This window comes from Ostrinia nubilalis, chromosome 12, assembly GCF_963855985.1.
Source record: "Ostrinia nubilalis chromosome 12, ilOstNubi1.1, whole genome shotgun sequence".
In the NCBI taxonomy this organism is placed as follows: domain Eukaryota; kingdom Metazoa; phylum Arthropoda; class Insecta; order Lepidoptera; family Crambidae; genus Ostrinia; species Ostrinia nubilalis.
The window spans coordinates 8,884,842-9,029,020 of record NC_087099.1 but is presented as its reverse complement, the minus strand read 5'-3'; the positions used below and the strand labels follow the sequence as shown (position 1 = coordinate 9,029,020).

The 144,179-nt window shown below is 35.7% G+C and overlaps 1 protein-coding gene and 1 long non-coding RNA gene across 3 annotated transcripts; one reads left to right on the top strand and one right to left on the bottom strand.

Moving 5' to 3' along the window:
* Positions 1-31,950: 31,950 nt before the first annotated feature.
* On the top strand, positions 31,951-136,952 carry LOC135076908 (lachesin-like). The gene is made up of 9 exons (XM_063971420.1): positions 31,951-32,169; positions 86,948-87,030; positions 88,027-88,148; positions 93,976-94,161; positions 95,348-95,537; positions 129,929-130,060; positions 132,887-133,006; positions 133,689-133,868; positions 134,352-136,952. Exons 1-9 carry the CDS (start codon positions 32,162-32,164, stop codon positions 134,549-134,551), a joined length of 1,221 nt encoding a protein of 406 aa, XP_063827490.1. The 5' UTR covers positions 31,951-32,161; the 3' UTR covers positions 134,552-136,952.
* On the bottom strand, positions 40,262-42,017 carry LOC135076528 (uncharacterized). 2 transcript variants are annotated; one of them, XR_010258288.1, is made up of 2 exons: positions 40,877-42,017; positions 40,262-40,424 (listed from the first exon to the last, which is right to left on the bottom strand). It is a non-coding gene; the product is annotated as an uncharacterized LOC135076528 (long non-coding RNA). The 2 variants fall into 2 exon arrangements; XR_010258287.1 differs by having other exon boundaries at positions 40,892-42,017.
* Positions 136,953-144,179: the final 7,227 nt, after the last annotated feature.

The following is a 144,179-nucleotide window of genomic DNA, read 5'->3' as shown; positions in this document are numbered from 1 at the left end:
TGACATTGTTGATTTTTTGGAACTTATACTACTAGTGGCCGCCCGCGACTTCGCCCGCGTGAAATTTTGTTTGTTACAGACAGAAAAACATGCTCGCGCGCGTCCCTGTTTCAAAAACCGGGATAAAAACTATTCCATGTCCTTTCCCGGGACTCAAACTATCTCTATGACAAATTTGAATAAAATCGGTTTAGTGGTTTAGGCGTGAAAGCGACACAGACACACAGACAGAGTTACTTTCGCATTTATAATATTAGTAGGCACTAGCGGCCGAACGCGACTTCATAGGCGTGGATCCCGTTTTAGGAGTTGAAGTTTTCAAAATCCCGTCTTAGTGAGCACCTACGTTCTAAAAGAAATCCCCATACACTTGTAGTTTCTGAGATTTCTTGATGAGAAAGTCAGTCAGTTATCTTTTGGTTTTATATTTATAGACTAGCGACCTTGTTGCAGTTCAAGTGTCGAATTAACAAATACACGCCGTTGGAAGCTTGCTGATAGTTGATAGGTTTCCAAAAATCGACAACGTCACAACTCTCCTATGTTAAGTTACAAGTCACCTCGGTCTCCCCTAAGAACCGACTCGGATTTATTCATAACCCAAAATAGTAAAAGGGCATTCCACTGTGCGGTTGTGCCGATCAAATAATTTCATCGGAATCTATCAAAGTGATTACAGTGGGATCATGTTCAAAAGCTTTTGGGAACAAAGGGTAAATAGGTTTATTTAAAAGGTTTATATGACAGCCAAATTAGGCGTGTGTGGTCAACTTAGTTTGTAATCCTTTGAATGTAGAGACTACGGGAATTTCTCTAAAGTAAAAACTTAATAATTTTTGTAATCTGTCACGAACAGTAGGTAATTGAAACTGTCATGTAGTAAAAATACAACCTGTAAAATAGCTTATTAAAATCCTATTTGCAGTAAATAAATGGCTTTTATGACCTAATTAAGTGTAACTGTGCACTTTATTTTCTCTCTAGCTTGACTTTTTAGGCGCATTATTTGATGAATCTTTTATAATCCGATTGTTATAATTAATTGCTTTGTTAACGATATTAGGTTTCATCTCGTTAATGCGTTAGTTAATACATTAATTAGTAGCATTAGATACGGAACACCACAAATTAATCCGCTCTCAATGGTTGCACGGGTCAGATGTAACATTATGCAGTTTACTCATTAAATGGGTTTGTGTTTACTTAATACTCGTAACGTACATGCTGCAGCGTTTAAATATGCTGCATTACGTATTTACTGATTGAAATCTCTCACTGTGATTTGTAACCAGTGGATTTATTTGATTTGAGGTCAATGAGTTAAGTACAAACTATTACCCACTGCTTTATTTTGTATGAGTATATTTATCTCAAGTGGTACAAAAAAAAGGAGAACAAGGGAACTTACATCTACGTCATTAGATAAGAAAATATCATGATTTTTCTTCTTCGTCGCTACATTCTTGCCAGAGTGGTCGTGGTCGATAATGGTGTCTATGAAGGCACATAGCAAATCATGTTTGTAATGAGTCTGAACTAAATGTGAACTTATTGATTTTAGAGGGTTCTATTCTACATAGAGTCTCTGACAATTTTATATTTGGATCGACAGCTTGGCAAGCCGTCCGAAGCTGCTAGCTTTCATTTCGACATGATATTGTCTAGACAACTGACCAAAGCAGATCCTGAAAAGGCCCACTCATTACCTGAGCTTATAACAAAATTGTGATATCAGCTGAATGCCGCTCAGATCTAAAGGAAGTTTCCGTAGTTGATCCAATTATGTCAAAGGCCCCGTAGATGTTACGGGTCGTTTTCTGCCCACTAGCCCAAAGCCCTCGACTGAGCTGGGGCTCAACTTTTACATAAGTGGCCACTACGCTTCCGCGAAATTTAATATTCCAGATTCAGATTAATGAATTGAGTACTGCAGAGATTTTATTTCAGCTTTCATATTGAGAACGATGTAAACACTATCAGGCCGAAAAAACTCAAATTCAGTGTTTTATGAATGTTAATTGATAACTACATTGCACTTTAGAACGCAAAATAACACCAGATTTGTTTACTGAAGTTCATTAAGATCGACCATGCTTTCCGTTCAACTACCCTCCACGGAATTCGTTACCTACTTGTCGGCTAAGTTTTATCTAGGTCAGACGTTTTTCTTGTGTTCTAGCATTTTTATTACATGACATAATTTTACAAAAATATACAAATATTATATTCTATTTTGGGAAGAACGACTGAACTGAACTGACTGGTAGACTGAATCACGGGGGCGAAGTTTCGGGCAAAAGCGAGTGATCAATAAATTAGTACGTCTAGCATACCAATGCCATATTTATGCTTAAAGCATGACGATGATGAACCGCACCTCAATCAATTACCCACCCATACTCGCAGCGGGCCGGCAAAAGAAGGGAAAAACAAATGTAGCCGGCCCAAGAGTGATGGAGGAATTTCCCAGTAAACGGCTTCTGCCGCGCAGGGACTATTTGTCTGAATTTGAATCGCATTTGTTTCCCAGCAAATTTGTCTCCTAAGCCTCGCGCCGGCCCGGCTGCGGTGCTACGTCTCTTTAATTGAATGAAGACCTCTTCATTTCGTCCTCGTTTTGCCTAATTAGAGTATGTTACTTTGGTTTGTATGTGCGCGATCGTCAGATGTTATAATTACGTTTTTTTAATCGAAAAAATTGGCCAGACATTGGCTCAATAAATGGTACCTTCACCACCAGCTGGCTCAAAGAACCGACTCTACATTGGAATCGCATGGATATGGAATCCTGTCCATTTCTTGGGGTGTCTTACTAACAGCTTATGAACTGTCATCGGCTGATGATCATATTATGTTATCAGTCCTAATATCTATAAAACAACACATCATAAAATAATTAAATAGGTATATTAAGCTCTGCAAAAAAATTCAAATCTTGACACCTTTTTTCACTAACATAAAAATACAGTAAAATAAAAGACATACTCGTACCTACTAAGCGAAGCATAAAGTAATAAGTTAATTAACTTGTTTCAATAACTTTGCTACCGATGATATAAACTTTAAACATGGCAATACGAGTAGCCAGGCACTACCTAAATTTTGGCTAAGCAACTTCAATTTGTTTAGTGCCCGTTATGAGGGCACCCTGCCCTATCATGCATCATCCCTATGATTTGGTGCATCGTTAAGCCGTCGCACACTGACCGCCGATGATACAAACCTCTGTCCTTACTAAACTGGGAACCAACTGGAAACACAATGCACTGGAACATTCTACACGGGATCAAACTTTCACCACTCAACTAACGGATGACTTTTTCTCATAAGATAATAACTGTATGTAGGTATAATGCTAATGGAGTGCTAATCAATGATTGTATTGTAGTACTTATCTACACTAAAGGTCATCATTTTTGCGCCCTGTCATATGCTAATGAATAAATAAGAATGCTAAAGTAATTTTCCAGAAGAAGTTTTTTAATATTTCTACGGGAGCTTCTTAGGTTCTTGTAAACCCATGTGACATGGCAATTGACACAACATTTTAAGGTCTAGCCTTGAAACTCATTTGCGTACTATCCTATTTTACGTGGCACTAAAGTTAAAACATATATTTTAAAGAAGATTCATCAGGCTATGCAGTTTATCTACCTACCCAAGTGTACGAGCGTAAATCAAACACGTTTACTGGCGAAAGGAAACAAAAATTCACCCGAGGAAATCACCCTTCAGTACCTACAATCTTTCTTTAGAATTTTGTATCACACAGAGGCGAGTGACGCACACAGCATACCAGCCGTCTCCTAGACAAGACAACCGGAAAATTAGAAAGTAAACACTCCATACTGGATTTTACACTGGAGATTTATGGCGATAATAAAAGCGAAATTAACTTTTGTTTTACTGCTGTAGAAGCATTCGTGACGTTGACACGCGTGACCTAAATAATACTTGTGTTTCCTTGCAAAAGAATTCAGGAACAAATCTTGGTTTGCTTTTTTATTGGTACAAGACACATTATTTAATGATACTAATCAAGTTGAAAAAAAAAAGTTTGATAAATTCTCAATAATATTATCTTTTATCTATTTATCTACTAGGTGGACCGACGATCTGGTAAAGGTCGCGGGAAGAGTCTGGATTCGGGCAGCGCAGGACCGTTCATTGTGGGAAACCTTGGGGAGGCCTTTGTTCGTTCATGACGTCCTATGGCTAAAATGATGATGATGATGATTATCATGTAAAATGTTACCAAGAGTTCTTATTATAGCTTGCATTTTGAAAAAGTTATCAGACCTCATGTAGAGCCAAGCTTATACGTTGCAAGCTCTACACAAACTCTACACCCTAGACAATAAGTAGCATCCCGTGCTCCCATATTTTTAAAAATGATTTTTTTATTTATACTTAACTTATTTATTTGGTGGCAGGTGCAATTACACACAATTTACTGTAGCCTAATTAAACAAATCTCAAGTGATTTTCAATCAGACCAAACGGAATGAGCAATCAGACTGTGATTCTATTGTAAGTCCCATAAGGAAGCTTTATTACAATTTTATGGAACATTCGTCCTCTCGCTCGATGTAAGGTGTCCCACTTTGTTTCTGGAGTGCAATTAAGACTTTATCCTTTACATTTATCTTAACGGTGTGCTGATTCTCTAATGGTTCATATAAATTGCTTATTATCGGTTCGGGAGGGCATTAAGGATTGATAAGAATTTTACTACTCGATGCGAAAGGTGTCGTCACACCTTTATTCGTATAATTTTTGTGTAAAAGACGACTGCTATAAGCTAATTTTGGTTGAAAAAAATAAAATAAAAGAGCATTGACAGTTCGATTGAGGAATCCATCATTGTTCATGTTAGCAAATTGAAACTCATTCTTATCTTTTGGTGATTTGAGTAGATTTTGAGTAGAAGACACCGTGATTTAAATACCAGGGACAGACCGAATTCACGCAGACGTAACCCCTGACCAAATATTAATTCATCATCATCATTTCAGTCACAGGACGTCCTCTGCTAACCTGCTGGACCTCACTCGCTGCATTTTCCGGTACGTGGCATCCATGCCAGAACCTTTCTGCCCCATCGGCGGTCAATTCTGAGTAGTCCGCCCATTGCCACGTTTTCAGCTTGCTAATAATAATTTATAAACATTAATTCATCAAGCTTTATTTTTTCTAAAGGCCCTTTACACAGCTTAAACATTTTAATTTTAATAGAAACAGTTGTTGTTGTCGTTCAATTTGTTAATTTATGTCGTAAAGTCTTTATGAACCGGAATAGATTAATTGAAAACAAAGTCATACTTGAGCAATTCCGAGATTGTCCAAGTTTGTTAGCCGAACTCTTTATCAGTAAACCAGTTTAAACCAGTTTTGTATATACAGTCGAGCGGTTTAGGCTCGCTTAAAGTTATTCGTTCGTAAATCGTCGAAGAGGGTACACAAATAAGAGTAACTTTAATATGAATTACCCCAGGGGCGATGCCTCTGGAACTACTCGGATGAAATATCATATTATAAGTATTTTGTTATTTTATTTTTCAATTTATTAAACCTACCTACCTACATTTACAACGTAATAAGCACTCTTAATAGCTTTCTTATGTTTTTGGAACATGTTAGATAGAGTGTTAATGATTAACTGGAAGAGAAGACAATATTGCCCTATGTTCGCCTGTTCAATGTGCAAATAAGTTTAAAAAAATAATGGTTTAGATGCATAGCATGAAGCAAATTACATTAAATAATAAGTCACAGGATCCCATTTCATTTTGTGTTTAACTATTACACAAACTAAGTATTACGAGTGCATTATTGTAACCTTTTATCGAAATTATAAATTATTTTTACGCCCATAATTACACTCACAAACTTTACTTTTATGCGAGTAGGCAATATAATAGTAGGATATAGTAGGATTCTTAATAAGGAAGTGATTTCAAGAATTATTATTCTCATTCCGCAATAGAGAACTTTTAACAAGAAAACTTTCCAATGTTCGCGGCAACAATGTTCGCGGGAAGTTATTGTAGCTACTGGAGAATAAATTTTGATCTTTCTATTAAATCGATCGGGCAAGTTCAATACTTTGTCCGATTTTTAATCAAAGTCTGCATTGATTGGATATTGTTTTAGTGGATTGTGATTAACTTTTGCATTATTTAATACAGATACGATATTAATTGATTAATAATGCGTATTTACCGTAAAATATAGAATCAAAATAAAAGTAGCAATGGATTAAACGCCTCTTCTTTGAAAATTACGTCATCCTTTTTGGGTTTCCAATGTGATATCGTTAGATTAGATTACAATCAAAATAAAACTAGCAGTGGCTTAAACATCGTGCTTCGTATTCTAGAACTCTAACGATAGACAAACGCAGCAACTTGCTCAATATAACTTAGTTTCGGCTCCTTGTTTGGTAGTCGTTTGTTTTATGAACTGCATTTCGTACTTGATCGATACCCACACGAAGCACTTTTGGTTGAATAATGAAGACCAGTTCTGTGTGTATAGTATGTAATGCATTAAAGTTGCGAACTGTTGATCGGGCAGTGTTAATGCAAGTAATGGAGAATTTGATATTGTATTGAGCATTATAATAGTTTAAAATGAAATCGATGTAGGTATAAATTAAAAGGAGCCAGCAACAACATCAAAATCTAAGCCAATGCAATAAAATTTTGCTTGTTATGTCAGTTTTAAAGTATTGATAAACTTCAATAGTTAAGTAATATTTACTTTTACAAAGCGCTGAACTCATTTTTATAAGAACTTGTGGATATTTAAAATTATTTTTATTCTTCTATTTGCTGTCGTTTAATGTACCTACTTACTTTTAAGTATAGTTTTGGTTCAATAATTGTCAGTTTGGCAGATTCGTGATAAGTTTAAAGAATGATTCTTTTCTTCAATTTCGATTTATCACCAGAGCTAATTCCCAAACCCAGGCAATATCGCTGTATCATAAAACTGCGAGATAGGCGTTTGTTTGACAAGACGGTTCGTTCAAAAGCGGCCACAAGATGTCGGATTGCAGCAGCGTCCGGGAAATGACAAGGAAATTGCCCCATTATGCGCGCGAGCCGTGAGCTGCATCCGAATCACTTCGCTCATTTTGCATCGCGATGCTTAAAAGCATACTGTGGCTATACGCAGTTACGCATACGTGTGTAGACACAGATTTTTTTATTTGAGATATCAAACAGTAAAAACGAGCGTAAATTCCTGAATTTCGAATTTTCGATGGAGGTCTAAGCGTCTAAACAGTGAAGATAACGTCAACCCATTAGATTCAGTCAGTTTAAGAATCAAATTTGACAGTATTTGGGTGTGATTTTTCTACCTGTGTCAAAATCAATTTCAATTTCCGTCCGATTACCATTTCCCTTGTGGTACAAAATCTGTAGTTTCCTTTGATGAACTAAACAATGAACTGAATGGTGTTGATTTTATTTGCCTTTCAGAGACATTTATCAAAAAAGGCTCTGAGAAAAATCTCAACATTAGTAACTTTAAAATGGTCGCTTCTTTTTGCAGAGGGGAACGACGTGGTGGCACTTGTATTTTAGTAAAAAATAATTTAGAGTACAAGACCTTAGACATAACTCAGGCATTACCATACACATTTGAATGTTGTGCAGTAGAGATTATACAATATAATCTTATAATTGTCTGCATATACAGAACTCCAAATTCTAAATTAGATATCTTTTTCCAACAGCTTCAGGCTCTTCTTAGCATGTTATCAAAAAAACGCAATAAGAAAATAATACTTTGCGGAGATTGGAATGTAGATATGTTGCAAAATAATAAACACAGCAAAGATTTAAAAAGTCTGTTGAGTAATTATAATATAAATAATCATATTAATTCTCCTACCCGTAAAAAACGCTTGCTTAGACCTGATCACAAGTAATTTAAATGTTAACGTGACCTCAAAAATACATTGTTTATGTTTGTCGGATCATGAAACGGGGCAAAGTATAACCTTTGAACTTGACACAGACCCTAAATATAAAAAAAAGATAAAGTTTTGGTTTGAATATAGGCGTGATATGTGCAAGGAGAACGTAAAAAAATTTATCGACTGTATATCTGCACTATCATTTATGGAAGTTATTCAGGAAAGTGATATTAACAAAGCATTTAAGTACTTCCATGATATCATCATCCTATTTTTTAATCTATGCTTTCCAATCATAAAAGTAAAGGTAAAAAATAAACCTTTGAAAAATAATTGGCTTACTAAAGGTTTGAAGCGTTGCTGTATTCATAAAAGACAGCTATACCTCAAATATCGATTATCCAAAGGAAATAAAAATATAACAAAAAAAAGATACTTAAACTACACTAGAATACTAAAAAAATGTATACATCAAGCACAAAAAAATACAAATACACATTATATTGCTAATTCAAAAAACGTTTGCAAAACATCATGGGATGTCCTAAAAAAATACACACAAAATACAGACTTTAGAAAAGACATTCAAAATATAAAACTTGACAATAATAAATTAATTGACAATCCTAAAGATATATGTGACGAATTTAATAAATATTATATAGAATTGACGAAAAATAATAAAAATGACAGGGAAACGCAACTCAAACAAGCATTAAACAATATACCATTTCACCCTAATACCATATTTTTAACTCCTGTTAATGAAAATGATATATTTAAGATAATAAAAGGTCTAAGAAACACTAATTCTGCAGGTTACGACAACATCAACACAGAAATCATAAAAAAATGTGCTGAATTTGTATCGATCCCCTTAGCCTATTTAGTAAATCTTTCTCTCGAACAGGGTCGGTTTCCGGTAGAACTAAAACGATCCATTGTGAAACCCCTTTACAAGAATGGTGCTGATGATGAGCTAGGTAATTACCGACCCATTACCTTGATACCTATATTGTCTAAAATATTTGAAAAGGTTATGCATAGTAAGATAACAACATTCATTTCATCTGAAAAGCTATTAAAGGATGAACAGTTTGGGTTCCGTAAGAATAGCTCAACGACGCTTGCTTGTTTTCATTTGATAAGGGAAGTAACACAAAATCTAAATGACGCAATGCACACATTAGCCATATTTTTAGACATGAGCAAAGCTTTTGATTTTGTCTCTCATAAGCTGCTACTTAACAAACTGGATAGATATGGTATAAGGGGAAACGCTCTATCCTGGATAGAAAGCTATCTAACGGACCGTCAACAGTGCGTAGAAATCACAAGAATATCTGAGAATGTTAAGAAAACATACTCATCTTCATACTGCTATAATAGATGCGGTGTTCCCCAGGGTAGCGTATTAGGACCGTTGTTATTTCTTTTGTACATTAATGACTTGCCAAATGTCACTAACCAACGATGTTTACTTTTTGCCGACGATACCACTCTTACCGTTAAATGTAAAAATAAAGAAGAGTTAGATCGTATTGCAAGTACTGAATTATGTAAAATAATAAAATGGCTTGAATGTAATAATTTGAATCTTAATGTTAATAAAACCAAATATATTAAATTTGAAGCAAAATTCAACAATGACATAAAACTACTTGACATATATTGTGACAATCGTAAAATAGAACATATAAATTCGACAAAGTTTTTAGGATTAAAAATAGATCAATTTTGTAATTGGAAAGACCATATTGACTATATAGTTAGCAAAATTGACAGATTTGTTTACGCCCTCCGCAGAGTTAGACAAGTAGCATCTAAAGATGCAGCAGTCATGGCTTATCATGGATATGTGGGATCTGTGCTACGATATGGTCTCATATTATGGGGAAACTCTGTGGATATGCCAAGAGCTTTTAAAGTGCAAAAGAAATGTATTCGATCAATCTGTGGGGTACATTATTTGGATAGTTGTAAACCTCTATTCAAGGCTCTAAACATTTTGCCACTTCCCTGCCTATATATATTGGAAATTTCGATTTTTGTTAAAAGATACATTCATCTCTTCGATAAAAACAAAGACTTTGATAGGTACAGAGGCAGGAAAACTGAAAATTTGAGAATTCCTCCACAAAGATTGACCCTCTACTCAAGGAATGTGTATTGTATGGCAATAAAAATATTTAATAAATTACCCGAAGATATTAAAACATTGACATTTACTAAATTTAGAAATAATTTATTAGAATTCTTAAAACAAAAGATGTATTACACAGTCAATGAATTCCTGACAGAAAAATCTTTTTGACATTTTGTACTTGACATCTAAAAATTTCTTAAAATATGACATTGTGTATCATTGACATTGTATGAATCTAATGTAATAATATGTTTGTGCTATTTCAATAATTCATAATCATTTTCTGACATTTGCATGACATTCAATTAATAATGATACTACTTTTTAATATTAAAAACATAACCGTATTTTTTGTAATATTTGCACATCGTATGTAGGTACGATAGAATATGTTGGAAACTTCTCTTTTTAAAACCATTTGTAACCGTATTCTGGCAAATAAATGATTTATTATTATTTATTATTATTATTATTATTATTTGGTAAGAGTACTATTATCTAATGAAATCCTGAATATCGTCGTATAGTAGGTCCCTAAAATCTGATTATGACCTAAATGAGAAGACTTTGACTACCAATACCAACGAGGTTGATTTGATATACCCACTACGTCAAGTTCACTGCCGTAAGCTAACGGCGTCAAATATAATAAGCGTTTGATTAATATCCTTTATTAAACAGCGCACGCGCCCATACAGCTAATGAAAGTCGATCTGTAATAATGCGGGCGTATATACGGCTTAATTGTTTATCAATTAAAAGCAATGCAAATGAGCTGGGGTCCAAATTCAAGCAATAACAAGCGGGTACACTTGCCTATTCGATTCGCTGCATTTATCGACTATTTGTCGAGTAAGAATCGATTGGAATGTCTGTGTTGAAAGTTCATGGTAAGTCGTAGGAGATACAGTGATTATTAAGATAGACTTAATCATAAAATAATATAAAACGAGAATATTCACACCTCTCGTTCCCACCATAAAAGATGTAGAGCTTGAACGTAGATACAAAACCCAACCAGTGAAGGCTAAGTTTACCCCGGGGAAAAAACTGTCATTGAACATCAACACAGATCCGATACCTTTTTGTGTCTGTCGAAGACAGTCATGAACAGTGTGCCCATCATAAGACTGTTGTCTTCTTCAGATGATGTCATATACCTACACCATAGGAGGGGGTTAGATAGCAATTTAAAATTGAATTTTGCTCTACATTTTACTTTATTCAACAAAATAATAACTCCATAGGCAAGTTTTGCTATTCGGCCCCACTGTTATTGCCACTGTATAGACATGTTATCAAGTTACAGTATTGGTCCATCTTTGAAACATTTCGTGGGCATGGCATTTTGGGTTCCATTAAATATCGGTGTCGTTTAAACAGAGGGTTTCTTTTGAAAGCCGATAGCGTAATCAACTCAATTAAAACAAGGGGTGTCTACCTACGTGCTCGGATATTTTCATGTTATTATTTTACACAGCCTCAAATTCAGTAGAAGGCATTTTTAAATTTTTTTACACAACAGATCAACTGAAAACACATCACACATGTGATCATGTGTGTAAAGTTTAGTGTTAGGTACTTTGATAATATAATATTTTTTGTACAGTCCACCATGTATTGTATAAAGTTCTGTTTACGGGGTTGTGTAAAAACCTGCTTTTTAAGTAACCACAACTGGCTGTGCCTACATACATTCTATGTTTTGATAGCTATATTTGAATGTGAATTTTATACTGTTTGTTTATATCTGTCATTTCACTTCTCTCTCTGAAAATTTTATAAAAAAAAAATAAAACCGACTCCAAAAAACCTACTACTAATTACCTACTTATTTACTAGGACGAATTATTAATATTTATGTAGGTATACCATGATTGATACTTTTGGAGTCGGTGCAGGCAAACTTTACATGTTTCATAATCTTGGCACCGACTCCAGAAGTATCAATCATGGTATACCTACATAAATATTAATAATTCGTCCTAGTAAATAAGTAGGTAATTAGTAATTATTTTTCTACGTTTTAGTGTAGGTTTTTTGGAGTCGGTTTTTTTTTTATAAAATTTTACTTATTTCTTGCTTTTTAGTTAACTAATTATTACCTTGATGTTACCACTGAAGGTAGGCAGTACACTGAGACCAAAAAAAATTGGTTCATAATCGGCGGAGATATTGCGTATACAAAAGTTCATCCACAATTTTCCACCCTTGGGGGTGAAATATTTTCTTCAAATTCGCATGAAACCACCCTTTTGATAATACCTATTCAACAAAAAAATAATCGTTCAAATTGGTTTATAATCGGCGGAGATATTGCGTATAAAAAAGTTCATCCCCAATTTTCCACCCTTGGGGGTTGTTTTTTTATTATTAAATTTAAATGGGACCACCCTTGAGGTATTACCTATACACCGAAAAAAGATTTGTTCAAATCGGTTCATAATTGGCGGAGTTATCGCGTAACAAACATAGAAAAAAAAAAAAAAACATACGGGTCGAATTGAGAACCTCCTCCTTTTTTGAAGTCGGTTGAAAATACACGGTCTATCTCTCATCAGTTCATCACTCTCTTCTTTTTCTTTACATCTTGATTCCATCAGCACTCTGCACTTCTACTAGTTCCTAGTATTCCTAGTTCCTAGATACACAAGTAAATGACGTATAATATTTATCATCAGTTTAACAGCTGGAAAACTTAGAAGATTTCCCTCAGGTTCTTACACCACTGAGTCGGCACACTTTAACCAATAGATATTTTCCTGCATTCTAGTAAAAAGGCTTGAAAAAGCAAATCAAATCACCAGTATTTATGACCTTTCATGAAGCGTGTAAGACCTCAATTGAGGCCCAAAGCGTTGTAATAACTCCAGCTATTAGCCAATAATACAGCGAGGGTTGAGGACTCACGCACAAAGAGGAGCAACCTCACCACAAGGGGGGTTAAGGGTCCTCGAGCACTAATCGCGTACGAGGGGCCTTCAAGAGGACCTGAGGGTTCTTTCGACGGATCACTATTCCCTGAACACGTTCCAATGGCAGATAATGAATTTGCCTTAATTGGATTACGCGCGAACAAGTGGTCCAAAAGCAAACGTTTTCGCGCGAACCACTCCACCTAATGTTGATTTAGTTCGACACGCGGTTTAGCTTAGTTGAAAAAATAGTTTTGGACGCTTTTAGGACAGGTTTTCAATGGTTTGATGGAATAATGACTGGACAGGTAAAGGAAAAGTTTGGTTAGTAAATTAAATGTCAAGTCTTGGTCAAATGTGGTGGTAATATTTTCGTCTCTATTTCAAGCCAAAGTTTTGTCTATCTAACTATAGGGTGTTAATAATTAGCTTAGATTTCGTTAAAATACAATTATTTCTGTGCACCTAACTGTTCTCTGGTATTAGTCAAACTTAAATTTAGCTTATAACTAAAGACTTAATAAATAAATGACTTTGCAAACCTGAAAATGAATAAATCTACTTAGTTCAGTTCGTACAATAAAAATTAAATGCAACTTACAAACTTTTCGCCATTTGTTTTCATACCGAAACGTCAGTGAAACTCGACCGCAAAATACGTGCATGAATATTCAGCAGACACGGTATTTATTCAAAAAGAAATGCTAAATGTCCGCCCTTTTCGTTCACTAGATAAAAAGTAGATAGAAATACGAGTATGTGAAGTGTTTTAAAAGTGCCGCAGAAATACCGCTATTTATTCCAAGTAGTGTTGCGAAAAAACGACATTTATCGATAAACGGACACTGGTCATAAATCACAATGTAAATACTGTATTGTATTGTTATCGTGGTAGAGCTTTTATTTTTATAAAAAATGAATATTCGTTCTGTGATTTAATGCTTAACGGCTTGAAAAGTGATCAGCGCGTTGTTTTCATAAAGCCGCAAGCTTAGGGTCGCTTTAATTGAACTTCTAGTCGGGTTTATAAATTAATTTTAGATGATTTGAGAGTTCGCTTTTGCGGCATGACATCGACATTGTTTTGCGTTTTTACTGTTTTATACGTATAAAAGAACGCGTAGTATTACGTTAATTCATGGCAAGAAACTTTTTGTTTCGACCAGCTAAACTCAGCAATCGATATTATGGATTAATCCCCATCACTAGTTCTCCGTAGGCCTCTGAATATTTTTAAGAAGCCACGCAATGTATATGGCTTATTAATAAGCGTTTGATGTCAAAATAATAATAAACATGAATTTTTTACTCGTTTGAAGTGTTTCTTAACACGTGTGACCTTTGGGTGAATGGAAAATTCTTTGGTAAACATTTTGACAGAGTGAGAGATTAGAAAGAAAAGCTGATTCGACATGATACACCTGAAAATACTTAAATAAATAAGTATTTATTTAAATTTTAATGTCCTTCAAATTCCTTCAAATAAATGAATTTTTCATAAAGAGACGTTCCTTAATTGCGCTGACTAGTTGGCGCCACCGCCAAGTAAGGTTTTGTCACTTAATTTTGGCTAAACAGTGACAGTGGCATCAACTAGGTACTAAGCGCTGATAGAAGAAGTAATAAGACTACCAGGTCAGTCGCAAATGGCGACAACTGGTGTCAAAGTCAAAGTTTTTTATTCACTACTTGGGCCCATTCCAGGGCACTTATACACGTCCCAAATAACTTGCCCTACCACCACTTCGGGACAACATGTGGGCTGGAGCTGAGAAGAAGTGGCAGACGAAACTCAGTCATCTTCACTCGTGTAAGCAATTAAAGAATCCCATAATACCTTATGTCAATAAATAAAGTAATGTTAACAGTCCCTAAAGTTTCTGCTACTGTCAAATTACTTACTCAACACTTTCGAATCCCATTAAGTTTATGTGCTCTACTGTAAGTAGAAAATTAATATTGCGCATTGCATGCATAATGCATAAACGCAGTTTTGAATTCTAAATCGCTTTATGCTACCCTTGTAAAGACTATTATTATTATGATAGGAATTAGTTGACATAGGACGAAATGCGTGACAGGAATATTTTAACACCCTAGTTAATGTTATAGAGCAAATAGAAAATGTAAAATATTAAACTATTTATTTACTCTGATGGAGCTGATGCATTTAAACCTTGTCATACGAATGAAGTTCAGGTCTTTAAACACGCAAATACTAAAGAATTTTAGTGATTTTTTGTCAAATTCCGTTCAGTTTATACAATTGTGTGAAAAAGTAGGTAAACTAGGTACGTCAATAGTCACAAATTTTCCCGTTTCTATCATTAGTAAGGGTTCATTATTTATACCGAAACACTGAATTATTCAAAAGTAATTGTATTATGAAAATAAATTTACGTTGGCAAACACGTAACATATTATGAACCTATAAAATAAAAATAGACCTGATTAGGATTCCCTTTGTGTAGATAAAATTAATTTGTTCATTGGCTTTATTTGTGGTTTAATTTTGTGTCAAATTTCCAGCACTTAAATCTATTGCCACAATATATTATTTTGTTCCGAATTTACCTCATCATAAAAGAAGTTTACCTACGTAAATTTTGGGCCTCAACTTACATTATTTTTTTAAACGGTGCAGTAATCCCTTTCAATAAGGTATATTTTTCAATAAAGACAACCGAATAAACATTGCAAATCCGCACAGCGATACGAGAAAACAATTAGTATTCATTAGATAGTGCGCCGTTTTTCCCCACACAAACACGCACTAGCAAATATGAAAATGTAAATGGAACCGTTTTGCACCCCATAGCGTCGTTCTTACTCCTAATGACATCTGGAAACGGCTCGCGCGTGGCGGCAAAACGGCTGCCACACCGCCATGTAAATTTGCTAAAGCTTTAATGAAAATAAGGAACCGGTGTCGAACGCCTCAGATTTGATTAGTATGGCACGCGCGGCACGTAGCCGTTATGTTCATTTGATTAAATGAATGCCCCCGAATAGTTTTCCCAACAAAGCCTGGCATCTGACAGCGTCAAAGGATAAGCTACTTGTATGGCAAGAATGCTAATGCTGGGGCCTTGTAATATAAACGGTGTATCTTGCTCGTAATAAAGGTGAGATTAGATCGGCGTAAGTAGGTTTAATATTCGCACTGTATTGTACAGATTGTGTGCCTAATCTGGACGTGTACTGGTTCACGTACAATAGACAGTAAATTACTGAATCTTTTCTTATATAGTTTGATTTTATAAAGAGCGAGACCCTTTGTGATTTCCAATACAAAGAAAAATCAAATTTTTATTTGCTTAAAAAAATTAGAATATAATAACGTGAAACAATGGGCAGCAGATTTAAGACTGTATTCTTTACTCAGACCTATACTGATGGTGGATGATGGAAATTACTGCGAGATGAAAAATAGTTGAGAAAATTTTCAACGAACGTCGGTATAAAAACTTATAATACTTTTCTTCGTGAAATGACTGTAATCTCAAAGCGTCTGCATGTTGTTATAAAATATTTCCTGCTATAAGATATTGCTTCTCTTTGCCCCAAACAAATCTTGAAGGAATTGTGTGCATCTTCCCAAAGATAAGATTTGAGAAAGGCTCTTAACGTTACTTTCAGTCATCTCAACAAGATTACACAAAAAGACAATCATGTAGGTTACACATTAAAACAAAAGCTATCTTTATTGATAAAATAACTGATAATATTAATCCTATAAGTAAGTAAGTACCATACATGGCAGTCGTAAACTTAAATGGTGTCGCGTATTATAACGGAAAAGAACATAATTTTTACAACAAACACCGCAGTGTATTATTAAATAAAGATCACGCGGTTCTTAATACGAGTCATGGTTATAATGACCGTGTTGTTTCAGGAAACATGTTATGAAACCCACTCTTTCAAGGGGTCGTGTATGTCATATTAAAATTTTTACGCAACATTAACATTAATAACCCTCGCAGTTTAGCGGTGGCTGGGTAAAAAATACAGAAGTCATGCTCTTTAGCGCTCCTTTTCCTGCAATTTACTGTAAATATGATCAGGATTTTGACGACTGAAATAGATTTTATAACGGAAAAGAATAGTTCTTGAAGTTACAGATGGTAAGCAAGATTTTTACTGGAGGCATCCAGTACACTCAAAGAAGATAGCCTAGAGATTTGAACCTCGGACCCACAGCATTCAAGGTGCGTCATCGCTTTACTATTCCAACGGACCGCTTGTGTGTAATTAACTTAAAATTGAACAGTAAGGTACAGGGCAAATTCAAATATTAAGCCCTACTTACGTAAGGCTTTGTTCGTATTAAATTTTGTTTCCTTTCAGCTCGAAACCGCTCCAAATTAATTATAATATGTCTCAAGCAGATGTGTACCGGGTGACACACGCGTGAGAAGTTAAAACACCCAACCTCCGGTAGTTTTCGACACTTAACCATTTGAGGGTCGTTTTTGAAGCAAAATTATCACTACATTATCATTTTAAAACAAAATTAGAAGTTATAATATTCTGTACCTACTTTGAACCCAGAAATAGAATTCTTAGAATTTTGTCTGTCTACTTTTCCGTTGGACTTAAAAAGGACATCAAGCGGATTTTTATCGTTTGATAGAATTCTTTTTTAAACATAACTGAAAGTAATTAATAAGTTCAGTAAAATATTTGGATAGGAACTTGATCCTTGGTTAATGTCCCCTACCGCTACTAGCCTCCTTATGGACATTGCCATTCCATCTTATTGTAGATTCTTCTTAATTGACGCACACTCGATAGAAATTAAGTCAATTTACAGTTTATGGTTTCTATTTCAACGCAATCTATCTCTTGAGAAACCATGACGTCATTCGCCTCGTCACAAACCACACGGCCATTATGTCGCAGCGCTGCGGACAAGGCGGCCGCTGGACATTGTGTGACGCCATTACGTCCGACGCTGTCTTGCTGCTAGTTGTACTACAACCACAGAGCACCTGGGATGCGGGTATTAATGAGCATTAGCAGGCTCAAAGCTCAATTCATCATGACGGTTGAGCTGACGGCAGTGTGATATTGTGATTCGTTTTCGAGTAGTTGACAGGAGAGATTAAGTTAAATGTACTATGAATATTTTTGTAAATAAGGACATAATTTATAAGACGACAATGTCGGTTTAATGACCAGCGATCTTTATAATAATGGATCAAAGTCAGTTATAAAAATAAATTATTCATGTTAAATTTTTCAAGCTGATCTATCAACTTCAATGTTCAAAACACACTTATGTATTAAATAGTCCCATTTTTTTTACACTAAAAGTACGTATAAATTGCATTTATAAAGTATCTGAAAATAAATGTTAAAAAACTTTACATTTTATTCCTCCCCCGACCTAGATTCTCATCATCATTGTCATCGAAGCCGGTAATTATTTCGGGAACAAACGACGAGGCTTTACTAATTACATAGCTCGGGGGTTTATCTGCAAAACGGAACTCGCAGCGATGGAAAAATACATAAATAATTCATCTTAGCTGAGATTCCAAACGCTATTCCAATTATCTGTATTTACACGCCACTAATTTCCATATTAAACAAAACAAAACTTAACTAACCCATTTCTTCATTACCAAGAATTCTTGTTTAGTGAAGACTGAAGATTTTAGTTTTAATAGGTAATCAAAAACTTATTTTGGTTAGTAAGGTAAAGTCGTTTTTACCGTGACAACAATTGACTCATTTTAATATATTTCATACAGAATAGAACTTAAGTTTCATTGTCTTATAACATTTTTAAGAAATGCAAAGTAAAGTGGAGATTCTAAAAATGTTTCATAATACTTTTTACAAATATAAAATTTAAAAAATGAATTCAATTCGAAGAAGAAAGAATTAGTCTTGCAAAGACAAATCCAATCTGAGAAAACAGGCAACCCCCGCTGCGAGTGAAACAATGAATAAAGTTCGGATGGATCCAGTTGCAAAGGATTAACGCGACTCAGGTGCCGCTAGATGTCGCTGCTACAGTACATCTGTATTGCCAGTTACTGCCAGTAACCCCGCTAGAGTCTGCAATGATGTGACGTTTTTACCACAAATTCTCAATTTTCGACTTTCACCTATGCACAAAATGGTGATTCCATTTTGTGTCCAATAAAATCAAACGCACACAATTACTCTCTTCCTCTTAAATAATATTTGCAAACATTTATATACATCAAAATTCTAGCCAATCTATAACTTCTCTTCTTAATTATATTACCTTCAAAATAATAGAACTGAAAAAACATCATCAATAAAATCATGGACCTACTTTTCCTTTTCACTTTGTACTGTCATTTTTAGACTCATTGTTCTGCAGTAGGTATTGCAATCTACATAAAATTTTAATTTACTAGAGCAAAATATAATATTAATTAATAACTAACGAAGACAGAATGACACAATAATACTTTATGGTAATTTATAATACTAAACTCTGAATCGAGTTCTTGAATTTTATTTAAAGTAGGTACTACGTAAATTTTCAGTTTCTTTTCCATTTTATAATGAGTGTAAATAGAAATTACTTAATTTAAATGCAACTAAAATACTAAAGTAACAAAGTGCTACTTCTGGAAAAGTCTAACGGACTGTATTTCTAAAATACTAACTTTATCTTTTTACTTCTCCAAGGCGATGGTTGGTCGGAAAGTTGGTCTCGCTGATATTCTATGTTAAGTGTTTACGGGAAAAGTTTGGAGTCTGTAAAGAAAAGATAATACGGCTGTAATAAGTTTAGGTGCATTTATTTCTTTTAAATTATAAAGTAGGCTGCAAGGAAAGCCATGAATATTTTGCAGTATTTCTGATCACAGGTCCACTTATATTTGCTATATCTTGTGGACGCCTAAAATTTTGACTTTAGTTAATCTAGGCACAGAATAAGTAATAGTACAGGTACAGAAGGATTACTCCGCAAGACGATTTAAATAAATGCGAGTCTTGCTACGACGCGATACAGTGGAATTCAGCTCGCACAGCACTACGTACCTACAATTTTATTCACCTACAAGTTTTGTCTCTTTCTATCGCGTGCCTCTGAACTCTTCTTACGCTGTTAGGGTTGCAGTCTAGTGAAAAAATAATTAATCTACCTACTTATTTGTAATGAGGTACGTATGTAGGTAAGTACGCATTCATTATGGAAAACCTTGGGAGAGGCCTTTGTCCAGCAGTGGACGTCATTTGGCTGAAACGAACGAACGCATTCTGAGCAGTAGTCATAGAAGGTTAGGTTCCTATACTATCCTAAGAATTATTGATTACCTACATGGTCAACATACCTTTCAGCATCTTTGGGGAAGCGAAAAAAAAGATAAATCCGGTAGATTTATTTTCGAATTTAAACACCTGAACGCCGCACAATATTTCTTTCTCTTTATGTCCATTTTTAAATAATACTTCGATCATAGAATTATAATCATACTACAACGCACGCCAGCGTCCTGACGGGCGCGCGCGTGACACTCGACTGATATAATACCCGCCGGCGGGGCGCTTCGCTGTAGGTAATTATCGGATGTACCGCGCGGAGTGAGCCAGGCCTGATCTAGGTGGTATGGTGGGTGTTTTCTGGTATTTTGTTGTTGAATTTATTCAATTAAAAATCATTGAAATTTATTTAAATATTTGATTTAATTAAAAGGCTTCAAGTAGGTACACGAAAAATGTTTAGACATTCATGGATATGCCTTCATGATTCTTGACTGTGCTTGCATATATAGCAAATATGAAGACCGTTGACCGCCTTCAAGTTCGATGTGGAGAAATCTATTGAAGGCTTAGAATCAATATGCAGAAATGGTCAGTCCTTTCAAAGACGATCTCGCAAAATCGACGAACAAAGCCATGTCGTTTTCTAATTTGTAACTAGGTTTATGTCTTTATACGTGTATGTACCTATAGTGGAGAAATCAATGAATATCCTACTAATTAAAATATTGATTGCAACAAGTAGAGAGACAATAAAATTAAGACCTCAAGTTCGAAAAGTACATTGATTCTGCTTCAGGATGTGAGTCAGTATAGAGTTTGTATACTTTATAACAAGTTTATTAGCTTTGGCTAGGGCCACTCTACGCAAAATCCACCAAATTATTTAAGATGTAACGCCCTACGTGAATATCAGAAGCGCCCTGATACATATGCAGTAAAGTCATGCACTGCAGTACATTTATGTTGTTAAAGTGAGTAATGTATATTGCCTGTCAAGCTTATTTATAGAGCTAGAGGCCCAAAGCACCAGATTTTGCTTGAATATACTCGTATATAAATGTTTCTGATTTACAGCGACAAAAGTTTGATTTAAATTCTGTCAACGAGCAATAATATTTATTTTATTAAACATATGCATCGCACTACTGCATTTTAACTACGCAGTAGGTAGGTATATTTGTATAGCTGTGTCACAGTCGAAAAACCAATAAATCAATTTATATGTGTACGTACAACTTAAGATCGTACAACTTAAGATTTGTTACCCAAAGACAAAAGTGAAACTAAAATTGAAAGGGTCATATTAAATATTTACTTTATCAGGTGATGTTTTCTGGCAATGTACCAGTTGAATAATTTTAGAACCTATTTAAAGTAAACAATCGACTTATAACACTAACCTCATCATCATCATCATCATCATTTCAGCCACAGGACGTCCACTGCTGAACATAGGCCTCCCCCAATGCTTTCCATGTTGATCGATAACACTAACCTGTTTTACCTTAATCACAATATTAGTAAAATTAACTCTATTAGTTTTTGTTTGATCAAATGTTTGGTAGCTATCCAGAATTAATAAGGTCATGTTTTGTTACACTTGCCAAATTATACCAAAACGAAAATAGGTTATTGTGTGTGAAAATTTCCTTTTAGATGTACTTCCAATACCTATTACATTTTATAGGCCTGTTAAAGGGGCTTTTGGCACCAATTAGACGTGGTTTGAGTTCTAACTCCACGAGTATTCACACTTTGTTAAACTGATTTTACATGTTATGTTCAACTCTTAGGTTGAGTTACACTACCTAACTTTGACTGTAACTATAACGATAACCGCTACTTTTTGTGTGGAGTTTGACAGATTTTGACGTTTAAGTTAAAGTAAGTAAGATAGTGCAACCCAGCCTTAAATGTTGTTTGTCTATCCAATTTACATACCAACATTGTCATAAAAACTACAAACCTGTTTAAATAGTCATGTATAAATAAATTCTAAAATCAGTATTAAAATGGGATATGAATAATAGTGGCAACATTTTCAAAGTTGTGAATTTCTTATAACTCAACGCCTAAGCGCAAAGCTCCTTAGCACCCCAAGTTAGTTAATGAGTTATGCAAAATGCTGTTAATATTCGTTAAGCTCGACACACACAATTTTGATAACATGATTTAAAGTCCCCTTGCCTAAAAATCTTAAAACATAAGTAAAGACACTTTAGGCATGTGTAATTATGATTTTCTGAGGCTAGATAACTTTGAACTGAATTTCTGCAAATTCGAGTAAGTAATTTTAAAATATAGATAAGTACATGCACTGCATGTAATGTGATGCATTAATTTATTAGTATTCAACGTTTCACTGACATTCAAAGTTATCTAACGCAATCCTTAGAATCATATGTAGTCTTACTTATAAAGGATTCAAACGATTCCAATTTCACCCTATAGATCTTGAGAGAATACTCTGGAACAAAACAACCAGTTAAAATCCCTTAGATACTTATTTAAGTCGTACCGGAATTTAAACACAGCTGGAAGCCATACGATTATAAACCCGGATTTTCCGTAAAAAAATACTATCGGAAAGCAATTAATTCCGGAATTGGCCGGCTGGGCTGCGGCGTGGTAGGGCCCGTGAAACCGTCGACAAACGGTGCACGTCATTTAATTCTGCGAGCTCATGTTTGTGCCGAGCCATCATATTTAAATTGAATTTCGGAGTACGTACGTACGCAAACAAAAGCGGATTATTACGCCGCTCTCAATCCAACTGAACGAGTTTAATGCTCATCCTTAAAATTTAATTTGGACTGTCAACAGTTATTTTAATAACGTGACGTCACGGTCATTGTGGCCGCGTAATCGATTATGGTTTCATCGATTGGCAGCTTCAACGTGAAATTATATGGTTATTTGGGGAGACAAAGGCATGATACATTTTTATCATGGAAATTGTATGAAATTTAATACTTCACTGGTGCATTTCCAATTCATCCTATGAGCGCATTATGCTACTCATTGCAATTAGCAACTTATTTCTAACTAAATAACGCCCGTAATCACAAATAATGCTTGCTTAAGTGAAGCAGCAAATCGAATGCACAGCATTGAAATAGAGCTCTGTGATTGGTTCGTGTGTGACGCGTCTCCATGCGTACCTATTGTGAGACCTCATAGTAATGTTTGTGAATAAGGGCGCGTATAGCTTGACGTGCTATCGTCTGTGCTTGGTATAAATGATATTAAAACCATCCAGTGAACATTTTGATATACTCAGTTCGCCGCGGTTTCTGACCTGCGCTCTGATCCCGCTGCGCTGCGGTACTGGCAGTCTACATAAAGTACTTAGCGTAAATGCTTAAATGTTCATGCCCATTGCCGTACATTTGATTTTGTCTACCTACTATAGGTACGTCCTAAGTAACTTCAACGTATTGATAAAGTTAGGATTTGCAATTTAAATAACTAAGATTCAATGCTTTTCAGACATTTGAATAGACAGTAATGATCGTCTATTAAAATCTTGAGGAATTTTTCTATAAATTGTTTGATTGAAACCAGTCTTTGAAGTTCTTTAGCTTCTAAGGCTGAGTTGCACCATCTTACTGTAACTTTAACAAACGTCAAAAATCTGTCAAACTCCATAGAAATAAACACCGGTTATTGTTATAGTTACGGTTAAAGTAAGTTGGTGCATCTTAGCCAAAGAACCGCATCAACTAAAAAACACTAAAAATCTCTAGTTTTTCTCTCATTGTTTCAGTCCGAGAATCAAAAGAGTCATAATGGTGTTATAAGCGTGTTATAACGGTCGTATTAGCGGGTAAGTTGGCGTATCATCGCGTACAGGCCGCCGTAACGAGCTGCGAGCAAATACGAGTCTCTGCGGCCATACAACGCAGCGTTGGCATCCGTTCCTGTAATTAGCTATTCAAAGACAGCTGTAATGTCGCTTTTGTTTTTATCTGAAAAATACATTAATGCATTTGATATGAACCTCTTTAATAACCTCTAGTGTTATTCAGTCCGAAATGATCAGAGGTGGAATTGTGTAAAGCAATCGTAATCATTTGACAATTCATAACGTACGATTATTCTGTCAAACGCTTTGTTTAACTGACTTTGTCGTACGTTATGAACTGTCAAATGATTACGATTGCTTTACACAATTCCATCTTAGAATTTTAAGCTGCGTTCTGTGAAATGCCTGAGTATTCTCATATAGGCACAGACGACTTCCTGTTAAGTTACTATGGGTACTCCAGTTTTACAGAAAAAAAATCTGATATGCTGACGAACATAATCGATATTTCAAAGAATGCGTAAGAGAGAAGGCTGAATTACACCACCTTACTTTGATCGTAACTATAACATTAACCGGTGTAATTGTATGGAGTTTCTGACGTTTCCTAAAGTTATAGTAAGATGGTGCAACCCAGCCTAAGTATTTAGCTTGTATTGTATTATTATGTAAAAGACAATACTCACACTTCCGGTTTTCTTAATTCTAAAAAAAATATTACCTTATTAGAAGCGGTTAATTAGAAATCATCATATTATCCATTATCGTGATACGCTTTCCCAACGCGGCTGTATGAATAATAAATATACGAGTAAGTACTAATTATTATGAAGCTATTCGCAGAGATTGTGCGAAATTAACTCCAAAATAAACCGGAAATAAGTAGTTTTAGCTATTTGTAGGCTTATCTCTACTTTTGTATAATAATGTAGGAAGACGTATACTTACAATACGTTGCGTCTCTATTCATGTCGTTGAACCTAATTAGCTTTTCAAAAGCTTTCATGATGTCGTCATACTCATAAATGTTTCTAAAGACATAAAAAAGCTCGTGATCTTTAAAAATATTTATGCATCTGTAAGTACGAGGCTTAAATGTAGTTACAGTATATTTGAAAAGCTATTTCACTTGCACGTCGCGAAAGCTCGGAAGCGTAGAGCCGTAGACTGCGGTTGCGAGCTTATTCACTGGCAACTCGGTTTCCCTGTTTTTAATAAAGCTATCTTAAGACTGTATAAATAAATGGGATCTCTATAGTAGGTAATATTTATTTTGTAAACGAGAATATGATATTTATTTATTTAATTAAGAAAATTAGCACTTACTTCTAACAATAAGTTTTTAGAGAAATCAATGTACTTAGTTTACTTACTTTTATAGATATTATTTCGTACTATTTCTGTTTATGTACCTAAACAATTACGTCTCTGCCCTTGAGACACAATGAGTCCATCATCACTGAACCCTTCTAATTGGAAGGACTTAATTATTATGCATAACTTCACAAGAGCCATCGTTCTAGCCAATAGTGTTTTGTAAAATATTATATAATTGATTTCAAGCGTCTCCTTACTGGATATAAATAAATTATTAACGTCAGATATTTTTATTCAATTCCAGAATCTCTTGTGTAATCCAAAATAATACTACCTACACAAACCTACAACTTTCTTGAAATAAATATACCCCCGCATCCTGTTGTCGTTTTATTATTTGACTGCAATTATGTGTCTGGAAAAATCCACAGAAATAATGATAATCTAGACCAATTAGTACGTTGTTATTCTTGTTCCATGATACGGAACGGACTCTACAATTATAGACTATCACTGGCTCGAAATAAAAACAGAGATGCAATAATTACAAACAAAGAACCTCACAGCTACATTGTTTGATCAATTATTTTTAATGCCATTCACAAACGAACCTTAAAACAATATAGTTAAAGTAATAAGTAATTTGTTTGGTTCACAAACAACAAATATCTAGATAGTGTTTTGTTTGCTTCTCGGACCCACTGAAGAAGCAATATTTGCTATCACATAATAACTTAGTCAACACAGCGAGTCCTTTCACGAAATAATTTCCACTGAAATACAGTCAATATCAGTACCTATCGTAGTAGATTTATTCGTGTTTGCCTTGGGTACGTATCTACTTGGTTACCTAATGGAATATGCTTGTACCGAACACGAGAGAGGCATGATTACATGACTCCCAACAGAACCAAAGGAGTGAAGAAATCCTGCGATTTCCTAAATTCAATTTGTTACGCTTACAACCACTTATAAGGACCATTTATTTCAATTACGCCGCGTGTCAGAGACCGCGAACATGATATATTTCTACTTTTATCTTCGCAAAACCATAAAGTGAGGGGAAACAATTTTAAAAAGCTATGAATACGCAAACAAAGGCGAAAGAATTAGTTTCCGCTTTGTAAGTGTCCCCGCTTAGATTTTAATATTTATAAAATCCTGTTGAAGACCGAAGTTGAGGGAAGTGTCTTTTTTTGTGTGCCCCCGAAGTTGGCGTTTTCATAACTCTTTCTTTGCCGGGAAGTTTAACAAGTTTTTCGCTGACACAACAACCCCTTTACTTTCGGCCACGTCAGATAGAATGTTAACGATTTAGTACTTCCATTTAGAAATATAATTACATCGGGGTTCGGGAGGCATTTCAACTCCATCATTTCAATTCCGTTTGGGAGTTAGGTTAGCGATTTAGACAAAAAGAGTTGGGAATTTTAAGTAGCTGGATAAGACAAATTGCTTTTAGAGACGGAAAGAGGAAACAAAAGAAGTGTTTATTATTTTTATTGTAATTCTTTTTGCCTTTGTTTTCATGGACCTTATACTCAACTCTCCGTTGTAATCTACCGTAAAAAAGTGACAAGTATGCCACTTGATAATTTTTAAGGAAACTTTCTATCAATAAAAAAATAGATTAGGTCGGTTTCAAATTCAGGGATGTTGTGAAAAGGTTCGTTTTATTCACAACTATTCACTATAATTTTATAATGATTGAGCTATAAGTAGATCCGGGGCAAAATAGGGTAATTGAACACACAGACCGGTCGCAGCGATCTTATCATTTAATTATTTTGTAGAGCTTATGTAGGTACAACATGTAGATAGAAAACTGTTTGGTGTCAATGATAGCGATTCTCTTAGGTTGGGTTGCACAATCTTACTTTAACTTTGACAAACGTCAAACTCCATACAAAAAGCCGCTTTTCGTTATAGTTACGGTCAAAGTTAGGTGGTGCAACTCAGCCTTCAGGTTGTAGACAGAACCTTTTACATAACAAAAACAAATCTTAATAATCGACTATCCTAATTTATTCTATCAATTAAGATACACCGCATCCCAAAGTAACTTTGAATATGTTCTCAAGGCTACGAACTTTTGGCGTCGGTATTGTAAACTCGGCAATCTCAAGCAAAATAATATTTGGGCCTGTGCATGAAGTCGTTATCAGGCTGAACTTGGAGTGTGACAAAGTGACATCTTTAAAGACGTTTCATGCAAAATACTTGAATGTGGTGGCAAGGAGCTAGGAATACACTCACGTGCTTATTCCGTGGCTCAAGAAACGATGGTATCAGGATTAAATACCTTTATTTATTCACTAAAAGAAAGAAAGAAAGAAAGAAAAACATTTATTTGGTTCCAACTTAAAATATAACACACAGATAACAAAAAACAAGTACAAGTTAGAACCAAAATTGGCCACCGCTCAGCATGTGTCATGCTCTGGAGTGGTAAATAAAACCCAGAACATGACGCTGTTATTCTGCGGTGACCATTAAAAGTCACTATCGTCGTTTTTGTATACCTAACAAGTTTGCAAATGATGTATTATTTCAAACGCGAAAGTGTTTAGGGATGCATTTAAGGTTCGGCCAAACCAACGCGATCACACGCGATCAGCCGGCGAGCAGCGATGGCGATCAATGCATTTAGGTCTGGTCGCCATCGCTGCACGCCGGCTGATCGCGGTGTGATCGCGTTGGTTTGGCCGAACCTTTAGATGTTTGTTATTACATATTTGTTAAAAAACAGGATGGGTATAGGTATGCAATTTTGCAATGATATGGATGACAATACACATTTAGAAAAGCGCTAAAGCGGTATTTTCGTAAGTTTTCGATCGTTAACAAATCTATGTGAAAGAAATCTGTAGAAAAAGCTTGTTAAGAATCGAAATTGGGGTAGGTACACATAGCTGAGATTCATCTTAATTCATCATAATCATTCATTAATAGTCAAATTATTAAATATTAGTAATTTTATACATCTGAAAGAAATAACAAAAATAATTGGGTTTCAGATTGCTTCATAAAAAGAAAAACATAAAGATTTCCTTGGCTGTAACGCTAATCTATCAGCTGTATTGTGACAATGTAATTCCATAATAAATCACGTTGCAAATTCATAAGTCTGCAATAGGTAAATATTTAATTATTATACGACAGAAGTATATAAATCATCATAACGAGTAAAGCCCCGTATTGACTAGGGGAGAAATGTCCCGCAGAACGCATTGCTTACTTGACTACTTTATTTTAAGAAAAGAAATACGCTTGTATCATAATTTATTTTAAGAAACAAGTAGGTTTGTGTGCATAAAAAATTCGTTCGTTTCAGCCAAATGACGTCCACTGGTGGACAAAGGCCTCCCCCAAGGATTTCCATAACAAACGCTGTTCGCATCCAGGTACTTCCAATAATAAAAAAAACATTATGCACAAAATCCGTGACAGTCCTAAGTTGATACTGATTTGATGATTTTATGTAATTGATTTTGTTTCTTCTTATTATTTTTTTTGGTTGTCATTTCATTTTGATTATTATTACAATTTATGGGCCCAGGCCTGAAATAAATGAACTTTATTTTATTTTATTTAAGTCCACGCGGACAAAACCGCGGTCAGAAGCTAGCTATAAAACTGCACAACATAGTTGTCGTAGTCCGATTTCGTCTCATCCGGCCGAGATCTTCCTAGCTCTTTGCCGCTGTATTGTTCGCGAGTTTCGGCACTTGGAAACAAACTTCCCCACTCGAGTGTTTGGCCCCGCTCGGCAAATTGTTATTCATAGCTGTACCAACCCCCTCGAAAGAGTGCTCATCTTATCTCCCGGTTAATATCGTTCCTAGTTGTAAGGAAATTATTTTTCCCCTTACCCGCTTTGTTTATAAGTAGTTGAAGTTTGCCACTGGCTTTGCTTTGTTCCGCTTGTAACTCACCGTTTTTGAATCGAAGGAACTTCCCGCTAAACCTTCATTTATTATTCTAAGACTATGACTACGGGAGTACGGGGTCTAAGTATTAACAGGCCTGTTCATCTCCGCGAGTTTACATCGAAAACAAAACACGCACGATGGCCCACCTACAGGATACTATTCGACAAGGCCTCACATACGAGCGAACATTGACTCACGCACGCCGCACGCGTATTCTTGTGTATGATGGAAGAAAATAAAGAAAATGGTGTACTAAACACTGTGCAGTATTTAACTGCCTTAATAATAATAAAAACACAGAATGTACTTTTTTAAGTTGCCTCAAGACACTGAGAGGTAAATAAGTAGTTATTATTATTCATGATAATTCATGCTAAATCATGTATTTCCTCCGCCATTTTCCGCAGTTTGGCACCTCACGTCATATCATTTTACCGAAGTCAGCCCTATAGCTTCGGCGCAGTGCCGATCACTGACGTTTGTCAACAAAATGGTGCTTGACTCTTGAGACAGGCTAAATTACACCATATTGTTAATGACATTGAGCATACATTTTTTTAAATACCTTCGCGAAGTAAAACTTCTGTACGTAGTACTTATTATTATTCTGTGGTATTAATAACACATTTTACTTACTTCCGACTCCATCAACTAAAAGGCTTTTCACTAGAAACGACTAGCAGTAAAGTACAGGAATGAATCACCTTTAGGGCCCTGTAGCGTTGCAGTTTTGGCTGTTTTTCATAAATTGATTTTCTTTCTCGATATTCTGATTTTGGATACCACTAGCGACATCTATTGGCGTGATTTGGAATTAATTTGCAATAGATGGCGCTTTTTGCTCAGTCAAATCGAATATATTTTATTGAAACATTTCCTAATGTTTTTGTTTTGATTATTCTATTTTTTAATAGAATATTTTCAGTGTTCAGGAGATTCATGGTTTTTATTAGTATTTGCTTTTTACCTAAGCGGCGAAACGAAACGTCTTGCGATGTCGATGACTCGCAGGCTGTCAGTTGAGCTGTCAAATCACTTTGGAATTTTGGTCGATCTTGCGCAACCGCAATTTTATTGTTTTCGGGGATGTAATCCCCTTTTGTTTTAAATCGTGTGATACGGAATGCATCCACGATAATTTCTTAATATGATTAGAAATATTCACACATGAGAAATTTCCTAAACGTTATGTTGGACGAGGGTATTGGGTTGCTGAGGGCTGCGAGCGAAGCTCAAATTAGTGAACAGCCTTCATGCGGGATTTCAAATTTCAGATTTTACAATATTTTGTAGTTTAAACAATTTCATATTTCATATATTTTAATTTCTCTTCATTTCGTATGAAATATTTCTCCTTTCTAAACTGCTGATCTCTTCGCATTTCCTCCTTGTCATCAAACCTCTGTCTCTGCAAGAGTTTGAACGCTTACCTGTCGAAGAGATGCAAGAGCTTGAGGCCGTGGAGGACGCTGCTTGGAGCCTAAAAGTGTGCGAGACCCGTTGGACCCCGGAAGAAGAGAGGAACGTTCAGGGTAGCGGCTTATAACCGCATGGCTTCCAAGGTACCCACTTTTCCGTCCTTCAAGTAGGAGTCTTTCCGACCTGACATCGTGCAGTTATCTTAACTATTAGAGTCTTTTAATATTTAGGCTGAGTTTTAAGAAATTTGTAGTGGCAATAATATTCACCAAACCGAACCTAACTAACGACCCTGAATCCCTTGAGATTGGCACTATTACAGTAGTTATTATAATATCGTAATTGTTAACTACATACGAGCATACGAGATAAAAATAAATTGTGTCAATTGAGAGGGAGCTGTTTTATTTACATTTTCTAATTTCACACAAGGAACGGTAACTTATATAAATTTCTGCAAGCCGGACAACCTCTTTTCCACGTGCAGACAATTCACCATCTTCGCCGTCTGCACCGGTGGCGGTTCAATTCCAGTCACCAAGCCGCCAGGAAAAAATCCTTTCTTGCAGCCCTTAGACAACAACAACAATTTCGATATAAACATTCTGCCACAATTTCCTCAAACTGAAGCAAAGTTTCAATTTGATAAAATTGAGGCAAATCGAATTCTACCACCACCGACGGTTTATTAAAGCGTTAAGCTCAGTTATTGAACAATTAGATTAATTATATTAAACCACTTCACGGCTAAAGGATAGGATATTATTTCAGTCTTCGCACAGACATGAAACATTTACATCAAAACTCAAGAAAAATAAGGACGACAATAGTTTTCGTAGTTCCACGATCGTAAGATTGATAACGGACATGCGCAATTCCGCTGTAGCGCTATCTCTGAATGAGGCAAGAGCGTTTCTGTTACTGTAAAATAGATCTTGGGACATTCTGTTACAGTTTGTAATTATCATTATGTAGTTTTATTGTGTGCAACGCATTGGCATGCTACCATGAAGATGCGCCTTCGACGAATGACTCTCACATATGCGTTTTGTTGGCGCACACTGGCAAAAATACGAACTCGGACCAACTTGTCTTGTATGTGTGTACGTACACTTGTGTGTATATAAATTTTCGTTAAAGCAAGATAGGGCAAAAGAGGAAAAGCCCGTAGTAAAAGCGGGTAAACGCCGGCTCGGGGCAGACTTGCCAGTACATTGTGGATCGCAGGGAGGGATGGTAGTGTCCCGCCGTCCGATTTTGGCGGTAAATTTTACGATCCGCGCTACAGTGCCGACGTGTTTGATGAACAATAACTTATGCTAAACTACTATGAAAAGTTATATTATGAACTTTAGAAGCACTTTTGACAATATGCGGCCGTTCGGTTTGATGGAAAACATTTTTTCGAACTCATGATCGTGCTGTGCTTATGTATTCGATGGTATGAGAAAGTAAGTGAAACTTTTTATTTTATAGATATTTTATAGTTAAGGTAATTATTCTACAAAATACATTAATTAAACAAATGTTAAATAAGTTTAGCAGGTTAAAAGTTGATAAACTGAACTTCTTCGTGTAAGTTTTTGTTACTGCTTTTTATAATTATAAACTTATGCAATTTTATCTTGCACGCTATAAAAATCTGGTTCAGTATTGAGTTTTAGTGGCCCTTTGACCATAAAAAGTCATAATGAATTTAAAACGACTTTGAAAACTATTTTGACATTACGCGGTTTTGTATTAAATTTTAATTAATCACTGACATCAAAAAGTAGTTATTGTAATATGAGGCTATGTTTATACTCTAAAAAGTATTATATTTATTGAACTTTGGTCTTTCAAAATGTAACTAATAATAAGTAACAGGTATTTTGTGTTTCGAAAGATCTTTTTAACAGTATCTATTAGACTGAGGTTTGATTTTTTGACTGTAATTTACATTTTATGTGTTTTAATTTTGTGTGATTTAGTTTTGAGCTATAGCTCAGCTTCACTTTGAGAAATTAGATAATTACAGGAAATACATTATTTGTTACATGGTTACTGCGCTTGCAATTAATTCAAGACGCAAACTAAAGTATTTTCCATAAAGGAAACCTTATGCAGCGACTTTGTCCGCAGAGTTGCAAATATTTTTTAAACTTTCATTAGAATCAAGTATATTTATTATTTAAAAAAATACAAAATCATCATTTATGTATTTTGTTCGTTAATAAATTAACAAAACAGACTTATAAACCGTGTCATAACTTTCTTACTGTTTTCTGGAAACAGTTCCGTCATGCTGAATTTTATAACGCACAGCAGAACGGCAGGACTGAGGGCTGTATGTGAGTTTACATCAAACGTCCTCACTAGTGAGCGCGTTTAAAAAACTATGAAGATTTTATTTCTTGAAAGTATCCGCTAGGGGCGCTGTAACAATCCGTCATACATTTAATGACATTTTTTTACGCGCTCACTAGTGACGACGTTTAATGTAAACTCACACTAAGCCCTCTGATCGTAACGCGTTACTACGGCGTAGCATTTGGTACGATAACCGTAGCAAGCATTCTACTTATGAATATTACTGTTACTTACGGATATAAGTTTATAACATTGTCAGATGATTAATTCATTTATTTGGTTCTTCAATTATTACTTTTTAACTGACTTCATAAAAAGGAGGAGGTTCTCAATTCGAGTGTATTTTTTTTGTATGTAGGTATGTTACCGCAGAGCTGCGTCAATTATATGAACCGATTTTCAAAAAGTTTTTTTGTTCGATAGGTACACTCCCGAGGTGGTCCCATTATCACCAAGTCAGGGTCTGATGATGGGATCCTAGAGAAATCGAGGGCAACCCTCAAATTTTATAAGCACGTATTTCGTTTTCGGTACTACGGCGTAGCATTTGCTACGATAACCGTAGCAAGCATTCTACTTACGAGTATTACTGTTAATAGCAAAACTATTTGTGCAGTGCGCGACAACGCGAGTGCAGGCGAAATGCACGGAACGCCATACGTTCCACCCGCAGTCTTACATTGTTGGGTATTTTAAATTTACTTTTATGTGGATATTACATAAAATAAATCACACATGTCATGTCACATGATTATGGCTGGGTTGTACCATCTTACTTTAACTATCACAAACATCAAAAATCTGTCAAACTCCATACGAGTACAAAAAAACACCAGTTATCATTAAAAATACGGTCAAAGTTAGGTGGTTAAAATTAATTTGGTTCTTTAAATTGTTACTTTTTCAAACTGTAGACCACCAATCCTCCACACTAACTAATTGTTATTGTAAATCTCACAATTTACAGTAAAAACCACATCACTTGGATAAAATCACGGCAATTGAATAGGGAATAAAATGAAATGATGAAAATTGTTTTGGCAATAAAACTGGCGCATTTGATTTCGTTTTATGGCCTTTATGTGAAGCCCCATGGAGGTGGGCACTGTGTCTTTATGTACTTGTAATAGGAACGATTTTGGAACGAATATGTGTAGTCTGATATGCTGGACTGTACCATCAACGCGGGTTGTGAGTCGTTTAATTAAATTATAACTTCGCGTTTTGAATGGATATGTGGTAATGTTTAAATTGTCCATGGTCATAGGTACTGATCAATATTACCAACTAAATATTCGTGTAATTGTACCAAAGAAGACCTCTAGAATCTCTGCAACTATCACATTATTCATACCTCTGTCATACTTAAATGTTTTTTATCGCGATACTTGTTAATTAGTGTTTGAGAATAGACGGTAAATACCGTTGTACTTAAGAGTAGCGCACCGTTAAGAATGTTTTAAGGCGTACCAAAAAAGTCAAGCTTACCTATATTGTTATAAAAAGGTTAAATTAAAAGTTTTGGAAACAAAGTTATGAGATGTAATTTGCACATCTAGTCTATCTATTAAAAATCAATAGCTAATCTTGTAAACGGCTATGAATAAAGCACGATAATGTTTTGTATGAATTGTGAATTACTACCGTATTAGTTTATGACATGAAATGTGTTCTACTCCGACATGTGTTACATTTATTTCCTTCAGTTTTTATTCTACTTCTTACAGTTCTTCACTTAACTAAAAATAAAGAGAGCACCTACATAATTATAACTTTCTTCTTGTTCCATCTTCCCACGTTCCACAAAGAACGTCAAAATCAGTTTTCGTAAGTCAATTAATTACACTACGAAGTGTCTAAAATTATAATACAACAACACATCTGGCAAGAACATAATAAATTAATAAAGTTCCTTAGATTCTATATTAGGTTAATATCAGTAAGGGCTGATTCAATCGTCAGATATCTTTTAACAGAAGAATAACCTTGTCATTTTGACATTATTCCCCATACTAAAACTATCAATATACCAAACTTATTCTTCAGTTGAAAGTTATCCGACGATTGAAAAATCAGCCCTATTAAACATAGAGTACGTTTGATATAGAACCGTATGTAGGCATAATAATGTAATGTTTTGTATTTATTCAGTAAGATTATGAAATCTGTAACTACAATTGACTGTCTCAACGGTGATATACGAGGAGCCGGGATATTATTATGATATTTATTTGACATCTGCCGGCTGCGGTATCACGTCTTAGACAGCGAAATATGAGATTTTGCGGTGTCTATTTATTACTCCGTGCACGTAGAACTTAGTTATTGCGAACTACAAAAAGGTTATAACATAATACTGCTCTAATGTGACTCTGTTTGTTTACAACTGCTGAAACTGAAAGTAAAGATTTTTCTGTGAAATTGTTTCCGTTTTAAAGCTGATATTGAAAGTAAAAGCGATACCTACTTATCTATTATTTTGAACAGCAAAATAACAATTCGTAATGTTACATGTTTCGATAACACTTTCCTTTAAAAGAAAATTAATTGGTTTCTTGACAAACCTATCACTAATGTAACAACTACATACATACATACAATGAAGACAATATGGCAAAAAACTTAAAGCTAAGTTAGTTAAGTTATAGACAATAAGTATACACCATTAATTTAAAATTGAATAAAAAGTAGAATATACAAGTCGATTCATATTTAAGCACTATTACTGGCAAACTGCTGACTAACCTCTACCGCAAACAAAGCTTATTTTACAGAGCAAATATAACAGTACGAAACCAAAATAAAATTTCCATTTCAAGTGGATTTGTTCTAAAAACTGTCGTATAATCCCATGCAGTTCGCTTTATAGAAGTGACACCTAACACCTGTTCTGTATCAAACGAATTTTATTTTGCATGCTACGGTTCGCGCGGTTACGATACCTGAATATTATTATTACTGCGCATGTCTGAATGCAGTCGTGAAATCTGACTTTATGGCGCAGTGTCATCTTTAAATGACGAGTCTCTTCTGTCACTTATTTATTTGAGTGTGGTTAAGGTTTCACATTGAAGTGATCGCGGTTTACTTATCATGATTGATCATAAAAATTAACTTTATGGCTTGTTTTAACAAATTTTACTTTAACTTTAACAAACTTCATACAAAATGCCGGTTATCGTAAAGTTACGATTAAAGTTAAGTGGTGAAACTCAGCACATGAAAGTAGCACAACATAACTCCACCAAATACACTGCCCATCCGGTTTCGATAATTATTTTAATTAACCTGCTTTTTTACTATCTCTAAATTTAATAATTGGTGAGGATACAAACTTACCTTACAATGCATGCTTGAATGTACCCACTGACTAATATACGACCAGAATGCGGTGTCATCCTGCCTTGTATTATGTCACCTGCATTTTCGTGCATTTGAAATGCGTTTGCACAATGAAGCCTTTGTTTTAGAACCGAACAAAGGCACAAAGAAAGGTCCTGATTACTTAAGTTCAGATTTAGTTTGCTTATTTCGAGATTTAATTAAAGCTGCGACTTTTGTTAGTTGCATTGACGCTATCTTTGTTGCTTAATTATACTTAGTATGAAATCTCTTTGCATGATACAACTATAAAATATACTCGTTTTAAGGACCGATTCGACCAAAATTTTATCAGAGAATAACTCCTGGTATAACTGAACAAAACTGACGATTTATTCTGAGCTTAATATTTACTCTTGTTTGGTCGAATCCACCCTAAATTAAATAGCCTGAAAATAAAGAAAGTAAAACGTAAACGAGGCGTCGCAAGTATGAATGAGTATGAGTAGCAACTATGAATTATATTCTGAACAGGAAACACTAATGGAAGAACTTATTTATTTCTACAATGAGGCGTTGAAATACTAAAAGGAAGCACATCAAAATCAAAAATGTAAGAATTTAATTTGAAAAACATCAAGCAAGTCAAAGAATTAAAAACAAGTGAACTCGTAAAATTAAATATGTTTGGATAAATTCAATAGATGAAAAGTACTACATAACAAACGTAAATCTTATCCTTTAATTGAAACATAATAGATTTGCGCGTACATTAAAAAAAAACTAACTACCAACAATGAATTCAAAATTAAAATGGTAAGGTATACTAAATAGCCTAATACATTTTGCAATAATAATATGACCTAGGTTTATAAAAAACACGTTTATTGAAAGTAATTATTTTTGGAATCAAAAACCCACTCATTATTTAATTTATATTAAAATTTGTAACACGATAAAATTTTCACCTTGGTTTGAGTTATATTTTCTAAGAAATAACTTTAGCAGTCAAGAGTAGTAGAGAAAAGGTCTCGGCGATACTTTCTTAGAAAGACTCGCAATCAGCTGTTCGACGAAGTTAGAGTTAGCGGAGCGGAGAATCTAGAATTGCTTGGAACAGTTTTAAAACTGTAGCCACCTGTTTTACGGAGAAGTGGAACTTTAAAAATATTCACGTATCTCCCTCTATTAAGTGGACTGACATTCGAACTAAATCCAATTCGAATTCTCATTTCTAGAGGCGAACTTTTCGAAGGTGACGATTGGTAGACTTACTTGGTCGCTTTTACTTTTGAAATACCATAGACAAAGACACAAAAATGTCAACTTTATGTACCTCACTTTAGAACTTAAATAGCAAGTAAGTAATACTACATTGAAATTCTTAATATTTCATAAAAAAAGTCCAATTAAGTCCTAAAAAATTTTAAAGTTAAGTATTAGGATGTCACCTCAATTTGCAATATCTTACAGGTATCTATTAAGCTTAAATTCCTCTAATAGCATTTATAAAGATTTGATTTGATTCTATTTGATAACTAAGTTTGAGTTATGGCCTCAAAGTGGCTAACTTCTTAACTGGCAGGCTAATTTGAAACATCTTTTGAATTTCAAATCGGGACACAATAGTCCTGTAATCCTCAGGGATATATCAACATGTTTACAGCTTGATCTTCGCGGTACTCATGAATTTGATCCACTTTGGATGGTAAAAAAAGTGAAACTTATTTTTCCATCTAGCCCTGAAAAATTCTTGTGAAGTCATATTTACATTTTAAAAATATTGGAAATGCTAATTGTATCGATTTTATTACATTTAAGGGAATGACTCCATAAAGCTGATCCTAAATCACACTCAATACTCTCAAAGTAAGTACCACATCAGTCATATCATGAAACCAATTTCAATTCGGAGAGGACACCGATTTGAATTTAAAATGAGGCGAGTTCTATTCGCGACAATCAACAGTTGCAGTGTCGCAGACAGTATATTCGACTCGTTTTATTTGACTTCAAAATTATACGACAGAAACATACTTCTCCAATATTTGGTAGCCGCGCTATGCATAAATTAGAGTTAGAATCAGTAGATTTGGCCAAACTTAATCAGATTCAGAGTCTATTTTGGTAACTAGCCTTTGTAGCGAAGAAAGGTAAATATAAACTCTAATCAAAGTCAAATAAGGTAACTTCTATCCAGTAAACAACCAGCAGACCAACCGGAGCTTCTTTTACACGATAATGATAAATCAATATCAGTAATGGTGTTCCGTTCCTGGATTAAAGATAAAATGTTTTAGTGTGAATTTTCGTGGAATTTTACCTTGAATCTTTGCATATGCGTGGACGTGGCGTGCGATTCGTTACTAAAACAGACGAGAAGTGACTGCTGCGCAAAATTATTCACCACACACAATAGTTTTTCGAACGATTTTCGATCTATAAACGGTCCATTGGAAGACCGTCCGTAATCACTCTTGAATGTGAAACGTCGCGTGTTCTAAAAATAAATTTGGTATTCAATGAATCTATAAAATAGTTCAAAGAGTAATTTAGAATTTTCCGTAACTTTAACAATTTATTCGCGTGGAAAATAAGTTCAAGATGGATAAAAAAGATAAGACAGAATTACTCTCCTATTATTTCAACATGAAAAAACTCATATATACCTTAATGAGTTTTTCCTCAAAACTGATAATATTATTTTTGCCAATTACGTTGGAATGTATTTCTAATTTTATCATGCCTTGAAGTATTGGAATTCCAAGAAAACACTTTATATTTTCCCGCGACATCGTGCGTGTGGAATTCAATTACAATTTTACAAAAAAAAATTACAACTTTTGAAGTGGTGTGGGGGAAATATTATTCAACAACAAATTAGAGTGCAATGAAGAAGTACTCAAAATGACAATAAAACTTATAATGATCTGTGTAATTGCTGCTGAAGTTAGAAACTACCATATCTATAAAGGCCGCAATTTAAATCACATATAGGACATTATGTCCAATTTAATCCCTCTGCGAATTCGGTCCAGTAGTGGTTGAGACCGACAATGCTAACTCCGAAGTTTGTAACTTACCCCCTTCCCAAGTAACACGCAAGCTGTATATTCACTGAAGTTAAGATTGATTTACGTTTTAAAGTCAGACTATCACTTTAAATCAGTTTTGACTTAGTTTAAATGCTTTTGAGTAGAATGCGGTAAAATTTACAATGCATGAAGCTATTATATGGTCTAAAAAATTAAGTTAATTGGCTTATAATCATACTAAAACATTAATTACTTTTAATATACAGCACCTTTAACAGCATTTACACTAACACAAAGGTTAAAACCGTATATTAGTAAATAAGAAAACCTAATGCATTAAATAAACGTTGTCGAAATATTCTATCGTGCATTCAGATATATTAACACATTTTACAGATTGAACGCATTTTTATGATCTTTTCTTATGCTTATTTACTGCTCAGCATTAGCCAAACATTTACTAAAGTTTTAGCTCTGTTATCTTCTTATTTTATTGTTACTTTAAAGCTTTTAGCACTATTTAGATAAATACAAAAAATATTTTATTACTTTAGGTCATAATTTGGCCATAAAACCACGAGCCGTATGATTATATTCATTTGTGCGTTAGTAGGTCCTGTATATTCATTAGAAAATTTATGTCGAACGTGTCACGTTATTGACATGAATAAACAGTGGAAAAAACTTAAGGCCGGGTTGCACCAACTTACTTTAACAAACGTCAAAAATCTGTCAAACCCCATACAAAAAAGATCGGTTAACGTCATAGTTACGGTCAAAGTTAGGTGGTGCAACTCAGCCTAAGAGAACAGGTGGAGTAAAGAGAAAGATAAAGACGGAATATTCAAACTTTATATTTGGTTTAAGAAATGCAAAACGTGTTCCAAAAAATGATACACCTCATACACAAAATACAGTACAATCGGTTGTTGTGTGAGTCAAGAAGTTCCGTAGAACATTCCTTCATCCCTTTCGGTCGTTTGCACTATTTTAAAAGGCATCTGAAAAAAACAAATAAGCTTATTTATGACTTAATAGAGAAGTTATTATTATTATTATTATTTATATTTTGTGCTTTTTCCACCTCAGCTTAAAAGCTGGAAAATTAAAGATCAGCTACGGGCATTGCCAAGTACCTGATCTATAATAAGATTAATTAAGTGTTTATATTACGATGGGCCAGCAGAAGTGGCAGGCTCATCCTGAAGGAAACGACGAACTATTCGGCAAGTGTTTAATATCGCTGCTTTCTGCATTGTGATGTAACTATTTTCAGGGAGATCGATGAGTTTTAGGCTATGGTGCAAGTGTTTGGGTATGATACCTGTACTAGAAAGAACCAGGGGCACAATGTAGGCTTTTTGTAAGTTCCATATTCTAAGTAGTTCTTCTTTCAGTTCGGAGTATTTATGAACTTTTTCAGATAGTAGTTACCTGAATTCTAAATAATTACCCGTATAACGCATACCCTTAAAAAAAACGACTACAGCAACACTACTAACTAGTTACAAAAAGTTCCTTTAAATTATTACTATTACAATGAGCGAAAAATAAGATAGGTAGCTATATCGTGTTTCATTACAAATTACATTTGTAGTGATAATGATTTTATACTTAACACTTGTCAAACTAGGTACCTACCTAATTGGAGACAGATAAAATTGAAAGACGTGGAGTAGGGGATCATGACGTGATTAAAGGATTCTAAATTATTGTTTCGGTACCCTGATTAACACTAAAGCAATCCATTTTTATGACGTTTAAACCTAATGAACATTATAACATACCTAAAAAGTGTTACAGTAATGCTAAAGATATCACTTAGATATTTTATATGTAGGTTGAATGACTTAACCATTTTCTTTTTACTATAATAAGACTGACAACATTAAAAGACACTAGTTGAAAGTTTAAAACATTAATATTATCTGACGCCATTTGCTTTCTGTTTTCTCTAACATAGAAAATAAAATTATAATACACATATGCATGAAATACTACTTATTATCCTTTTCTTACAAGCGGAGTATCGATAGAAGCAATTTTATAAGTTAAAATTAATCAAATCGTTAAAAAAATCACAAAAAGTGTCATATGTCGATTCTAAATTTGTCCCTATTTTATTAAAAAAAGGATTTCTGTGAGGGCGCGTGAATTATAAACCACAAACATATATATATTTTCACATAAGACTAATACTCCCAGCTCATTTTCATTCTTGAAACAAAAAAATATGATACTTACCTTATGATAAATTATTTTAAATAAAGACATTAAAACATCTCCTCACAACACCATTGCACTGCAATACTCTAAACGAAAAATAATCAAATCGGACAATAAAATGCGATAAGTTTTTTCGAATACTTTCAAACAAACAAAATAAAACGTTCAGCCTTAGAATAAAACGTAACTTTGGCATTGTAATTCTGAAAGCTGTTTCAAAGCTGTACTAACATCTAATAAAATGCTTTTTACATTAGAATATGCTGTCTAACAACTTTACTAATGTCTGTCTTCAATAACATTATAAGCGCTGGTTAGCAGCACTAATAATTTTAATAATGCTCAAAGCCGTATTATTTGGGGCCCAAATTGCGCTTACAAGACACTTATAGACTTTTATACGGCTGATATAGTGCTACATATGCTGCTTATATACTGCTCTGCACGTAGGTTCATGCTGTTGTACGCTTCTTATAATTGTGTTTTGTGTTACTTGGGTTCTCTCGGGACACAAACGTCCAGCCAGCGTGTGGTAGAATTTGGGGATTGCAATTTAGCCCTATTTATGCAACACCTTTGCTCTTAAACTCACAAGTCTGAAAGCTTATCTTTGGAGCGTCCTGTGTTTAGCGCAGAAGCGCTTTATCCGCACTGTAAATACAGAGGCGTCACTATTTACGGGATTGGACTAATTGAATAACGTTCATTTACGGCTATTGTTAAATTGAAATGTAGATTACGCCAACGCCTTCGACTAAAGTTAATTATATATTTTAAAAAACTTTGAACTGCTTCTCTAATGTGGATTGTAACAAGTAAGGTATCTTATTTAATGAGCCGCTACAGGTCTCCGACTTGCTTCAATTGGAACAAGGGCTCGTTTAAGATGTTCTCGTAAAAGTAATCATATTTCTCTTATAACAATCCAGTTACTAACCTTTCTTGGATTCAGCCCGCTCTCAGGTGACCGATTTTATTTCTTTAAAACCCTACTGCAAATTGTCTGGATCTAAAACTGAAGCTGAATAAAAACCGTAGTTCCAACTATTTCACAACTTCGTTATTGGCTTCAAACGAGTGTCAGTAAAATCTTTCATTTCTTAAAATTCGTAGAATAGGTATTGTTGTTGAATCGTTTAATATGATAAATTAACCTTTGAAGTGGCAATATTTCAGTCAAGTAGCTTTAAAAGAACACTTCAATTATATTTTACCGTTGAAAAAACATTGTGATTAATGGAGCTGTTCAGAATTTTGAACCCTCTGATACGTCTTTATTTTCGTCGCCGTTTTAAAAATAATGCAGTTGTACCTAATTAATTTAATTTGATTAAAAAACAAAAGACGGCGCTTTAAATAGAACTACAAATTTTCGAACTTTACCATGAAAGCCCTTCAAATAATGACAAAAGACAATCGTCGAAATGTGAATAATGTTAATAAATATGAAAAACAAAAGACGGTGCTTAGAAAGAAACTCCAAAATATCTTCAATCGTCCTAGTGACGGGCTGCGGCATGCGCATTGCATCTGTTTTTTTATTTTTTTTATTAAATGCCCATGATGGTCATCTGCGGCATAAAAACCTTAACGAATTTAATTTGAAAAACAAAAGACGGTGCTTAAAATAGAACTCCAAATCTTCAATCGTCCTACTGACGGGCTGCGACAATCGCGGCGCATTGTACCGCCGCGCTGCATTGTCCGTCGCACCTGCGACGCTCCTCTTGTTCGCAACTAGAACACACGCCCGCTCCGCGCGTCTTTTCACTGCAATTGTATTGCACCCTATTGTCTAGTTTCATTTATTTTCCACTACACAGCGCGACAGCTTTCCCTTTCTAGCGCATTCTTAACCGAATATTAGTCTCCTTTTGTTGAACCTACTCTGTGATGTATTCGAGTTTTGTCTGCGGTTATTATTAGGCATAATGCTAGCATTCAGGCAGGGATAATACTAATGTGCCCATTAGCATCATTCTGCTTAAATTGTACCTTCATTCACGTAATACATGAAACATTATTGTTTTGTCTTTATGTTGTATAATGTTGGTTCGTCTAATTTAAAGTAAAATGCCTGTGCTTAGATGTCGTAAGTAGAATGTTTTATTTTAATACGTGAAGAGTAAGTTATTTTATCTTTAATCTTAGTCCCTTAGCAACAGAAGAGATTGTCGTCAAACGCTGACTCAGTCTCGTCTTGTAACACGTCTATCAAACGTAGTTTCTTGGAAAAGCCTTAGACAGATTAGCTGAAAATTGAAGTTCACGAATCATTGGTTTAAAAGCTTAGATGTAAATTTATATTTGAATGTCGTTAGAAAAACGGGCCTAAGTCTCAGGCATTGAATAATCAATTTGCATTGGGATATGTCATGTTTTATTATCAAGAGAACGCTTTGCCATTGTATTTTACTGTAGAATTATTGTAACCACAATTTTTAAAAATGTGTCTACTTATAAAATAAAGCACAGACTACACAGCACTGGTGTCGGCTATAAATTCCAAACTTAGCTAGTGTAGTCCCTGCTTTAGAGAAAAAAATCGAGCTCTCTGTGTCATCGAAACACTATTGATAAATTCAAGCGTGTCCGGCGCCCATCTATCATGCCGATACTGGATGACAGATCAAACCATCGGTTTTTACATGTGGCACTGTATGCTGTTGCTCTTTGCTTTGAACTCTGGCTTTTTTGTACAAATATTGAATGAGCGGTATTGGAATGGAGCCACTATCGGTATTCGGTATTTCGATTCCGCGAAAAGTTGATTAAATTAGAAGATTAGTCGATACGTTTCGATTGCTTTCCATGCATTTTCTAATGGGTATTCTTGCAATTGAATTGTACAATAGCTCAATGTTTATGTGCTTCTTTATTTTTTATTCTAGCAAAAATAAAATCACTTTGTTTCAGAGTAATTTCATGTAAACACAGATTTATAATTACCTTCATTTTGTATACAAAATACGCTGTTACATTTGAATCGCAAGCTTTGCGATGCAATTAATTGATGCTGCATTCTATAAATTCTGAGCTTCTCCATTTACTTTTAAGTTTCTCATTCCGGGCTCGAACAATTACTTTGCTCTATTTTAAATGAAGCATCGGAAATACTCATTTGAACATGTAATACTTTTTTTTATCAAATGAATTTTTAAAAACATAATAGATAGCTAAATATAGACTATGCGGCTCCTTAATTATGTATGCTGTGAATCTCGATCTACAGCTGATTTTTTTTTCTTATTACCTCAGCTATTTTGCAAGTAACACTAACTATAACTGGTTACAAAGTGTCGTAGCAGATGACGTCATCTTATACAGTTGTAATATTTTTGTAAGTACGTACTTAATATTTTTACAATAAAAATGTTGAGTTCTTATAATTTTGATTCTGATACCTTTGCTGGCACACATGCCAAGCAAAAATTTGCAACTGCCATACAATAATTATGCGTGTTAACTGAAAAATAAATAGACGTTTCACTCCACTGCTCTTCTAAACCCGACCCGGGCAAAGTAGAGACCCATTACGGACTTTGCCCATTGCGTATCGTGCGACGTCCGTTCCGACTGCTCGCACAAAGCCGCGGCCACCCGGGACTGGTCGCTCGTCATCAATCACTGTGATATTGCACGATGACGCATCAACTTGTGACCGGACTTTGACCGGAACTCTTGTATCCACGTTTGTGCTAAGACTCGACGGCTCATTTAAATTACTAATGGGCGATTTGTTGGTCTTTCATAGCGCTGACATAATTACTTACTATGGCGAAGGATGACATGTTTCTTTATGCGCGGGTTGTGTACAATTTTAAAGGGTTAAAGCATGAAAGACTCGGACTACAAACATAGACTATGTTAATAATACATTTATTGGTTAGAGAGAAGATACAGCATATCATACTGTTTTTGTTGTTTATTTAAAATTAATTTTAACAAAAAAATAAAACCGCCTCCAAAAATAAGATAATAAAATAACTAGATGACTAAGGCCTGATATTTTAAAAGCCAGATAACTTTTATCTGAAGAATAAGTTTGGCATATTGACAGTTTCAGTATGGAAAATATGTCAAGATGACAAGTTTATTCTTCAATTAAAAGATATCTGACGATTGAAACATCAGCCCTAAGATCAAAAGTATGTCTATGTTTTATCTAAGCTATCCTTAGAGGCGTAAGTTCATAGATTAGCGAATAAAACGTCTTGGCATTATAAATTATGTAAAACTGAGCGCTTAGGTAGATTATTTTGTAGATATATTTTAAAATTATACGAAAACATCAAGGGTCACTAAGATAAAAATGTTAACATTTTATGAATAGGGGATTTTTATTTTATTTTCCATAGCATATGATAACAAATCACCGCGCAATATCAGTGATTGATGAAGGCTAGCAGCCTTCCCCTGTGGCCGCGGTTGTGCGAATGTGATCCGTGGGAAGTCCACTTTGCCCGCCCTTTGTGCAGAGTTGTGAAACTAAACAGTTTACGTTCGAAAGCGTAGTTGGCATGTTTTGTTATCAGGGGAGAAAGTTAGAGTTATTGTGTTATAAAAATAATGCAAAACTGTTTTAATTTTAGGATAATAACTTGTGATGAAAGTTTGGGCTCAAAATTGGCAAACAGTTTTTGTGTAGAAAACGTTATAAATGGCAATGCCAGATTTTGTATGGAAAGTGGCGTCTTTTTTTTTTCGCGCGGCCATCGACCAAACTTTGTTTTTTGATTACAAAATAGTGTAATAAACCAAACTTACTATGACATGTATACCTCTAAACTCAGTCTGAACTGAGTTACGAGCATTAGAAGTTTGATGATTTTCATACTAGATTTGCTTTTTGTGCGCAAGTTTTGTAAGAAATTGCAACAAAATATTGCGCTATTTTTTTATTGCGCTGATTCTGCTCCATACTGATGTCTGGAGCCTTTAATGGATGGTATTGTTTGTTTACACATACAATCTCACTATTTTGTTGCAATTTCTTACAAAACTTTGCGCGCAAAAAGCAAATCTAGTATGAAAATCATCAAACTTGTAATGCTCGTAACTCAGTTCAGACTGAGTTTAGAGGTATACATGTCATAGTAAGTTTGGTTTGTTACACTATTTTGTAATCAAAAAACAAAGTTTGGTCGATGGCCGCGCGAAAAAAAAAAGACGCCAATTTCCGGCATTGTCTTTTGCGAGAGGGCCAAATTGAAGGGCTTAAATATTATTATAAGCATGTCGTTATGTTAACATAGTATTTAAAATCTAGTGGTCCTAAAGTCCAAAAATATTGAAATTGGGTTTCTTTTAAAATGAGTTACCTACTTAATATCCTAATCCTTTAGCCGTCGTAAAATGTTTTCTTTTACTTAACTGGTAATAATAGGCCAGTAGAATTAAACACAAAAATTGATTAAATCGGAAATAATTCCTACAAAAGATTTTTTTGCTTTAATGGCTTCATTGGTTGCCCATTAAGACTCTCCTAAGTTTTCGACTTCGACGGAGTTGTGCTTAAGTGGTGGGGGCCCCCGAAAGCGGCGTTTTTTCGGTTTTCCGGTTATACCGCGTAAAGGACTTACCCTATCGAAAAGTGGTCTTCATGACGGTTAAAGGGCACTTAATCGTGCATTGAATAAGACCAAATTCATATGTTTTGGGCAAACCGTTCTCGCGCTAAAGTTCGGCAAAGTAGAAAATATACGTATAATTAATGACCCTCTCCACGTCCAATGGCTTGTTACTCACATGCTTCCAAGCCTTGTAAAGGGTCGCCTTAATCAGTGTAACCCTAACAAGGCTCACGAGTTTGATTCGCTTATCCTTGTTCGTCCCAGCCGTTCCTTAACTGGGGTTGCTGCACCTCTTCCTGACACTCTCCTGAACGACTCTGTGTTACCTAATGTGGCTGCCTCTCTTCCTTGTACCCTCCTGTATGATTGCATTGCTTAGCTATATGCCTGGTCCAAGGTTCGACGCCACAAAATCAACTTTGTACGCGTGAAAATAGTTTAAATACTATTTTCCGTGCTTGCAACATTTTTCTTTACTGCTTCGCCTCTATTAGTCGTAGAGTGATTGTATATATCCTATAGCCTTCCTCAATGTATGAGCTATTCAACACAAAAATAATGATTTCAATCAAACTAGTAATTCTTAAGATTAGCGCGTTCAAACAAACAAACAAAAAACTCTTCAGCGTTTTAATATGAACTTGTTGTTGTTGATTTTTGGCGTCGAACCTTAGACCAGGCATACGGCTAGGCAACGTAGTCATGCAGGAGGATACAAGGAAGAGGGGCAGCCACAGTAGGTAACACAGAGTCGTTCAGGTGAGTGCCAGGAAGAGGTGCAGCAACCGCAGTTAAGGAACGGCTGGGACGAACAAGGATAGGCGCATCAAGCTCGTAAGCCTTGATAGGGTTACACTGGTTGAGGTGGCCCTTTTCAAGACTTGGAAGCCTGTGGGTAACAAACCATTGGACGTGGAGAGGGTCATTAATTATACGTATATTTTTTACTTTGCCGAACATTAGCTCGAGAACGGTTTGTCCAAAACATATGAATTTGGTCTTATTCAATGCAGGATTAAGTGCCCTTTAACCGTCATGAAGACCACTTTTTGATAGGGTAAGTCCTTTACGCGGTATAACCGGAAAACCGAAAAAATGCCTCTTTCGGGGGCCCCCACCACTTAAGCACAACTCCGTCGAAGTCGAAAACTTAGGAGAGTCTTAATGGGCAACCAATGAAGCCATTAAAACAATAAAATCTTTTGTAGGAATTATTTCCGATTTAAAAGCTAATTCTACTGGACTATAAAAAAGTCCTAGGTATATAAACTTCACGCAAACAAGTCCCGGGCTAGTAAGTAATAAAAAAAATTACAGGAAAATAGAATAAAAATAGAAAAGCACAAAGAATTCGGCATAACCGTAACATGAAAGGCTGGAAGTGAAGAGTGGGTCAATATTTGATTCTCGTCAGAGCCTCGATGGAACGAGTACCATCGGTGCCACTGGTCCGAATAGATCGTGTATTCTGTCAGAACGGATTACTATTTTTTACATAAAAATGACACAAAAGTTGTTCATTTTTAGTTTCTTGAGTAATACCCAGCATAAACGGATCATTTTTTGAGTTACTTAATTATTATTAATTCTTGTATGGACAATACCTAAAAGGAAAAAATCGTCGATTCTCCAGATGTTCCAATGGGAATATGATTCTCTTATTATTATTAACCTAAATGACTATTTTGTACTACGTTAGGCGCACTGGGTGTCTAAAGAGTGCAAAAAAGCATCATAGTTTTTTAACTGCCATGTCATACAGCTTTCAGTTTGTGAACACAGACACAAACAACTTCAATAAATAAGTAGGTATTCGTTGATTCTTTAGTATTTTTAATATTTTATGAATGTTCGATTTCGAAAATAAACCAAAAAATAAATCCTGTTAAAAATCTTATTAACGTCTACAAATAAAAGGCGAAGTATAAACATCGACTCCTATATCAAGGTATAGCAAATATGGGCGACTGTCCTCTATCGGACACATAATATTGACACAATTACCAAAAGATTGCCTTTATGCGGGCACAGCCCTGCCCTAGCTTATATAAAAACGTCAGCTCACTTTTATGAGTTTCAAACTGAGGCCATACTTTTTTAGAAATAAAATATCTAAATAAATCGATTTCCTCGAATTTTTGCTGCATTAAAATAAATCTTCATGTTTGTTTGTCATAATTATACACATGAAAAATTTTACACGTTTATTAAAAAAGCACAAGTAAAACAGTTTTTATGGATGGTTGGAATCTGGTAGTGTTCCTACATTAAGAAAACCACTGAGCAGAGTTGTGTTAGGTAAGGTATAATCTTATTACTTACATCAGAATATACATTATAGACTTTATCGAAATGTATATGGATTATTTATTTAATATTTTTTTACTCATACATTTCGTGTAAGTATGGAATGGCGTTTTTCCATGAACTGTGCCCACCATGATACAATGGACGCTCAGAACACGAGAGCACAATTGCAAATATGGCATTACGATTCATTATTCACGTCGCCTATACTGTAGCGTTGCAGTTTTGGCTGTTTTTCACAAATTGTTTTTCTTACTCGATATTCTGATTTAGGATACCACTAGCGACATCTATTGGCGTGATTTAGAATTAATTTGCAATAGATAGCGCTTTTTGCTCAGTCAATTCAAGTATATTTTTATGAAATATTTCCTAATGTTTTTATTTTGTTTATTCTATTTTTTGATGGAATGTTTTCAGTGTTCTGGAAATTGTTTTCATCATGGTTTTTGTTAGTGTTTGCTTTTTTGGGCGGCGAAACGGAACGTCTCGCGACATCTCTATGAATCGCGGCTGTCAGTTGAGCTGTCAAATCACTTTGGAATTTTGGTCGATCTTGCGCAACCGCAATTTTGTTATTTTCGGGGATGTGATCCCCTATGTTTCAAATCGTGTGATGCAGAATGCATCCACGATAATTTATTAATATAATTTAAAAATATTCACACATGAGGTAAGTTCCCGTCGGAGAATTTATTTATTTTTCGTGATTGATAATTTTCGTATTCCAGTACGTGGTATTTCATGTGATCGTTTCTTTCAGAAATTTCCTAAACGTTATGTTGGACGAGGGCTGGGATGCTGAAAACTGCGAGTGAAGTTTAAATTAGCGAGCAGTTTTCGTGAGTATTTGTTTCCCATTGCGGTTTTTTTCATAACCTAATGCCACGTTCCACTTGTGATTCTGACACTCGTATTTTTCGTTTCAGATGCGGGATTTTACAATATTTTGTAGTTTAAACGATTTCATAATTTTACAATATTTTATAGTTCAGATTTTCAAATTTCAGATTTCATATTTTACATTTTATAATTTAAACATAATATTTTGATGATATTTCATATATTTTAATTTTTCTTCATTTCGTATGAAATATTTCTCCTTTCTAAACTGCTGATCTCTTCGCATTTCCTCCTTGTCATCAAACCTCTGTGTCTGCAAGAGTTTGAACGCTTACCTGTCGAAGAGATGCAAGAGCTTCATCTGGCACTGCGCGCTTGAGGCCGTGGAGGACGCTGCTTGGAGCCTAAAAGTGTGCGAGACCCGTTGGACCCCGGAAGAAGAGAGGAACGTTCAGGGTAACGGCTTATAACCGCATGGCTTCCAAGGTACCCACTTTTCCATCCTTCAAGTAGGAGTCTTTCCGACCTGACATCGTGCAGTTATCTTAACTATTAGAGTCTTTTAATATTTAGGCTGAGTTTTAAGAAATTTGTAGTGGCAATAATATTCACCAAACCGAACCTAATTAACGACCTTGAATCCCTTGAGGTTGGCACTATCTATTACAGTGGTTATAATATCTTAATTGTTAACTGTATACGAGCATACGAGATAAAAATAAATTGTGTCAATTGAGAGGGAGCTGTTTTATTTACATTTTCTAATTTCACACAAGGAACGGTAACTTATATAAATTTCTGCAAGCCGGACAACCTCTTTTTCACGTGCAGACAATTCACCATCTTCTCAGTCTGCACCGGTGGCGGTTCAATTCCAGTCACCAAGCCGCCAGGAAAAAATCCTTTCTTGCAGTGGCGCCCATCTTTTGATGTTTATTATTGCCACATTATTTTTATGAAGTTTATGGGTGGAAAGTCAATAATAGAAGCAACATTGTGTGCTGACTATCCGCTCATACACTTCTATTTTATTGTTAAATCATTTTTATTAGGGAATCTCTCATGTGTGTGCTGTTGTTTGTCTTGTTTTTTTTGTAATTTATTTTATTTGTGATGCCCACATAATTTTTTTCAAGTTGTCAACCTTTTACATATTATTATGTTAACCATTTTATAACAGAGTGTACTACTCTATATGAGGTTAGTTTACATGATGTTAGGTTACATATTTTTTTGTGTTGCAACTCTTATTTTGTATACTATGTTGGGACAAGTAAGTAACATTTTTTTTGTTAGGTTATATTTATTTTATACCTACACTGCTTTTGGGCTTTATAGCTTATAACTTTTAGTTACTTACTTTAATTATTTTGTTTTTTCATACAAGACAAACACAGTTTTAGTGTTCATTTTAGTGTTTATTCATTTGTACTCATAATAAGTAAGTACATAATGTATTTTAAAGTACCTACCCGGATATTTTGTTACATAAAGCTAACTGATAACTTTAATATTGTTTATGTTATGTACTTAGGTAACAAATTGCTTTTGTGTCACTATGGATATATAACTTTTATTTCATGTTACCTAGTACACATTAGTTTGTATTACATAATGTTAGCATAATATTGTAACTTTTATTTGGAATTAATTAATTTAATTTGGCAAAATTTTTATAACTTAAGGCAGATATTCCTATTAGTTATTTAGGCATTATACTGCAGTGTATTATAAGGTTTGGTACATAATGTTATTACTGGCTAGTGAGTTGTTTGTGGGTACACTTACTAACTTGTTAATATTTATACGGGAATAACTTAATTGTTTATTATTATGGTTTTGATAACAATTGAAAGTTATTAATTTTTAGTAAAGTGCCATTCTCTTAAATTTGTATAAATAAGATTAATAATTTTTCAAGAAATTTTTGGAAAATATTTTTGCCACATAGTTTTTTTTTCAAAAATAATTTTATTAGGCTACCTTCTTCAAGAAAGTTTTTTTTAATTATAGTTATACCAAGGTTCTCAGTCGTAGGACTTAGGATTTTTTTTTTTCTGGGTAGGTAGTTACTTTACTTTGGTAACTGACTTGAGTTTAGTTTTTTTATGGACACAATCGTATGGTGTAATGTTTTTCTGTTGGGAATTTAATAGATTCTTTTTTTTTGGACACAATCGTATTGTGTAATGTCTTTCTGTTGGGAATTTAATAGATTCTTTTATAGCAAAAATTTTTTTTGGACGCATTCGAGTTGTCGGGTAACGTCTACATACTTACTAGCCTCGGTGCTTATTCTGTAACTTATAGTTCAGAAATTTTTTCCAGAGATATTATCTCTGTGTTTTTGTTTTGTTTTGTGTGAGTGCTATGTATCATACATGCCTCGTTTGTTTTGTTTTTTCCAGGGATGACATCATGTGCTTTTATGCACTATTCCCTGTGTTTTGTGTTTTGTTGCGATGACGTCCAATTTATATTGTGGCCAGCGACATTTTTGTTCTGTGGTTTTTATAACCCAGACATTTTTTCTAGGGACGACATGTGTTGAAATATACACTTTCCCTAGGGCCCACTGGATGGCTATTCCAGAAAATATGTTCGTAATGGCCGAAATAGCCTTACAACGTTACTGGGGATTCGAGTACCACTGGTTCACAGTTGGGACTCTATGGGGAATTTTGAATGCAGGTGGCAAGCAGTGTAAATTGAAACTGATGCTTACAGGAATGAAAGAGAGGTATGAAAGATGATTGTATGTTAGTGTTGGGTTTTATTTATGCTCGGACAGCAGAGATTGTTTCAGGTTTGAAGAACATCAGTCCTGGTAATTGGTTTTCATCTGGTTTGTGGTGCTTAGTGAAAAGTCAGTTTGTTTTTGTTCCTGTTATGTCAGCATACCCTACAACTCGTTGTTTGTTTTCTCGATTTTTTTTTTCAGTTGAAGTTTCTGCTGGAACTTTTTCTTTTTGAGGTCTTTCTGCGTTTAGACACATTTTTTTTCTTTTTCAGTTTGTAGTTCGCTGAGGGCAGCTCAGATTCTTTCTCCGTGCGAATGTCTAGGGGGGAGGGTATTGTAGCGTTGCAGTTTTGGCTGTTTTTCACAAATTGTTTTTCTTACTCGATATTCTGATTTAGGATACCACTAGCGACATCTATTGGCGTGATTTAGAATTAATTTGCAATAGATAGCGCTTTTTGCTCAGTCAATTCAAGTATATTTTTATGAAATATTTCCTAATGTTTTTATTTTGTTTATTCTATTTTTTGATGGAATGTTTTCAGTGTTCTGGAAATTGTTTTCATCATGGTTTTTGTTAGTGTTTGCTTTTTTGGGCGGCGAAACGGAACGTCTCGCGACATCTCTATGAATCGCGGCTGTCAGTTGAGCTGTCAAATCACTTTGGAATTTTGGTCGATCTTGCACAACCGCAATTTTTTTTATTTTCGGGGATGTGATCCCCTATGTTTCAAATCGTGTGATGCAGAATGCATCCACGATAATTTATTAATATAATTTAAAAATATTCACACATGAGGTAAGTTCCCGTCGGAGAATTTATTTATTTTTCGTGATTGATAATTTTCGTATTCCAGTACGTGGTATTTCATGTGATCGTTTCTTTCAGAAATTTCCTAAACGTTATGTTGGACGAGGGCTGGGATGCTGAAAACTGCGAGTGAAGTTTAAATTAGCGAGCAGTTTTCGTGAGTATTTGTTTCCCATTGCGGTTTTTTTCATAACCTAATGCCACGTTCCACTTGTGATTCTGACACTCGTATTTTTCGTTTCAGATGCGGGATTTTACAATATTTTGTAGTTTAAACGATTTCATAATTTTACAATATTTTATAGTTCAGATTTTCAAATTTCAGATTTCATATTTTACATTTTATAATTTAAACATAATATTTTGATGATATTTCATATACAGTGTGAGTCACGTTAAAGTGTACATATGAATTAAGGTGAAACTAGACCTATTTTTATCGACAAAAAAGAGGTCAAAAAATTTTTGAGATTTTTTTTTAATTTTTTACAGATTTTTTTTTCTTTCAATTACTTATTGTAAAGAAATCTTAATAACTTTTAAACTAAGCGGTATATCTTGATAAAATAAAAACAGTAATAATGCTAAATAACAGGCAATACTAAAAAAATACATAAAATACACAAAAAATGACAACAAATAATAAAAAATGATACTTTCTGAAAAAAATCTGCTTTTAAATTCGTGTTTTTTTGGTTATTTGATAAATTTCTCCAAAAAATGCCCCTATAACATGTGGTTTTTATTACTTTGTATTGTTCTCTATCGTATTACCTTCGTAAAACCTAAAATTGCATGTCTCTATCCCTATCACAACATTTGCTATGATCGTTTGAACAAAGGCCTGCCACAACATTATTCTCCGCTACAGGTAGAGACAATTTTAATTTTAACTAAAATGCTTATTTTACTTCGAAATCTTTTGTTTTTATTTGAAATCTAACTTGTCTTTATCAAAATTACAAATCTAGAGCCATTTTCAGTTTCGTTGTTAACGAAGCGTTGAATGGCGCGCCCGGAGAGGCTTAGTTGAAACGATCATTGCAAACGTTGTGATAGGGATAGAGACATGCAATTTTAGGTTTTACGAAGGTAATACGATAGAAAATAATACAAAGTAATAAAAACCACCGGTTATAGGGGCATTTTTTGGAGAAATTGATCAAATAACCAAAAAAACACGAATTTAAAAGCTGATTTTTTTCAAAAAGTATCATTTTTTATTATTTGTTGGCCTTTTTTGTGTATTTTATGTATTTTTTTAGTATCGCCCGTTATTTAGCATTATTAATGTTTTTATTTTATCAGGATATACCGCTTAGTTTAAAAGTTATTACGTTTTCTTTACAATAAGTAATTTGAAGAAAAAAAATTCTATAAAAATCTCAAAAAATTTTTGACCTCTTTTTTGTCGATAAAAATAGGTCTAGTTTTATCTATTTTCATATGTACACTTTAACGTGACTCACACTGTATTTTAATTTTTCTTCATTTCGTATGAAATATTTCTCCTTTCTAAACTGCTGATCTCTTCGCATTTCCTCCTTGTCATCAAACCTCTGTGTCTGCAAGAGTTTGAACGCTTACCTGTCGAAGAGATGCAAGAGCTTCATCTGGCACTGCGCGCTTGAGGCCGTGGAGGACGCTGCTTGGAGCCTAAAAGTGTGCGAGACCCGTTGGACCCCGGAAGAAGAGAGGAACGTTCAGGGTAACGGCTTATAACCGCATGGCTTCCAAGGTACCCACTTTTCCATCCTTCAAGTAGGAGTCTTTCCGACCTGACATCGTGCAGTTATCTTAACTATTAGAGTCTTTTAATATTTAGGCTGAGTTTTAAGAAATTTGTAGTGGCAATAATATTCACCAAACCGAACCTAATTAACGACCTTGAATCCCTTGAGGTTGGCACTATCTATTACAGTGGTTATAATATCTTAATTGTTAACTGTATACGAGCATACGAGATAAAAATAAATTGTGTCAATTGAGAGGGAGCTGTTTTATTTACATTTTCTAATTTCACACAAGGAACGCACAGTGTGTTATGGGACTGTATAAACGGACATTCTCATTGATTTGATGAAACGTATAGAGCTCAGTTATACAAACATGATAGTAAAACTCCCGTTTGAAAATTCCACGTAGTTTTCGCGGTATCAAAATTCAAAGTTACCTATTTTTTTACTTCAAAATTATGCAAAAATATTCTCACTCGTTAACTAATAACATTTAATTCAGAATTGTTATAATACTTCATAGAGCTCTTAAAACTACACGTAATAATCGTATTAAGTGTTTCGTAAACGCATTCAGTTAATTAGGAAAAATGATTTTAGTGATTTTTGTTTTTATTTTTTTTCTCAATTATACCTTAATATATGCAAACATTTTTAATTGCAAGATATAGTCTGATATTTAATCTAATTGTATTAATAAAATCAGCTTTAAACTCCGTGATATATTTGAGAAAAAACATAAAACGTCTTAATAAAATTTTTACGAGTCTAGGGTCGACAATTTTGGAAGGAATAATTCATGTCTAAAAAGTTTCAAATCCCGCCTGTTATGTGCATAGTGTTGAAGGTTCTAAAAAGTCACATTCACATTGTTTTTAACCGACTTCAAAAAAAGGAGGAGGTTCTCAAGGCGAGTCTTTTTTCTTTTTTAACACTCTTATATTAACTTAAGTTGTATGTAAGTAACTAACTAAAAAAGTATGTAAACACATCTAGGAAGTCGAATTTATCCTACCTTTAATAATTTTCTCATCGATTTGAAACCTATGTAAATCGAATGTCAATACAATAATTTGGTACAATCGAGCTGATGATATTTAAACATCCAAAAGAAATATTGCTATTAAAAAGTGATGGGAAATTTACAATTCTATATGGCGCATATTTTCAATTTGATTTTCCTCAAATATATCACGGAATTTAAAGCTGATTTTTTTCATACAATTAGATTAAATATTAGACTATATCTTTCAATTAAAAATGTTTGCATATTAAGGTATAATTGAGAAAAAAATAAAAACAAAAATCACTAAAATCATTTTTCCTAATTAACTGAATGCGTTTACGAAGCACTTAATACGCTTATTACGTGTAGTTTTAAGAGCTCTATGAAGTATTATAACAATTCTGAATTAAATGTTATTAGTTAACGAGTGAGAATATTTTTGCATAATTTTGAAGTAAAAAAATAGGTAACTTTGAATTTTGATACCGCGAAAACTACGTGGAATTTTCAAACGGGAGTTTTACTATCATGTTTGTATAACTGAGCTCTATACGTTTCATCAAATCAATGAGAATGTCCGTTTATACAGTCCCATAACACACTGTGGAACGGTAACTTATATAAATTTCTGCAAGCCGGACAACCTCTTTTTCACGTGCAGACAATTCACCATCTTCTCAGTCTGCACCGGTGGCGGTTCAATTCCAGTCACCAAGCCGCCAGGAAAAAATCCTTTCTTGCAATACCGATGTGTTAATGTATTGGGAGCAATTTCAGCTAACATTAGTATCAGTTCAGGGTGATCAATTAATTGGGGGGTTTCGGCAACACTTAGCGAAGGATAATTATTATAAGATTTTTAGACTATCTAGACACGTGGTAGCGTATCCAGCCAAGTTCGAGTAACGGAACTAGCGAGTAGCAACTATATTACTTGAGGGAATGGGTAAGAGTAGCACCAACAATGCGCTCATATAATTATCGACACATCTAATATAATTTAATCATAATTTAATCGGTTTTTTTTCGACTGTTGACTGCTAGACTCATGTAAACACCAGATCATAGAAAAACTTCACCACTGTCTGGTCAAACAATCTATAAAAATAAATATCAGTTGCTACATGTTTGACGGAGCATCGTTCAGAGTGAAAGTTTGTATTAGAAAAAAATCTGGACGCGCTACAGAAAAGACTCTTTTACCCGAATTCAGAAACGATGCTTGCTTAAGTGAAGCAGCAAATCGAACGGACAGCGTTGAATACAGTTCTGTGATTGGTTCGTGTGTGACCCTGTGCGTCCCTAATGATTGTGAATACGGGCGTTTGTCCTGCAAAATCCATACGAGTGAGGCCACGGCCTTAAGGTAATATTAAAAACAATGTCTTAAAAAACAAATTAATCGCAAACGTATACTTATTATTTAACAATTTTATTGAAGCGTGAAATATTTCAGTTATTGCTTCACTCAGTAATTCCTGAACGTATTTTTCCTTATTTAACGACGGTAAAGTTTAAAAGTGTTAAAAATTATTGAATCTGTCCTACCCTTGTAATTTGGGTTCCAGGGAGGGTCCCGAACGACCCCCGTATAACTGTTTAGGGAATTATACCGCAGTAAAATGTTTACGTAATTATTGCCTTTGTTAACATATGTTTGGACATAAAGTAAATCATCTCGTAACGAGTTAGATTATTATCAAGGTAACCTGTAAATGGTCAGAGTTATCCATAGGTGAGTGTATTATGTGTAGTTCATATTTAGGGAGTCTATATTATTATAGGTATATGATAAGTTTCTTAAGTTTAAAGATTTACTAAAATGGATAAATGAACAATTTATTCTAAAAGTTTTCTTTCTATATTTTGTTGCAAAATTACAACTACATACAGTCGTGGTCAACTAATTAGGGACGTTATATGACTAAAACACAAGACCGTCTCTCCAGTCCCAAAAAAAAATCTTCACGAGGCTTTGTAGCTTGTGTCTATTAATAACAAGTAATTTGGCTAGTATTCTAAATATTTAAAGGCCAGAAAAGAAACTAGCTAGTTGCGATCAATATTTTTAAAATAAATAAATCATTGCCACTTACACATTTATTGACCTAGGGATGGACAACTAATTAGGGACACGTAACACTTTCACTGTAAATGTAAATACATTGGAAATTATTTAAGTGTTTATTACATAAAAAGTTTTCATTAATAAATATAGAATACAAAACAAAATCATCAAACGTATTTTTATAACCAATATGGTTGGTTTTGTTGGTTATAACCATTTGACATCGGCGCGGCATGGATGCAATCAAATCATTACAGGTTTCTAAAGAAATATTATTCCAAATACCATTAAATGCCACGAAATGCTGATTTTTAGTGCCAGTACGTTGAGCTGCAACTTTTTCCTTCGTTTCATACCATAAGCTCTATAGGGCTTAAGTCTGAGTTGTTTTCGGGCCAATCTAGTACCGTCACTGACTGTTGCGCTAGGAATTATTAAACAGAGTACGCGGTATGTTTTGGGTCGTTATCGTGTTGAAATGTTCATGAGACTGGTAAGACTTCTTCAGCATACGATAGCATCGTTTTCTCCTATATTTATTTGTATTGGAATTGCTCAAGTTTAACTTCAGTTCTTTTTATAGGTTACACTCTATGTCCAGAAAAACAGTCCCAGATTTTTATTTTGCCGCCTGTATGTTTCACCTGCTTCTTCGTTTACTTTGGTATCATTTCGGACTTTACAGGTCGTCGCACGGATTGTCTGTCATCGGATGAAATAAGATTTATCTTGATTTCATCAGAAAACAGCACATTTATCCATTGAGCAAAAGCCTAATGTCTATACTTTCTTGCAAACGCCAATCTTGCTTCTTTGTGTTCCATCTTCAGTAGTGGAACTTTTCGAGGAATTCTTCCTACAAGGTTAGCCTCCACCAGTCGCCTTCCGACGGTCCTCGCAGATACTCCAGCAGTCGGTTCTGGTCCAAAAATCTCGCTCTTGATCAGAACGAAACCCTTAAAGGGGTCTCTCTTTGCGAGAGTGACCATTCTGCGATCCATCTTGTGGGGTTGTTTTTATTGGCCTCTTCCTTCTAGGCATACTTTCTGTGGTTTCATGATTTTGAAATAAGCCACTGCATCGTAGATTCATGTTTTTGGAACATTACAGATGATCTGCAATTTACCGGTATGGCCATCCACACTGATAAAGATTGATTATAACTTAGCGCATTGTTGCTTTTCTTTCAGCCCATTACCTTTAATAATTTGATGAGTTTTTAGCTCGCAAGATAAGAATATCGCTTTTCAATTTACGCCGAAATTACAAATGAACAGAATTAAAGTTATTACTTTTTATTTTTTTAATTTAGAAGGAAAAACTTAACCGTCCCTAATTAGGTGGCCAGACCGTCCGTACCATAATTACCGATTCATGTGATTTGATTAAGATTTTTTATTAAGTTAGTAAGTTTTTTTGTTGTTATTGTATTCTGTTAAATAGAGTACTTGATAGTCAATATGTTTACAAAGTAACAGCCAGTAATATTGAATGAAGCTCACAATAATAGGATATGAACACTTAGTATTGCTTAGTATTCTATCTGTCCCTAATTAGTTGACCACGACTGTAGGTATGAGATGAAAATAACTGTATGTGCCATCGAATAAAAACATAACGTTATACAATTACTTATTTTTGCCGTCAATAAGCTATGGAAATACCGAGATAGAATAGCAAACAAAGCCAGTTTAGTTTTCATAACATAAAATAACGTTGCGGAAAATCAACTTTACCTCCGCGAATATTTTTCGCCTTAAAATACATTTTTGTCAGCCTTAATGGTCTGATTTTGGCGGGATTTATAAAAAGAAGTTCCCAATTAGAGAAACTGCGGTTCGGCGTAGAGCATTATTATTGTCACGTTTATTTCAGTTCTAAAAATAAGTACATTTCGTATTGTAATCTCCTTATTTCGGTTTGGGGCTTAATAATTTTCCATCAACTAAGTCTGAGGTGACGTCACGTATGCGTATTGCTAAATCCCCCGCGATCCAAGATTGTGTCGACCTGGGAAATTCAAATAAACGTCAACGAGCGAATAGAACGGATTCGAATTTCGAATTTTGTTTTGTGGCATGGGAACAAAAGTTGTTTTTTCTTGTTTAATGGCTTCGTGCGGCTAGCACATTCAGCCAGTGTCAAGTTTATGAATAGTTTAGTTAGTTTCTGAAAATGTTTAAATAAAGCAAAACTGCGGCGGAGTTCCTAAAAAATTTATTAAAAAAAAAAACATTATTTAGCTTTTATAATGAAATGTAGTTAGTACTGCTAGATTTATTAATCGAAAGCATTGCGTTATTTATTGCTAAAGCCGACGAACTGATTACGCCATTTGTAACTTTAAAGCATTATGCAAATAGTTGATGTTAAAAATTACAACCGTCCGTTTATGTCGGCGGGCGTTTAGGACGAATAATTAAGATTTTATCAAACGATTTACCTTTGGTAATAACATTCACTTAACCCGGCGAGGATGTGGTACAAAAGGTATAAGTCGAGGATGTGGAGGGTCTTTATGACCCTGTATTTGATTTGTAGTTTTTTCCCTACTAAGCGGTAATTAAAGTAATATTTATCAAGAAACTTAAGTAATAGTAGTAATTAATGGATTTAAATTGAAAAATTCACCAATAGCCATATACATGTTTAAATAATAGAGATATTCTCAAAGTCTAAAAAATTGTGAAATTTGCGTTATCTTGTAACAAAAAAGCAATTTCATCGTATTTCATAATATTAATTAGTATTTTCTGGTAATCAATATCTTACATCATTAGTTATTCATAATTAGTCTTCTAAGGTACAAATTAGCTCATTCTTAACAAAATAGAGCAATGTGATTTTGGCAAAATTTCGTCATTTTTACGTTTTCGCACGTATGTTTTCTTTCACCAGCGATGGTTGACTCCCTAGTGGCGTGCAAAGGGTAGCAGAGTTCATTTACTCCAGCTACTGAGACGTTCAACAGCACACGGCTACAGGATAAATAACTGTACACAAAAATATGAAGCACGGGGTCAAATTGACCCCTCCACATCCTCGCCGGGTTAATTATGCTAAGGAGAATAACTTCGACTAATTTAAATTGCTGGTTTATATGATTAATGTTTGAATGTTTAAATTGTTGTCGTCGGGGCGAGTGTACCTATTTTTAAATTCTTTATCATTGTAATAAATAAAGGTATGTACATACATTGTAATAAAAAACTCTAGATTTTTTATGGACTTATTATTATCCAGTTATTGACAAAAATATGATAAATACGAAACTGACTTGGATACTAAATACGGTGTAAAACTAAACTTCGGAACTAATTCGTGAAATAGTTTAGCATAGCTTTTATATTTATGTCTTTCTAATCAACAACAAACTTATATCCATCATACTAAAACTACGTTAGGACACTGTTTTCAACATGCAACTTCTAGCAAAAACTTTTTCATTCCATGCACACGGGAATGAAAGTGTCTGCATACTTTTCATAACAGTGAAAACATTTTCATAAGTTTTAATAAGACACAATATTCCTATTCTTCTGCTTCTGAAGTCGGTGTGCGACACAACAAAAAATAATTCCGTAGGCCCGTTTACGAAAAAAGTGCATATTGCTTACATTTGTGCAACGTTTCCTCCTACAAGAGATTCCCCAGCTTACAGATCCCATTAGTTGAAGTATAAGGTTTGAAATAGCATAGAAATGAGACCAATGATCTTTCTAAACAAGCGATTTTTAGTTAAATTATAATTTCATATTATATCTGTTTTTGTTACAAAGATGAAACTGCATTTAATATTGCCTACTGCTTCTACTTAAAATACATTGAGGGATTTGTATAAAGATATGTGGAGCCAAGTAGTTGGCTTACTACCTACTTAACTAACTACAAATGAGAGGCAAGATCAGCCCGTTATTTTTAAAGTTCATAAGCTCTTCTTTCAGGTTTATGTTTCGAAAACACATAAAAAATACAGATAACAAAAAATACTTAGATAAAACCTTAAAACTATTTTTGATAGTTTTTAGACAGAAAGTATCAAAATATTGCAGGCAAATGTTGGCATATTCGCTCGCGGCTACGGCCATTGCAACATAATCCATTCACACATTACATTGTTAACGATCTTTCCCAAACGATGCGTAGGAATTGCTGGCATTTCTGGCATTGCTAAATAAAAATAAATGTGATATGTTTTCAGCCAGCGTAAAAAAAATCCAAGAAAATTGCGATTTATTTAATTCATACAAGTAACTAGTTAAAAAAATCCATTAAGATTAATTATTTTTGGTATGTTAGGCATTCATTGCATTGATTTATTACGAATTTAACCCTTCAAATGCCAACAAATTGAGACAATAGAAATCAATTTATTGTTACCGCGGTCTCATGCGACTACTTTTTTTATGCGAGATGCAGTCTAGGATTGTACATGTACATATCTGCCCTGTGAGTGCCTATATTCACTCTCGCCTTGAAAGGATTCCACGAGCGAGCCAAACGGTTGGTGAATTCATCAAAAACGTGCACTTAACCTGCTGCCCCTAATAAATCGGATCTGTGTTTATAAAATACTGGCCATTTATTTACTTTGTTTTAGTTTTTTTTGTATTTCAGCCACAAACTTTAAAAAAGACCAATATTTTTTAATAGATATCACTGGCTAAGTAGTTACGGCAAAAATGAACAACGATCTACAACAATGTATCGTTAGTGGGTAGGTAGTTATTACGGCGATGTAAAATCGCTATACCTTGCGGCGGTAAGTATTTGACCGCAGTCGACACATTGCATGATATCATGGACTTATCGATGTGTCAGTTTAATACGTGTTTTAATGCACAATACGATTAATAATTGTTGTTGTTTGGTTTCTCTATATTTTATTACATAGCGTCGTTTAAGTTTTATCATCACATAAGTCATTTTTAGCAACTTTTTAGGAGATTGGACGAAACGACTCTTCTATCGATTCTCTAGCGAATGACATCTTGTCAAAACCGCCAAAAATGAGTTACTTACGTGGTAATAGAACTTACTTAACTGACGATAGGTGAGTGAATACGTTTAGCTACCTAGGCAATTTTCTTTGCACAGTTTTTTTTTTAGTTTTTAATATTTATTGTTGTTTGTTGTTTCAGCCAAATGACGTCCACTGCTGGACAAAGGCCTCCCCCAAGGTTTTCCACAATGAACGGTCCTGCGCTGCCCGCATCCAGGCTCTTCCCGCGACCTTTACCAGATCGTCGGTCCACCTAGTAGGAGACCTGCCCACGCTACGTCTTCCAGCCCGTGGTCGCCACTCGAGAACTTTCCTGCCCCAACGGCCATCGTCTCTACGAGCTATGTGCCCCGCCCACTGCCACTTGATTTTAGCAATTCTGCGAGCTATGTCGGTTACTTTGGTTCTCCTACGGATCTCCTCATTTCTGATTCGATCACGCAGGGAAACTCCGAGCATAGCCCGCTCCATCGCCCTTTGGGTGACCTTGAGCCTTCTTATGAGGCCCATAGTAAGCGACCACGTTTCGGATCCATATATCAACACTGGCAACACACACTGCTCGAATACTTTTGTCTTGAGACACTGCGGTATTTCGGACATGAGTATATGGCGAAGCTTCCCGAACGCTGCCCATCCGAGTTGGATTCGACGATTGACCTCTTTCTCGAAGTTGGACCTACCTAACTGGACTGTTTGTCCCAGGTATACATAATTGTCAACAACTTCGAGTGTAGAGTCTCCAACCTTCAGAGGAGTGGGTGCAACACGGACATTAGACATGATTTTTGTCTTGTCCATGTTCATTCTGAGGCCCACTTGTTGAGACGCTCTACTGAGGCCATCGAGCATTGTGCCTAGATCCTCCAAGGTCTCAGCCATGACTACGATATCGTCCGCGAATCGAAGGTGGGTGATGTACTCGCCGTTGATATTTATGCCAAATCCGTTCCAGTCCAGAAGCTTGAAGACATCTTCCAGGGCGGTGGTAAACAGTTTTGGAGATATGACGTCTCCCTGTCTTACCCCTCGCTGCAACTGGATAGGTTTCGAGTCCCGATCCTGGAGGCGGACCGACATTGTGGCGTTTTTGTACAAACCCCTCAACACTTCGATATATCGATAGTCAATTTGGCACCTTTGGAGAGACTGTAGCACTGCCCAGGTCTCGACCGAATCGAAGGCTTTCTCATAATCCACAAACGCCAGGCAAAGTGGTTGATTATACTCCTCGGTCTTCTGTATAATCTGCCTTAGCGTATGTATGTGGTCTATGGTACTAAAGCCTTTTCGGAAACCGGCTTGTTCGGGAGGCTGGAAGTCGTCGAGCCTGCGAGCGAGACGATTCGTAATGACTCTTGAAAACAGTTTGTAGACATGGCTCAGAAGTGAGATGGGTCTATAATTCTTCAACAAGGTTTTGTCACCTTTTTTGAAGAAGAGTACCACCACACTTCTGTGCCATGTCTATTGATGTGCCGTTCCCGAGAACGCTCTCCTCACTGAGAATATTCTCGGGAGCGCTCTCGAGAGCGTTCTCCTAAGTGAGAAAGGTTGAGAATCATGTTTATCAAATGGAAATAAACAAACTTTTTTAAGTAAAATAGTTTTAAATGAAGTCGACAGATAAGTGTATATTAAACAATACACTCTATTTGCAGAGAAAGGCTATATTCTCAGTGTTCCCGAGAATATTCTCGGGAACTTTCTCGGCAATATTCTCGGCAACTGTTCCTTTATTATATTTTATTTTTTTCGTCGTGAAATGTCGTTTTAATGATATGTAAGATGACAGAAATTTCTTTTTACATGCAATTAAATAATATAACTGTCATTTTTTTCGTTTTTTAACACGCTTTTATTAGGTCGTCGTGTATGTAACTAACTATGTAATGGAATCTTAGAATCTGAATTACATGCATTTCTAAGTCTTGTTCGTTCGTTCGTTCGTTTCAGCCGAAAGACGTCCACTGCTGGACAAAGGCCTCCCCCAAGGATTTCCACAAAGACCGGTCCTGCGCCGCTTGCATCATCTAAGTCTTGTATCATCATGAAATTTTATGCAGATTAGATGACAATACAATATTGTGGTACCAGCTGGTCTGATGATGGGACTGGAAGGTGGCCAAAGGAACTCCTAAACGAAACGGTGGAATCACATCGAGTTTGGGTTCATTGGATTTGTCTTTTCGATATCTTTAAGTGCTAGATAATGTCCAGGGTCCTAATGATGGAGTCAGGAGGTGGCCATAGAAACTCCTAAACGAAACGGCGGAAACTCATCGAGTTTGGGTTCGTTGGATTTGTCTTTTCGAGCACTTTAATGCTAGATGATGTCCAGGGTCCTGATGATTCCTGTTAGTAATTAAAAGCGTATTTTTAGTTTTTTAAACTATTCTTTACATTTGACATTAAGGGCATATTTCACAATCGTTTAGTAAGGGCCTGTTTCGCCACTTCTGGATAAGTTGTGGATAGCCTGTCTGACGGATAATTTGACACATGTTTATATAAAATACGTGCTAGCTAGATTGATCTTAGTCTGTACGAGATTAGAATGGTTCTCAAACAGCTGAAAAATAACAAGGCACCGTAATCACGGCTGAGCTTCTGAAAGCAGTTGGAACGCCGGTACTAAAGGCTTTTCAGAAGCTGTTCAATTCCGTCATCCTCAAGGGAATTACGGCATGGCAAAGAAGTATGGTGATACTCCTCGTCAAAAAAGGTGACAAAAACTTGTTGAAGAATTATAGACCCATTTCGCTTCTGAGCCATATCTATAAGCTGTTTTTGATAGTCATTACGAATTGTCACGCTAGCAGGCTTGACAACTTTCAGCCCCCCGAACAAGCCGGTTTCTGAAAAGGCTTTAGTACCATAGACCATAATAATATACGCTACGGCAGATTATACGGAAGATCAAGAAGTATAATCAGCCACTTTGCGTTTGTGAACTATGAGAAAGCCTTCGATTCGATTGAGACATGGGCACTATGGGCAGTGCTGCAGTCTCTCCAACTGTGCCCAATTGACTATCGATACATTGAAGTGTTGAAAGGCTTGTACAAACACGCCATAGTAACAGTCCGTTTCAAGATCAGGACCCGAGAAACCTATCCAGTTGCAGCGAAGGATGAGACAGGGAGACGTCATCACCACCGCCCTAGAAGATGTTTTCAAGCTTCTGGGCTGGAGCGGATTTAGCAGGAAGATCTAGGCACAATGCTCGATGGCCTCAATAGAGTCTCTCAACAAGTGGGTCTCAAAATGACCATGGACAAGATTTAAAAATCATGTCTAAAATCCGTGTTGCACCCACCCTCTAGAAGTTGGAGACTCTACACTCGAAGTTGTTGACAACAATGTATACCTGGGACAAACAGTAGGTCCAACTTCGAAAAAAAAGGTCAATCATCGAATCCAGCTCGGTTGGACAGCCTTCAGGAAGCTTCACGATATTTTCACGCGGCGTCGCCGTCGCGTCGCCGCTCCTCTTTAAATCCGCTTTGAATCCGCTTGAAATCCGCCAGAGTGGCAAGGGCCTCAAAACTCAGAGGCACACTCATGTTCAAATACCGTAGCCGAGTCCTAAAGCCGCGGTACGCGTTCGCCACGAAAAGAGTGAGCAAGACAGCAATATTTCACTCACACGTTTCATGCCTTGTTTATAACGACTAGTCTTAACGCCCAGTTAATAAAACATCGAAGCATTACAAATAATACCACATATAAACAACAAAATTAAAATTAAAACTAAATGTATTCTGTCGAGAACACTGAGAATATTCCCGGGAGCGTTCTCAGTTCTCGAGAATATTCTCACTGGGAATATTGCCGGGAACGAGAACTTTCTCCGCGGCACATCTCTAGCCATGTCGTAGGCGTTTTTCCTTCGAGGATGACGGAATTGAACAGCTTCTGAAGAGCCCTTAGTACCAGCGTTCCGCCTGCCTTCAAAAGCTCAGCCGTGATTCCATCATCACCCGGTGCCTTGTTGTTCTTTAGCTGTTTGAGAGCCATTCTAATCTCGTACAGACTGACGTCCGGGATATCTTCGGTATAGTGTCGGGTCAGTCTAGCTCTTGGGTCTTCGGCTAGATTTGTGACAGGTGCGCGTACACTCGTGTATAATTGTCCGTAGAACTTCTCAACCTCTTCCAATATCTCCGGCCCCGACGAAATGGCTCTGCCATCCTCTGTCTTCAGCTTGGTCAGTTGACTTTGGCCAACAGGCAGATCTCTTGCGAACACTTTAGAGCCCTTGTTTCGCTCAATCGCCTCTTTAATACGGTCTGTATTAAATTGGCGTAGGTCGCGGGTCAAAGACTTGGAGATCTGTCTGTTAAGGCGCCGATACTGAGCAGCATCTTCAGAGGACTGCAGAACCAAGTTCCGTCTCTCTTCCATGAGTTGATTGGTGAGGTCAGAGATCTTTTTGGTTCCTTTTGAACGACGGGTTTTAAAGAACTTAGACCCAGTCGTTTGGACAATTTCCACGAACCTGTCATTGTATTCGTCCACATTTTCGCAGTCTCCTAGGCATTCGAAACGATTTTGCAACTCGAGCTGAAAGCTTTCGGGGTTTTGGAGTTGGATGGGCGCTGGGCGGAGCGTAGACTTCATCAGTCGACATCTCTCGAGCTTGGGTCTGATATTCAATGTGCCTCTTACCATCCGGTGATCGCTTCCTGTTTTGACCGAATTGATCACAGAGACATCATTGAATATATGCTTCTTCGTCGACAAGATGAAGTCTATCTCATTTTTTGTAGCGCCATTGGGATGCAGCCATGTCCACTTTCGCTGTTTTGGCTTTCTGAAGAAGGAGTTCATCATAAAGAGGCCCTCCTTCTCCATAAAGCCAGCCAGCAGTTGGCCACGTGCGTTCCTCTCTCCGTACCCAAATTGCCCCACTTTCAGCTCATTATCGCTTCGTATTCCCAGCTTCGCGTTGAAGTCCCCCATCACAACGATAAAATGGGACCGGGAGCTATGTATGGCTCTGGAAATATCCTCATACATAGTCTCCACTTCGTCGTCGGGGTGTTCCGTGGTCGGTGCGTATACCTGTATGACCTTCAGCGAATACCGTTTGGTGATTCTGAGTATAAGGTATGCTACTCTCGCCGAAACACTCTCGATCTGTACCACGCTGTTGATAAGGGACTTGTGGACGATAAACCCGACACCACCCTGGGACTGCTGGTCGCCCTCCCGGAAATAGAGCAGGTTTCCGGATTTGAGGATTATGGTGTCCTCCCCCTCTCTTCGGACTTCACATAATCCTACGATATCCCACCGTAACCTGCTCAATTCTTCCTCAAGTTCCACTAGCTTCACGTCTGTACGCAGTGTGCGAGCGTTGAAGGTTGCCAGGGCCAGAGGTCGTCGGTGTTGGTAGCTTGGCATCCCCCGGGGATTCTTCGCACCCCTTGCCCCACCGTTACCGTGACCGCTACCGTGGTACGGGATAGTGGGGCCGCCGGGGACTAGGGGCCGTTTTATTGTTTGTAAAACCATTCTGGAGGGTTTTGCCCTAATCGCCACGCTTGGCAGGCGGGTTGGCGATCGCAGTTTTTTGTTTGGTTTCGCACGCAGACGCTGCTGCCCGTCTGGTGCTACAGGGGTTTTGTCGCCTCTTACGACACGCCTCCTGTCGGCGGTGGGGAAAAGTATTCTTTTACGGCCGTCCCCACACGGCAAGACGGCTTTTAATATTTATTAAAACAGTTTTTGTAGGTTTTTTTCGTGTACAGATTTATTGAAAATATGTAGGTATTAAAAGACTCGAATCTCCGATTTAACGTATTGAGTGTAGGTAAATATAGGTCGAGATTTCATTTAGCCCAATCATCATCATCATCATTACAGCCATAGGACGCCCACTGCTGAATTTAGCCCAATATGTTTTGTATTTTCGAATTTGTTCCCTTTAGTAAAATATCTGCTTTGAATAAATTATGTTCTTAAACACAAAGAAAAAAACTTGTTTGGTAGTAAGTATTCAAAGTTGAAAAGACAGGGATTCGCACTGAAACGTATCGTTTGCAGTTGAAACAGCAAATGCGATAGCATAAAGCAGAGTGACTTACATCACAATTTGCCTAAGTCCTGCCTAGGCCAATAACGCTTCTTTATGGATGCGGACTGTACTGAACAAACTAGTTTGCAGTAAGTGTATTCCAGTTGTTTGTTTCGATACGAATTTAATTAGTGGCTATTGATCGTGAAACCAATTACTTTAAACTAGTGGAAAAGTTTTTAGAGAGTCAGAGGACAGTGCGAGTATTCAATCACTAAATACTTACTTATTTTAGTAGTAATAATGAAGTATGTCTAATTTGTAATACCTACTTGACGTTCATTTTGCTTTTTCAGTGAATTTTAATTATTAGTACCTACGTGTATTCAATCACTAAATACCTACTTATTTAAGTAGAAATAATGGAGTATGTCTAATTTATAATAAGTACTTGAAATTAATTTTCTTTCATAATTATTAATCAAAATCTTTGCATCTGGATTTTAAAAATCTTAGTTGTCCTATTAGGTATTAAGACATTAAATCGAATGTATTTCTAATTCGAATAATTTTAAACATCCAAAATGCAATAGCTTTTAAATTTTGATGCACACCTAGCCATTATTCCAGGCGGTTAATACAAAAAGAGCGTCAATAGTGACGTAGAAGCGATGGCGACGTGCGAACAAGCGGGAAAGTGGAAAACGCAGCGCCATTCGCGTCACCTGCCACATTCGGAATCGCAACGTATTCGGAAAGATTCCCCGCAGCAAGCAAAACGGTCGCCAAGCTATCTTGAACCTTAAATCAGCCAAAACTGAAGAATACACACAGGGATTTGAATCACACAGGTAGCAGTGTGCGTTGCGTTTGCCATACTTTTTTTTACAATGGCTTCGTGCATATTTAGCCAGTGCCAAGTGAAATGATAATTATTTAATTGGATAAAATTCAAAATTTAATAATGGTACAATCAATATTATGAAAATTAATAGTTTCAGTAAATACTTGGCACTTTACTGAAGACTCTCCACTGTTTTCTTTAATTCGCTTACACTCATGCACGTTCACAGACACTTATTTAAATAATAATGAAAAAAAAAACTAATGTGCCTGAAAATGGTAGGTAGCTTCAATTTCCCGCCAAGAAAAAAAACATAGTTTTGTTTACCCCTAAATAGGAAAAGTGAGTTAACATTCCATATTTTTTGGTAAATATACGTTGAAATTATGTTATAAAATGGGCGATAATGTCAGCTTTGGCAACTCTCCAGAACGTGATCAAATGCAAACGTAATGGTTCCTGAATTCTGTTCACTGGTTAAAAGATGTTGAAAATTATTTTAGACGGTCCACATTTCGACTGAACGTTTTCTGTGATTTTATATGTACATAGTTTAAATTTTTATCGAGACTTCTATTGAATTTGGCTACAGTAAGAATGCATTATAGTGCAACGTTTAGATTCTAAGGTAAAATGAGTTCGAAATTTTATCAAAATTAAATTCTTATAAATTAAACTTAGTTTCAAGATACTACTGTTATTATTGATCTCATGTATTTTATGCATGTCCCATTAGATTCCAACGAATACATTTGATTTGATTTATCGACAGAAAGAAACAAAATGTAGAAAGTCCCTAAAAGTATTGTCAGACAAATTGTACTTAGTTCAACATTCGTCATCATCAAGTCACGTGACTAACACTAGGCGGAGGATACACGGCCGAGGCGAAAAGGAATCTTTTACTACGTTATTGGTTCAGTGAATGGATTGAGTATTTCCTCATTCCGTCATGAGACGCGTTTATCTCCTGTGAAATCACTGAGGATTTAGCCAAATCTCGGCTTTTTCTATTTCATTGTTGGGCTGATCACTAGAGCCGTGTAGCGGGAAACGTTGAAGAAGTCATAGAGAGATGTAACTTCTAGATACATTTGATATTACACCTAGGGTTGATTGGAACTTGCTGTACATTAGAGTATCTTCTATTTTGCCTACAGCGAGCGATTACGAGCTCTGGACACAGTTGCCACCCAAAATGAAGTATTATATTCAAATGACCAAGCATAAGTGGCAACAGGCGGGACACTTAGTTCGTAAATAGAATTGATTGCCATTGGAAAAAGAGAAAAGTTCTCGAATGGTGAATACAGACTAGGCGTAGTGTAGGCACAAGCCTACTCAGTGGACCGATGACCTGGTGAATTTCCTGGAGGCGGACAGCGTGGGTCCGGTCGCGTTAGAAGTCCTTGGGGGCCTTTGTCCAACAGTAGACGACTTTTAGTTCAAGCGAATGAACGAACATTCGAATGCATTATTAACATTTTCTTTTATTTATTTATTTTTAAAGTTACATACTTTAGTCATTTAATTAAGCCGTCTAAGTAAGTTGTTTTAGTTCACTATTTGCTGTGGACTATTGTATCCAGAAGTCAAACTAGCGTTCCCGATTCTGGAATCGGTAGTCTAATGCCGTCACCACAATTAGCAAATTGCTAACTTTATGTAAATGCTGAATGGTTACATAAGCAGCACAAATCAGCCACGCCGCCCGTCCGTGTCTGTCCGGCCGGACGCATTAGCGACTCTGACAGTTCATTTATCTTATTTGCTGCTCGGTTAATTAAGTCCCCCCACTGAGGTGTCGTAATTTCGTTGTTGATTTGTTCATTTTCGACAAATTAACAAATCTTGTTTTAACAAATTTGTTTTCGTTGTTGTAAATGAATTATGCAAACGACTTAATTGCGTTAACAGCTCACAAATTTGCGGTTAACAGTTGGTTTTAATTAGGAGAACTAAATTCAGCGAGAAAAGCATTTGCTTCTTTTTAAGAAATAATTGTTCTTGCCCAGACACTTAATCCTAATAAACAGTTATTGCAAAACGAAGAATTTATGTTGAATGCACGGGCTACTTATGTATAATTTAGTTGCTATTTTTTTTCGACAGTAAATACGTCTTATTCATAGTAAAAAGTAAGTACCTAAGAAAAAAACATAACAATATTTAGCTTGTTATTTTGATACTTATGACAATTGGCCTTAAGCACGACATACGAGGCAATAATATCCTACATCAACTTCAAGCTTTCGCCTCCACTCGAGCGCGTCAACGGACGAGGTACAAAGCGGAATAATAAATATATTTCTTTCACGCAAATTCGAAAAATTGGACAAAACGCAAAGTAAGTCACATCGACTCGTGCTCAGAAAGAATGAAGTTTAAATTCGTTTCAGGGCTTCCTTACAGAGTATTAAAAGTTGTTAAGTAATCTCGATCCATGTCGAAACTTCGTAATAAAGTAACAAAGCTTTCAATGAACGAATTCTTGTTCTTGAAATGATACAAACAATTTTAGTTGTCGCCAACTAACTTTGCAAGAGCGACGGGGGATCAACTCGAATAGGGGTAATTTTATCAAAATTTAAGACAAGTGTCAAGAGATTTAAGTGTCACTTAGTTCCTTTTGTCCGAAAGCTTTGGCTTTCATTTATTTTGTTTCATTGCTTTGAGTTCGGTTAAATGAATTAAATTTTCAAAGCACCACCTAAATTAAACACACATATCAAAAAGTTCATGCAACATCCATAAATTGAACTTTGTAAGCAGCTTTTGTCCCATAGTATTTTATTTGTCTGTCTACCTATGTACCATAATAATATTAATTAAAGGTACGGTACACATTGTCCACGCATGTGGTTCTTTGTTCCAGAGTCATAATATTATTATTAAATAAGTATTTTTTATAGATAGAGTCATCTCACCTCGAACTATAAGCAGTTTCCTCTACGGGTTTCAGGATGACAACTAAAAATAGCCAATCAATACAAACAGATATGCCCAGACATACAAGTGTTTTGATCCAACACGTGCCTTCTGGCATAGTATTAAGTCTGGTACGCGATCTAGATATGCCTTCATCCTTTTTTCCCATCCACTTTTAACCACAGTTATCTCAGTTATCCATTCAAAAAAGTGAAAATATAGTTGAAACTATCACAACTATCTCTGTACTCATGTTCTACGCTTTGAGGGCTTCCGCAATCCGACGCGTAATAACACCGTGCTGTTGGCTTTTAATACACAAGTTTGAGCCACCTGATGCAAACTGGGTTGTTGTTCAGCCGCAACATAATAGTTGTTGAAAATGTTGATCCAACAGGCTGTATAGAAAATAAATGGACTACAGTCGTCATGCAATTATAAAGCCTGTCGAATAGTTTCAGTACAAGCTTTTTCTAAGCTTAGATTTATTCGTAGTAATCGTGATCATTCTAAAATTAATTAGGTACACTGGTTTAGAAATGTTAATGTAATCATTGTAGAAACTTTTATTTAAAAATGTATAGGTAAAAAGATCTCTCAATTTTTAACACATTTTAAGTACTTATTGTGAATCAAATCTGAAACATTTTCCGCCACCTTTTCCAAAGATTTTAATCTCCACAATTAACATTATTTACGATTATTATGTAAATCCCAAATCTCGAGGCGATCCCGAGATAATGTGAGACAAAAATTTAAATTCCGATTTGGTACGTAAGAGTCATATGTCATACCCTCTTCATACAGCCTCGCAGATCTTACTAACGCGATAAAATTGTTAGAGGGTCGAGTGGAGACCTCAGTAAGGATATTTTTCGTGTAAATTCTTCTTATGTCAGCTCTTAGTGTGTCAATGTAATTTCCTTTTTCTGAAAGTCTGCATTATTTATGGGACTTCCTATTTTTAAAAACCAACTAAATCTGTAGCTTTATTTTTTTGGAGGAAATATAAAGGTGTGAATGCCTTTTCAGAGATTTGGTATTGAAAGTCACGCTAAGAATCGAGAGTTACATGCTCAATAAATAAAGGTTAGTGATCATACTAAATAGTTCTTTGAATATTATACTTAAAGCTGTTTTAGGTGATCGTGTGATGTGACTAGCTACCTATTTATGGCAAGTTAGACCGAAGCTTGTGATATTACCGAACTTTTTTCCCCATCATAATGCGTTAACAACTACGTAGCATGTTCGCCGCATAAATTCCACCATTAACTGGCCACCAGTTAGCCATTGTCATTACTCACTGTGATAATTTACCATATGTCACTCACAGCCAGCCGTAAATGACAAATACCTGTTTTACGGTAAAATCTAAAGCCATATTTTCACAATATAACACGCATTAACACTACATAAAAGCGTCGTATTGTGTGCGTATGGCTTAATGATTGCTCTTTCACACTCAGTCTTGAGCATTTTGTTTCTTTCAATGGGTCATAAGTTCATGAGTCGAAAGATGTTGAGTGTGCTTTATACATTTTGATATAGCGAATTGCTTTTAATTTTATCGAGAATATCAATTTAAACTTAGGTATAGTAGGTAAATACCTACAAGTTCCTCAAGGCAATCTATTCAAATTGTTTCAGACTAAAAAAGTAATTTTCCAACCATCAAATCTCTATACAGTCCTCCCTCCTCAACTTTTTACGTAACCGGTTTAAATCATACTTCCGATCGTTTTTTGTCGATTGTTAAAACTTCGAATAATCGTTTCGTCGATAATTTCGGTGAGCATTCGTTTGTCAATTAATTATACGATTGATTTATAAGTGCTAGTTGAATTAACGAATTCATATTGATGATCCATCCGACCGATTTCGGCCATGGCGACCACTCCGACTCCTAGCTGTCTTGGCGGCGCTGGTGTGCCCGAAGATGGCTTACGTAGCCTATTTTCGCGGTAAAATCCCTCGCGCATTGAGGGCATCTGAGCACGCCGCCAACATAGTTATAGTGAATGGCGGCAGATGGACGGGTATGGGAGTGGCATTGGACAGACGCAGTGACAGAGTATACAAAAGTTTGAAATACATCTGAAGTCTCGCTGACGTATGACGTCACAAAAACACCCTCCGTAGTGCTGACGCGAACATCAGCGACTGAAGATTCGGGGGCTTAGGGCGAGTTTACATCTTACGTATTCGATATCGAGTGCGTAAAAAATTACATTTAAATGTATGACGGATTGTACAGCGTATAGCGGATACTTTCAAGAACTAAAATCTTCGTAGATTTTATTAACGCACTCCATATCGAACACGTTGGATGTAAGCTCGTATTGTATTGCAAGGTCGCACCTTTTACAATGAAGATGCCACAATGGTTACATAGCATATCAAATGTATTTGAGATGTGTATGATGTTTACACCCATATTCACAAACAATACTTGCTCAAGTCAAGCAGCAAATCGAACGCACAGCATTGAATAGAGCTCTGTGATTGGTTCGTGTGTAACTCTGTGCATCCACGCGTACTGTGAGACCTCATAGTAATTTTTGTGAATACGGACGTTATAAGCAGCCAGAACCATACCAAACAATATGTTAAATACACGTATAAACGAAACACTCGATACCTTTTCTTTGGTACAATGAAGTAACGTTTATGGATATTTAATCACCGTATTGCGTTTCATGCCTCATGACTGCTTAAAGGCTGTAACTAATTAATGCTTTTCAGAAATTAATAATGAACCATCAATTGAACATCAAAAATTCACAGGTAAAACATGCTCAATTATAAAATGAAACTTTCGGATAATGTAAAGATTTCAATAAATCGAACTCATTCGTTTTAATATGTGATGCTTAATATTCGTTCCCGTTAAACATAATCTTGCAAATAATTTTATTTAATTAATGTTCATTTACAGCTATAAAATGCAAAATTTAAATGAGCCAGATGAATTAGAGAAGACGTTTATTCAGCTTAGGTAGTAAAAGATTGAACAGATTTACTAAAATAGAGCTTTTGATAAAACTATTTTTTACTTTCACACTTTGATAGACAGTAACGCTGATCGTAGTCGGGCAAAAAGTGTCAATTTTGTTAGATCACCGAATTGCGTCCTATTTTTCAAGCTTAGTGCTGTAACTTAAGCACACCATTTTTTGGGGATTTGCATTAATACGATAATTTTTTGCTGTCCTTAACTAGATAACGGATGCCACTATGAAATCGTCAGTATTTACTCTGTTATTTATGAGAAAATGTTCTCAAAATGATGATGATACTTGTTTCAATCATACAGTGCTATCAATGCTGATGATAATAAAACAACTGTAGGTCAATAATGAGGTTAAAGTGCCAGAACTCAGATCATAGAAAGAGAATAGATATGAAGTCGCGCGTAACTACAACGAGAACCAGTGTCCCCACATTTCCCCCACCACAGCTCCCACACACACATTCAACTGTGTAAAAACAAAGCGACTGAGAGTCTACGACAACATGTGCAACCGGCTTAAAAGTGCTGTGATTGGCCAGAAGGCGTGCCTTATGGCCAATCAATGGCCGCGTGACGTGACGCACACTTTGAAAAAAGCAATTAGAGAGAAGAAAGATAAAATGGAGTCGATAAGATATCGATACTTTAAATCCTGGGGGCAAGGCTCGAAATTGGTTTAAAAAATGCTTGTATGAAAACCTTTTTATTATAATACGTTATTATGTTCTTTAACGATTTTTGCATAAAGGAGTCAGTTCCATTTTGTATGGACGAAAAACTCAGAATCAATTACTGGGACTAAATGAAGTTACCTTATATTAATTTACCCCAACCAAAGCTCAATGTCGTTATCGATGGAGTATAGAAGTTATAGACTGACAAAGTTTGTATGAAAAGTCATGGGTTAAGTAGGTACTTGCGATTTTTACCAGTATTTACAATATTGGTAATATATTATTATTTACTTTAATAATAATAACAGGATCACTGTAATTATTATTAACTACTATAGCGCATTAACTTTTTAATTATGGCGAAATTCGTACCGCCTATGTTTATCAAAAATAATGCCTATATTAGGCTTTCAACTAGCTCTTATAGTAATTACATAGTTGACAGTTACTAATCCCTTCTACTATTGTTATTGTTTTTGTAAAAACTTAAAAATCGCAAGCAACTCATGATTTTTTCATTTAAAATTAGAAAATAGAAAATAATAATTTACTTCTATTTATCGATAATAGGAAACCGTATTAGAACACGAGCCCTGCACTATGTTACGACCGGCACATGCGGCCGTACTGTGTATTTACACGCGTTAGTGGATATCGGAAGAAATAAAATACATTGCGCAGTAGTTACGCATGACATAAAGTGGTTGCTAACTAAATCGTCAATGTACAACGTGTTTGAATTTTTATCACCACTAATTTCGATATCGCAGTAAATGTCACGGCACTGAATTCGTTCGTAAAAATGTTTATTTTTTTTTATTTATAAGCAAAATACCAATGGATTTGCAATACTTACATGTGGTAAATGACTTCATTGTTCCTGTAGTTCTTCGTTTCACTTATGTTATTGCACGTTACGACGCATTATCCAACAATATCGGAGAACATTTCCTCAGTACGACTGAATCGCGACTAACCTAGCGTCGCGGGCGATGTTCGTTTCTGGGCATATCGCGGAGACACGCGCCACGCCCCCGTTTCACATCTATTCCCTTCTATGATCTGAGTGCCAGAATTATAAATCTCTATACTCTAGATTATTATTTTGTCTGCAAGAGACCGGTTCTTACCGATAAGAACACAAATTGTGTCATTCTAAACATTGTAGTGTTGACTTAAATAGAAAATCTTATATTGTAGTGTTACACAGAAAGGGTTAAATTTCGTATAAGTGATATTTATAAACGAACGTGCAGGTGTGTACCTACTGGTTTAAATGTTTGTTTGGGAGTAATTTTGGATATTTAAGCAACAAATTGAGTTGCCATTAAAATTTTCTATGAATTTAGACGCAGCTTCCTTCAAATTATAACTGGACGGCATCCACAAGAGATACGCCCGATGTTGTTCGAACGATTTATTTAACAATTTATGGAGACTCGAGAATCTGACTCGAACTGGATTTATTAAGGTAAGCTTCACAAGAATTTATTATACCGTTATACTCTAAACATCGAGTGAAAGAAAGCGAACAATAAATTTAATGGACTTGTTAGCACGCTTCGATGCTCGCTGAAAATTGTTTCATAACAATTTTCCAAAAGATATTTGACAATCTCGGGAAATTTAAAATACACAGAGTTTCGGTGCGGAATTGCGTATTTGAATGTAAAAGGAAATCTCCCAATGTTTGTATTCGATAGAAGGATTTGCAACGAGCACTAACTGTGAAACCGAGAATATATTAATGTATGCAGATCTTACAATCCCTCAGTATGTTCTTCAAATACTTTGTACGTCATACTTTATTTTAATTCTAAGAAGAATAGGTTCATGTTTGAAATATTTTATTTATTAAACAAACGAATTTCTTACTTTTAATCCGAACTAAAACTTCGACAAGTGCAGCATTGTCCAAAACTGACTGTATGCATTTTTAAACTATTAAATACTTTTTAAATCAGAAAACTATTTTATTTTTTCAATTCACTGCCAAAAGGGAATGACAATATAACAAAAATATGAATACCCTTGCGCCTTGCAAGTAAGAGATATAGCAATATTGATTCACAGAGGGTCAACGCTTGCGAAGTGAAAGTTTAAAAAATTCATAAGTTGTATGACAGTTCCCTCTGTCCGAGTTTTTAATCGTAGTTTATGGAAGAAAGTTTTAATTACAGCCTGGCTGGCTGTGATCATTTCCATGGTTTTATACTTTGGAATTGAGAAGATCTAGCAATTTTTTTCTCAATATTTGCTCAGCTAGATAACTTTATGGGTGGGCGTAGACAGAGTTTGACGCACACAAGTTATGAAATGTCAGTTTATTTTTGTAATTATAATTTTATGAAATAAAATGCTACCTATCTACTTAAGAATTATTTGAAGTTAGGTATATCTTAGCCATCCAATTCCAGTAAAATCGTTTTATGTTCTTAGTATTCGTAGGTATGGACCGGTAGTTGTGGAATTTAGACAGTATTAATTTATTTTTTTAAATTACTTATTTGAAACCTAACTTAAATGACTCCTAACAAATAAAACTTGCGTGATTTACGATAATCGTGCCGTGCGGACGGTGGGCAGATAATTTACATTGATCCCAGCGCTGGCCATCAATACGGATAGGTCAGCAATTAGTTCAGGAGCCACCGGGATATTTATTCCTTGGCCCCTGTTTACTGATTGCTGTTCACATCGAATGAAACTATCGGCTGCGACGGAATTAATCTGCGGCTGTCTTGTAGGCAGTTGGAGGTGTTAACGGATCGCAATCTCATCGAGTGATGGCAGCGATGGAAATGGGTTTATAAAAACATCTGGGTTCATTCATTCATAATGTTGCTGAAGCCGTTTGGTCTATCATATCGTTATAAGAAATCTATTGATGATGTTGAAAGAGAAGAATCAGTTTAAAAAAAGTAAAGTCGCAATGGGTCATTGCACAAAATAGACGCAGAAAAAATAATGACGCACCCACGACCCTAGTTTTCCGTAATGACTGAAAATCAGGTCAAAATCCTGTCCTGAAGTTATTGAAAGTATTCATTCCCTAAAAACATGGCATTTACAAACGCTTTGTTGGATGGATTGTTTATTCCACTATATTTGTTCACAAGAGCTTTCTATACGAACTCTTATTGTTCTCTATTATAAGGAAATCTTATAATAAACAACAAAAATCTCGCAGAATAAAATATTATTGCGTGGGTATAGAAATAATAATTAATTTTCACTAATGAGTTTATGTAAGTACTTCAGGCGCTATCAGTTTCTCTCTTTTGTCTACTCAAGATACAATCCCAACTATATAATATTATAAATGCGAAAGTAACTCTGTCTGTCTATCTGTCTGTCTGTCTGTCTGTCTGTCTGTTACGCTTTCCCGCTTAAACCTCGCAACCGATTTTGATGAAATTTGGCATAGAGATAGTTTGAGTCCCGGGAAAGAACATAGGATAGTTTTTATCCCGGTTTTTGAAACAGGGACGCGCGCGATAAAGTTTTTCTGTGACAGACAAAATTCCACGCGGGCGAAGCCGCGGGCGGAAAGCTAGTAACCTATAAATGTGTTATCGAGATACGAGTATACATAATTATACAGGGCTTCGTACGCGTGTTCATAAGTGAAAATTGATATTTACTTAAAGAGACACTAGGTAATTTGCTAAATTCGATACTCGATACGGTTAATTATCAGAAAACAGGGTAAATTTTATCTTATATAATTATGAATTAAGCATAGACGTGCCTACAGGTTGCTATGATATTAATACTACGAAATAAATTATACATACAGATACAATTATGCATTTCCCTCTGACGGTATTTGTTACCAATGCGGCCGCCCGCGACTTCGTACACGTGGACCTCGTTTTAGCCCCTTAGGGGTGGAGTTTTGTAAAATCCGTTCTTGGCGGATGTCTACACCCTATAAGGAACCTACCTGCCTTTCAATTTTGTAGGTGTTATAGATTTTTTTTTGTAATAGATCGAAAATGCTCCGACGCGAAGCTACCTACGAACAAAAGCTAGTAGCGACACAAAATCGTTAATAACAAATTAAATAAAGCTTCCATTCCCGTAATGACTTCTAAGGACTCATTAATTATCTATTTTTAGCGGAAACATGTGAAACTTCGGATATAGACACATTTACATTAATGGATGTAACTCGTATTAATGGTGTAAATGCATCATTAACGCTAGGTTCTTCGTAATCGTCTGTATTAATGTAAGTATACAAACAGATAATTCCACGTATTTGTCGTTTGTAGCATAATTATGATAACTTTAGAACAAGTCTTGGATTACATGTACGGTACATGAAATCGGATTAAAATTTTCGTCGTTATCCAAGGTGTTACTTTGCATTCTTGCCATATTTACAGAGGTAACTATACATACAGACACTGAACACAAATCAGTACAAAAAACAATATCCTAAAATTTTGCTTTTTAATCTTGAGTATTTTATTTTATAGACAACAACCTGTATAGCACACACACTATATCAACTACTTAGGTCTCACAGTATAAAGTTTGATGTGCCATCGTCTATTTCTACTCAGATCTATACTGAAAAGGAAAAACTTACACGAAAAAAATCTGACCTTTATTAGGTGTCCTTAAAGTCAAAGTCAAAGTCAAAATTTCTTTATTTGTTTAGACTAATAAATAGTTCTTACAAATCGTCATTTTGCTCTTAAGGAGCCTCTACATGTCTCATAATCTTTTTACCCTACCAGCGCTTCGAGACCAACATTTGGCAAGTGCTGAGAAGAAGCGCCGCAACAAACTCAGTCACCACTGTCTGCCGGTTAATATAAATAAATAGAAATAGCAGTAGTAGGTACATTCTGACTTACTTACGTAGGTATTCCTTTGCCTTAAAAATATTGCAAGTAATAAAACCTAAAAGCTGATTCTGTTTGGCCCACTGGTTTGGTTAACTGGTAGATAATGCCATAACGAAATTAAGTTCACCTTTTGCATAGCAATTTTTGTAAGCAATAAAGCATTAAATAAATAAATAAAAGCAATAGATTTGTAAAAGTAATAGCATCGTTGTTTCTAACGACATTACTTTCACACCGTGAGTCTAACAAGACTTAAATTAATTTCCAGGGAAGGTCTGTGGTTTCGGAACACTCGGCCCTACATCAATTTAATTAAATAAGTATTTTCTAAAGAAATAATTGAGAAGACGCAAACAATTTTTTACCTGTAAAACTTAAATTACAGTCTTCGTTTTCATTATAATAACATAATTAATTTACACTTACTTCTAAGAAGCCATAGGGGCTTTTAATTATTAGTAACATCAAGCAGTATTAATTAATTGTATACTACTCTGAAATGGTTTTATTTGGCCTGATTGACTTACAAATACAATTCTCAACTCAAAGATCTACTTAATGTACCGAATTTAGACAAAATAAAAGTACTATTTTGAGCAAATAAGTTTTTATTGTCCATTCAGAAATGATTTTTTTTTTATTTAAGTTACTTAAATGTAATTATATTAACAAATGTATAGCAAAAAATTAATTTATATTTTTAGATTACTACATAGATTTAGTATTTATTACTCCTTTACGCAAGCAATTTGCGTGATTGATTGCCATTATGTTTAAAACTCTATTATCGGCGCTAGAGTCGATATTCAACAACAACCTCCGTAAACAGTCATCCTACTGTTATAATATTAGCAGAAAATATGCAATATAGAGGAGACCGAGGAGAGTTTTGACATTGTCGATTTTTGGAAACCTATTACCTACCAGCTCGCAACAGCGCGTATTTGTTAGCTCGAGTCTTGAACTGAAAACGCAGACTGTTACGAGCTCGCTAGTAGTTAATAAGTTCCAAAATATTGGCAATCTCACAACTCTCCTCGGTGACATCTCTCCTCGGTCTCCCCTAAAGTTCTTTATAAGATTACAGTTGACTGTTGGTATTTGCACTGTTACAAAAATAACATAAATTTTACGAATAGTACTCACGAAACACCATATCCAGGTGGCAGGCAGCGGCCACGCTTAATATTTTGTGAAAGATATGTCGGCCATTGGTTAAACTTGTGACGCCATGTCAGCCACAGTAATTGAATCTTGTGGGTCCAGCTTAGGGTTCTCACATACAAGTAACAACTAGTGTTTATTTGCTTTTCCAATTTTTCACGTAAGAGAAAGATTGGTAAATTCTTTGTCCAAAAACATGGACGGAAACACATTAAACATGGATCAATCGTTCCATAGCATTTTTAAGCAATCATGAAAATATTTGATTCTACAAATATCACCTAACCTTCACTCACATATTTAATATATCTTAAGATGCGAAGTAACAGGTAATTTACACATTACACTTTCAAAAAACAAAATTTACAAAATAGAAAGAACAAAATTTTATTTACTCCGTAATATCTTATTCGTTTATTAGGGTTTGTCTATATGTTTTTGGTTAAATCTCCATAAATACTGAACATGTTAATGTGTGCACAGCCTAAATGTTGATGCGATCATAAAAACATTCATACGTTACCATTTTACCAACCCTACGAAAAGCCCTTCGTCCGGCCGGCCGGACAATTGCTTGTGAAAACTGCTAGCGTTTGATTTATTTGTCAAATGAATAGGATTATCGTATACTTGGTAAGTTTGTTTACCTGAATGAAAAGGTAATAACATTTTTTTACGAAATATTCCTTTAGTGCTTCCGTTATCTATATTTGAAAGATTATTGTAGAAAGATTAAGATTATCAGATCTGCCCTGAAAATCCGATTAGTTTTCATTAATCAAAGGATAAATATTAAATTGATTTGGTAGGTAAACAATTAACGGAAGGGTTTTTATTGCTATCCTATCCTACTAATATTATAAATGCGAAAGTTTGTATGGATGTCTGGATGTCTGGATTTTTGTAACTCTTTCACTCAAAAACTGCTGAAAGGATTTTGATGAAACTTTACAGTATTATTGTTTATAACCAAGAATAACATATAAAGTATAATTTAGGACGATCTGTGACAAACTGAATTTCACACGGGTGAAGCCGCGGGCAAAAGCTAGTCTTCTATAAATATAAGAGGAATCGCATTTCGACAGCTATTATTACCCAATAATGATGTTTTTCTTTTTAGGAATCTTTCCAAAGGATCGGCAAATAAAATAACGTTCAAAAAGCCTATAAATGAGGGCATTAATTACGGGCAAATTGAAGAGATACACAATCAAATTAGCGAAACAAAGGCCACATTATGAGTGTGGAACCCTTTTGCGTGTGGCACGCACTTGACGGGTATTCCTTCATTAATTGCGCTTGCTTATTTATTACTGTATCCTTATCGCTATTTATTTATCCAGTCCATATTAATTACGATTTTATCAGCCCCTTCTATGGGTCTTCAAATATCAACATATCTAAGTAGTCGTGAATTTATTTTCTGTTCGTATTTGATACTTTTGCTCGTGAAAGTTTTATCGTAAAAAAATTTAAAACTTTTAGTGATTTTGTCGTACGAACTGTCTATTTTAAGGATCTTAATATTAATAATTTTCTGGGAAGAATTTATAAACGCAAAACTGAAACTTTGAATCATTTTGCATGTTTATTTAACCCTTTAACTGGTATAGAGAAAAATATTTTTCATTAATTTTGTACCTTATGTTTTCTCAATAAGGTTCAAAATATGGTGGCAACAATTCTGCCACTACCAGGTGAAGGTTTAAAGGAATTGAATCGGATGTAAACTTGGAATGTGACTTGCATCGAAAATGCCCATGACAATGATATCTTAGGGAACTAATTTTAAGCGTTTGACCAGGCAAAAAACGCATGTTTGTGACCATTTAGCTCCACAAGCTGGCTACTTTGACAGTGACAGCGGACAGCGAGCGGGAGCCGCAAACTTAAAGCAGCGACCCAGATAAGTAGGGGCCACCCGCTATTAAATTCGCTCGTAGCTCTTCCCAAAACGAGGAGTTGTGGGTTCCTATTAGCCCCATCGCTGCTCTGGAAACTTAAATATTTTAGGCAATAATAGCTTTGTGCTAATGCCTAATTCTTAAAAACTTTAATGCCCGACAGGGTCCATAATTGTACCTATCTTTCCTTACCAATAACACCTTTTGTAAACATTATGGAAGCAATAAACTATTGAGTATTGAGTATCCACTTTCACGACAACGTACAGACGAAGGCAAATACTGTGCCTTTTCAGTGACCATAATCGTCCGTGATTTTTCGTGTACTTATTACTACGTATTCTCAACACCATAAAAATTGCCCTAGCGGGATCCGAACCGCAAAAGCAAGCAAAAGAAGCTCCAAGTTCCAGCTTTACCATCATCTTACTTAGAAATCCACTGCTGGACATAATATGCAATGGTCCAATTGACTTTCAATGAATTGGTCTTTGCTTTGCGCTTGCTCGTGCGCCGTTTCCTAAATTATCAGCTGTTTGTTCTTGTTCTCCCTCAGAAAACATATGTTCAGTTCCTAAAACACCCGACTGATAACAAGTCTCGACATGAACAGCTATTTACTTCAAACAAAATAACATAAATTACAAATGTAAAAGTTGATTGTATCAGCGTTTAGTTGCTGAACATCCTTATTGGTTTGCGCAACAAAGTTTGCGGAAACGTGATCAGTATGTTGATCTATTCTCTAATTTCTTGTAACTAAGTGGAACTACAAGTTGGACAAGATTGTTCCCGTAAACTTTTGCCCGAGATAGTTTGGTCCGGTTGAGATTTTTACTGATATTTTCTGATGGAAATAATGTAACTAGGTATCTGTCGGTACTCCCTTGATTACAAAGCATTTATAAAGATTGATTTTTACATAAGGATACATTTGAAGATTTGTGGTGCGGTAGTTCAGTGAGAATAATGCTTCTTCTCATTCAAGTAAAATGCACTCTTATAGTCAATCTGAGCTACTTCAGTTTCACACTGTCACAAGGACACTGCTCAATAGGTTAATGAAATTAAAATCGACAAAGAGTAAAATCACTTTTACTAAAATGTATTGAAAAATCAATGGTAAAACTCTTGGGATTTTTGCTCGTCATATTCATCTCGTATGAAAACTTTCGTATCAAAAGTATCCCAACGATTTGATTCGAGTTTGTGTATGGCAACAATTGACTCCGCCATCCAGACGTGGTCAACATTCAATGCAAAAAGGATATCGCTAAGTGAATACGCCCATTATTGTTATAGAAGTTTGAGTTTTATTCCTCCAGCGTTTTCTATAAAATTCGAATTATCCACGTCGCGATCAGTCCTCATTTCCTTTGAGGAAACCTCTTTTGTTGATCTGTTTCTTGTTATCCCCAAGCAGATATTATTGTGGCTGACGGTTTAGAAGCTTTGCCAAGTTATTTATAATGAGCCTCCATTTCTTTAACTTTATGATATCTTTCCTTTGCTTACATTTACCGTTCTAATGAATAAAAATGTTGGAAAAACCTTTACGCTGATTCATATAGACGTAACCTTACGTTCCGGCTCAAAGGACCATTTTTTGTTTTGGTGATCATTTTTCGTTTGAAATACGAATAAAGCTTGTTAGATCAAAAAGAATATAATGATATTCCTAGGATTATCAGTGGCTCTTATATATTTTTTGTGACGATAAAATTATTTAGATGTTATTTTACTATTTTTGATTCTAGATTATTCGTAAAAAGTAAATAACCATTGGTACTCTTTGTTTCAGAGAACTCATCCAAAAACACATGTTTTCGTCACCTACGAAAGCAGCCTGGTGGCTGGCTACGTTTTTCAGTGTTTTTGTCACAGGTGAGTTTTTATAAAATTAACAATCATCATACCGAAAACATATTTTATTATGGAAATACATTTCACAAAAAACACTTCGTCTCCTCTTTTATTAATGGATGTTTGTTAATTGAGTACGGTTGATTCGAATGTATTAATGATTTTCTTCACTAACGTACTATCGTCACACCATATTGATTACCAATGAATTATAATACATTTTGATATACAAAACTTGTCTAACGTGTCTATAGCACCAAGCTTTTAACAAAATATTTAAAAAAAGAATTAAGTAACTAGGTAGTTAAATATCCATTTAATGTATTTGACACAGATTATAAAGCTTCACTTTATATAGGTACTTTTAGCCAAATACTTACCTAATCGCACTTCGCTTAACGACACCGACAAGTTAATACCCGTCCGCGGTGGAAAATGGAATATTAATTTATTAGAAAATTCTGAAGAGTAGAGTTAAGAGCCTGTTCTTGGGCAAGCCTATAAAACCGACCAATAATAATACGGGCCCAGACGGTTATTAACTGGAAATTCGTTTAATAACTCGCAATTGTTAAAGGTAATTTTACAAGGAATAAAGATCTAAAACAATTGATAATACCAAAATTTTAAGATTTCTCGTTACATTTTACGAAAAAAATTATACATTAGCGTCTATTGTTCTTTATTTGTGAAAGAAGTAGTGAATAGGGATTTTAACTTTTACATAAAGCTTAAAGGTCGTTTAAGTTTTGCTAAGAGATTTCAACGAGGCCAAATAAAAGCGAATTTTTATCATCTGTATTTTGCTTACTTATAAATAAATAAACAAGACGCACGTTTCAATAAATTTGAGAACCCCCTCTCAATAGTCAATTTCCATACTAAATTAAACTTTTAAATTCAGAATCATCGCCCGAATACCCCTAGGTCTATCTATGAAATACGCATTCCAATTTATTTTATGCTCTATAAAGATCCGGCTATAAATTCGGCGGTAAAGTTAATTTACTCCGGCAGGTGAGATGCCGATCCAGGCCGAGACGGAGCCGGAGTTCCTGCAGGCTCTTGAAAACCACACCGTGACGCAGGGCCGGGACGTGCACTTCACTTGTGTTGTCAACCACTTGTCTAATTATAGGGTGAGTTTTGTTCTTTTGTTTATTCGTTGTAAGTTGTAATTTATTGCACACATACCTAGTAAGCAAGTAGGTACTGGGTTAGTGTGCCGTGCCGATCCAGGCCGAGACGAAGCCGGAGTTCCTGCAGGCTCTAGAAAACCACACTGTGACGCAGGGCCGGGACGTGCACTTCACTTGTGTTGTCAACCACTTGTCCAATTATAGGGTGAGTGTTCTTTTGTTTATTAGTTGTAAGTTGTAATTTATTGGCTGACTAGTTGTTAAGAGTGCCGATCCATGTGGAGAAGAACCACACCTCGACGCAGTGCCTGGACGTGCACTTCACTTGTGTGGCCAACCACCTATCTAACTATAGGGTGAGCATTGTTTAAGTTGCAGCTTTGCAACTATTGCCAGCTTTATTGATCGGTGTGAGAGTTAGTGTTAGACAAAAGGTATTAGATTTAAGAACGATACCATGTCTCTCATAGTATGTGACGTACGTAAGTGAGATCGCTATGAGGCATTCCCCGCCATCACCCGTAAACACACCGTAATATTATGTATCTCGAAGTGGATTTTCGAACTATCGTGTCTTATAGTTGAAATGGAAGGCGAAAGTTTAACATCTTATATTTGTAAGATTTTTGTACAGATTGGCATTATTGTTTATGGGATCAATAATTTGGTTTTGGGTACTAGGAGGAAATCCTTGGACAAAACCTTATTGGAAAACCGGTCCCTTTGTTTAACATCCTTAAATTCATTCCGAAGCATGATACTGCATTTGTAATGCGTGTGGCTTAAAAGCTTACAAAAAGAGAGGTAATAAAATAGTTATGCTTTTTAATTTCAGGTTTATACCTCACAAATACGTAATTTTAGCGGTTTTAAACTTTGTTGTTCTGGAATACCCACACGAGAATTTTGTCTTTTAAAATACGTTAGAAATTCTTGTGATGTTTGAGCTACCAGCTTGTTACATAACTTAGTTGGGTCGACCCAGAAGCCGGCCATTTTCAAGTTTGTCCTAAACTAGCTACACCCACGCAACAACATAAAGCTAATCTTAGTGTAGTTATAAATACACTCGGTTCTGTATGAATGGTTGAAGTTCAAAGTGTTTCTGATACTTATCAGAGGGTCTATATTTATAAATCAGCGTTTCCTAATGTATTTGAGGTTATTTAAAGCTCGGTAAACGCTCACTGTCTGACCTTTGAAGAATCAGAAACTTTCAGTGAATAATAGAAGAAAATGATACATTTTAAAACTATTTCGTAGTAGGTAATGTTAAGTACCTATATTTGTACAACCTAATTTTACACAGCAATCTTGCAGGGTTTGCTATAAATACACAATATGCTGACAGAGCGATGAAATTATGTTCCATGGTCCTATTACATGAGTGACCAAATGTCACGTGCTAAAAACAAATAATATGTTTTACAATAGCAAAGAGCATAGCACTAAAAACAGCACAGCTTCATAACAAGCTTGAAGCTATTGTTCTCCGCTTAAATTTCTATAGCCGTATCAACCCTAACTGAATCTTAAACCATTCGGATCACGTACAGTTTTAAGTGGTGACTACTCGTGTGCTACATTGGCTGCTAATTCCTATTTCACCCGGTGTACTGCAATAATCATTTTCCAAGCCATTTTAGATAGTGCTTAAACTGTTGCTTACTTTTTGAAGTTTAAAAAACTGCCTCAAGATTATTTAAGTAGGCTATTTACATGACTAACATGAAAAGGCCTTGCTTCTCAAAGTTTAAATATCTTTAGGATTTTTACCTTTTATCATGAAGAAGGTGAAGAGATTTACTATGTAAATATTCTTATAAACGAACGATAATGCCCGTCGGACTACAAAATATGAATCAGGTTGTTATCACAATACTTTGTTATTATAGGGGCCATCTATAAGTATCCCTTGTTAATTACCCCTTTCTAAAGCACCACCATTTCCGATTACTTAATTGAACTCTACCAAATTTGACATACCTAACTACCACATTGGGGACCAATTCTGCTAAATTTCGCATACCACATCAGGAGCCATAACCCCTAAACAGTCCCACAAAATGTTAGGTGAATCAATTAAGCATTTGATTGGCCTAATTCACAATGTCTATTTACCGGACCTTCCGTAGACGGTCACGCCAATTTGGGCCCATTCAGAATATTCACCCGCTTTGTTAAGTAAGATTGCATGTAAGGGAACCCGATCACGTTTTTCAGTGAAAGAACTGATTTTTCTCTTTGAATCTCGTCGAATTTTATTCTGCAGCCGACGTTCGGAACAAAATATTCAATCAGAACAAACGGTTTTGCATAATGACTTCAGTAGAGATTACTGTTATACTAAGTCTATTAACGATAAAATGATGAGTTTTTCAAAGTAGAAAGTGAACCAAAAAGCTCACAAATTTTTACAAAAAAGATCTCTAAAATGTTTTTACGAAATTATAAAGCAGTTTTAGAATCTTCGACAAAGTTCTAGGATTCGCGTCCGTTCGAAAAGCAATAAAACATTTTAATAAAAGTCCATGACAAGTGCGCTCGTTGCGGCCGCTAGCTGCAGAACAGAGGCGGAAATAATTCTCGCAAACAATGAAATTGTTACTAATTTATTTTCCGACCGCAACAAAGCGGAATGTCACGTGAAAAATGCTCAGCGGTGTGGATGGGGACTGCATTCCTCAGGTATAGGGCCATTCGCACAGGCAACAGTTTCACTAACGTTTAGTTTAATGTTCGCGGTGAAAGAAGTTGAACAGTTTTGTACATTCGCTGCAGGAATTGTTTCATTTTAGTCACTGAAATTTGGGTTGCACAATTTCTGAAGCTGGTGATTTCCAACTATAAATCATCACATACATTGGTCAAATATATTATTGTGAGGTTGGCAGATAAAGTAGTACCTAAAACACACATACTGTATGCCCCCGAGTTCAAGGCTTGTTTTATCACTCTTGTTGGTGACGTGTGATATCTATCTGTGAATGATTTAAGAGATAGAACTTACCTAGAACTTCTCTGGGAAGAAAAAATCTTATTTGGAACTCTTTTGTCTATAAAGGATGCTTTTAGAACTATTATTGTCTAAATTACATTTTATGAAACATTAAAAGTAGTCCAGTAGAATTAGCTTTTAAATCGGAAACAATTCCTACAAAAGATTTTATTGCTTTAATGGCTTCATTGGTTGCCCATTAAGACTCTCCTAAGTTTTCGACTTCGACGGAGTTGTGCTTAAGTGGTGGGGGCCCCCGAAAGGGGCGCTTTTTCGGTTTTCCAGTTATACCGCTTAAAGGACTTACCCTATCGAAAAGTGGTCTTCCTGGTGGTTGAAGGGCATTTAATTCTGCATTAAATAAGACCAAATTCATATGTTTTGAACAAACCGTTCTCGTGCAAATGTTTGGCAAAGTAGAAAATATGTGTATAATTAATGACCCTCTCCACGTCCAATGGCTCGTTACCCGCAGGCTTCCAAGTCTTGACAAGGAGCGCCTCAACCAGTGTAACCCTATCAAGGCATACGAGCTGGATTCGCCTATCCTTGTTCGTCCCAGCCGTTCCTTAACTGCGGTTGCTGCACCTCTTCTTGGCACTCACCTGAACGACTCTGTGTTACCTACTGTGGCTGCCCCTCTTTCTTGTATCCTCCTGCACGACTACGTTGCCTAGCCGTATGCCTGGTCTAAGGTTTGACGCCAAAAATCAACAACAACAAGTTCATATTAAAACGCTGAAGAGTTTTTTGATTGTTTGTTTGAACGCGCTAATCTCAAGAATTACTAGTTTGATTGAAATAATATTTTTTGTGTTGAATAGCTCATAAATTGAGGAAGGCTATAGGATATATACAATCACTCTACGACTAATAGAGCCGAAGCAGTAAAGAAAAATGTTGCAAGCACGGAAAATAGTATTTAAACTATTTTCACGCGTGCGAAGTTGATTTTGTGGCGTCGAACCTTGGACCAGGCATACGGCTAGGCAACGTAGTCGTGCAGGAGGCTGCAAGGAAGAGGGACAGCCACAGTAGGTAACACAGGGTCGTTCAGGAGAGTGCAAGGAAGAGGTGCACCAACCGCAGTTAAGGAACGGCTGGGACGCACAAGGATAGGCGCATCAAGCTTGTAAGCCTTGATAGGGTTACACTGGTTGAGGTGGCCCTTTTCAAGACTTGGAAGCATGTGGGTAACAAGCCATTGGACGTGGAGAGGGTCATTAATTATACGTATATTTTCTACTTTTCCGAACTTTAGCGCGAGAACGGTTTGTCCAAAACATTTGAATTAGGTCTTATTCAATGCAGGATTAAGTGCCCTTCAACCGCCATGAAGACCACTTTTCGATAGGGCAAGTCCTTTACGCGGTATAACCGGAAAACCGAAAAAACGCCCCTTTCGGGGGCCCCCACCACTTAAGCACAACTCCGTCGAAGTCGAAAACTTAGGAGAGTCTTAATGGGCAACCAATGAAGCCATTAAAGCAAAAAAATCTTTTGTAGGAATTATTTCCGATTTAATCAATTTTTGTGTTTAATTCTACTGGCCTAAAGTGCCAGCATAAACAAAACAGAAAATTTTAACCTGCATGCCGACGTAATTCGAGTTACGACATTAATCTTAGATGTGAAATGAAATTTGCCCCCGTATGCAGCGGCTACAAACGCTTTGTTGTGAAGACACTCGCTCTAATTGCATTGTTAAATTTAACCCCCACGTTTTGCTGCCAAATTGTTGAAATTCAACCACGAGTCGAGCAGCTATTAAGAACAATAACATCGTTGTGTCTGTTCTTTTGAATATTGAAAATGGTACTTACATGGTACATATTATCGCATTCCTGTAATAAAGTCGTACGATTTAAAACTTTACCATACAAACTTTAAAGCACATTTTTTGCGTAGTCTTGTATTCATCCGACGTTATATGACGAAAATGTCTGCGGTTAAACTGGACCATGCATAAAATACTACCTCGTATGTTAAGTTTCTTTGCTGTTCATATTTTGGCTGAAAAATGTCCGGACAACTCTTTTACGATTTTTGTTCCATTCTAAACTGGTCTAAAACGCTGTAAATTCAGCTTATGAATAGTATATGAACGCTCAGAAAAGTGGCTCGAGCGTATGTAGATTTAGCCCAAAGCAACCGAAACGCTCCCAGACAGTTAGCCATTTTAAGCTGAATTTTACTTTAATTACAAAAAAGGGAAGAAGATTTTTTGACGCGGATGCTTATTACATTCAGAAATAAGCATAGAGTTCCGATTCCATTACGAATTCAGATGAACAATGAGTAATTTCTTGAAGGGATTGATTAGATAGGTAATGCTTTGTAGTTGTGTGTCTTTTGGTATGTAGTATGTGACAAGGTTTATCTATTAATTTTCTTCAGTTTCTGTCTTGTTTATTATTTAATCAGCGGCCACAATCCAAGTGAAAAACTAAAATAGCTATTAAGCTACTTACATGACTCAATCGAAACACAGCCTTTTGTACCACAAAATACGGAATCACATATATTTTTATAGTCTATATCCCACTTATAAATCGGATTTATAGCTCTGAGTTGAGAGAACTCCAACAAAGTAGTTCATTATAATGAATGTAATGGATGCAGATTATTCAAAGTCTTCAAAAGCGGATGAGAGCTGATGAATATTTTTTTTTTTCGTTAAAGAATATTCACCATAACAGTCTTGCATCGGCGGGGTTCGACGGATTTCGATCTGGCCATTCCGGCACCTTCACCATTGGGCTATTAAAGTGTCGCTCCTTATTCATTTGTTCGGCAAACAGTTTTTTTAACAATTATTGTTGTTTTTAGGTGGCATGGATCAAGTCAGACTCAAAGGCGATTCTGGCGATCCACACCAACATGGTGGCGCTGAACCCGCGGCTGTCCGTCACGTACAACAACCACAATACGTGGAAGCTGCACGTCAGCAACGTGCAGGCCAACGACTCTGGCACCTACATGTGCCAGGTCAATACCGACCCTATGAAAAGTCAGGTAAGTTCAAATTCTATTATCAATCAATTGCTACAATAATCTATACTGTCTCAGTCACATACAACAACCACAACACGTGGAAGGTGCACGTCAGCAACGTGCAGGCAAACGACTCTGGCACCTACCTACATGTGCCAGGTCTACGGACCCTATAAAAAGTCAGGTAAATTCAAATTCGTCAACATCAATCGCTGCAGGAATCTTGACTAACTTTTATATGTGAAAGTCTCTGTAGGAACGAGAGACGAGTACGCAGTTTGTTTTTTACCTACAAGTTTTAAAACACTGAACTTTTTTTGAACATAAGTAAGCAAAGATCCTCCAGTTCAGCTAAATATGTTCGTGTAATAGGAGTGAGTTAAGAAACCCATCATATACGAGTATTTACAAAATTCATTAAGTAGGCATCTAAAAATATTAGAACTTTTGAATTTAACTTCTAAATCCTACTTATCATGCACACGACTAAATATAAATTAAAATATCTAAAGCAAACGATTCAAGCTCGCAATTTACGTACCGCACGAAATTAAGTAAAACGTGATGATACTAAAGCAAAAACAGGAAACAAGTCCGACCACGCGCTGGACTCAAAAACCACCAGTCGGATTTTAATGAAACGGGACAGTTCTAAATGAAAACGCTTGGTCAACATCTGCAATAGAAATACTAGTTTGGACTAGTTATTGCTCGTTGGAGTTAATAACGTGTCGTATAAATCTGCACATGAACTGAAGTTTAGGTTTCTAGTTTATGAATGAGGATTTTAATTTGGTTCCGAAAGAGGCAAGCTGAAAATGCTTTTTGGAGAATTTACCATCATATGCGGCTGTAGAAGTTAACGACAAATAGGAAATTTCGAATTCGTTGATCAACTCACTCATTGTGGCCAATAAAAAAGCGAATCACTTTTGAAAATCACTATTGATAATAACTACACACTACTCTTTCAAAAACTGTAATTTCCAAATTACTAAAATTACTTTCAAACTTTAGATGCAGTAGATACTAGATATTTACCCATCTTTTTACTTTATGAGCAATTGTGAAAAACTTCATTGCCTAGAACTTCTCTGGCAGTTAGAACTTTTGTTAGTGTCTCTAGCATGTATGGAATGGAATTACATATCTAAAAAAAATATCAACAACAACATTAATAGCTCAATATCAACTGCTTTTCCTCTAGATGGGGTACCTATCAGTGGTGATACCACCAGACATCGTGGACACAGTCGCAGAGGGCAGCACTGCGCAAGAAGGCGGCAGCGTCCGCCTGACCTGTATAGCGACGGGGGAACCACCGCCAACTGTGCTGTGGCGACGGGAGCACAACAAACCCATCGTCTTCAGGCATGAAGGTGGAAGGGAGAGGAAAGGTAAGTTATAGTTACTTAAGCTGGTACAGACCGACGACTTCATAAAGGTGGCAGGAAGGCGCTGGATGCAAGCCGCTACCAACTGGGCGATGTGGAAATCATTGAGGCCTATGTTCAGTAGTGACTGTCCTGTGGCTGAAGTGATGATGATTATAATAATGATAATAAAACTGGTACAGAAGGGAACTGCCTAATTCAGCGACAGCGTTTAGTTAACCTTCTCAACCCGTCAGGCCAACGTGGGGACTGGGGAGTGTAGGCCAAATCCTCTATTTTCTCTTGTGAATTAGAGAGGGTCGTGCTCTTGCCAGTGAAGACTAAATGGCCTGATGATGATGTTTAGTTAATTGCTATACGTTCCCTTTTAGCTAACTAAACGCCGCTAAATCTGATGTGCATTGGAGACAGGTACTCAAAATCAACAAACCCAATGTCTTTAATAATATCGAAGTCGGCATGGAGGTTAGGACAGTTGCTACTGTTTTACTCCTGCTGGAGATGGTATAAAAGAGCAGCACTGAGCAAAATGACGGCAGCGTTTGGTTAAAAAGATTGCTATCGTAGAACTGCCGGTGATTGTAATATGAAGATAGCAGGTTTCTCTTGGTTTTTTCTATATATAAGGTAAGTCATTCTCTTTTTTGATCTACCTAAAAAAACCTTTGCCTACCTACATGTCAATGTGCAAAATGCATGTAATACGTTGATGATATGTTATGATTTCTGTATAAACAGTTAGTAATGCCTCTAATATCTGATAATTTACCGCAACACCTAATTAGATACTTAATTGAACCACCGCGCACCGGTCATTATAATTAGGTATATAAATACATTTAGCAAAAGCACATAAACATAACAGCAGTGGACGTCTTTCGGCTGAAACGAACATAAACATGGCAATTAAGTACGGTATTTCTGTATCATGTTTCGCGAAATGTAAGTGTTTCATCGAATCTAGTAGGTACTTCCAGGAATTTAATGATAGCTCCATCTTGATAAATTAAGTTACACAAGTCTTATAATTTAATAATTGTATCATAATTGAATCAATTTAGAGCCTTCGCTTTGTGGTCTAATATCTTTAGCTAAGTTTGTGACGTAATTGTCAAAGACCAATAATATGATTTACCTGAAAGTGACGCAGAATATCTTATCAGGATGTTAGAAATCATGTTAGTTGCGGTAAATGTTCAATGTTACCACGGTAGGCGGAAGAAATATATCCAAGACAACTAACTATATTTCCTGATTGTTTATAGTGAATATAAATATTAAGTATGAGTAAACATTTTAATTATTTTAATATCCATGTAGGTAGTGATGGAAACCATCAAAAAGGGAGTCATCCAAATGAGGTTATCCTAACCTTTGAAGAGTTAATTGTCGAATAGACAAGTCGTAGACTTACTTATCTTACCTCACACCTTTCACAAAATCCGCACCGATCTTATATCGTATAGCAGACCCAAAGGACTCCATAATTGGGAACGCTCACACATTTTATAAAGGTGAACAAAACGCTGCTCTTTACTACCTAAATGCCCATTCTGTGCCTACTTATCCTTATTATCGTAACGTCCTGTTAAGTTAAACAATTACGAGTTTACGAGTGAAATGGACAAAAATTTAAACAACTTTTCCCCGCTCAAAATTGAATAAGCCGAGGTAATAGGGCTGGAAGAACCATTTTTCTTCAAACAATTTTTGATTGTGCGAGCGGTTAACGTCCCGTTTGTGTTAAAGCCTGGCGAAACCCTGTTAAAATAGACCGAGCCCAAATGTAGACCCAAAGTAAGGTAAGTAATCAACTTAGCTCGCTTGCTGAATCTCTGTGCCTGATATTAGGCTCTTTGACTACATTTAGCCCATAGACTGGGTGGCGAAGTCTCATAAGCAAGATTTATGAGTTAGTTCTTATACAGTGTGTCCGGGCATGTAGTGATCAAACTTTAAGGGCGTAATCTATGGACAATTTTATCGATGAAAATACTTCAAATTTGGGGCCTGACCCATTTCTCGAAAAATTACATCGATTTAAGTTTTTAATTTTTAGTTTACACCTCTTCTTTAAAAAACAAGTGAAAGCGTGGGTAGCTTAACATTGATAGGCAAATATTTTATATCATGCGATAGCCAATAAAATTATCTATTAGTAGAAGAAGAAAGCAGACACAAGTTTCATACATTTTATGGGAGTAAGAATGGATTTAATTAGAAAAATACATTACTTTTTTCACTTCTTTTTCAGTTATTTTCCAACACAAGAAAAACCAGGTCGTTAAGGTATGTTTTATTTGCATTGTATTTTTAGTATTTGAGCTATTCTACAAAACGAATGTAAATTTATTAGTCTACGTCTATTAGTTTCGACGTAATTGTTGAACAAAGATACCCCTTCCCAGCGGTTTCCATAGTAATCGGAATAGGTTGTGTGATTCTTTCAGGCAGTGCATTTTCGCATGTCGCGTGCGCTATGGAAACCGCTGGGAAGGGGTATCTTTGTTCAACAATTACGTCGAAACTAATAGACGTAGACTAACAAATTTACATTCGTTTTGTAGAATAGCTCAAATACTAATAATACAATGCAAATAAAACATACCTTAACGACCTGGTTTTTCTTGTGTTGGAAAATAACTGAAAAGGAAGTGAAAAAAGTAATGTATTTTTCAAATTAAATCCATTCTTACTCCCATAAAATGTATGAAACTTGTGTCTGCTTTCTTCTTCTACTAATAGATAATTTTATTGGCTATCCCATGATATAAAATATTTTCCTATCAATGTTAAGCTACCCACGCTTTCACTTGTTTTTTAAAGAAGAGGTGTAAACTAAAAATTAAAAACTTAAATCGATGTAATTTTTCGAGAAATGGGTCAGGCCCCAAATTTGAAGTATTTTCATCGATAAAATTGTCCATAGATTACGCCCTTAAAGTTTGATCACTACATGCCCGGACACACTGTATATGGCCGGCGTAAAACACAAATAGGTTTTCGTAGTGCAGTGGTTTTGTCTAGAAAATTGTTTATTTTACATCTTACATTAAAATATTTAAAATAAAGTATTAATTCTCACAAATCTTATAGGTAAATTTATTATTCTGTAGTATCTACAACATTATTCAGTCCTGAAAGGGGGAGAAAGAAAACTTTTTAACAATTTAAATGACCAATTGATTTCATTGTCACAACAAGAAACTTATTAAAATGGGCAAAGATACTCTATTTCTGATCATGCCCAAAAGATGATGAATTTAGGAACATCTAACAAAATCTCATAAATGGTTTCACAGTGTGGCAGTTACCCTAGGCATATAGTCTTATTAATATAGTTAGGTACATGCAGCGAACGCTGAAGCAGCGGTAATAGGTCGGAAAATATCGTGAATTGAACGCTTCCCGGGAGCAGGAAGAAGGTTAACTCGGGCTGCCGCTAAACGCTCATTGTTCACTATACACAGTGTATAACTGTATACTGTATACAGTGTGTAACAGTATACGGAGTGTTCTAGCTGCATTTTAATTCACTTCATTAATTCTGCTGCGGTATCGGCTGTGTTTATGTAACAAACCTAAATGTAAAGTTGCGGTCTTTTAACCTTTTGTGCAGTCAGTTTTTTAGGGAGAGCACTTTAGAATTAATGAAAAACGGGCATTGGAGATACATTTAGGAACTGGGTATAAGTCTAACACATAATATTATTCGATAAGTACACAGAAAGTAGTCGAATACCGGGAATTTAGAGGTTGTCTTGCAAACATATGAAGACAATGGATTTCTGTGGAACAGGGGTGAAGTTTCTTCCCAGAAAATAATTATTAATATGTTTTATATTTCGTTAACATGATGTGTTAAAAGAAAATGTACTTACTAATTCGTAATAAAGTTTTTTTGCGATAGTAATCTAACTTTATGTTTTTATAAGATAACACCGAGTAACATTCCACTTAATATATTTCATTTTGAAATGTGTATTAGCTAACTAAAATCTGTTCCCTAAGTAAATTATTTTCTACAGCATTTTGCAGTGAATTTTTCAAACGTAGCGCAGCATCCGTCCACTATTCTAACTATTCGCGCGAAAGAATTTCTCATTGCACTCGTTTCTAAGGTTTTTAAAGGTGTTTAATGTGAACAGAGGGAGTGTTCGTTCATAAAAAGTATTTGATGCGAACAATAAAACAGAAACTGAACGGATTGGATTTTATTCGTCGTAGTTTCGTTATCATCACTTGTTTGAAGTCTCTAATGAAGCTCTAGTAAGGAATTTCGTGTAAAAATAAAATTGATTGTAGCGATGTTGTTCAGAATTTTCTCGTAAATCCAGTATTGAACTTAAGTTCTAAGATTTCTATTGTTCTTTATAGTTCTATTATTTTCTGTATAGTTCTATAGTTCTTTATAGTTATATCTTTATAGTAGTGAATAGTTCTATAGTTCTTTATAGTTATATCTTTATAGTAGAGAATAGATCTTACTTTTTACAAGCTTTATTGTACCTATCCTTTATTTTCTTGGATTAATTGCATTGCTTACTTACACTAGGTATATCAGAATCCTTTTAACAAATTATAAGTATAGACATTATAAACATTTTCCGCATTCAAACCAATCTAACCTACTTGATAATGGTAAAATTAATAAATTAGTAAAATATGATTATTGTATTTTCACACTTTTTTTAAATTTTACTAAAAATATGGCTACTTATAAGTTACCAAATACTAACACGCGTTTTAATTTTATGAACACCTGATAGATTGGTATAAGTACCTACCAAAACGAAGATTTCAGCTTGCCATTAAACTGATTACAGTAACAACTTCGAAAGAAAACTCGATAATGCAATGAAAACAAAACTGCGTGAAACGCAAATTGACTTTCCAGGGACGATATGATTCGTCGACGAAGTTTATCCAGTTAAGAGGCGCGATGGCGCGGAAAATATCGAGCGCACCATGCAACTTGTTTTCTTCCACTTATAAGAAAACCAAAGGGAAAATAGAACAGCCACACTACTCAGATTACTTCTAATATGTAGAGACATAATATAAAAAATATATATTTATTGCACTATGTGTGCTTGGCGCTATGTGTAACCGATTTATGTACTCACTCGAATAAGAATAAATCTTGAGAACAACGCGCCAACGCGCTGTGCCCGTGTGTGCAGTCTAGCCAAGCTCTGCATGGAGTGTACAGGTCTTTAAGACACTGTTTACGAAAACCCTCCCATACTTTTTATACCCGTCTGTGAACCAAGGCCCGCTTGAGAGATGGCGAGATGAAGTCTAAAGTATCTACATAACTCAAAGCCTGCCTCTCGAGGTTGGCAGTTACTTATTTTAGTTTTAACATGAATACTTAAGTAACTATAATGTAACTAATGGGCTCATGACCATACTCCTTAATCCATCTCTTAATAGTCCAGTAGAATTAGCTTTTAAATCGGAAATAATTCCTACAAAAGATTTTATTGTTTTAATGGCTTCATTGGTTGCCCATTAAGACTCTCCTAAGTTTTCGACTTCGACGGAGTTGTGCTTAAGTGGTGGGGGCCCCCGAAAGAGGCATTTTTTCGGTTTTCCGGTTATACCGCGTAAAGGACTTACCCTATCAAAAAGTGGTCTTCATGACGGTTGAAGGGCACTTAATTCTGCATTGAATAAGACCAAATTCATATGTTTTGGACAAACCGTTCTCGCGCTAAAGTTCGGCAAAGTAGAAAATATACGTATAATTAATGACCCTCTCCACGTCCAATGGTTTGTTACCCACAGGCTTCCAAGTCTTGAAAAGGGCCACCTCAACCAGTGTAACCCTATCAAGGCTTACGAGCTTGATGCGCCTATCCTTGTTCGTCCCAGCCGTTCCTTAACTGCGGTTGCTGCACCTCTTCCTGGCACTCACCTGAACGACTCTGTGTTACCTACTGTGGCTGCCCCTCTTCCTTGTATCCTCCTGCATGACTACGTTGCCTAGCCGTATGCCTGGTCTAAGGTTCGACGCCAAAAATCAACAACAACAAGTTCATATTAAAACGCTGAAGAGATTTTTGTTTGTTTGTTTGAACGCGTTAATCTTAAGAATTACTAGTTTGATTGAAATCATTATTTTTATGTTGAATAGCTCATACATTGAGGAAGGCTATAGGATATATACAATCACTCTACGACTAATAGAGGCGAAGCAGTGAAGAAAAATGTTGCAAGCACGGGAAATAGTATTTAAACTATTTTCACTCGTACGAAGTTGATTTTGTGGCGTCGAACCTTGGACCAGGCATATGGCTAAGCAATGAAATCGTACAGGAGGGTACAAGGAAGAGGGGCAGCCACATTAGGTAACACAGAGTCGTTCAGGAGAGTGCCAGGAAGAGGTGCATCAACCGCAGTTAAGGAACGGCTGGGACGAACAAGGATAAGCGAATCAAACTCGTGAGCCTTGTTAGGGTTACACTGGTTAAGGCGACCCTTTACAAGGCTTGGAAGCATGTGGGTAACAAGCCATTGGACGTGGAGAGAGTCATTAATTATACTTATATTTTCTACTTTGCCGAACTTTAGCGCGAGAACGGTTTGTCCAAAACATATGAATTTGGTCTTATTCAATGCAGGATTAAGTGCCCTTTAACCGTCATGAGGACCACTTTTCGATAGGGTAAGTCCTTTACGCGGTATAACCGGAAAACCGAAAAAACGCCCCTTTCGGGGGCCCCCACCACTTAAGCACAACTCCGTCGAAGTCGAAAACCTAGGAGAGTCTTAATGGGCAACCAATGAAGCCATTAAAGCAAAAAAATCTTTTGTAGGAATTATTTCCGATTTAATCAATTTTTGTGTTCAATTCTACTGGCCTATAAGTTTACACACGTTTTGTTGCTGTGGCGTGAATCTCATGTGCGGTGACCCTAACACTTTCATATAAATAATTGCGATAAGCTTAGTAGTTTCTATATTACGTCATTAGAGGAATTGAATGAACCCAAAGTGTCTGCTCTCGTTGTGCTAGATTTTTTAAAATACCTTTCATCTTCTAGTTGAGATGATGTGCTTAAATAAAATCATTACCTTTATTACTGTTACTTTTAAGGGTCTTTACTTTTTATTATGTAAATAATATAGGGTGTTTCCATTACATTAATTAAATATCCTACAGTTGTACAATGCTCTATAATTATATTCTAAACCTATTTAAATTATACGAGTAAGAATGAGTTATGACGAGACTCTTGAATGTCCAAGTAGATTTTTTGTAACTTGTGTCTCTGTCTATAATTCACTAAACTATTTACGCGTACTTTCCTACATTCCATAACGTTCCAATACTACAGCTTTATACAGTTCTTAACAAAATTATCAGCAGTCACATACCCGGTGCATTTCAAAGTATTTTATAGATAGAAACGTCAAAACTATCAGAGCAAAAGCACACGATGTGTTGCGGAGCCGCATCGCTGGCACACGATATTTATATGTAAGACGACGCAGCGACACCGCTCCGGCGTCGCACCGCGCCGCAACGCATCGTGTGCTTTGGCTCTTATTGTCAATGATTTGAAATGTGCAAAGTTCTCGAATAAACATCGCTGGGACGAATAAAACCGCGCCGCATCTGGCTAAGCCCGGCTCTATACTTACTCACATGGATTTCATTATACTACTGTGCATAACTTCTCTGGATTTTTCCAGGACTCGTTCGGTTGGGACAACGATTATGTGGAATTGACTGAAACTTTTTGAACAAAAGACCACTTATTATTATTTGATAAGTACCTATACAAATTGTAAGTAATAAATTATTTTAATAATGTATCCTATCGTTGTAACTACTAGCTAATAGCATTCAACCTGTTAACTAGAAACCCGGCAAAGGTTAGGTTAGGTTCGCGTGCAGAAGTTATCGCAACATAATAATTATGATTTCTAAATTATGGAGTAGTTAATAAACTTCATATTGATAAGTACACAGAAGTGGAAAACCTTGGGGGAGGCCTTTGTCCAGCAGTGGACGTCATTTGGCTGAAACGACGACACAGAAGTTAGACATTTTATTTTACCGAATTTGTCTTAGCACTTAGGCAGGTTTATTAAATTATTATTATGCATTTTATGGTCAAAAAATTTAGTATTCTATCCATACACCTTCGCCGACAAAAATGCATGATTGCAGTAACTCCTCCATATCTTTTACTGAGCACTAACTGGAAAATAAAATTCTATTCTATCTCTTCGAATAATAAGACAAACGATCCCTCCTTTAAAATATAGATGGCATCATAAAAGAGTTGCAAATACTCCAGTAGATAGGAGTATCTGAATTTATACGCTATGAATATCCTCGTAGCGCCCACGCGCCTTTTGATAACCCAAAATAAACATGGCGACTACAGCCCAGAACTTTTTTCAACTAACTTTCAATTACCGCTCATGCGCCTTTTAGAAGGCCATATTATTAAACTCTGTCCAGATTTTTGAAATTTCGCGGCTTAAAGAAATAATTTAATTCAATTTCTGAACGAAATATTAGGGAACAGTTTCCGGTATGCTACCATTGGCTGTCATAATTGACAGATGGGATTTTTTGAAAAATGGCCGGCGGTATGGACGGCTCACCAACACGTAGTTAGTAAATCGCATTTTTTTATGATAATCCGTCGTTGTTGAGTATGTTTTTATGCAAAAAGTTGCTAACGAATAGGTATTACTTAAATAGAGATAATTACTTTGCATTTTTAGAGCTGAAATTCTGCGAAATCTTGGTTTAAAATAATATGTACTTTCTGAAGTCGGTTGGGTCGAAGCTAGTACTAAAAAATCATAATATTTTTAGTTTGTGGCTTTGTGTTACCTATGTTGGTTTATGGAATATTACTAATATAAAAATGCAACTTATTTTTCACTAATAATTAATTTAATTAATTAATTATTTGTCAGCCGTTTGGTGTAGTAGTTCTAAAAGCTACTATGCCGAGAGGTCCCGGGTTCGATTCCCGTCCGGGCAGAAATTGAAATGATGAATTTTAATTTCTGTGACGGGTCTGGGTGTTACTATGTATAATATGTAGGTATTTAAAAAGTATATAATGTAGTATATCCGTTAAGCTAGCACCCATAACACAGCATATTAATTGCTTACTATGGGGCTAGATAGTGTTATGTTTGAAATTGTTCAAAGATATTTATTATATTTTATTTCTTTATTAATTTAATACTTTTTACACTACTAATTTTTGTATTATGTAATTTTACATCACTTAATAATTCCTTTTAATCTAGTATTTGTGGCCCGATGGCCTTTGTAAAGAACAAAAGGTAGACAAATAATTGAATTTAAAAACACATGCTAATATAATCATAATTATACCCTGAAAGTTTCACTTCAAACCGGTAACTCTAACACATACGAATTTCAACTCAAAATCTTGGGCTGATAGGACTATAACTAGATGTCCTATAAGAAGAACGGTCGGGTCGTAGTTAAAGAGGATCCAAAAAATCCGTGGGCGCTACGAGGATATGAAAATAACCGCCCAATTACTACGAATGTTTTATTGAAAGTTATTTAAATAACGAGAAAGAATACAAATTCTAACAGATTACTCTATTTTATACCGTTCACGTCTCATTTACCTTAATAGCTCTTTATTTCAAAATGCAAAAGGGTACCCTGCAACGTTAGTGATTTAGGTATCAAATACTTACCTAAGTGGTTACTTAGTCACAATGTTTTATGAATGGCTCGGCGAGGTGGTTAATAAAGGATTACCGCTATAAAATCGCTCGCCGAAAATCCGAAATAAAAGTGGCACCATCAAAACGAAAGCCGAGTTTTACAATGCGACCGTGGACACTTCTCATTGTTAACCCTTTAGAGCAGTACCCTTTCCCCGGGGTGCCGAAAGCCGCTATTCCACTCAGTCTTTTTTCCAATTCAATCTACTTTGCATTGTCCTCGACACTCGCATGAGGCATTACACCTAGATCCCTCCCCCCTTGCACTTGCTTCCAAGCACTTCTCTTTCCATTGGATTTTATTTACGCAAGAGAAAGCAAGCTCTAATACATATACCGCCGAAGACAATAAGGCGCGTCCCGACGAGATATAAAAGCTTTGAGTTAGTCTTGCGTTCCTTTTAGTAGGATTCCTTTGAAATGAATCGAATAATTTGCAGAGTTTATGCCTATAAACGGCTTTTTGTGTATGCGAATGGTTTGTTAAGGGTGTGTAAATAATGATCAGCGTTCCGGACGGCAGCATTTGTTGTTCCGATAACGAGGTCTCAAGTTACGGGTTCTGTTTGTGTGCATGGTAGCGTCTTGAATATTCCTTTGATAATATTGGGTATCTCAGATAACCGCATTGCTTTGCGGAATCCTCGGAATGTTTTTGAGCTTACATCGCTGTGTATGTAGTGACGTCTGTAAAATATAATATGATCGTACTTGCAACAATAAAGCAAGATAACAGATTTTTATTAGAAATAATAGAACGCTTACAATAAAACGATTCTAGTTTTTCATTTGAATGAATTCATTTATTTATATTTTATTAATATTTTACTCCAGTTTTTATATGTAGAATAGAATTACCTATCTTGGTAGGTACGAAAAAGAAAGGCAAGAAGATAACGAAATATTTTATCGACTTTTCGTCAAAGAATATTAATTTGATGTTTCTTTTAAAAATTGCGGCTTTGTGTCGAATTTATTACAAAATCATTTGCATAGTAAAATGTAAATCATGGTGATCTCAACATTTACAATGTTTACAAAATTGTCGTTGGATGTAATTTTCGGTGCTTTCCGTAACTTAAATCGACTTGCTCGAACAAGTTTGTATCCGACTCTTACGCGAGCTTTTAGAGCGACCAAAAAAGGACAAGCGACTCTGGACTGAATTTTCATAAACTTTTTTGTTTGCCTTTAAAAGCGAAATATAAAGTTACTACTCCGCAGGCGCTGGGTTCTAAAAGGGCGTTGCAACTTTAAGAAAACTGCGAATGAAATTCCTTTTGAAAGTGCATATTTGGAATTTTCTTTTGAACGATGCGATGTCATGGCGTCAGGCGACTATTTCGCATTTCGTAATTAAGTAAGTAAAAAAACTGAATGTTTTACAAGCTTCCTCGGACAAAGAACTAAACTTGACAAGATGCCATCAAATTACACAGGTAACTTTTTTGTATGTTTATTAGTAAAATGGTCTAGGTACCTAGTAATCTTGCAAGATACTCGTACATGATGCATCTTAGTTGAATTTTCCATTTTGTAGTATGTTGAGTGGTAAGATTCCTTAACTCGCCTTTAAAGATTCGTATTATAAAACGAAGCTAAAATTAAGATGAAGATATTTAATATGGTCCAATCAATAGGGTCACTAAATCTATTCTAAAGAATATAGTAAAGTGTAAGTTTGTACTTGAGTTCGTTCCAATCCCAAGTACGGACCTCAATCAATTACTTACCTCTTTGATTGTTACATTCAATTAACTATCACATAAACATTAAACAACTAAAACCCCACTTCAGCTCAGACCACTAATATCTTTGCGGCTTAATATCAATAAGCACCAGCAATTAAAGAAAACAATCCTACAATCCTTGTTTGCTTACAGATGAGCGCTCTCAATTTACTGATAAGTCTGATTTATTTAGGAAAAACAGATCTGTTGTTAGTGTTGTTACAGTCTCCTTCCACAAAAGTGGTTATCTTGTCAGTGCACACACTGTATTGTTTATCCCATAGCGAATGTAAACAATCGACTAATAATTTCGCTCCGCAAACTGCTTCAGTTTCAAATGGAAATTTCGCGTAACACCACTATTGGTAATGTAAATGTGCTGTACGATGATGGTAAACCCATAGACCGAGCTGGTGATATAATTTCGTATTAGATACTTAGCGTTTGTCGAATGATTTCAACGTTTTCCCATTAAAATTAAAGAAAATAACAATGATAATATCGGTCTTGTTTAATTTCCAGTTCGATAGCTTAAATAAACAGGTATTGTTATATCATTGAATTAAAAAAATAAATAATCACAGATCATATTTTGCGTTAATTAATCTTTTGTATAAATTAATGATATTTGGATAAAATGTTTACTGGCAGTTTCAAAAGTCAAAAGTCGTCTTACATTTTTGCAATTAGACTTTAACTTTTTCCGCGTCTCAATACTAAGTACATAATATAACAATTGAAGTTTACTCCTACGAGACTATATTTTTTTTAAAGGCAGTGCTAAAAAAAGAAACAGCTCAAGAAACTTAGTCGCCATTGTTAAACTACATATTTTACAAATATTTTTACAACGTTTGATGCAAGAAAGGCAGCACCTGCTGTCTGCTGCTTTGTAACCTTACAAATATTTATGTAATATAACATTTATAACTTCATCATCATCACCAACATAATTTCAGCCATAGCATGTCCACCGCTGCATAGGCCTCCCCCTATGATACTTACGTGTGTGACAAAAGATGTGATAGCGTAATTCAAATCCGTCTGTTCTCCAGATAATTATGGAGACATTTTTCTCAAAATCGACTATCAGTGATCCATTAAACGTATTTACTACAACGACAGTTAAACAGAAACAAGAACTTACGATTGAATAATGAAATCTTGATACACATATAACTTACAAAGTAAGTGGGAGTACAATGCGAAAACTTGAGAAGGAGTCGTGTTTCCGCGTGAGTAAATTCCGCCGTGACCGAAATTTGTATGAGCAAAAGTTTATCGTTAAAACAAGTTGGGCCGCAACGCTCCCACGTTCCAAATGTTTTTACGTGCTTGACTCGGGATCTTAAACATTGTCAAACAAGAAAATAGCAACTTTCACGCGGTTTAAGTGCGTACTCGCTCTTACAAATTTGCTGGTGGAAAAGGGCGGTTTGTATTATTATACATTTTATTCATTCGCAACTTGTTCGCTATGTTAATGAAAGTTATTTTGGTCACACTGTTAGAATCAAAAATAATTTCAAGAACAGAAACCTTGCTTTCTCCGAATAACATTTCACCTGCCAGTATTTACAAACGCGATAATGTTAAAAAGATAACCTTTGCATTAGTTTTTTATTTATCTTATTGTTTAAAGTTAAAAATACATTATTTCATCACAGGCCTGCATCTCACCTGATGGAAAGTGATGATCAGGCCGAAGGAAAAAACGAGCTTCACCCAGGATCCTCAATTATAGAGGAACTTTAGGCTTTAGGTTTCAATTTAATATGTTTATAAATAAAATTGACTTTGACGTATACTTACCAACATCCATAGTAGGTACCAACCAAAACTAAGCCATGTAAATAAAGCGCACGATTATCGCACAACGTTGTAACCCAGTCAACTGTGCCGCGTCCGCCAGAAAAATACAACAAAGGAAATCTGTAAACGAAATGGTACATCGCTAAACAATATCGCCGAGGGCCGAAATAATCCTTAATTCGTTCGCAGGCAATACTTTATCGGCCACCCGAGAAGGGCAGCCAACGAGGGGATTACCAATTTTATAAGTTAGGTATTCTCGAATGTCACCGCAGTAACCATAACATTTTAGTGGCCGTTTGCCCCTCGTTGGAACACTAGTATTTTTAATAAAAAACGCAATATATTGTTTTTCACTAGCGCGGAAGTACGAGTAGGTAGCTATGACCTAGGAATTTCTAATTTTAAACTACTCAACAGATGCTGGAAGATGTAAGATGTTTAAGCTTAATAAGACTACACGGAAGGTTCATCTTCAAAATTAGTTTTGAGAATGCTGAACGTTTTTTGAAATGTAAATGAAACTGAGATCTTTGATGCAGAAATTAAGACCATTGAATTAAATACAATTTGTAAATGAGTTGTGGAGTTGAAAGGGTTAAGAAAATGTATTTGAGCGTAATGTAAAACTTTTAAAAGTCAGATAATAAAATTTTTGCCTGTTACTAAAACATTTTTTTATTTAAGTCTCTTGTGCTTAAATTGTGTAGGTTTTATTTGCGACCACTACGTAAATAAATAGGGATCCTATCTAGGGATTAGTTCAGTATCTTTTAAATCATTGTCTTTGTTATTTACCAATTTCAAATAGTTATTATTTTCACCGCAATTTAAACTTTATAACTCAAATTTAATTTAAATGCCTCCACGATTTATTTTTCCTTTAAGAAACTAGGTAAAGGTTATTGGGTACCTTAAAGTGAAAATTGTGGTGCATTACGTGAAAATTTAAATTTTTAATGTAGAACATTACACGATCTCTACCACTTCGTAGTGATGTTCAAAATTTTATCGACATTTTAACAAACAAAAAGTTTAATGCAGGTAGATAAAAATATTATTGATTATACCTAAGTTTCTTCTAATATCATTTTGAACAGTAAAAGTGTAAATTCCATTCAATGATTCCTTTGAATACTTTGTTCTAACTAAACTTTATTACAAAAGGGAATAATATACTTACGCACAAACCCACCTGTTCGTATATGAATCTGACTAGAATACTGGTTGAATACAGCCTCACAAAATCCAGGAAGCTCGAACGAATCGGATGTCACTATGAATTGCTTTATCGACAAAATGTGTCAATATTGACAGCACTATTGCGAGGCGTTGCGGAGGGTAGCGAGTCCAAATTACAGCAATAACGGTAATAGCAATTTGCCGAGGAAACTACAGACTGTCTTCATTCTCCATTCTAATGTTGATATACTACAACGCTTCTCTGTTGAACCTATTCTTTTTGTTGTAATAGACCATGAATACTGTCGCGGTAATGATGACAAATAGACTTTTGTTGCTTGAGAAATGACGGCTGGGTGAAACCTACTAACGTTGCAGAGATTGATAATGTTTTCTTCTTCACACCTGATTTAGCGTATGATTTTCGGTGATTTTGGCAACTGTTTATCTAGATGATGAATAAAAAAAGTGAAGTAACAGGTTAAAATGTCGGGTCTGGTCGGGTTAATAATAAAAATAAAGATGGTCCTTCGAACTGTAGTTATAATTTCATTGTTATTTCCATACGTGATAAAACGATTAGAGTAAGAGATTAAATAGCTTAAGATTTATTTATATTTACCATTATTTTGACATTTCCCTCATTTGTATTCTAAGAACAGAATAATACAAGTTACCTAGGTAGAACATTAAAACTAAAGCACAAAGAATCAAAACAAAACACAACCGGCAAACTTGTTAACAAATCGGTCGACAATATTCCGTGAAATCTGCGCGCTTCATTTACCTAATAAATGCAAATCAGAGATAACGACTCGGTATTACTCAAGTAAAGACTCAGCGAGCAGCGAGTAGATAACAAGCCCAAGTTTTTCTTGAGTGTATAATGGTGATTCACATTATGCAGGAACATTTTCACGTCGGACCAGACCTTTGGGGGTGGCTATAAATATTTTTGAAAGGCTCAAAGTTATGGCTGTTCTGTATTGAGATTTAGATATATTTCGAGTTATATTTATGAAACTTAAGCAGGTAAATTCATTAATTAAGCAGGTATTATCCAATTAGGGTAATTAACAATGGACAATGAAGGATCTGTGAATTTTAGAGGGTTAATATTAAGGCCTTTAAAAATCTCACTCTCTTTATTAGCAATTGTTAAAGTAAATCATTATCTAGCTTCTAACATATAATTAACAAAGACTTCAAATATTACAGTGGTCCATTACTAGTGTTCTAAATCTAGTCCCTTAATTAATCCTTAGTTTTATTTTAAAATAACAAAAGATGCAGATAAAACACTGTAATTTTATATTATCCGCAAAGTTACAGCGGTTTCTATTGCGTCCAGCAGAAAAATATCACTATTTATTAAAGACAGCTCAAGCGCTTAAAGGGAGTCGAGAGAGGGGAAAGTATCGATGATTCTTAAGATATTTTGTAAACTAAAAATAAGTACCAACCTAGTATCTTTATTCGTACTTTTATTAATGTTATAACTATTCAAATGTACTTCAGTGCGATTGCAAGAGAGCAAAAGTACCGAAGTAGCACTTGAATTATACAAACGATTGCAGTTTGCATCGGAGTAATGTTTGAAATATTTTTTTTAATGTCAAGAACGCAACGAACCGTAGAGGGAAGGTATTTTTTTTTAAATTATCTTTATTGAGAAAGATCGCGATTGGATTTGAAGTTCGCTAGCACACCATTTGGGCTTAGATAGGGAGGAAGGTATGTGAAAATGTTTGCTTGTAATCTTATTCAAATAGTAGGTATGTAGAAGTCAGCATCTAGAAGAAGCTTTACGCGAGCAAAATCTCCATAAAAAAAAAATCATTAGGTTGTAGTTTTATCTACAAAATATTCTACTTCTTTTAAATTTATCGATAACTCAAAAGCGCAGCCTTCGTTTGACCGGCGCTGTAAGCCCCAACGACTACAAATAGAGAATAGTCGTTACAGTACTAATAACGGCAGCATTGCCTTCAGGGTAGCGTTAAATTTATATTAAAAACGGCACGTGTGGTTATTATGTACTTGATTATCGCTTCGTTTATCTGTACCATTCATCATTCATGGTGCAGCGCTGGCGGCAATTTATCTAACGTTAGCGCTGCTTTCATTACGTGAACTGAGAATTTGATTTAGTGGTGTTCGAAATAATGCACCGTGGATTTGTGTTGTCTGTTTTAAGTTACGAGTAATATGGACAATATCTATGAGTCTAAAAGCAAAATTGGTGAGTCTTTAAGGGAACAAAATGATTTGTTTTTGTTCGTTCGTTCGTTTCAGCCAAATGACATCCACTGCTGGACAAAGACTTTTGCCCAGCTTTAGACTGCCTTTTCACTGGCTCTACCATTTTTCGTCGCTTAGGGCCAAAGGCTTTTATCCTCTCTACTAAGCTTTAACTTTTAAATTGAATGCATTTTCAAATACTTCATAAAATATTTTATATTAAGAAGCTACTACAAATACGTTGCAATCATTTTGCTCTCTTTAACTTAAGAACAAAATTAATTACTTACCGTTCACCGCCCGAGATATTGATTCAAAAACAATCGAATACTTAAAACTGTCGAACCAATTGAAAGCATCTGGCATCAATAAACTGGCACAATTATATATTTATTGTGATAGGGTTGTTTTGATCTTTGATTGAGCCATTAACTTGATTGCTGTACTTTAGAAATTCAGTACTAAAAGTTGGGCAAAGTGTTTTAATTAACGTCTTAACTCGGCGCCAGCGAGCGGGGTAGTATGAAGTTTACGAATTAACTGAAATATCCGTTCCGAGTCCTAAGCTGTTGACTCAAAAATGTTTTGTGCGATTTTTTTAATGCAACGAAGTTGCTGTCAAATGTATAATTACGCTTATTTACTTTGAAACTCGATTAGTGCAGAACTTTCGCGTGTTTTTAATATTCAGTTGGCAGTTTTTAATATTTTCGTTTCAGAATTTCCATTTCAGCTTGCATTGTGTATTCAGCGGCAATCAAAAACTTGATTACCAAGTCAAACAATTTTTGTTTAGTTGTCCAAATTGCTTTGTACTTTATATTGATCCAATTACAATTCACGTTTTGTTTTTAAATTATTGTCAGAATTGTCACAAAATGCTACATAAATAGCAGTAAAATTAATTAATGTTTTTTATTGTAAGTCAGATCCTACTATCTAAATATAACGACTTACTCAACAATTAGCTCGAAGCAGCCATTAGGCATTATCGCTCTAATATAGATATAATTAATCTAGAGATAGATAAATAGACGTTAATTGGAACTGAGATAAATGACATTCCCATCTATGTAGTTTCATGGTAACTGGAAGTTTCCAAACACATAATAATATAGCCGTTTCAAATAAAGTTATTATTAGATAACTTTTTTTTATTAACCAGGATACGCAATTCCCAGACAATCTAAACAAGACCTTGTCAGAGCCAAATTGGACGAATCAAGCGACAGTTACGAATGTATCGCGCACATATTATTTGATAAAAGCCCGCGGGACACGACAGGAATGTAATAATGTATTATGTACGTCAATCACCCACGTTTAATATTTGTTCAGAGTGAAGTGTCTGCCTGTCTGTCACGTGTACCGCATTAACGTACGTCATAACTAATGATAACGTTGACTTTGTGTCCTACTTTTTGCATAATAAAATTTGCTTCAAATTGCTTGCACACGATGTAACATTGGAAAAAATATAGTTTTTTCACATCAGCTTGAGTACCCTAATACCTTCGCAACTCTGTCCAGTTGAAAGTAGAAAGCTCTCTAGCAGTAAGCGTCCAGTTGGTCCAAAAAAGACTTTTTAGGTACCTACTCAGATTGAAGTCGTATAAAACTCCTTAACCTACAATTTACTAGTACCCTCAGCCATCTCTATTTTAGTAGTAATATACTTAGGTACAAGTTGGAAAGGTCTCAGGAGTTCCCAACACTGCCGCTCTAGTATACAAGTCCTCTTGTAGCGTCGTCTGGAACAGAATAAATGCGTGTGGAAAAGTTTCCCACTCATCAAGCTAGTTATGATAGCTTGGAAAGTGTTTCGAACATTATTTTGATATACATACAGTGAGCGTTCTCTCGTTGCTCTGTACAAAATTGTTTTGTTCGATTCTACTTCTTGCTTCAAGTATATTGTTACAATTATTTCACAACTCTGGTGTATCTTTACCAAGAATGACGCTCAAAATATGATTCAAACTCAAGCATAACATACGTGTGATTTATGCCCGTTTTCACCATCAATCCCTAATTTTTAAGTGACCCCTATGGTAACACATAACATGAATTTTCTTCTCAAAGGGGTCACTTAAAAATTAGTGATTGATGGTGAAAACGGGCATTAGTCTAATAATTGCTTACTTTGGGGCTAGATAGCGCTGTGTGAAATTGTCCAAAGAAAAGAAAGAAAGAAGAAAAGAAGTCTAAATACCACCATTCAAAATTGAGCTATACCACCATCCGAATGCCTTGAATGCCTGAGATTGAATTTAGTTTTCAGCTTCGTTTCGTTACCAGGCAAAAATCCGGAACCATCTTTATGGCAACCAATACCTACAACAACTAATCTAGAATGGTATTAAGTACTAGCCCACACCAGAATACAGGACCAAAATTATGTACGAGTACATATAGATACAGAATGTTCAAATGTCTGCAAGCTAGATCAAGGAAGAGTCAGTTTAAGATCACTATGACTGGATAACCCGGTAGCTCAAATATACACTCAAGATACAAGAAACCGCGAAACTGCATCCAGCGCATCAACGTCTTGATTAATATGATCCGCGGAACACGCCTTTGATTAAATGTATTCATAAGCTACGCTTCTCCACAACAGTGGAACATTTTCATGTACTTGTTTGATGAAAATGTAGGTTACGTTAGTAAAGGAAAATCAGTATCTTGATATGCTTCTAGCTGACAGATACCTACAAAGCGTACCTAAGAGGTTAAATTTTGACACAGATCCTACAATTAATCTCTTCACTTTGACCATTGTATCTATGATTGTATTATGTATGATACAACCAACTTATGATTGTATTGTTTCAACGGCAATATTGTTATGTCAATCTACGCTTGGCCATATAATGTAAGGGTTCGGACAAACCAACGCGATCACAGCGCGATCAGCCGGCGTGCAGCGATGGCGACCAGACCTAAATGCATTGATCGCCATCGCTGCACGCCGGTTGATCGCGCTGTGATCGCGTTGGTTTGTCCGAACCTTAAGGTTTCCATAGTTTATCAAATGATAGTAATGTAGGCAGCGGATATTTTCATAAAAGTATAAACAACTTAAGTACATACCTAACAGCTTTTAGGAATTAAGTTCGTTTCAGCCAAATGACGTCCACTGCTGGACAAAGGCCTCCTCCAAGGTTTTCCACAATGAACGGTCCTGCGCTGCCCGCATCTAGCGTAGCTCGTAGAGACGATGGCCGTTGGGGCAGAAAAGTTCTCGAGTGGCGACCACGGGCTGGAAGACGTAGCGTGGGCAGGCCTCCTACTAGGTGGACCGACGATCTGGTGGAGGTCGCGGGAAGGAATTAAGTGCTTATTCATAATCGCAGCTGGCGTTGTAAACCAGTAAGTTACCACAAGTTCAGGCAGTCATCAAAATTAAATCATTATCTAAACAAAGCGGCCTATACCATTCCCTGTCATGCACAGATCATTACTGATGTCCAATCCGCAAACTATCCCAATTACCGTGCCCTAAAGTATGCTCAACTGTATTCCCTAATAGGATTAAGTGACGTCATTTGATAGTTTGAAACTCACGTTCCAATTCTACGTTATGTTGAAGGAATAATGATAGATATTATTGTAAAGTGACAATAATAATGTACTCATAACTCAACTTATGAAGAAACACAAAAGTAAAAGCGCTAAGTACGCTGTTTTCCTATGAAGCGCTTCATAGTGAGTAAAAATTCATGATATTATGCAGTTTCCTATCGGGTGATAGGTGGTAGATTTCCTAGGTTTTCCGGGGAGACCGTAACCGTTTTCAAGAAATCAAGCGTTGTTAGTTTTCAAAAACTTTTGGCCCAGCCTGTACCTACATAAGAGTAGGTAATATTTTTATCCAGATATTCATAGTGCATATCCCCACTAAGCCATGCAGCGTCGTACAATGCCTCTACAGCCTGATTTATTTTCTTAACACACTTCACTTAACAAATAAACTTGTGTTTTCATAACGCCCCCTGTGTATGAACTATACGCCTAATGGATTTAACGTGTAAGTGCATTTGGGGGAATATTTTTATGCAGAATTAACGCAGTGAAGGCACATTTTCACACCCATAGAATATTAAGCAGTGTGAACAATACATGTGCGGTTCAGACTGTATCTTCAGTACCTAACGTATGATATTAAAATAATTTATTTATTCAAGGGTAACCAACATAGCCACTTCTTACGAATAGTCTCTTCAAGGTGTTGCCTTAAATAAATTCTGCAACAGTATGCACAAAAAATTAATCTAAATATACAGTGTGAGTCACGATAAAGCGCACATTATGAAAATAGGTGAAACAAGACCTATTTTTATCGACAAAAAAAAGGTCAAAAATTATTTGAGACTTTTTTAAAAATTTTTTTAGAATTTTTTTTCTTCCAATTTCTTCTTGTAAAGAAAACGTAATAACTTTTAATTTAAGAGGTATATCCTGATAAAATAAAAACAGTAATTATGCTAAATAATAGACAATACTAATAAAATACATAAAATACCCAGAAAATGCCAACAAATAATAAATAATTATACTTTTTGAAAAAAATTTGCTTTTAAATTCGTGTTTTTTTGGTTATTTGATAAATTTCTCCAAAAAATGCCCCTATAACAGGTGGTTTTTATTACTTTGTATTATTCTCTATCGTATTACTTTTGTAAAACCAAAAATCGCATGTCTCTATCCCTATCACAACATTTGCTATTTGTTCTTTTAATTTTGTAAGAAGACCTAAGTGATATGAACAAAATAGGTTTAACAGTTCCTGAACAAAATAGGTTAGATAACAAATTTTTTGTCCGTCAGACTGATGACTTACTTGACTTATGGTCCCATGTCCCCTAGATGGGGCAGAGGGCGTCCACAACAGTCCTCCATCGCGTTCGGTCTTGAACTATGTGTTTGATCTCGCTCCAAGTCTTGCCGATCTTCTTCGCCTCGTCTGCCACAGTGCGCCGCCAAGTTTGCTTGGGGCGACCACGTTTGCGTTTTCCTTGGGGGTTCCAATCCAGAGCCTGCTTGGGGATGTGATCGGGATCCCTTCGGAGAGTGTGGCCAATCCAGTTCCACTTGCGGCGCTTGATCTGCTGGTCGATCGGAATTTCGTGGCAGCGTTCCAATAGCTCGACGTTGGAGATTTTCTCAGGCCAGTATATGCCGAGAATTCGGCGAAGGCAGCGGTTGACGAAGACCTGCAGCTGGTGCGAGATGACCTTGGTGACCTTCCACGTTTCACACCCATAGAGCAGCACGGATTTAACGTTGGACCCGAAAATTTTGATCTTGACCCTTCGGGTCAGTTTCCGTGACTGCCATACGGGGCGAAGTTGTGCGAAGGTGGCTCTAGCCTTGGCAATGCGCGAAGTGATGTCCTCTTCGGTACCTCCAGTCTCTGACACGACGCTCCCGAGGTAGGTAAAATTGTGGACACGTTCCACATCCTCTGCACTGTCAGACTGATAATTAGAAAATATTAGACTCGTATTTATGTTCTTTCATAATTAAATAATAACAGTGCTACATCAAGTTGAAATGGTGGGTTACGTCACGCCTATATGCCTGAACTCGATATAATAATTATTATAATTGTTCGGTTAATAAAAGAATACGTGTCCAATATTTTTTTATTATCTATCTGACGGACTAAATGGAATTTTGATTTCATTACCCAGTCTTCATCCCAATACATACGTATTCCACAGATGTTCTGTGTATTTTGGTAATCATACAATTGCATTCATGGCATTTCGGGAACGAATGCGTCACAAAGGCTCATACAAACAAGTGAAACGTCAGCATTCCGCGTTCGACGGTTTTACGTAATCATATCCACTGGATTGTCTGTCGAATAATTTCATACCGCTCGTGTGTTACGGTAAATAAACTTGAATTGGTCAGTTCTACAATTTCCTACTATTTTTATTCATGTTGAATACTCAATATTTTTTTCTGAGCTTATAATGCAATGCAATTACCGGAGTTAAATTTTAGAAAGCTGAGTTTTTGGATAGTCACACAACAAGTGTATTTTTAGAATGTGCTGGTAGTTTGTCGCTAATATATTACGAGCAAAATACGAGCTTTTAATAATGAGGCGTGGTCTTAAATTCTCCTGATTTATAAGTTTTACCAGAACAACAAACGAGCTAAATAATAGAATTTAAAATTGTGTAGTCACTAGTTCTTATTTTATTACGATAACAATTAATCAATGTTAGTCTGGGAAGCCAATATAAGCTGAATGTCGTTTGCGATCTATCAGAACAGCAGGACAGAAGTCTATCTAATATAACGTAATTTCGTTCTTGAACCGCAACACAAACGAATCACAATCGCCCGTTTCGACCCCGCGCGTATTGCTTGCAAAGTTGCAACTGCACCGAGTGTTTATTATGTAAATGAAAGAAAACCTGCCCAATCGGCGAATGAACCGATGCGTTCCAAAGTGTTCGTTAGCATAATTTATTCGCGGCTGTCAGTACCGCTCTTAAATTTGTGGCGGGCTGTTTTTCAACGTTGAAACATTTTGGAAGCCGGTCACGTATTTTTTAACGTCAGTGGATCTGTGTAGTTAACCCGAAACGGTAACGTTATGTAGCCTTAAAAGTTACACCAAAAGACGGGTAATTTTATCCAGATTCCAAAAATGTGACTCAATAGTATGTAACGGTAATACTGATAAGCTATTTTAGGGAAAATGCGCATAGGTATTTTTTTTTTTATTCCCGCGGGAAGGGGGGGGCACTTCACGCAGTAGCGCCTTCCCGCCGCAGATCGCGTGAGGGGATATGACGTCTTCCAGGCCCGTAGCGCAACTATGCTCAAAACTCGATTCAATTTATAGCACAGACTCAAGCACTACTATGAGAGTTGAAATCCAACATCTAGACCAATTATAAAATTGAATCTATATTTGAATTTGAATCAACGAGCCTCAGTTAGGATGGTTTATGCAGTAACGCCGAATGCGAAAATTCTATTTGAATGATTGAACAGTGAATGTGCGAGTGTGCGACGGCTTGAAACTTTTACGGCCCGTTCCAGATTTGCCAGTAAACATTTATAAGCATCGATATGTTTTATTCAGAGTGAAGAGAGGGGATTCAGTTTAAAATTCTTTATTCAAACTCTATTTATAAACATCGACACGTAGAGATGGCTGAAGATTTCGCTGAATGTTAAGAATGGTTAAATTTTTAATTTTATTGTGGATAAGATACTCGTAGAAGTCAAGTGACTTTATCGTCGCATCTAAACTCTCTTTTATAAAGGTAATCCAATGCCAATAAACAAAAGAAAAATGCCAATTTATCAACTCAAATTATACTCAAGTTACGATTTAAATTACTATCAAAATATTTCACCGAATTCACCTCAATTTTACTTGTCTGGGACCCTATATAAGTCAAGCGAAGGTAAACCTACTCAAAGATAAAATCGATTAAACTCTTCTACGAAACAGAATTCAAGCAATTACTTCACTGAAACTTATATTTATTAACATTTTAATGTTAAAGTTTCGCACAGTTTGCCGTATTTGATTTGCATAATCTATTTAAGTTGCTGAAATTTTTAAAATATGATAATTTTATTGAAGTGGCGAAGTGTTTAATACTTTGCACCATAAACTAGTTGTCATTTTAATTGGTATTATCTTTCAAAGCTTTTTAGAAGGAATATAAAGAGATAAGTACTTACATTATTATTATTTGTTTCAGTTGTTTATATTGTTTAGTGAAATTAGACTATTTTTATGGATACTTTTATTTTATAAGAGAAAAAGTTAGTCTGACACTAGAATTTATAGGTACTACGAGTAAATATTCCTTTTCGGTTCATCTTTTGTATTTTTACAATAAAAAAAAACATAAACAATAAAAGCGAGCGTGGTTATAAAAAAGCACACGTCATCAATTACCTTTACACATCAGCTAGCAATTGTTCACATACTTTACGAGTACGTGTAATTCGTCTATTGTCATTGCAATGATACAGCCAATTTATTTATAGTGCTCAAACATTCGTTCGTTAAGTATACCGTAGGGATCGAAGGGCTATTTATATGCTGAGAACGGATCGACGAAAGAAGTGGGCCGATAGTGCCTCATGTAAGTAATTTAATTTTCAAGGAAACCTTTTTACGTTTCAACTTACCGCCATTGAGGAGATGCGAGGTATTCAAATTGAATGGAAAGCTGTGTAATGCGATTCGTTTAAAGATTCAAACGTACTTTTATGCAATCAATAGTAAATCCGCTTATTTTAGCGAAATAAAATAATACGTTTTACAACTACTTATTACGGATTCGCTTATTTATTGCTAAAGCTAGGTAATCTTTAAGATTTCAGGTACTTGATTTTTGCTTAGTAGGTAAGCAAAAAGCCTCATTTGCGATACATGTCTGTCTAAAATAATGCATTTAATAATGCAAAGCTTTTAAAATGTTTCGGGACAATAATATCGGTAAGTTCTGAGAAGTAGCGGCGCCAGAAAATTGTTCACTATCAGTATCTTTTACAAAAAAGTATACAATATTAATTATTTATTTATTTTGTACGAAACAGTGACAACAATTTATAATGTGTAAGCAAGCATGGCGAGTCTTACTCGTACATCAGATAATTATTGAACTCCCAGAAATATTTTCTTCACAAATTAACTACCTACGTGAATGACTTATTTAATAATGATTTGTGTGCCTGCATTAATTTGACCAACAGATTTTTTTTGTTTAAAGAAAGAATCATCAATTATTTTTATTATGCATGGCGGTATGGCATGGCAGCCATTCCATGTTTTAAAGCTTAACTTAGTTTAGTGTGAAATGGAAAGCAATCAGGAAAATGGGCGCCCTGTGATTGACAGCTTAGTTTGACAGCTGATAGGAAACTAGCCTAGGTAATTAATAGTATTTGTTTGATCTTAAAAGGCTAAGGCTGGGTTGCACCATCTTACTTTAAATTTGACAAACGTCAAAAATCTGTCAAACTCCATACAAAAAACACCGGTTATCGTTATAGTTACGGTCAAAGTTTGGTTCGTTCGTTCGTTTCAGCCGAAAGACGTCCACTGCTGGACAAAGGCCTCCCCCAAGGATTTCCACGAAGACCGATCCTGCGCCGCTCGCATCCAGGCACCTCCCGCGACCCGACCTTCACCAGATCGTCGGTCCACCTAGTCCAAAGTTTGGTAGTGCAACTCAGCCTAAGTGATGTTAAAACTCTTCTCTCGTAAGTATTTTTATTCATATTTCTGTTTGTTTATAATTTACGTTCATATTAATCCAAAGTGTATTACTTTCCCTATCGTTTCACATTCCACGATTAAACCTTAAAACAAATTAACACAAACTTTCAATATCGGCAATTCGAAACTTAGAACACAAAGTGAAAGCACTCCAAATATTTCGCCCAAACAAAGATAGAAACAAAATTATCGATGTAAACTTAAAAGCAGTAAACAATATTCCTTTTCTTTTTCCGTTTCTGGACGATTAAGCAATTCCGTCTGGCGGACTAGACAACTTAACTACCTATGGGTAGGTTTTCATTGTTCGCTCGTTTCGATTTATTTAATGTCGCAGTAGGAGCGGAGGTTAATTACTTTTTTGTTTGAACTTTGGCGGAGTAAGTCTTATTAAGCGCGGCTCGGAGAGTAAATTAAAAGAGTGCCCCCAGTTTGTCAAATAGAAACAGTTTAGGGTCTACTTGTACTTGTAAACAACACGAAACAAACAATCCTTTTATAGACCACTAGCGATCTACCTTGGCTTTTTCAACTGAGTTACCGAAAATGTGATCTAAGATTAATCACGCTTACTGCTGCTTCGGACATGTTTCGAAATAAACTTAGAAAGAAGGCTTTATCCTTGAACAGATTTATTTAATCTCTATTAATCCTTCAAGACCCGCGAATCTAGACACAATAGATAATCAATTGTTATGACATTAATGAATGCCGTCTGGGACTCAAACGGTTAATTACATTATTAACTCATATAATAGGAGAATGGCAAAAGTGACGTCAGGACAGAGTTCAACTCTCTTTTAGCCTGCTGACCTACCTACCTCTAGAAAGGTATATTTAAAAAACACTACAATAAATTGGTAAAGAACATCATTTCCTGCTTTTACCGAATTACACCTCTGTACCAAATTTAATTTATGTGAAAGACAGGCACGTAAGCAATCTTATAAGTGTTCCCTTTTTTCGTTGAGTTGTACGGAAGCCTCAGTACTAAGACTATCTGCACGAATCGTTCTATCTATTTATACATCAAAATCCCTACGATATATGTTCATGATCTCATAATAGGCACCTTTCCCCGAAAGTGAACAATACATTAGTTGAGATGTAATCGTAAGTTTAAAGCGTAAAAATCGATAATTTCGAAAATTTTCATCAATATAATGTTCATTCATGTCGCTTGAGGCAGTCTACAGTTCCGAGTGAAAAATCATGTCTTTTTGAAAGGTTTTATTTGTCGTATGCAATTATCGGGAAAAACTGTAACATTAAAACGGCCTAATTAAAATTTCTGAATTATGTATCTCTTTATTAAACTCAAAAACCCTTTCCTCTAAAAATCATGAATAGAATTATAACTCAGAAGTAATTAAATATACGTAGACAACAAGGAAAAATGTCGGTTACAGTAAAATTAAAGTCATCACGCCCCCACTTAGCATTGCAACGTTGATCGCTTAAAAAATTCAAACGCATAATTTCATGTAATATTTTTATTTCGGTCACGTACGAATTTATAGTCGGTAGACGCGGCCTTTTGATTAAAATGTCTGCTACAGATGAATTTGAACAAAGGCGAAATGAAGATGTTTTGGAGAAAACAAGTTATAAAATGACCCGAATAAATAAGAGGCTTTATACCAAGTTGTTGTGAGTCAAATAAGTTTACTGACTTTATGACATTAACGTTACTTATTCTAAGAAAAGTTTGGAGTTCGTAATCAGAAACAAATAAATTGTGTTTGTGCTAACAATCTCTAAGTGTACATTGGTTTTGGTCTCTTTTTGAAGTCTTTTCGTAGATAAACTTTATGTCTTCAGCTTGAAAGTACATTTATGTTTTATTAATATCATCTTTTCAGTGTGTAGCTAATAGGTGTAGGCCTCTTCCAAAGCATGATTTCTCCTTCTTCATTCAGCTTGTAAAACAAATACTTACCTGTATAACTTCTGATTGAAAATGAAAATTTTAATACACACTTTATACTTAAGATTATTATCCTCTATTTAAATTCCATAACAAACATTGGTTCCGTTCCGATACTCATTCACAAACTTAAGCCGAACATTCGCCGCAAGTTCCGAAGCGAGTCTGAACTTAGCTCCACGCTCAAGTCACCATTCGGAATAGTTGCGGGACCGCTATACCTAAATTGTGTTAAATTGAATGGAAGCCATAAAACTTCCAATGTACTGGAGGTACAAGAACCGATAATTTTTATTAAATACTCAACTACTAAAAACCTTCTAACATCTGAACACCCACTAGTTTTACATTTACTGTTCAGTGAAAATTGTATAATCGGATTTTCTACTTGAACTAACTACGAGTATACATAAATACAAAAATTATAGGCTCAATAATAATTGGTAATCGAACTTTATTTTTCTTCCTAATTCCTAATATTATCTAAATATATAAAAAGAGAAACTGACTGACTGACTGACATATCAACGCACAGCCTAAACGGCTAAACTTGGAAGGGACGTAGGCACTTGATATTTGGAAGGGACGTAGCTTAGGTACCGTAGAGGTGCACTAAGAAAGGAATTCCCGAAATTCCCACGGGAACGGGCCCCTAAGGGGGTAAAACGGGATCCACGCGTACGAAGTCGCGGGCGGCCGCTAGTGTAAAATAAATTTTGTTAACGTCCCCCACCACAAAAACATAAGATCGAGACTATAACACCTAAAATCACATTAGGTTAATAATTACGCTATTTCTATTTGCTTTTTAGACAGTGACATTTTTTTATAAAAATAATTGGTATAATAAAGTATCGAAACAATTAATGAATGTTACAATCTACTTAGAAAAAATCAAACAAAATCCGGCAATTTATAACAAAATGGCCGCTCTATTCCGTGCGACGAGCACGCCACTAATGTAAATGTGATCAGCGGACCTAATAATGTGGGGCTAGTTGACATCAATTGCAGCTTTTTAAATATCTTAATGGCTCCAATGAGGCTTGGCTAATTTGTCGCGTTCATTTCACAATTTGTGATTTCGGTTTTTGTTTATTTATAGAAATGGAATTGTTAATTGATGGATTATTGTATTCACTTGAGCATGTAAACTGGTTGATTATAGCTTTGATTATATTATTCTAGTGACTAGTCAATCGTCCCATAGTTGGTAAATAAAATAACAAAATGTTTTTTTATTCACATACGCAGAGAGACATGAAATATCGAGACAGATTCTTAAAAATGTACGGACCTGACTGGTTGTGGTGGCGAAGAGATCCAAAAGTTGATAGATGTATTATTTCAGCAGTCTTATAACTAAGAAGAAGAAAAATCCAGAAGAACATTTTTTTTATTAAATTACGAGTAGTATTAATATGCCAGTAATGTTTTCGGTTTTATCTTACTAAAATAGATAGGTATGTAAAGATATTTGTAAAAATCTCATCGGAACATTTTATGATCGAGAGAAATAGCCTACAGTCAATCTACTCGTAGCGGCGTAGTCGCAAACGTCACTAACTATATTCCCCTGATTTGAATCGGTGATCAGCCACCCAACGTGTTGGTAGTTAACATCAATTGCCGGTTTTCAGATATATTCATTGCGCTAATGTGTCTGTTTGTCGCACATAACACTGTAATTTGTTGACTTGCTCTATGATTTTGAACTCTATTGTTTGGCGTAAACAGACACAAAATAAGTTACTAAGTTAGGGTTATCTGTATGCCTATTTGAACTCCCACGCATTGGGATCTTTATTAACCTCTATTAGGTGATAGATGACGAAAATTAATGACCGATTAAAGTCCTAATAAAAGCTTATCAAAGAATAGCTTCTTTTGGGACGTCTATTAGCCATTGCTTTTTTCATATTATGTTCAGATTAGGCTTTATTCATATTAATAATATTTTTCGGAGTCAAAAACATTTTAACATACATTGTAAATCCTTATTACGGATTATATACATATTGTTGCATACATATTGCTTCCTTAATTCATTTCAAAATGACATTACTCCGTTAAAGAGTTATTATAATAATCACCATTAAAAATTACTCGCACAATACAGTCCGTTTCCATCCCGTCATATTTCACAGCTCTTTTACCCGTTCATTTTTAAAATACGATGTTCGACAAATTCACTTAATGCCGCGTTAAATGAACCGTGCTCGCATAATAAAAGATTTTATACTCAAAAGTGATTTTAGAACGAGCGATATTTCCGCGGGGCGGTCTACGAGATGGGCCGTCGCGAGATCTTTCGCGCCTCGTCGGTGGCAGATTTTTTTGAGCCGAGTTATGGAAACTCACAAACAACGTTGAGATTTGCGACTTTTTGGCGGGAAAATGAAGCGCATGTTCAGCAGTTTTGTATAATTTAATCGAATATTAGTGTGTGATATTAATCAAAGAGTTCGTGTACGTGCATGAATACGCTAATGAAACAAAATGGTGCAATTTCATTTTAAGCTCTCAAGAAGTCCGCGTGAGGTTTCAATAAAGTGTCACATCCTTACTAAAACTAAAGGAGGATCCCTCCCTCTATCATATTATAGCATTCACTAGCGGCCGCCCGCGACTTCGTACGCGTGGATCCCGTTTTACCCCCTTCATCTATCTTACGCGGTTTAGATTTTTTCATACAAATGTTTTTTTCCGCTAACTCCCGTTCCCGTGGGAATTTTGCAATATCCTGTTGTAACTAAGCTTCAAGTTTACTAAGGTACCTGCAAGCCAAATTTCAAGCGTCTAACTTAAGCGGTTTAGATTTTTCATACAAATGTTTTTTCCCGCTAACTCCCGTTCCCGTGGGAATTTTGCAATATCCTGTTGTAACTAAGCTTTAAGTTTACTAAGGTACCTGCATGCCGAATTTCAAGCGTCTAACTTAAGCGGTTCAGATTTTTCATACAAAACGATTTTCCCGCTAATTCCCATTCCCGTGGGAATTCCTAGGTATCCTATAACCTGCCCAGGAGTATGAAGAATAATTGTACCAAGTTTCGTTAAAATCCGTCGAGTAGTTTTTGTTTCTATAAGGAACATACAGACAGACAGACAGACAGACAGACAGACAGACAGACAGACAAAAATTTTACTGATTGCATTTTTGGCATCAGTATCGATCACTAATCACCCCCTGATAGTTATTTTGAAAATATATTTAATGTACAGAATTGACCTCTCTACAGATTTATTATAAGTATAGATTATCAAATCATTATAATATTAATGCTTATTTTTATTACTGAAAAGCTATGATTTTACTAGACATTGTGTAAACCTCACTAAGGCTGAGTTGCACCACCAAACTTTGACCGTAACTATCACGATAACCGGTGGTTTTTTATGCAGTTTGACAGATTTTTGACGTTTGTTACAGTCAAAGTAAGATGGTGCAACCCAGCCTAAGTAATTTTTTAAAGCTAAGATTACTTAAACACTGAGCAAGAGCCACTTTTCCAAGTAATTTATTCACGGTGCCCTTATTACGCGGCATTTCCCATTTATTGACGCGTAAACTCACCTACGCGGCACTTCATATTCATGACTTATTTCAAATTAATAATGCCGGTAGACTGCATTTTCGTGCACGGCATTTTCAGGGTGGTTACGCACCGGTTGTCGCGGTGGAAATTACTACATTTTTCAATGGAAGCATTTTGTAAAGTACTTTTTACATGGTGGTTTTAAATGGGAAAAATAAATGGAAAAAAATAAAAATTAAATGTTTTATTGTAAATACAGACAAACGTGACGTTTAATAATAATACATAATAATATGAATTGAAATAACGTTAAACTGTTTCGATTTCGATGTTTATTGCCTTTTTAAACATGTAGGATTATTTTTATATCTGATATTGTTTTTAAACTCCCGTTAAACTGAATACAGTGTTGATTTTATGATACATAGTCTCTTGAAATATTATTTTATACGCCAGATAAAAATGTATAATTGAAAACGGGAAAAGTTATGAATGTTCTGGGAAAATTGTCGTTGCTTTTAAATTAACTTTTGAACTCACTGTAACGTAATATTTAGCTCAACATTAGCAGCACAAGGGTAGTGATTTTATACTAAAACTAAACACGTTTACAAAACTTTATCATTGCTTTGTGAATGAAGCAGCTGCTCAACATTTTTAACAGACCTTAGTATGACTGCTTTTCATTTAAATAAAAATATAGCCATAGCTGGGCATTAACTCGTTAATCCGTTAATCGTTAATTAACGAAGTTAACATTTCTATTAACGGATTAACTTTTAAGTTAACTTTAAAAAATGTTAACGGACTCGTTAACTTCCGTTAAATTATCCTAAGTCCGTTAATCGTTAATCCAGTACCTACTATTTACCAAAAAGATACAGCAGGCACGCTGAAAAACACTAGAAAAAGGGAGTGCCTCCGCTGCGGCGCCGGTTTCCAAAAATATCGCCATTGGGAACCGGTGGTGATACCACGTGATACACTGTCGGCAGTCAAAACAGCTGCCGGCGCTGGCACTCAGTAAAGGCAACCGGCAACAGAGGGTTCAAGTCAAGTGTAAAAAGCTAGTTTCCGAAACCGAACTTTTTTATTATTTTAAAGTTTGTATTGTTTTTCGATAGCTGCGAGTTTGTGTTTCCACATGTTATTGATACATTTATAAAAATAAAAGTCAGTGATGAATATTCGTTTTATGAAGAGTTCGAAAACGCTTATAATATCTATATCTATACTTATAATAAATCTGTAGAGAGGTCAATTCTGTACATGAAATATATTTTCAAAATAACTATCAGGGGGTGATTAGTGATCGATACTGATGCCAAAAATGCAATCAGTAAAATTTTTGTCTGTCTGTCTGTCTGTCTGTCTGTCTGTCTGTCTGTCTGTCTGTATGTTCCTTATAGAAACAAAAACCACTTGACGGATTTTAACGAAACTTGGTACAATTATTCTTCATACTCCTGGGCAGGTTATAGGATACTTAGGAATTCCCACGGGAACGGGAATTAGCGGGAAAATCGTTTTGTACGAAAAATCTAAACCGCTTAAGTTAGACGCTTGAAATTTGGCATGCAGGTACCTTAGTAAACTTAAAGCTTATTTACAACAGGATATTGCAAAATTCCCATGGGAACGGGAGTTAGTGGGAAAAAACATTTGTATTAAAAAAAACTTTACCGCGTAAGATAGACTCTTGAAATTTGGCATGCAGGTACCTAAGTAAACTTAAAGCTTAGTTACAACAGGATATTGCAAAATTCCCACGGGAACGGGAGTTAGCGGGAAAAAACATTTGTATGAAAAAATCTGAACCGCGTAAGATAGATGAAGGGGGGGGTAAAACGAGATCCACGCGCACGAAGTCGCGGGCGGCCGCTAGTAATAAAATAATAATAAAAAACTTTTTTAAAAACAAGCTTTATTCTGAAATGCAGTTAAAGTAGTTAAAGTATGATGAAAATGCAATGTGGTGGTACCATTGAGCTGATCTGATGATGGAGTCAGGAGGTGGCCATAGGAACTCCTAAATGAAACGGCGGAATCGCATCGAATTTGGGTTCGTTGGATTTGTCTTTTCGAGCACTTTAGTACTAGATGATGTCCAGGGTCCTGATGATGGAGTCAGGAGGTGGCCATAGGAATTCCTTAACGAAACGGTGGAAACTTATCGAGTTTGGGATTGTTGGATTTGTCTTTTCGAGCACTTTGGTGCTAAATTGTAATGTAATTGAACCAAGGCTCTGAGATTGAAGTACTATAAGACTAAGAGCTGGTGAACGCCAGACCAGAGACGTTTCTAAAACGAAAAAATAATTGTATGCAAGGTTCAAATAATTTCGAAAGCTTGTAGCGCAAACATAAATAAAAAGAGGAATAAATTCCATGCGCGATACAAGCTTTCGAAATTATTTGAACCTTGCATACAATTATTTTTTTCGTTTTATTATCATGTGTTAACGGATTAACGATTAACGTTAACTTGCGTTAAATCTTGCTAAATGTAACGTTTTAACGTTTAACGAAGTTAATTTTTTTATTAACGGTTTAACGATTAACGAAGTTAACTTTCTGATTAACGGTGCCCAGCTATGAATATAGCGATAGTTACCATCACTTATAGCTTATTTTATACTAAAGATTACTGATATAAAAAGATTTTAAATTAATAATAAGATAAGATTTAATCACAACACAAATCATTTTTTAAAGAATTATTTACCTACATCAGTTTACGCCCTTACAGTTAAAATGCAAATAATTTCAGATACCCACTTTCAAAGTGTAAAGTGTAACATGATTAAGTTAAACGTGGCAAGAGAAAATATAAAAATAACAAATCACAAATAACAAGCTCTGCCGTAGAGTTTCATTCAGCTTCGTAGTAGAAGTATCCCAGCTATCTTTGAACACGCTCAGTTCTTTAACGCCTCTCTTTGTTGCAGTGGTGGACAGCCACAAGGGCGAAACCTTGGAGCTGCAGCACGTTCAGCGAACAGACATGGGCGCGTACTACTGCATCGCTAGCAATGGCATCCCGCCCACCGTCAGCCGCCGGTACCACGTCGAGGTGCACTGTAAGTGTCTATTCTTTAAAAGTCACTACAAATTGCTACTCTTTTAAGCCACTACAAACCTTGGAACTACAGCACGTGCAGCGAACGGACATGGGCGCATACTACTGCATCGCTAGCAACGGCATCCCGCCCACCGTCAGCCGCCGGTACCACGTCGAAGTGCACTGTGAGTGTCTGTTCTTTGAAAGCCACTACAAATTGCTAACACTCTTATAAGCCACTACAAACCTTGGAACTGCAGCACGTGCAGCGAACAGACATGGTCGCGTACTACTTCATCGCTAACAACGATATTCCGTCCACCGTCAGCTGCCGGTACCACGTCAAGGTGCACTGTGAGTGTCTGTTCTTTGAAAACCACTACAAATAACTAACACTAATTTAAGCCACTACAAGCCTTGGAGCTGCAGCACGTGCAGCGAACAGACATGGGCGCGTACTACTGCATCGCTAGCAACGGTATCCCGTCCACCGTCAGCCGCCGGTACCACGTTGAGGTGCACTGTGAGTGTCTGTTCTTTGAAAGCCACTACAAATTGCTAACACTCTTATAAGCCACTACAAACCTTGGAGCTGCAGCACGTGCAGCGAACGGACATGGGCGCGTACTACTGCATCGCTAGCAACGGCATCCCGCCCACCGTCAGCCGCCGATACCACGTCGAGGTGTACTGTGAGTGTCTACTCCTTTGCCACTACAAACCTTAGAGCTGCAGCATAATTATACAGCGACCATGAACTCACGGCATGAGCGCGTACTAACTACTGCATCACCGTCAGCCGCCAGTACCACGTTGAGGTGCACTGTGAGTGTCGTTCTATACAATATAAAACAATAATATTCAAAAGAGGAACGTAAACGATTGCATTCGAAGTTTTTTTATTGTCTTCGGCACTTTTTCGATTTTGGTTAAAGTACCTAATAATGTGCTCACAGTTTTTATTGAACTTCGAAAGTTCTGAGCTCCAAGGGCGTTTAGTTGCAGTCTGCTAATGGATACAGTCTGCTGCCAAACGTGAAAAGAGAGAGAGAGAGATCCAACAATACGTAGCTTACAAGCTATGTTTTGTTGATCCCCTTGAGTTGATGGACTATTGAGTTAATGAGGGCTATGAACGTGACGATTGGTTGGGATTTTGTTATGATTTGTTGTGGTTTATAGGGGTCAATCCGTAAATTGTTGCATGTCATCTCGTTGCATTCGAAGTTATAGTAGTAAATTGATGTAAATTCTTATTGTATTTAAACAAAATTGATCTATGTGTAAAAATGATAGAAAACATAAGTTTATTAGACGTATAAATTTGCTACTACTTTGAAATTATACGTACCTATAAACGTATGATTTGCTATCGATTGTCATTAAGAGACAATACAAAAAAAAATCATCAAAAGTAATCATCTACAAATCTTCCGGCAATCATTTCCGTACAAGGAAATCTATTTCAGGGTATTGATTTGATTGACTGTTAAAGGTTCCGCCAAACTGTATGGTTAATACATGCGTTAGATGTTCACAATTAATATTGTTATCCAATCACTTCGATCGAAGTAACATACACGCGTACTCTCAATCAATACAAGTACCGAGTTCCAGATAAGTTTGCTTGACACCGACAGAACAGATTGCGTCGTAGTTAGATCGCGCTAACTTTAGAGTACACACAAACGATGCGTTGTGGCGGCGGAGCGATGCCGGAGCGGTTTCGCTGCGTCGTCTTACATAGAAATATCTGTGAGCGAGCACACTAGTGTCGCGCGATACGGCAAAATCTTTGCGATGCGGCGCCGCAACGCATCGTGTGCTTTGGCTCTAACTTTATAGTGAACCATGCGGCGTAATCTATGCAAATCCAATGGACGGGAACACAAACACCATGCCTGCAGTGAATTAAATACTTCCCTCCCTTATGGGACTAATATGTGTCATGGTTATCTCACATACAGGGTGATTTTGTTATCAGTATCCAATTTTTTTTAATAAGCTCTATAGAACAATTTAAAAATATAAATTAATTATTCTTATTCGCGGTATTTTCCGCGAAAATAATTATTGAAAATCTAATTCGCAGTTGTCCATATTATCTTAATTTTTAAAGGTTAAGGCATATTTTCGCGTACCATTATGTCTATTAAGCTTTGTAGTAAACTGTGTGTACCTATTTTTCTATTAACGAAGCAAATTAACCACGTCAGCCAATTTTGAAACCGCGCGCAACAGATAGAAATAATTATAAAAAAATTGTTGTTTTACAAATTTTTACGTAAATCGATTAAGTTACTGATTCTGAGTCGCTCCTAAAAATTTGGATACTGATAACAAAATCACCCTGTATTGTTCATTTCCTTAAATTATTTATTCAAACTAACAAACATTAATATTTTATAGTCAGTTTGGAAATACGATCCTGAAATTAATTATAAGTTCTTGTTAATTACTCAAAAGATTTGAACTAGTGGTAGCTTTGATTAACCACTCTGAGAAACCACAATCGAATATAATACATAATTACAATTCCCAACTCACTCGTAGTCGTATTCGTAATTTCGTAGTCTCGTAGTCGTTCTTGATTTGTAGCAATCCTCGTAGCATCGTAGCATACTACGAAAACTTTGAGTTTATTACTCTCCAAATAACCGTATTTAATTTTAATGTATTAATTTTAATTATGAAGAAAATTGCCTGTAGCTACGAGTACCACTTGTAAATAATTATAGTAGTTTCCTCATGAAAAATTTATTTTCAAAATCAAATTTGCTTGTTCTATTACTACAAGAATATGCTGTATAATATTAGGTAATATTTGTTTACTTCTTGTTACCAGTTATCCCTCAAGTGAAGGTGACGAATCAGCTGGTCGGGGCTCCGCTCGGTAGCGACGTCGAACTGCAGTGCTACATCGAAGCCTCACCTAAGGCCATGAACTCCTGGTACCGAGAAGACGGTAAATGTTAGTAAACCTGCCTCTTCATAGGCATTAACTTCATATGTTTTTGTATGTAGATTGTAGATCATAATAATTAAGTATGTGCTCTTAAGCCCGGTCTGTGAGCACGTAGAATTTTGTCCAATGACCCCAAGCTACCCATCCTTATCGCTCGCGCGTAATTATATTGATGTCGCGACTGTGCGACGGGCGCCCGCAGTGAGTGTGCGAGCGCGACAGCAACATAATTACGCGCGAGCGATAAGGATGGGTAGCTTGGGGTCATTGGACAAAATTCTACGTGCTCGCAGACCAGACTATACATTATCTTGAATATCGAATTTGAGATTATACACGGGTCACGTGACTTAACGCAGAACAGAGCACTTGGTCACAAGGTGTCATAAAATATTCCGAATTAAAGATTTCTTATCAATTTCTTTTCAAAATCTTTTATATAACTGAATTTATTTAACAGGATTTAGAAATGTTTTGTCAAAAACCTACTTAGCGTCATAAATGATAAATGAGAAAAATCAAAATTTTTTGACCTGGAAATCTTAATATCGATAAAAAATTACTTTTAAAACTAAGCCATCCATACTGGGACGTGAACAGTGCTTAAGGCTCTTCGATTATTGCTGTTCTTTGCGTTATAAAATATGCATGCAAACAAATTAAGGATTTCAATCTCCCACAGCACTAGTCAGTGACAAGATCCTAGAGAACCCCAAGCTCCGCATCAACGAGGTGATTCTGAACGAGTACTCCCGATGGATGAACCTCACCATCAAGTCTCTGGCGCAGGGAGACTATGGAACTTACGTTTGTGCGTCCGTCAACGCACTGGGCAAGATGGAGAGTCAAGTTAGCTTACATAGTAAGTTTTGGCAACGATTATAGAGACGCCATAAAATTGATTATTACAAGAAATACAAGAGTTTCAATGTTATTTATTTTTATTGTAGTACAAATCATACCTAAGGTAGGTACTTTTTGATCACTCCTTTCAACGCTGTAATTAGTAAAACAATAGTCGTAATTTACACCTGCTGCTGTATACTAATTACGGTTGCTAAGTGGCTGGTATATTTTCTTATTCAAAGAACTTATTACCACCTTGATAACAACAGATAGTAACCTGATAGTCTTTTCATCCGCTAAAAATATTTGATTGATTACTACTGTTTCAAAATCTAGCACAAGGCTATGAGAATAATCTATACTCAAATACACAAATGGATAAAAATTTGCCAGCGCTTTATACATAATCATAAATCGTTCTTACTAAACTATTTCAAATTTGTGAATACTCTCCCGTCCTTCTGTATTGTGTTGTAAACCAGCTTTTTTTCTCAAATAGGACTAGAGCTAAGCATGAACGGTTTCGGCGCTGAAGAGCCGATGGTCTCCGGCGCAGCGTGGCAGCGTGCGCGCAGCCTACCCTCGGCGCGCGCGCGCCCCGCTGCTTCCCACGCGCACCAGTACTCGCTCACCGATCAACTACCCCCGCAACTGTATGCGCTACTGCTAACCGCTATTCGATATTTGAATACGTTCTAATTTTGAATCTGAATTCCAAAATTGGCGACAAAGGTTGAACTACGGACAAAACAAATTAAAATTTTCTAAAGAATATCAGTGGTTAATCTTTCACAGCTGCCAGTACTCACAGATCAACTCTCTCCGCAACTGTATGCGCTACTGCTAACCGCTATCCGATATTTGAACACGTTCTAATTTTGAATTTGAATTCCTTATTTAAACTTACAGAAACAGTGTGCCTACCATGAGTTTACGTTAGGTGAGCTCGCTAGCGAATACGTCAAAAAATTATATGAAGATTTTATTTCTTGAAAGTAGCCGCTAGGGGCGTTGCACAATATGTCATACATTTAAATGTCATTTTTTTACGCAGTCGCTAGCGAGCACACCTAACGTAAACTCATGGTAGGCACTCAGAACACATTTTCTCTAAAGAACATCAGTAGTTAATTTTTCATAAGTTCCAGTTTGTGCTACTGCTAACCACTATTCGATATTTAAACACGTTCTACTTTTAAATTTGAATTCTTGATTTGAACTTACAGGAACAGAAGTATACATACATTTGCTCTAAATAATATCAGTGGTTAATATTTTATACCTGGAAGTACTCGCTCACGGATCAGCGAATTATTTATTAAAACAACTATTCTATTATAATTGTACTGCCTAAAATTATCAAAGTGTTTTAAAATCTGTATTTAACCCACTCATGCTAGTACCCGCTCGTGCGTGGATCAACTTCCCCCGCAATAACTGTCAATCAATATTTGAATACGTTTAAATCAAAAGCCTGATTTCCCACATTGGATACAAAGTAAACTTCTCATTTTTTTTTAAAAGCTGTAGTTAATCTGCCATTCCCAATATTGTCCGTTTGCCCAAGCTGTATGCACTTACCGGACTTTGGCGTCAAAAATATTTTAAATCACTTTCTATGACTCTATGTCATTGACAATGTTGCACCAAAAATGTGTTAATGTTCTGACAATAGCCAAATGTTGCACCGATTTTGTTATTATTTAAACCAGCTCTTAGTTTGAACGCATTTGTTGTTTCATCAAACGTCAGACATCAAAACTGTGTTTGATGTCTGACGTTTTTGTCTGATATTGATGTTTTGACGCGTATTTCCAGGACTGTTCCTGGAAATACGCGTCAAAACGTGCTTTGCTGAAATCTGTTCTACACCGTTTTGTTCAAATTGAAAATTGAAATACAAAAACGGATTATAATCGTGAAAATTCTCAGTAAAGTAAACAACAAGTTAAAGGCAATGTTTTTACAGGTACTGTGTGCTTACCATGAGTTTACGTTAGGTGTGCTCGCTAGCGACTACGTAAAAAAATGACATTAATTGTATGACATATGGTGCAGCGCCCCTAGCGGCTACTTTCAAGAAACAAAATCTTCATAGAGATTTTTGACGTACTCGCTAGCGAGCACACCTAACGTAAACTCATGGTAGGTGCACTGTACTGTGAATTGTTAATTTGTAGCGTTACGAAAATACCGTGTCCATGATTTCCAATAATGGTCATTTCTCAATCAGTTTCACGATCATTTGAAACAAAAACCTATAGGAATTTCAACTATCCCTGTAGATAATTATGACGTATATTCGAAGGAATGAAAATTATAGGTCTTTCTTCAAACCATTCTATAGATAAATAAATTCACTTTCTTGACTTTTCTTAAAAAGATTTAAATAAAAAAAATATAATTTAAAATACTCTCGGTTGTACCGCCGGCTGCAGAAAAAAAAAGTATTTATTTAAAATAAAATAAATCATCGGTTTAGGTTATCAATTCAGTTGAATTTGTAATGCGTTTTATATGAACTTTAATTTCTATTTCTTTTTTTTTTATTGTTAATGTCTTGTTAATTTATTTACATGTTAAGTCTTTTATCAATTAATATTTAAAGCAGAGATTTCCATGTACATTGTGATATTTTTTGTATATTTAATGTTAATGTATATTAATTGTAATGTTCACGGATTGTAATTATATTAAACGATAAATTAAAAGTTGTATCTATAAAGTAAACAGTTAACATACCTAGGTAATTATTAAAAATACAATTGAATTCCATTTTAAAATTCATACTTTACGAAAAAAAAACATAGTGTTAAAACAATAGATTTAAAATATTTAACTGACTAGAGTAAGGTATGTTAAGTATAGTATACATAGAAGGAACGTTTCACATAGTGCATATACACATTATTGTTTTATTACAATCAAGTGCAAATAAATTGGGCATGGAATAGCATCTGTGTAGACATAACGCGAATTGTTTGCACTTAGGTGTGTGTATACTCATCTCGGAATCTTGTGCTAATATTACGTTGACTTTGACAATAAATGTGTAATTTACGAATACTGAAATATAATATTGAATAAATGTCCTTGAAAATGTGAGTTTGATTTTCAGCTAAGATCGTTTCATCCACGAAGACGCGCCCCACCAATTTTTGTCGAGGGAAGCGCGGGGTGCGGAGAGTTTGATCCGAGCAATTCGAGCGTCATTATTGTAGTGGGGGTGTGTACTCATAGATAATTTAGCGTGTACCGATAACACTCAAACATTAGCGGAAGAATGGTGGGGCGCGTCTTCGTGGATGAAACGATCTATACCTTTGTCCTTGAAACAACTATCCGCTCTCTGAGCAGTATGAAAGAGATCTAATTGGTCCGTTAATACTTGCTCATTTTATGTGGCGATTTTAAAAGTAATCAACTTACCATTTATAATTACATGAATAAAAAATGTCTGATAACTTTTTCCAACTAAGTTGAAGTTACAAAAAGCCTAATTTTTTCAGTTACAAACTTTCCACGATCAATTAAAGTATAGATTCCCGTCTGCTGAGTCGCCTGATTAAATTTCAATTCCATATTCCCAAGTTAATATTAGAAGCAAACAAATAAATAACCTTAATGAGATGAATTCTTACAAATGCTATTGTTAAATTAACTCAAAATTAAGTTAACTGTGTGTATCGATTTTGTAAACAAGAAGAAAATATTCATGCCGGTTTTGAGCTGTTTTAAGTAGTACTTAGTCAAAGTAAGTTCATACATACATATAAGGAAATTACTAAGTACCTACCTTTAAATGGAAACTCAAATTAGTGCTCTTAATAACATTAACGAAACATCAAAGACAATTTATGTCAATGTTAATAACTTTTTTTCTCAAGATTACGCGGCCTATTACGAATCTCAGTGTCAGCATTAATTTGCTTCAAATGCAAGTCAGTTTCAATATTAGAACAATCAATCACAGACCCGAATCCTTCTTGATTCTTTTTTTTTTTTTTTTTTTTTTTTTTATTATTTGTGGCAACCAAACCTCTCTGGGAGGTTTATTTCTGCCAATGTCGAGTGAAAAATATTGACATAGTTATCAATAGAACGTGGGTGTTTCAGTTCTTTTGATTTTTCATGGATTCCGTGGAGTTAAGTATGCCCGTAAGCAGGTTTCGAGACGCCACCGGGTCCAAAGCGGGTTGTTCATACGACAACCCACTCGACACTCGATGCGCGCTCAAATTCGAAGTATTTCAATGTTTTTTATAATTTATCACTTCACTGCACTTTAGAACACAAAATAACACCAAATTTGTACACTAAAGTCCATTAAATAATAAATTGAAACCATTAAAACAGATCGACCATGCTTCCCGTTCAACTACCCTCCACGGAATCCTTCTTGATTCTTAATATAAATCAGAATAAGGGCGTCAATAAAACGTCAAACATCTATTAGCTTGCAAAAAAACCTATTATTACGCTACAATTAAGTATTAAGTCGTACTAAGTCTTAGAAAAATCCATCTAGGCTATGATTTGCAGGACAATGACGAATGACCAAACCCGAGCTAATGCATTTTTCGTGTTGCACTTGAATTAATGCGTCTCCAACCATTCCGGGCCGTCCGGCCCTGGTTTAATAACCGTGAAACGTTTAAGCTGTAGACATCCATTTGGGAATGCTCCCTTTTATTGCAGAATATTTTTAAAATGGCGACGTTAAAACGTAAAATAATGGGCGCAGCACCTTTTCTCAGTTATGTCACAGGGAAATATTGATAACGCACCTTATTTTACAGCAAAATAATTTTTTTTACAACGATGCTTTGCTAAAACTTATACTAGAGGAAAGGCAGTACTTTTTATTTTAGCGATTAATGCCAGCCTAGGTAAGTGGGACTAGCTTTTAAAATAGATTTTGAAAAGTTAGAGACAGACTTTTCAGGTTTCTTTTGCCCCGTTTAATAATAATTCCTTGACAATAAAGTTAAGTTTTTTCCTGTTCAACATTATTTCGTAACAAGACTAGTTCGCACCGCGACTTTGCAGTTCGCGTTGACAGCGCACTATGCCATAAACTTTCATAAAAGCGTGCTCCCATTTTCTGTTCTTTTTGTATTTGAAACGGCAACAGTTGTAAGGATTTCAAATCTTATTTGTTGCATAAGCCATAAAGTTTCTTGGTTAAAACTTTCTAAACTATAAGAAGGGAAACCGGGCTAGGTTTTTTAGATTCGATTATAAAAAATATCAAAAGACAAAAACGGTAAAGCATGTGTAATATAAACCCCTCATGATACTAAATTCCCAAATAATGTGACACTGACACAGTCGAGAAGGATTCCAGCCATATCAAATCATCATTAAAGGAATAGCGCGTCCCATAACACTCTGACTAAAAGTTTTATCAGCATAATTTATTCGGGACACTGCGGAGTGCCCATGCGATGGCGACCGTTATTTTTTCCTTTATTCGTTCAGGATCCGCTCCAAATTTTGGGCCCGGGCGATTTTTCAGAGGGGAAACTTCAATTGTGCAACGCGGTCACGTAGTTTTTTAGCGTCACTCGAGCAGAGATGCGCCTGAGTTTTAATAATGTCATAGGCAGCCCGCGGCCTTACGTATGGTCATAGGTTAGAGGTGAACAGTAAGGATAAAACGGCCATAGCATTTTTTTATTTACAAAATAGCTAAGCACGTCAGCGAAGGGGTTATGTGTTATCTTAATACCAGTTAGTCTTTTCTGGTGATTTTAAAGACTCGGACAATCTTGCGTAGACATAATTACCATTGCTCGTACCTACAAAATGATAGTTAATTTTGAATCGCAGCTTAAGTAGAGTTTAAAGGATAATTAATTACTTTTAAATTAAGCTTATCAACTGACTTGAGCCACTAAACACCTACTTACTAGTTATTTGTAGTGAACTCAATACAGTCATGTAAGTTTGACTTTACCACTAAGTTTTGTTTTAACATCTTCTTGATATTCTATACTTTTTACGCTGTGGTGTGATGCAGGCAATAACAACCACGTGACCTGATAGACGGTTCACTTTGTCCCATGAATAATAGAAGATTTCGGTCGAAATTCTACTAAGACCCTAGACTAACTTAGTGCCCGAATAATGGAGTCGGTATTGATTTGCAAAGTTGCACTTTGAAATACATATTTTATTAGGGTTGCTTTATCGCCGTCCCTATTTTATGGAGTTAGTTAATGCTTGAACGCAATAATATTAGTTCTACTAATAATATAAACGGGAAAGTGTGCGTGGTTGTTTGTTACTCTTTAACGTAAAAACTGCTGAACAGATTTTGGAGAACTTTCAGTATTAGGTAAGTACTTATTGATTTTACATCAGAATAAACATAGGCTATTAATAATAACGTTCTCTGGCTAACTGAATCTCACGCTGGTGCAGCTGTGGGCAAAAGCTAGTCATTAATCAAATCAAGTGAAGTAATCGATGAAAAATATTTATCTTTAGAAATGTCGTCGTTAAAGACTAACGCGATAACGTAAGCGTTTTTATTTAAACCATTATTCCTTAATATTACTCTGGGCGAGCATTTCATTATAATACGTCCGGCCGACGCGGCCGCATTACTAAACTATCTATGCATTCCGCGCGAAGAATGAATAAATATCGCGAAACTGCACACAGTCACGAGTGTCATGACCGGTCGCACACAAACCAATAAATCGCGGTAACACAAACGCCATGTGATTTGCAGCATTTCGTTACATTCGTCTGTTGTTCCGTGTAGGATTGCCAAACGGCTTTTTTTCCGGAACCAAACACAGGCGTTTCAAATTGCATACGCGTTGAGTGGAAACAAAGGGAAATGGGATAGCTCATCTTGTATTATGATCTAACGTTGCCGTTCCAGGTAAAGGACTGTAAAGGACACACGATCCGTGCACGGAGCGTATTGTTTAGGGATCCTCCTTTTTTAACTCGATGGCCACCCTATGCGGCGGTAAATTCTTTTTGAAAACGCCACTGACAGCCGCCGTTGGCGACGCCTGTGCACTAGAATGGGATTTACTGTGTCATAGGAAATGTCAGTGGGGAGAATTTTTCACGAAAGCCATTTTGTGGAGAATGTTGACTGACGAATGTTCTTTTTTCGCTGTGATGAAGTTGTATCGGTATTGATGAATTGATAAACCATCTTCAGAAACATGGAAGATGGCACATCGAGGTAAACACTGAAGCATAATAGACAATATTACAGGAAAAGCGTTATCTAAATCCTGTTTTGCGATATTTTGTGACAATATAATCTGAATTGAAATTAACTTAGAATTGTAATAAACAATCGTAACAAAGAAGTGTTGCGAACTTTTTGACTATACCTATTTTAGAAACTTTTTGAAAAAAAGAAACTTTTTTGTTTCTTGTTAGAGTATTAACCTATTAATATTTATTGCAGTCAGTGGGGGGGGGCACATAGTTCGTAGAGACGATGGCCGTTGTGCGCAGAAAAGTTGTCGAGTGGCGACCACGGGCTGGGAGACGTAGCGTGGGCAGGCCTCCTACTAGGTGGACCGACGATCTGGTAAAGGTCACGGGAAGAGCCTGGATGCGGGCAGCGCAGGACCGTTCATTGTGGAAAACCTTGGGGGCGGCCTTTGTACAGCAGTGGATGTCATTTGACTGAAACAAACGAACGAATATTTATTACAACAGAACAATCATTACACGTCATGTTAAAAAAACAATAAGAGATAACTTATATGAAAAATATTTGAGCAACAAAAAGAAATGAAATTACAAATGTTCAGCTTCCTTTTCCTTTAATCTTTCAACTCATTGCTGGCACGGAAAGCTCTTTGTCAACCGCAATTTGTAAATCTAACAATAAACATTTAAAATAATCTGCAAATCCGGATGGATGGCGGCAGGGGCGTTACGCCGAGATAAAAACTTGAGGTAAGATTTATCTTACATAAAACTGATCTCGTTTATTTTGGACGATGATCATTTTTGGGAACCATTACTTACTTAATGCAGGGAGTTTATTTCGCAAGCACAGAGAATAAAGAATTTGTTGTGTGATTATTTTTTCATCAATCGTTGAGATCCAACCAAATTAGTCGTACTTCTATGAACAGAAAATGTTACGTCTATGAACACAAAATGTTACGTTTTAATTCTTTTTTGTAAAAAATGTATTATTTCAAAAGCTACCTACTTTCAAAAGCTATACTTTCAAAACGTTTTCTTACTGCAAATAAGTTAAATTATATTGTAACTGTATGTTTCCCAAAAAATAAATTAATAAAACTATAAGGAAAAAAATGATATAAATTTATTTTAGCATAAATTATATTAGTCATCATTTAAGATCCATAGGTCACTCCATCACCTACCTATCAGAAACTTTACATAAACTATCCACGAAAAATGTTTATGTTGCTTCTATGTTTTATCACAAAAAATCGCTTCAGAATTCTAAACCGACCGTTACAATATGGAAAAAATCTGTGCTTGATTACTTATGGCCCCAATATTCGCGTATAAAATAAAAAGGCCCTATATCCGAGGGCACAGTGGGTCGAAATGAGGACGTCATTCAGTGCGGTGATCAATCTACCGCTCTGACCGAGGTGACGCATCGATGGACAGAAAATATCGATAGCCTGCCGAGCAGAGCTCGACGTGACCCCCGGAAAAAATATCTCACTGGAAATGTAATTTATTATGATTTACTTGAGTAAATTGCCACATATGTAATCTACGGTGAAACACAACAGTCGGTCGGTATTTTTCGATACAGTCCAAACATAATCGACATATTCTTTCAATCAGTCAATATTGGTAATGTGAACATTTATTTGCAAATAAATGTTTAGTTCTTAAATATTGACAAATCCATCTACTTATTGTTTTGTAATAGTTTGGGTATAGGAATGTATAGATCAAAATAACATTTTTAAAAAATCTCAATCTTCTCAAGATTGTAGTGATCGTTTTAGAATGATTGGGATAATTTTATTGTTTCTGAATACATACAAGCCTTTTTTTTGTGTCTCAAAGATTTTGGAAAAATATACGCACTAATAATATTGCAATAACTAGTATCGCCTACAAATTAACCGCATGCAGACACAGTGTGTCACATACGAGTAGGTACAACACACTTGTAACATTAAAGATAATAAAGATCGCGACATTTATGTGGCTTCAAAATTTAAGCTATGAACAATAAACACAGGTTTAAGATGAAATACTTTCTCACTGTAGGTATAATCCTACTAATATTATAAATGCGAAAGTTTGGATGTCTGGTTTGTTATTTTTTCACGTACGCAATTTTGATAAAACTTTACAATATTATTTTTTATAACCCAGAATAACATATAGGCTATAATTTATGACGATCTATGACAAACAAAATTTCACGCGGGCGAAGCCGCGGGCAAAAGCTAGTAACATTATAAAGCCAAAGGCAAAAGTTTGCAACTCAAGTCACGTAAAGTGTCTCAGTGTTTCACTTAATACTGAGATGTAGCGTGTGCAGATTTTCTCATACGTACGTTACCTTGCGTTTAAATTTTTTTTTTCTTGCTCTGAATTCTAATTTTTATGATTGCTCTGACGCCAAACGTGTGTTGGTAGTCATTTTTCACAAAAAAATTGCATGTTGTAGAAAAATTTGAATAGACAAAAGCTTTTCCTTTGTTTTTCACCAAAACATTCAATTCAGTTTGTTATAATAAACTACGATACCTAAACGAATATTATACACTATAAATTAGTATGCTTTTAGATATTTTAATTCCGTCATAATTTTATTAATTAAATATTGTGTTAAATAATAATGATACCTAGAGTTTTTCCATAAAATCATCATTTTGTAAATTAATAGCAAAACCAAAACCGTGTTAGTGCATCAATTTGTTTGACCAGTTAACCAATTATTGTGATTGTAAAGTTATTTGCATAAAAAGTTGTTTATTATGTATGTTGATCGAGTATTAACATAACATTGGCAAATATGCACAGCCTGTTATCATTAAAATTTGGTTTGATACACCAAATATTTGATAATTATTATTATTATGTAGATTTTCATAAATTGGAAGTGAATCAATAGTATTATTGCAATTACTATTACCCTATCTCTAAAATAGAGTATTAATTTAACTTTTTAAATTAACTTACGCGATAGAAAATTGCCTGGCTTAAAATTTTACGAATCTCTCGAATACTATTTTCCCGCGTACAAAGTTGCGAGCAGAACCAGTACGAGTACCTACTTATACAAGTGAAACAGTAGTAAGTATAAGTCCGCCTCAGCGTGGTAACAGTACAT

Excerpts from the sequence above, each read along its gene's own strand:
- LOC135076908 (XM_063971420.1), top strand. Across the intron at positions 95,538-129,928 it reads AGGTGGAAGGGAGAGGAAAG|TGGTGGACAGCCACAAGGGC; the intron begins GTAAGTTATAGT and ends TCTTTGTTGCAG. Across the intron at positions 133,869-134,351 it reads GAGTCAAGTTAGCTTACATA|GACTAGAGCTAAGCATGAAC; the intron begins GTAAGTTTTGGC and ends TTTCTCAAATAG.